This window comes from Barbus barbus (assembly GCF_936440315.1).
Source record: "Barbus barbus genome assembly, chromosome: 40".
NCBI classification, from domain to species: domain Eukaryota; kingdom Metazoa; phylum Chordata; class Actinopteri; order Cypriniformes; family Cyprinidae; genus Barbus; species Barbus barbus.
The window spans coordinates 16,744,812-16,858,967 of record NC_136718.1 but is presented as its reverse complement, the minus strand read 5'-3'; the positions used below and the strand labels follow the sequence as shown (position 1 = coordinate 16,858,967).

Genomic DNA, 114,156 nt, shown 5'->3' with positions numbered 1-114,156 from the left:
CAAATTAAAACACAATACATTTATTTATTTAATTATTATTTGTGTGTTGTCTAAAGTTCTTCAGTTATTTTCAAAAATATTTACTGGTCTCAATATATTTGGACAGTTAATGCACACTGAAAAATGTTTGAATGTCAATAATGATAATGCTGAAAGAGACTTCTTTCAATATTAACATTAAAAAATATTACAGACCCCAAACAGTTGAACGGTATGTTGTATCTTCAACATAAACAATCGCACAAATCGTGGTCATGTCAATTACAAAAAAGTGTCTCAGTTGTCTTTCAGGCTGCAAGAAAAACCAGCAGGAGACCATGTAGACTTCACTGTTCTAAGATCCCATATCTCTTATCTGTTCTTACATCTTCATGTGCTTGCATAATTATTTCCCCTGCACCCCCAAGCAACTAGTGAGAATATGTATTCTAGCGCACTCATTTAAAATCAGAAACAGAAAACTGCAAATATTTATCCACACACAGAGTACTTCAAAAAATACCCTGCGTTGTGCCGTTTTGCAGAACCGCAGCAGCACTACGAGTGTTTATCCAGTGAAAGTCATCTTTACGGTATGTTTATAAGGGCCGGGCTCTGTCATGCCTCCTCTTTAAATATTTACCACCTCCAACTGTGAAGATGCGTGTCAAAGACTGGAGGAGAGAGAGAGAGACGGAGGAAGGAAATAAATGAATACATGCTTGGCCTCCACCCTCAAGACCTCCCTGAGGGTCTGTCTGTCTGGAAAGCCGAGCGATGGACAGCAACAGAAACACAGATCTGAAGGCAAAGAAAGAGGGAAAGGAAAAAAAAAGAGGGGGAGGAGTTAGGTGACTGAAGGTAATGGGAAAAAAGAGGAGTGGCAGAAGACAAGGAGACATAAAGGGGGGCCTGTAATTTGCAGAGACCCCCTGCAGGGTAAATTATTTATAGCCTGGCCTTCCCTGCCAGTACAATTTGCCCTGAATTCACCTAAATTCATAATTCATATCAGTTTGTTCACCATATATTTGGTCTAAGACTAGACTGGCCCTGTATTCTTGAAGACCGGCATCTAATTTGCATGAACCTGTTGCTGGTAACTCAAGGGTTAAGTTCATAAAGCGAGGTAGAGGGAAAATAAAACTAGTCCCTTATCCAAGGTGACAAGCTCCACACAACAGTGTGCATGGAATGCTAGATTACAGATTACCTTTATCTCATTACACTCAAGACGATAGTAGTGAAAGCAGCAATTATTACTCGCTAATAAAAAGTCAATATTCTGTTGAGAGCGTGCAATGACTGTCTTTTAAACATGTGCACTAGTGTTTACTACACCACAGTGAATCTATGCCATTGCCACTGAATCTTTATTGACAGAGCAAAATATTTACCCGAGTTGTTTGCAGTCTGTATTGAATGTGATGGTAAAAAAGCATGAATGGTCAAACACCTTTTGTGAAACAGAAAGGTTCTTCAGATGTTAAAGGTTCTTTATGGAACCATTTAGACAAAAAGGTTCTTCTATGGCATCGTGAAGCATCTTTATTTTTAATAGTGTAGGGTGTGCACAGCAAGTTTCTAAAATCGTTCTAAAAGGCAGTTCACACCAAAATTGATAATTATAACAAGATCCACATCAACAGACAATAAAGTTCTGGGCTGCATTTCCCAAAAGCATGGTAAGCTTAAATTGATCATAGAAGCAACCATTGTCATCAATGGAGCTACGATCAATTTAGGCTTACGACGCTTTTGAGAAACGCAGCCCTGTTTATTATAAACACACACTGCCACTATAAATGCTGAAGCTCTTTAAAGTCAGATGGAGTGGTTGTCAGTGTTTTTATCATTCATCAACTGGAAAAAATGGTTCTGAAAATGATTCCAACAATACGGTTACTCTGTCATTATAGTTGTGATGTGGACTTTTCTCATAGAATTAGAATTATTATTATGAACGATTTCCTTTTGTAGAATGTTTTTATTAAACTGTTATTGCTCTACTTATTGTTATAGTTGTGTTTCTTTTTATTCTCACAAAATCAGAACTATTATTAAAACTTTATAGTTATCATTATAGTGAACATTTTTTGTTGTGAACGACCCTTAATTATATGAAAAGAGCAAAAAAACAACAACAACGTGGACAGCCAATCAGCAGTCAAGCCAGATTCTGTTTAGTGAATCAAAAATATTCAACACAATAAGTGTAATCTGATTCCAGTATGAATGACTCATTTTATGACGTTCTTTTAATGAATAATCCTAAAGTATAGAATTCTCCTGAATCAACATCTGTCTTACTGAGCTGGAAGTGTTTTTTTTTTCTTTTCGATTTATTATGCCCACACTGAAAGTTTTGTGTGAGTATCAATACTGACTGTCTATATGACAAACTTTTTAATTTGTAATAAATAAAGGACTATTGTAGAGAAGCATGAATTGGGACTACTGCAAAAACAAAACGCTGTAGAAAACATGGGTCTGAAAACAGCAACAGAGAATCTACAGTATAAGCTATAAAGGTTAGGACAACATTTCTCTGTCCTTTTTATAAGAATATGAATGGTGTCTCTTTAACTCTTCATCCCCTGATGTTACACTTAAAGTTGAGCTTTTCTTCACACAGCGACATAAGCTCACACTCCTCTTTGCTTTGCTGCGGAAAGTTCTAAAGTGCACCCAGATCACTGCACCGCTGACTTGAGGCGATATTTCTCCGCTTTATTGACTTGACATCCTATGTGGTTTACCCAGGGGTCCTCCTCGCATGGATGTGGCCTCTCATCTTCATAAAGGCCTCTGATGTGCGCTGACAGCACCAGAGCGCACAGGAGAGCAGAGAGCCGCCCTAACCACCTGACAACTGACCTGTATCTTCGATCGTTACTGATGCAATGTTTGCAAAGTCTAAGACGGGAACAGGTTTTTTTCATAATTATTCTGCTTCTGCTTTCTACAAACCCTCAGCTCTTCTCAGAGTTTCTCTGGGTTAAGGGTTAATATCAGAGACATAGAACGCTGTGGAAAATAAAGGTTGTTAGAGGGGCTACCGCCCACTCGCTCCATCCCCGTTACCATGGCAACGGGGTCTCCACAGCATCGCCTCCATACATGGACATCCAAATTCAGTTATTCATACGCACACACACATGGGGAAACTATAATGGAGGGATGGAGCATACACACCACTAACTTGCAACATAAATCTATCTGATGTTTTTCAGTTTGCAAGATATTATGCTCTAACCACACTCAATGTCAGCAAGATGACAAGCATCCAGGAAAAATAATTCACTCCCATTGTCTTTTTCCATGTTCCATGAAGCAGTAGCCGTCAGGTTTATTTATTTATTGATGTTTTTCCCTTCAGACACAATAAAAAACAGAGGGAATAAAAGACGTGGTGAATAATTCAAGTAAAGAAGTGTGTTCATTAAGACAAGAAAGGTGGGAAAGGGGGTATAGACATTTCTAACGCAGCTCGAGGGGGAAGGGAGAAAGAGGAGAGATGAGGGAGGGACGGAGACGCCTCAAGATCAAACAGATTCTGATTGAATAATGATATTAAAAATTAATCTGATAGTTATACAAAGAGAGCAAGAGAAATGTGGGAACATGGTGTCTAGAAAATAATGACAGCATAGAGAAAATTAACTAGGGGAAATTAACCAACTAGAGAGCTTCAGTTTTAATCTAGCCGACAGCAACATATGGCATAGCTGTAGAGTCAATGGCTTCGTTAATGAATGTGTATACAAAGGTCAAGTTAGCAATTTATTATTATTATTAGTTACATTTATATAGCACTTTTTTCATAGACTCAAAGCACTATATAAATGTAACCTCAACCACCATTTTTACTGATAAATCAATCAAGTATATCACTTAAATGAAACTGATTGCAGGTTGGTCAAATGTATATAAACGCATAGATATATTTACTAAATTAAATAAATGTATAAATAATAAAATGCACATAAAATAGTAATTGGGTGCAATAGGTAATTTAAGTTGATATTCTGATCATATTTTTCTCCAAGCACATTTTACCAATTGCAAACCACATCAATCTTAATAACTACTATTAATGTTGTCTTTAATAATTTATAAATTATATATAATTGTGAAAAACGCCTAATATTCAAGAAATATTATTTATCGAGTCAATCCATTTATATTTTGTGTGTAGATCTAGGTTAATTGTACAGACTTGGATGAAGCCATGGATTAAAAATCAAGCATCTTTTTATGTTATTTGCGAAAAAAGTAAATTGATGTCAGGGTCTAAAAAGGAAGGTGCTTCATTGGTTTGGAACCACCGCCTACAGATTCACTGGCACAGATTCTTAGTCTCTCCGTCTCAACTCTAAATGGGCCACATTCACTTTGTTAGTGTCAGCCGCAATGACATACTAAGCTTGTGGAACACCAGCGTTCATTAAAGAAACACCTCTGGTGCTTTGGGATGACGCATGACATGCACACTTGGCCGGTCACCCAATTACAAATTTCACCCTATTCCGACAAGCCAAGTCAACAACGACGGCTAATCTCTGCAGACATGAAGATATTCTACACTAAAGAGGTAATTAATATGACAAATGCTGCTTAAAGAGCTTGTGGAGTGGCATGCTAGCACAGGACAGATGTATGTGGGGGGCCTAAACTCATAAAAGGCTATAGTGAGTCAATATTAGCTCTGGTAAATGTAGCAATCATAGCATTATGAAATTAAGCGGAAAACCCATTACCACTGACCTTCTTTCCCCCTCCCCCTCAGTCCGCTTTTGTCAGGCACGGCTACTTTCTTGCCCCGGAGTATCTAGCAAGTCTCTCAATTGCCTAAATTCAGCCACGACTTTGACCTTCAATTTTGATTTTTCTCTTTTGAAATACAACCCAATGCTTTCCACCTGACTTGGGTCTCGATGTTGGATTGCTGTTCTCAGGGGGTTGTCAAAGGGGTCGAGATTGACCTGATGAGACAGGTGAGGGCATTTAGAGGAGCTGTCTCAAGCTCTCGACTGCAGACACATAGGATAGACACATCCTGTTCTACACTGACAGACCTTCAATGGGGCATTTGACCCATTCAAAGAGCCAATAACAGACAGCTTTATATAAAGGATATTAACAGTTCTCAGACTAGGGCCTTATATAAAAAATAGTAAAATAAGTAAAGGAAATGTTTAACATTTTGATGTATATGCACAAAAATTGTACAACAAAAAATGTAAAAAAATAAATTATTTTAAAAGTATCATTTAAAAAAATCATATATATAATATAATATTGTATATATGTATAAATTGTATATGTGTGTGTCTATATATATATATATATATATATATATACATACATATACACACACACACACACACACACACACACTGTATATATATGTGCATATGTGAAATATTTGATTTATTTATCAGTAAAAATGGTGGTTGATGATTTTTTGAGAACAGAAAAATAAACCCATAGCATAGACATTTTTTAACAATGAGAGCTTTATAAACAAATAGTAAAGTCTACAACCTTGTTAAGCCCAGAAAAGCATAATTATGTATACAACAATAACATTTGACCAAGCCAAAACAGCGTGTCACAGCAACACAACACAGAGGATAATTAAACCCCGAGCATCTCAAAGCACGGCAGCTCAATTAGGCCTTAATAAGGCCTGGACCACACAATTGCATGGAAGCATATCATTAGCATGCCGCATGCTGTAGCTGGCTCCCATCTGAGGGCCCCTGTGTGATGGAGACGGGGTATAGGCTGGCAGTAAGTGTGCATGAGTGTGCGTGGAGGTGTTACAGGTCCCTTGGGTCCAGTGATAAGTGGAGAGCACTGGGGGTAGCGCAGCTGTCGAGGGGTTGTGTGACATGCGGGGCATGTCAGCCGCTCCCAAGGGGAGCACGTACACGCCCCTCACCCTCATCACACCCAAACTGATGGACAGCCAGTCTACACCATCAGCTCTGACATTACACCGCGAAACACGCTTTACACTGACAGATCACACCCATTACAACCCCCCTATCAAAGAAGCTCAACAGGGTGCTAGCAACACCAAGATCAGGGTTTGATTCTCAAACCAATGCATTATTACGTGCATAGAAATAATAATATAAAATTCATATGCATCTACAGTGTATATATACAGTGTATATATATATATGCATATGCATTTTGTATTATTACTACGAGCATATATATGTATGTATTTGTGTGTGTGTCTGTCTGTCTGTGTGTGTGTGTGTGTGGATAGACAGACAGACAGACAGACAGACGGACGGACGGACGGACGGACGGACGTGGATGGATGGATGACGGATAGATGGCTGGAGAGATCTTTTCTGATCACTTGGTGCCAGAACATTTGCATATGGATTTTGCATTATTACTCCGAGCATATATATGCATGTATGCATGTATGTGCATGTGTGTGTGTAGATAAATAGATAGACAAACAAGCAACGTTTTGACAGTACCACAGAGCCAGTGTTTACACTTTTGAGGGAATCAACCTACAGATAGCTTACTTCTAGTCAGCATAGCATAGCACAGTCTAATGAGCTGGGATAGGACAAAGTATTTTAACACTGTAAAAATACACCACCTTTAGAGCGTCTGCCAAACAAATAAATGTAAAAGCAGTTACAAAGTACTTACCCTCAACCTGTTTACAGGAAAACACTCAACGAAGTAGTTAAGTCCATTAGTCTATTCAGCAATCTTTGAAGCTATCATACATTTCTGCTTTGGATTATTCATGATGCCTCATGACTTGTTGTCTCATTACCTAAAAAGCCTGATCTCTTGGCAGTGAATGGGAAAATTGATAGGTGAGTTATAGGCTCCACCTAATCTGTGCTAGTGCACTCATCTCATATGGAAATGAGAAGTATTGACAGGTCAAGGTCAGCCCTGCTTTAGTATTCCACAGGATTTGCATTCAGTCAAGCACAGCGGCCGTGCTTCATCTCTGAAGTGCTATGGACAAGTACGACAAAAAGTGAAAAAATATAACTGAGAGATAAATCATTTTATCGGAAGGATGTGGTCCATATTATCAGATGTTCCCTTGGTTGCGCCTTTCAGATCAGGAAGCCTCGATTAACCAGACCAGAGGAACCTTTCTTCACCACCAGCCCCATTAACTTTTGTTAAAAGTTGCAAAAGCAGCACTTGCCTCTAAGTGCTTCTGATATAATCGAAAAGAGCACCTCATGGGAATCGTGAGAAGAAATAAGCGAGACGTTGCCTGCAGGCTGTGGATGCGGGCTCTGTAGGTCGAGTGGATGTGTGTTATGTAAAAAAAATAAAATAAATCGAGTTGAGATTCTCATGTTCCTTGAGCAAGTGCCGTTCTGAATATTTATTACATCTTCACTTCACCGTTTACATCAAATCTCTGTCTTCCAGCAGTTTTCACATGCACATAAGCCATTAGTGGCTCATGCAGCATGAACAAGTGAAATCGGTTTGAAGCCATTTGAATGTCATTCAAATGTCTTTGTCTGAATAGCGAGAAAATGGGGTCATGTTGGCTGTGAGAGTGTACTGTGAAATGCATACTGTCTGCTGTACTCCATACTGGGCGCGAGTCTGCGTGGTGTCAGAGGAAGCTAAACCTGAGACCGGACGGACTGGTGGAAAAACACAGTGAGTCATGCTCGAATGGACAACGGATTGCATTGCTGCCCAATACTATGACGCTAGCAAGGTGACAATACTAGCCTACCTGCTTCTTTTTCGTACCAATCACCATGACAACCCTCTGACTCTAGCAGCACGCAGCCATACACATCCCTTCCCCCATTCCTCCATCCCCCCATCTCTCTCTCTCAATCTATCTCTCTTCATCTGTCGCTACTTTATTCTTGGCGCAACTTCTGCATGTCCCTTATGTTTTCCCCAGCACAGGGATGGCTGATGTGATGCTACAGTCCAGGCTTTCAAAAACTGTTAAGTAGCTGTCTTAATATGTGCCACTTTCAAATTGCAAAATGAATCCTAAAGTATTTCTATTGCTAAACATTGCTTAACGTACAGAAAATGTTGAGTGTCAACCTCAGGATGTCAAAATCTTAATATTACATGAGCTTTTTTATATAGACCAATGTGGAGTAGATGTCGCAGTTACATCACTAGCAGACTTTTTTTCTTGCAAATGCAAGTTTATATCTCCTAGTTCGTACTTTATAACTCAACAATAGTGAGTGTGTCAATTCTGAGAAAAAAAAGCCAGAAGTGTGGGATATAAACTCCTGATTCTGAGCCGAGGGGAAAAGGGAGAATGACGAATTGATTTTTCTTATAGGAATTGTGAGATATATTTTTGTAATTGTGAGAATAAAGTCAGAATTTTGAAATATAAACTCAAATTTACTTTTATGCCATGGCTTCCATAGACTGCTATTTGAAAACAGCCATTTTGCCACCAGATAGGCTCCTGCCAGAAAAACATCAATGTTTTCAAACATTGAACTGGTCTATTCTACTCAATTTATCCTGTATGAAGCTTGAATCAAGAATTAAAAAAAAAAAAATTAAATGTAAAATGAAAAGTGCTGTACAAAGTGTTACTTCTTGAGTGTCACAATTTTGAAGAATATTTTTTAACTGGAAAAATGTAGGACACGGCTAAATATTGCATGTTTGGTAATTAAAATGAATAAATAATTAAAAATAGTTGTTTACTACAAAGAATTGGATAACTCTTCAAGAGTAGATAGACATTTTCTGTTTAAAACGAGCTATATTAGGCTAATTTGATGTTAGATAATAGCTTATCTGACATATCTAAAAGTTCTCATAAAAAAGAAAATCTGGGATTGTTGCCTCTAATGCTTAGAAGAAAGCAGTGAGACAGCAAAGGGCACCATATTCATTTGTCCTCGTTATTCATATGCATTTGCGGAGTGTTCTGGAATTTGAATCAGTGCTCATTTATATCTATCTAGACCAGAATAAAGATGAACATCAAAATATGTCATAATGCTCCAAGAGGTCTTTTCCTCTTCTCACTCAGGAGGGGGAAAAAAATCAGTACTATAAATTCTGCAGGCCATGAATAATACAGGGCTTAGCAGTTCTGAAAGATTTTGTAAGAGAATGACATATGATATGTGTTATTAACTTTTTCAGAGCTCAAGTCACAAAGTGCAATAGCAAAATGGAAAACTTTGAATTTTTTTTGGTCATTAAAAGCATTAAAAGCTATAGTCATTTGATACGAGGATGCTAACTCTGCCACAGTCAAACACTTTTCCTGGATCCTGTCTCTTCACCAGATCCCATCAGAAGATATCCACTTTGTCTGGTCTCCAAAACCCTTAAACACAGAGTTAGGCCTTCAAGAAATTCACTGAGAAGTTCAAGCTTTATCAGACTGTCTATGTCAACAAACAGAACAACAATAACTCCAGACAGAACTTCACCTTCAACCTCAAGATGTGATTCTTTCTGATCTTATTTCTCTCAGCAAGAGATAGATTAATTATATTATTGCAGAGGGAACAGGAAAGCAAAAGCACTGAATTACTACCATCCTTAGAAAAATAAAAAAATAAATCAATGTATATTTTTATATAAAAAAAGCAAGGTTTTTGTGAAAATGAACAAGTGAGTAAATACAACAACGGTACGTGCAAATATGACGTAAATGTCTTGTTCGCTGGAAATGTTTTTTTCGAACTTTCTTAAAATATCAGCCACCCACACATATCCGTTGTAATCCAATGAAGGGTGGGAAGATTTGTTCTCGTTAACTAGCTGTCTCCATCGATATCTCCAGGTAATCTCTCTTCCTCCAATTTCCCATTCTCCTCTACTCTCAGATGCCTGCTCCTCTTCACATCAATCTGTGAGCAAACTGCACTCTCATGCAAACACACATCCTGCATCAGAAAGAGACTGTACCCGCCATCCCATTAATAAAACTCAAGCGACCATAACTTCATAAAGACAAGAACAAACATATTGATTCATTCATATTTCTCTAAATTGCATCTCAAGTAGTTTTGTCATTAAAGTTAATAGATATTAATTACCCATTCCTCTACATGCAAGTTGAAATCAATCACATGTAAATTTACTCCACAGGTACCCACACGTCATAGCGAGGGGTGCGGGCCATGGTGCGTGGCTTTTTACTGCCTCTTCTGGGCAAATATGTGTCCCTATGACGGGAGTTTTCCCTGGTGGCAAATCTAATTACGCCCAACAGAAATTACTGTGGAACTCGATTTCAGACTCAGCAGTCGTAGCCTTTCAGCTCATACTGATTTGGGCCCATCAAAGGCAACACGTTATCTCCCACAACCAGCCCTGCCTCGGAGTTCTTAAAGTCGGGGTGTGGTATGACACTTCACTATGTTTGGGATCAAACGCAAGCAATTCGGTCATGATATTACTCTCTGGCCCATCTTGTTGTAATGTGACACAGCACAGCGAGTTGCATTTGTCCTTATTCTATATAAAGCAATACATCACAACGCTGCCCCAGTGGGCAACTACACACACACACGGAGCGAGCGTATGCCGCATTCTTCTAATCGCTTTCATTCCCCCCCCCAATCGCATCTGTAATCTGGGGCCGGTGTGTCCTTTTCTCCTCCTTTTTTCCTGTGTCTGGCTATGTACTCTTGTAGGGGACTCAGCTGTAACCAGGGCTCTCTCACTCGTCTCTCTTTCTCTCCCTCTCTCCAGGCTGATAAGAGATGACAGCGGTAGTTGGCCCTGATTCCTGGCTGAGTCTCAGCAGAGCACACAAGGGGAAATGGAGAGAAAGAGAGAGAGAACACGGGGATCCGCACTGCCCTTTCCCAGCAGTTACAAAACCCATGAAAAGCCATAGAAAGTGTTTGACTACACAGAGCTGACGCCAGATGAATACACTAGTGATTCTCTAGTGGTTTTGTTTCAGGTTCTGGAACAAAAGATATTGCATTTTTTCTTTTGAAAGCTGGCAAGCCAATAAATTTGATTTAATTAAATGAATACATTTATTTTGCTATCATAGTTATGGAGTAAATGTGTAGTTAATTACTAGGACTGTCTGTCAATTTAAGCAATATAATATATAATATAAAAATCTATTTAAAACATAATTCAATAAGTTCATTATTATATTATTTAGTCCTAAAATTATGATTTAATAATTGTATTAAAAATAATAAATGTATTCTGCTATCATTATTACATATTACAATATAATAGTACAGTTGAGAAAAAATTATTTGATCCCCTGCTGATTTTGTATGTTTGCCCACTGACAAATAAATGATCAGTCTATAATTTTAATGGTAGGTTTATTTGAACAGTGAGAGGCCAAATAACAACAAAAAAATCCAGAAAAACGCATTTAAAAAAAAGTTATAAATTGATTTGCATTTTAATGAGTGAAATTCGCAAAACATGACTTGGTACTTGGTGGCAAAACCCTTGTTGGCAATCACAGAGGTTAGACGTTTCTAGTAGTTGACCACCAGGTTTGCACACATCTCAGGAGGGATTTTGTCCCACTCCTGAGAGTGCCTTGGCCGTTGTCATGCTGGAATACCCATCCACGACCCATTTCATGGTTCATGGCCCCATCCATCGTCCCTTTGATGTGGTGCAGTTGTCCTGTCCCCTTAGCAGAAAAACACCCCAAAGCATAACGTTTCCACCTCCATGTTTGACGGTGGGGATGGTGTTCTTGGGGTCATAGGCAGCATTCCTCCTCCTCCAAACACGGCGAGTTGAGTTGATGCCAAAGAGCTCCAGTTTGGTCTCATCTGACCACAACACTTTCACCCAGTTCTCCTCTGAATCATTCAGATGTTCATTGGCAAACTTCAGACAGGCCTGTACATGTGCTTTCTTGAGCAGAGGGACCTTGCGGGCGCTGCAGGATTTCAGTCCTTCACGGCGTAGTGTGTTACCAATTGTTTTCTTGGTGACTATGGTCCCAGCTGCCTTGAGATGATTGACAAGATCCTCCTGTGTAGTTCTGGGCTGATTCCTCACCGTTCTCATGATCACTGAAACTCCACGAGGTGAGATCTTGCATGGAGCCCCAGTCAGAGGGAGATTGACAGTTATTTTGTGTTTCTTCCATTTGCGAATAATTACATCAACTGTTGTCACCTTCTCACCAAGCTGCTTGGCGATGGTCTTGTAGCTCATTTCAGCCTTGTGTAGGTCTACAATCTTGTCCCTGATATCCTTGGATAGCTCTTAGGTCTTGGCCATGGTGGAGAGTTTGGAATCTGATTGATTGATTGCTTCTGTGGACAGGTATCTTTTATACAGGTAACAAACTTAGATTAGGAGCACTCCCTTTAAGAGAGTCCTCCTAATCTCAGCTCCTTACCTTTATAAAAGACACCTGGGAGCCAGAAATCTTGTTGATTGATAGGGAATCAAATACCTATTTCAGTCAAATCAATTTATAACTTTTTTTAAATGCATTTTTCTGGATTTTGTTGTTATTCTGTCTCTCATTGTTCAAATAAACCTACCATTAAAATGATAGACTGATCATTTATTTGTCAGTGGGCAAATGTACAAAATCAGCAGGGGATCAAATAATTTTTTCCCCCACTGAATATAGTATAATAGTACACAATATGGGAATTAAAAAATCTATTATTAAATATATATTTATATAAGCAATTAAGCAGTATAAAATAAAATATTAACTTTAACAAAAGCTTTAATTTAATTATTATTATTATTATTTAATTAGAATTTTATTAAATTATATTGCAATTTGTTTTTCTTAAATTTATATGATCTCTTAAAAATAATAAACATATTCTGCTATCAATATAATATAATAGTATATATTATAGTACACAGTATGGGGATTTCTTTTATTTAACATATAATCACATATATATTGATACATACTATAATATAATATGCTATAATATAATATAAATGTCTGAAACCCTATCAGAACAGACCAGTTTTGGGTCATGACCCACCAGTTAAAAATCACTGTCACTGATATGTTACACCAAAATTACAAGCCATGACCACCACTAGGGTATCTCTCTCTCTCACTCTCACACACACACACACACACACACACACACAGGTAACAGAACAGATGGAGCAAAGACAGAGCAAGAGAACACCAGCACCATCTTCTCCCAAATGCAATTAGGATTCCATGTTGGTCTCCCTAATCCACTCTGTCCAAGGTGGAAGACTCAGGACTGGTCAGCATATCGGACCCAGTGTCAACTTCAATTCCTCAAAATGAGACATTATCAGCCACATTAGAGCAGATTAAGTTACTACCCTCATGGTGTATATTACAGACGATCAGAGAAATCTTCTCTGGCTCGAGCGGCGGAGACGATAGTGGGAAGCATTCCACAGCACTTAACAGAGCGTGTGAGCCACAGCCGTAGCAATGGCAGCTTACATGTCACAGAAATTTACACTTCATTGTTGCTTCTTTTACACAAGAGAGCCGACGAAACGCATGTCTAATCCTTATAAAAATAAACCAGACAGGTGGCCTGACAGTGGCTTCACTGCGGGAGAAGAAAAACCGACAGAGTGTAAGACAAAATAAAGGACGACTGAATGAGAAGAGAGAAACAGATGCAGTGTTCTCCATACTCCGATAGCCTTAATAGGAGAGAAATCAACCTGCACGATATAAATATTTAGTTTTTGTACCAGTAAAAGGATGTTTAATTAGTGTCAGAGGCTGCTGAGATAAGCAGGGTGTTATTATCTTCTGGGTGTGCTTGTGGCGTCCTGAGAGTGAGTGTGTGTGTGTGTAGCACAGGCTTTTGATTTCATATGTGTGAGTGTGTCTGTATGCACTTTGTCACAGTTTATCACTGTCAGCTGTTACATTTTAATGGCTTCAGGCATCATCTTGCTCTCTTGCATCTTGCTCTCGCTCTGCTCTCTTTTTTATATATATATATATATATATATATATATATATATATATATATATATATATATATATATACATACATATATTTATATATATATATGCACAGTCTGACAGAGTTCTCCTCTTTTCACACTTTTGGTAAGAGACGCATCACTGTTATTATTGCTCATACATATGGTTAGAGATGATGGCGAGATGGCGTCGCGCATGGCAGCCATGGTGCTTAGCTCTCCAGTTGTTTTAGTGTTTTTGGTAGTTTTTCCTGTTTTTTGTTTGTCAAACACGATCAGTTTCACTCAGATCAGTCATTCAGATTCCTGGGCAGCACCATCTCTCAGGACCTGAAGTGGGACACTCACATCGACACATATTGTAAAAAAAGCCCAACAAAGGTTGTACTTCCTTTGCCAGCTGAAGAAGTTCAACCTGCCACAGGAGCTGCTGAAACAGTTCTACTTTGCCATCATTGAATCCGTCCTCTGCACTTCAATAACTGTCTGGTTCAGCTCAGCTACAAAATCTCATCTCAGAAGACTACAGAGGGTAGTTCGGACTGCTGAGCGAGTCATTGGTACAACCCTCCACACTCTCCAAGAACTGTACTTATCCAGAGTGAGCAAATGGGCTGGTAAAATCACTCTGGACCCCTCACACCCAGCACACTCCCTCTTTGAACTGCTGCCGTCTGGTCGACGCTACAGAGCTCTGAGCACCAGAACGGCCAGACACAGGAACAGTTTCTTCCCTCAGGCAATCCATCTCATGAACATTTGAACTCTTAAAAATAAACATGAAACACACAACACTATCATACTTATTTGTATTTTTTATTTAACACACATACTTATTACATTTCAAATTTGCACCTAATATACCTGTACATACTAAATTGTCTATTTTGTATATTGTGTTTGTGCTATTTTGCACATTGTCCATTTTGTATATTTGTCCATTATTTTTTAATTATCTGTGTCCTGTCGCTGCCATTCTGTCGCACTGTGGAGCTACTGTCACCAAAACAAATTCCTCGTATGTGCAAACATACCTGGCAATAAAGCCAATTCTGATTCTGATTACAAATTATTTTCTAAATCCCATATCAACCTCAACCAGCTGAACAACAGACATGACACTAAAAATAAATAGAATAAAACTGCATAATTCTGGAACTGACAAAAGTATTTGAAGGTATTAGATTATATTTTGATGTTAAATCCACTATTGTTCTATTGTTTATACAGTATTTAAAGGGCAATTATTATGCAAAATTCACTTTTACGTGTTGTTTGAACATAAATGTGTGTTGGCAGTCTGTGTACACAACCACCCTATAATGATAAAAATCCGCCAGCTCCTTTTTTTTAATCCCCATAAATCATAAGCAGCGTCTCAGAACAAGCGTTCCCAGAATCTGTAAAATGTGACGTCACATTTTATCACCCCCGCCCCCATGACTGTCGACAGACACTGCCGTATTAGCAGAGACCCCACCCTGATTGAACCGCACACAGTCTGCCATGTTTATCTTCATGCTAGAGCACTTAAAAGCAGCATTCAAGTAAGAAATATCTTCTTATTAAAGCTATAGAAGTTATTCAGTCCAGAGCAGTGAGTGATTTTGTTTTTCATTTTATTGTTTGGGTCAAATTAACAGTGTAGACAGCAGTATAGGTACTGTATATTACGCTGCTGTCACTTAATACACAGATTTAATACAAACATGTAATTTCTTTCCCAGATGTTTACCTGCACAGACATCACCGACTCTGTTTTTGTAACTTGTGTGTTTTCAACATAAACTTTGTATTGTGTATTTGACAGTTAAGCGCAATAAGACACAAAAGAGAACTTAGTTTAACACTCACATGCTGTGTGACAGCCACTTTCCATGAGCGTGCTTCGGATGTGTTTGCTCAGAAAACTGTATATCAGAATTTGAACTGATATGGCTTTAAAATGCATGATTTCAGCGTGATAGACATGATAATCAAAACCAAACATGTTTTTTAGCAGAGTATCTGACATGAACGAAAACAGCGTGTTTCTGCTTCCATTCAAATTAAGCATTTTCAAAATGATATAATAAATGATCTGTGGGGTATTTTGAGCTGAAACGTCACAGACACATTCTGGGGACACTTTAAAAATGGGCATAATAGGTTCCCTTTAATGCAATTACATCAGCAGTAACTAATTAAATTACAGAAAAATTAAGAGTAATCCCTCACTTTACTTTTTCAAGGGACAGTAATTAAATTACAGTAATTAACTACTTAGTAATGCATTACACCCAACACTGCTTGCAAAATTTAAACATTCATCCCCCCCACCATCTCTCGACCTATTCTCTCATTCCTTATGAACCTCATTCCAGCCCCGTTCCCCTGGCTCTCTTCAAAGATCATTTCCTGTCCCCTCATGACGCACTCTCATTCTTGATGCACATCTTCACCCTGCACTCGTCCCAGAGCCCCACCCAGCCCCTCTCCCCTCAGGTCATCCCATTGTCCAACTGCATAATTACCTCATTAAGCTTGTTAGCATTGTTTATGACCCTGTATCTTTCCCTCCATAAGATCTCTCCATCTTTTTTTTTTTTTGTCCTCTTAGCTCTCTCATTTTTCAGCGTACCCCCAATTTGCCACCGTTAACACTTTGGTTAAACACAACTCTCTCTCTCTCTATCTCTCTTCTCTTCCTTTCCTCTCCACTTTTCCATGCCCTTTCATCTTGCTTTGCTCACTCCAAATGTATGCGGAATAACATCTCAAGTTTGTTGTTGTTTATCAGCTTCTTTTTCCCTAAAGTGTGCGTCAAGATACAGCGCAGTCGATTTTGCAGTGGTGCACTGCAGGAATACATCATCATCATAAGCACAGACGCTGCTGGTTTTACATTCAGCTCCAGTTATCTCCCGTCTGTGAAAACGCAAAGTGCCTCACACAACATGCGAGGAGAAGAAAGTGAAAGCTGAAATACCTGAGAAAACGGCACATGGATGCACACACACACACTGCTTGAAGGCACAGTAAAAGCTAAGCTTAGCTGTGATAATGTTTATAGTAATAAAACCATACTGTATCCATTGCTAAAAGCAGGATATAAGGGAAATAAGATATTCAAGAGCATTTCTGTGTAAGAATGTCACACTTTTCCCTCACTGGAGTGTGCTTAATGTGATTTATCCAAGCAAGACCTGTTCCTGGATGAATATTCTGGCCAATACTGGAGGACATTTCCTATCAACCAATCAGATTTTAGATAGAGGGGCTTATCCAATATTTTTAAGACCTTTTGACATAGCAAAACACCAAACTAAAGTGCCAGAACTGTGCGGTGCTCAGGTTAAACAATGTCTCATCATGGCCAGAGTTCAAACTATTTATGTGGCTGCATCTAAAATCGTATACTGTCTTCTTTTGAATAAGTAATTACATTGTGACTGTTAAGAAATATGTTCTATTTAGTACAAATGTAGGCAGTATAAGTAAAATTCAGATGTACTATATCTGTCATGGTATCATTGTCAGTTAATGAATTTGGACGTAGCTGACAAGTCCTTTTTTCTTTATATAAAGTATCAAATTGCAAATTGTTTCTGTTCAAAGCTCAAATGCTTTTTTGTGCACTGTGCTCCATACATCACTACACTTATTGACAATAGACAATGGACCTGTTTTGCAAATGTGACCGCACCTTTGTGTAACAAGCAACCTTGTAAAATCGCTCTTCTGTGACGGCATCCGAAAAGCTTTTCAAAAATGGCACATGGCTTGAGAATTACGCTTAAGCCCTGATGCGAGTCATGTGAATTTATTGACCTATCATTTCTTTGTAATTATAGGATAGGGTTATTATTGTCTGATAGGAACATTGTTCCACAACCAAGAATGTTGATTTAGGAACACATTCAACTTGGGTAAATCACATTGTGCGTGGCAGCGTCTATTTTACAGTGTTTTGTTAGTCTGTGTGCAGGATTGCTTCTCATTGTCTGGCAGCAGAAGTGGGTGGTTTAATCAAACAACTTCACACTTCAGCAGAACATCACAGCTGCAGCATCAAGACTACATTTAACGTCTAATTCATTCAAATGTGTGCAGTCGCCTTGTCAGAAAAAGGACGGCTAAAAGGTGCAATTCTCATGATTCTTCTCTCTTGATCATCATCCATCTGAGCTCCGGCTCTGTAAGAGGGATGTGTTGTATCTTTACTTGGTCCTGACTTGCCCCACCATCCCCAGGTCTTAATGTGCTTCTGGGTGGTTGGCGGGTGCGGTGTGAAATAAGACGACACAGTAGGTGAGATTAAATTAGCAAAGTGCATGGGGATCATACTCACCAGAGCACTGATCCTGCAGTAATGAATATATCATGCCTGACATGACGCTTTTGACTCTGCTAGAACAAACACTCAAAGCCCAAGGCCTGCCACACAAACCTACAAACACTCTCACAGTAATACCACTGGAGGACTGTAATGCACTGGAAAGCTGAGCTAGAGTTAAGACCAGACCATTACCAGGCCAAAACTAGACTTATCGAGACCCAGACCATGAATAGATCTGTTAAGACCCAAACTAGATTCAAACTAGACCTGGATCCAGATAGAAAAAGGACCCACTGAGACCCAGTTCTAGACTAGACCCAGATGTGTGAATCCAAAAACCAGGCTGTAAATTTTAATGAACTGAAATAGGTAAAATGTTAAAATATAAAAATATATATTGACATATTAAAGATATTCATAAATGTTTAAATATATAAAAAATAAAATATTCAGACCTATTATATAATATATATTATATGCTGTAGATAAAATATTATCATATGATTAAAAAAATAAATAAAAAAGTACTAATACTGAACATAATTACAGGGAAAACATTTTGCATACATGATTAAGAAAAATGTCCTTCAACATAGACAAGACCAGCTATGGAGACATCTTTCCCGATGTAAAAAAAAAAAAAAAAAAAAAAAAAAAAAAAGTGTAAATAGGCTGTGGCCTATAGGATCATAAACCATCTCTGAAGTAAACCCAGACTAAAACTCAGACCAAACCCTCACTTATGTGTTCTCAAGAGAACTCGAAACCAAAAACACATTTCTTCCTCAACCTATTTCCAGTTACTGTGTAAGTGTGTATAGAAATTAAAGATCTCAAATTTCTCATTTTCTAAATTTAATTATGATAAGAAAGGAGCCACAGATCTACAATGGCTGTTTTGAAGATCTCCACAGTCATTAATCTAGCAGACTGTCAGCCCACGGCCACAATATGGTCACCCATTTCAGTCCAGGTCATCTCATAACAAATCTTCCAAACAGCAGATTTTCAATAAATTATGCATAAATGATGTATAAAATGATTCACTGCAGCTGTAGGCATCATGTGAAGGTTGATGCACTGTTTAATCAAAATTCAAATAAGTTAGTAAAAGAGTCAAATTTCTATTACGGGAAACTCATGACTACAAAGAACTCCATGTCAATAGACTACACATCTCCTCACATACTCTACAAGACAACCGAGAGACCCCTCAGAAAGCAGAGATTCACACTGAGTTCATTCATTTGGTCAATAATGCGTCTTTCGTTAAAAAGAGATATTAAGAGGAATGAGGCAAATGTTTGTCAGACAGAGACGGCTTTATTTCAGCCGACTGAGGGAGGAGACTGCACTTGTTTTAGCACAGCTGCATTTTCTTTTCACAATTTTCGACTTTATTGCTTTATGTTGTCAGTCACATCCTATGCATTTCAATTAAAAAGTGTTTTGAACAACTTCTGCTGTCAAAATCAAGCAGGCTTACGAGGAGATGAAAACCTCTGCCTAAGACTGGTTTGAACTTTAGGTTGACGATGTGGGTTTATTTTGATTTATCGTCAAACTTACGCCTGCTTTTTGGTGATTAAATCTAAAGAATTGAGTGATTTAAAGTGACCTCTGTCAGCATAAGTTAATTTCATCAGCATATATAGGACCGACTGTTTGAGACGGCTGCATTACGGCTTCAATTGCATGATTGGCTTCATTTTGTAAAGCTTTCCATGTGGGGTTTTGAAAAACAAACAATCTGCAATTCATTCTCAAGAACCCATTTCTCTGATTGCAGTCTAGAGAAGTATTTTGGCTGGCAGCGCATGAATAAAGATACAGCCTTGAAGGAGGAGGGAAAAAAAAAAAATCACTTGTGAGTGCTGAAAAGAACAATAAAGAGGATTGTTCAAAGCTTGACATCGCTTTCTTGCTTATCTAATGCTTTTACAGGAAAATTGACATTTTTATACAGGGTTACAAATGAAATTCAGTCTCTCTTCAGTTACTTTCTCATCTTCTCTCTTGATTCCAATTCCCCAGTGGAAACTTCATCTTCTCAACATTTGAAGGTTTTCTAGTGCAGTCCATGTATGTAACAGGCTCCAAAGAAATTGTTTGCTTAAGTCACACTTAATTTATTAATTTAGTTTGGTTATGCTTTATTTTAAGGTGTCTTTGTTACAGTGTAATAACATTTAATTACTGAGTAAAATTAATTAACTACATGTATTTACTATATGGTTAGGGTTTGGATTAGGGTTTGGTTTACCTGCATGTAATTATGCATAATTTATTGTAATTATAATAGTAAGTTCACGTAACTTGTGCAACAAGGACACCTTAAAATAAAGTGTTACTTTTAATGTCATTAGATAATACATAAAGTAAAACAAGTTTGAAAACCAGAAAAAAGGTGAACTATATATAATAAAAAATAATTTCTACAAATGTTAAATTTGTGAGTATATAAAATATTAAAAGCATTTTGAACAACTCACTAAAATAATTTGTATTATTGTTCATTTCCCTCTGTCTCTCTCTCTCTCTATATATATATATATATTTTATGTTGGCAGCTTAATTGTACATATATAAATTAGCTAAACCACAAAGCCAGTAATTTTGTGAAATTGAGATTTATACATCATTTGCTGAATAAATAAGCTTTCTATTGATGTATGGTTTGTTAGGATCGGACAATATTTGGCCGCGATACAACAATTTGAAAATCTGGAATCTGAAGGTGCCAAAAAATAAAAAATAAATATTGAGAAAATTTCATTTAAAGTTGTCCAAATGAAGTTCATAGCAATGCATATTACTAATCGAAAATTACGTTTTGGTATATTTACATTAAGAAATTTACAAAATATCTTCATGTAACAATCTTTACTTTTTGGCATAAAAGAAATCGATAATTTTGACTCATACAACGTATTGTTGGCTATTGCTACAAATATACCTGTGCTACTTATGACTGGTTTTGTGGTCCAGGGTCACATATGGGCCTTACGTGTCCAAATAAATTGAGCCACTGTGCATCTTCACCATCCACCCTTACATCTTATAAAACTCATGTAGAAACTCAAATAACTTAGACACTTTTCCACCTATTAGTACTTATTCTATTTCGTCATTGTGCGCCCTTTAAATCATCCTAATGCATCGTGCCCCCCTCCTTGTCGTCCTCCAGGCTCGTCTGACCGTCTCTGGCCTGCCACTGTCATCCTCATCCCCCTCCTGTCTGCAGACAGCCCGCTCAAACCGCAGCCTCGCCAGCCTCTACAAAAGCTTTTAACTAATGTCTGTCTCTCTATGGAGGTCGACCCCGTCAGCAGAGTGGCAGCAGTAGGTTGTAAAGCTTTCACTACTGCATGGGTACTTAAAACAGGTGTTAGTGGGGGATTTTTTGCCTGGTGTGTGTGCGGGAGCAGGATGTGCCAGTGACACCGAGACCCTGAGGCGATAACAGGTGGCTGTGGAGACTCACGGGCTGTACTGTTTCTCCCAAGAGTTCCTCTGTAACCAGCACATCCACAACAGATGCTCTTCATCAGAGAGCTGTGTTTCTAGTGTTATTCTGACATGCTGCTATTGCTACGTCTATAATAATATGGATATGTTTTAAAATGTTTGTTAAAAAAGCCTCTTATGCTTAAGGCTGCATTGAGTTTTAATCAAAGTTACAGTAAAGGCAGTAATGTTGTGAAATATTACAATTCAAAAGAAATGTTTTCTATTTGAATATATTTTAAAATGGAATTTATTCCTGTCATGGCAAAGCTGAATTTTCACCAGCCATCTTCAGTGTCACATGATCCTTCAGAAATCACTCTTATATGATGATTTACTGCTCAAGATACGTTTCTTACAATTATCAATGTTAGAAAACTGTTTGTTGTTGTTGTGGCTTAATATTTACATGGAAACGGTGGTGCACTGTCATTCAAATGCAGCCTTTCAAAAAAAAAAAAATCCTACCTATTCCAAAATGTAAAGCAAAAGATGTGTTATCAAATTTATCTGGAATATTGTGGATGTAGCTAGTGATTCAGATGTCAAAACAGATGCCATCAAAAAAGAGTGATGGCTCTTTTTCTCACTCCTTCTTTTAATAGACCCCTCCCTGTTCCTGTCCCTTCCCTTCTTGACCTTGCACCCATTCTCTCTCTCTCTCTCCCTGTTGATCTCCTCAGACGACATGTGCACATATATTAAAGGCCTGCACAACGGCGTCGCCTGTCAAACGTGACCCCACCCTCTTTCCTTTCTTTCATCCCTCCTAAATCTCTCCAGTCCGTCCATCCATCTGTGCACACAGCTCAATTAAAGCCTCTGCCTCGGAGGAGAAGATTTTGCAGAGGCAGATCATATTTTTCAGTGCACACATGCTGTTTGTATGGTACAGTTAAAAGCAAGAGAACCTACAGTATGATGGATGTGGAGCACAGAATGGATATCACTCCGCACTCTCATGGCCCAAGCACCTGTGAGCCGTCTACAGACACCTTGTCAATAATCAATGCGGAGTCATTTATCCTAGAAAGACACAAGTCATTGTCAGTCAGTAACAGGCAACTAGTCAAAATTCCTGTGCAGGGAAATAAACTGAGGCTAACCCACAATAGGCAGCTCCACAACACAAAATCATGGTATAAGCATGGTACCTTTTGAATTAGCTTGAAACACCACATAAATACCATGGTTTTAAACATGGCAATCATTATTCCATAAACAACTCAACAGGAAATACACAAATAATTGTTTTTGAATATAATATAATCACTCTAAACTAGTACTGGCACAGTACGTTTTTGTAAAAGTAAACGAAAACGTAAAATCACTGAATTTTTATGATATTCTTTGGAATATTTTGGAATACCACAAATACCATTGCTTTGAATATGATAATCATTGTACCATGGTAACAACATGTTTCATAGTATTATGGTATTTGTTAACCATGTAAATACAATTAATGTGATATGATAATCATTATCTCATGGTATTTCCACAGTACTTTTTTTTTTGGCTAAATTAAAATTTGACAACAGTATCATGGTATTTCGGCGTTTCATTTTAAGCACCTTGGGGTGGCATGTAAATTGAATGATTTATGAATATAAATTCTGTACCATGGTACTTCCACCATACTTTTGTAAGGATAAATGAAAATCTGTAATTACACAACAAAATCATAATATTAGGATTGTATTATTTAAAGTAGCAACAAATACCACGGTTTTGTATTGCGCCATGGCAAGCATGTTTTATGATTTTATGGTATTCTTTAAAGTTCCGATGTACATCCACAGTTCTTTTATGTAAGAGAAAATGAACAATTTTACAAAAAATATCATAGTATTTTGATGCCATTTTTAATGTACCTTGGAGTAGAATGTATATACCATGGTTTATCAATATAATAGTAACTGTGGCATTTTACTACTACAATACTTATATTGTAAAATTAAAATTGAATGTTTAATTTAATGGTAAAATAATGCTATTCTTTAAAGTACTTGGAGTAGCATGAACATACCATGGATATAAATATTATAATATTCCTGTAATATAAATATAATCACTGTATCAAAAGTACCACCACAGTACTTGTGTAATAAAATAAAATATGTATAAAAATGTATTTAAAAAATGTATATGGAAACCATGAAAACCCTATAATATATAAATTAATTCACTGCACCATGGTACTACATTTTTAGTTTTTGTTGAATTTAATATATTTTATATAGATTTATATAGTGCGATATGCCCTAAACTTTGCTAGCAGTGCTAATAATTTACCAGCTGAGCACTGTGAGACGCACCCTGAATCAAACATGCTGGAGCGCCGCCAGGTGAGTGTGTCTGCATTTAAAGAGACTGAAAATAAATGCAGGCCCCACCCAATGCTCTCACGCTCATATATTTGCTATTGCCGCCTGCCCCATCAAAGCGTCATTATTTGTTTTCAGTACTGCACACACCAACACACCACTGTGAGGGGCAGCACTGCGGACCACCAGTACTCTCAACACCACAATACTCTCATGGGCGATTAACACAATTACACGGCCCAGCAAAACGAGGGGGAGGGAGGACCAACCATATAGATAAAACATAAATTAACAACATCACAGTGCTAACAAAACGTACACTTTCAAACATTAATGCATTAAAAAAACACGCGAGCAACTGTTCCAAATGAAACAATTGGTTCTATTAAGTAAATCTTATTAAATACAACAAATGTTTGCATTAGGTCTAGGTCAATATGAGGCTGCAAAATGCAACCAAACCAGGCACTAATATTCAAAGCAAGAGCGCAGTCCTGCATTAAAGATGAAAACAGAAGAGCCTGTTGCTGATTTCACACGGGATGTGTGCAAATCCACCAGAGAACTGTTTCTGTTTACGAGACAGGGCAACTCAATGAGCGAGACAATGTGTCATCACAAAAAAATAAAATAAATAAATAAATAAAAATAATCAAACCGCATTCAGCATCTCATTTAACACACATAAGTTTAAATAAAATATTATTAGCTTTTTTTGCATGCTTAAAGGTCTAAATGTAACACTAGAGGAATGAATAAAAACACAAATGATAAATACAATGCGATTATTTTGAATGGAACAGCTCCAGTTTGCAAGACCACACACCAGCATCACTGCTACATCATTGCACCTTAAGTCTCGAAGGTGTGATCATCAAACCACAAGAAAAATCAGCAAAAACAAGCCGATTCTGTTTGACATCCATCAGACACTAAATGCTATTCTCCACTTACCTCTGAAGTTCAGAAACGGCTTCGGGTTTCCGTCCTCCTCTGGCAACTCTGTTGTTTTATCTGTCCCTGAAGGTTCTTGTGTCTCCTGCTCTGTGTCAGATTGATTGTGGCCTCTCTTCACTGCTGATGCTGCAGTGCGAGGAAAACACACCCTCTCCTGGCTCCCTGGCTGCCTCTCCCTGTCTCTGATTGGCTGCCATCAAGAGCCAGTGACATCACCCTTTTTCTTCAAGCTCCCGGCCTCTTTTTCTTCACTCTGCTCTTCTCCTCCCTTCCCTTCATTCTCTGACCATTCCTTTATTGTCTTCATCCTGATTTCCACTCTGCATTCCCCTGGTGCCAGATGAAATGTGTCCATAATTTCGTCGGTGATTGGCAGGATCTGTCAGAACAGGAGGAGAGATTCAGTCAGGCAGAGGAGGGATGACATGGTAAAATGCAGAGAGCTGTTCTACAGCACCGTTAAAGGCTTCTTGCGGTTGGTTTGGTGGGCGCGAGTAATAAGGATGAGAACTATATGTTATGCTAATTAGTGCATTGTTATGCAGCATTTGTATGGTGTGGCACAGGGAAAGCTTTTTGTTTATCCCTCCCTACACTCTCTCCTTGAAAGTGGCAGATGCAGTATAGAAAGAGAAGATCCAGGAGTGTGGAGTTATACTATTTTTTGTGTGTATAATACACATATATAGTGCAAAAAAAACAAAAGAAACAAAATAAAAGAAAAAAAGAAAAATCACATTCTTAATCACTATTATTATTTTCAGGAGAATGTATTTTATCATTATTTATTTTATTATTTTCTTTCAGTAATCCAAATTTTTTGTAAAATATCTGAAAGCATTATTATTATTATTATTAATTATGCATAGGACACAGAATATACAAAAAACTTGTCTGTTGAATAAAAGGGAAAAAAGGGGAAAATACTGTATTTACTGTAAAATGATACTGTATTTTAAAGATAAGGCACCTTTCATATATCATTATACATATATTTTTCACATTTTCTATATCTATACATTATATTATTTTACATTTAAAAATTCTTTATTTTCTAATAATTATTATTTTATTAATTATTTCTAAAATAATAATTATTTATATATCTAATATGCACAGTAGTATGCATGTCATGCATATATTTCTCATTTTATTTGTATATATTTTTTTCATGTTTGAAGCATAAACCTTACTAAAGCCAAGCTTAAAACTGTAATATATATATATATATATATATATAAATATAAATAATAAAAAAATATTTAACCCTTTTTTTTTTACAGTGTATATGGAGATTATACACAAATGGAAAGGTGTGAAATAAACTGTGCAAGAGGAAACCTTTCATTCATGCCCCTCTAAACTATTTTAACCATTTTATTTGTGAATGAAATCACTTCTGGGAAATTAAAAGTACAATCTGTTCAGCCACTCTTGAGCTTTTTACTCAAACTAGCGCACGGTTGAATGACAAATGAATCACACACAATTTGATTCATGAGGACAGGGGACTCCATGCAAAATGGCAGATTTTTTCCGCAGATTCTGATGGCAAGCAAGGTGAAAATAAGCAATCAGACGCTCCCATCTCTCCATCTACACAAATCAAGCACACTGCAGACGTGTCTGTATAGGTATACAGTAAAGGTCAGTGCTTGTGAGGGAGTTAAAATGAATCTCTTTATGATGTGACATTATCTGGCTTTGTGTTCAGTGTCACACTTACAGGAAGAGTCATTCCTGCAGGTGTCTCATGACACACACATGCTGAAAAACACCAGTCGCTGCCCTTTAAGCGGAAACTAATGCCCAGCCTTCTGTTAAAGGACCTCAATTTCTGACAGGTCCATGAGCACATCCTAAATCAGGCAGGACAAATGAAGCTTGAAGGTTCATCTTGAAAACCTTGCACAGGGAGTTGCCAGTTTGCATGAATGGCATCAAATGCAATAACAAAAGCTCATGCAAAACAGCTGCTTTGAATAAGTATGATTTGCAAAGGCTACAAATAGACTGTCAATCACCAAAAACCAAATTACAGCAATATGATCAAAGGACGATTTTATGAGAATTTCTGTATCAAACAGCTGGGCTCTTTTCTAAAATAGTGGCACTCTAGAGATGGAGCTAAAGTGGTGGGAAAAAATGAACTGGAAATGAAAACATGGGATGCTGTATTTGATTATTTCATTGCCCTTGCGCACTATTTAGTGATTTTTCTTATTTAAAACTTTTTTATAGGAGTCAAGAACAACACAAAGTTGAGGGATTGGGCTCACAATGGTATACAGATTAGATTCAAACCTGTACCCCCACAAGCTCAAAATAGCAATTCATGAAACGTTTTTGTTTTTTTGTAGTAAAGACAGTTATGACCTATATATTTCGTAATTCACCACGCTTAAATAGCAGAGAATAGCTTTAGTCAGAATATGCTCATTATATGCACAGAGGAATATTCCAATAGCTGTTGATTCTGTACTACATATTTCACTGTTTAACCTAAAAACAGTAAGTCTTTTATTTTGATTCATTTTAAAATTGTTTTAATTTAACACATTTATGATTTAATTAATTATTAGCTTTTCATTAAACTCAAAGACTTTGAGAAACCTTGACATAAAATGTTAACCCTCTATGGTACCAGGCAACATACTTTATTTTAGGGCTTTTTTAATAAAATGAGACACCCATTTAATTGATAAATGCTATCTCAAGGTAGTAGAACTCAAACACTAACCAATGAAAATGCAAAAAAAAAAAATGACCCACAGGGGTCCATTTTGCTTCCAATGTCAGGACATGTGCACGTCACATGACTCCCTATTTTCTCCAATGAAAAGTGCATTTATCTTCAATTTTCATCCATTCAATCGCCTACAAAAAAAAATCTGAGTCACCTTCATTAAGTAAAGAAGTATTTTCAAAAACTTTACATTATATATCAAATGTATTTTAGGAAATTACAAAAAACTTCATGTTGCCTCAAGGCAACATTGTACCTAATGGAATCACATGAGGCCATGCAGGCCTGCTAGGTAATAATACATGTATATGATATTTGTAAGGAAAAGAGTTAGAATTATCTAAATGTATTTGCATTTTTGCTAAATTTTGTAATGCATTTGTAAAAATAGTAATTCCGATACTATATCGGCACATAATTTTATTTTTCTGTTTTTGGAATTGCTTGGAATTTCAGAAGCAGTGAGGTGCCATTAGTGAGGAAGGAGATTTTGCATGCATGTGTGTGTGTGTGTGTGTGTGTGTGTGTGTACATGCTTGTAAGGATAAGGTGCGTATTAGGATAAGGTTATGCTGATTTGTATTTTTTTTTACCTTGAAACAACTCTGATTGTAATGTTTTGATATGGTAACTGATATGATGGATTGGTTATACTTGTGATCCACGATGGTACAATGTTGCCTGAGAGCAACATCTGGATATGAAATTGGATTTTATTAAATATGAGATATGCAATACATTAAAAAAAAACTAGACAAAACTAACTGTTCAAGTATTTGGTTATTTTATTGTTAAAGAAAATGTTAACAATAACAATATTTATGCATGAAAATGTCAAATGTTTAAATTTGTCCGTTGTGGTACAATGTTGCCTTGAGGCAACAAACTTTAAAAAAAAAAAATAAAAAAACTTTATGAAAATGTTTATTGACATTGTTATACTGTCCAATTTTAAGCAGGAAAAACATCACAAATAATTTTTTCCTCGTTGATATTGCGTACCGTAGAGGGTTAAAAGGAACTTCATGTTGTTGATAAATCGAATATATTTTCTTATTTTTATATATATTTTATCAATGTGGTACAAGATTATCCTATTTAAATCAATGTGAAAAACGAGATAGTCTGATTACATAAAATGTTTAATGGGATGGATTACATTGGTAACTAAAATTTTTTTTTCATGTTAATTGGAATCAGTAACTGATTACAATTTGTAAGGAATCTACCCGGCTCTTTGTGAATATATATATATATATATATATATATATATATATATATATATATACACATATATATAATTCTGTATTATATATAAATAATTCTGTATTTTTGATCAAATAAATGCAGTCTAACTGAGCAAAAGACTTCCTTCAGAAAAACTACAAACTATACCAATTCCAAGTCTGTATATATTCGTGTATATATTCCAAAGTGTGTATATATACAGTATATATTGTGTATATATATATATATATATATATATATACACACAGTATAAATACACATGATCTACATAATTATAGAAATATCAAATTATTTTTAATTACATTATATTTATAATTACATGTAATTACTTATTTACATATTTTCACATATATTTGTATGACATACATGCATACATACCATACAACAAAATTATAAACGCAACACTTGTTTTTGCCCCCATTTTTCATGAGCTAAACTCAAAGATCTAAGACTTTTTCTATGCACACAAAAGGCCTATTTCTCTCAAATATTGCTCACAAATCTGTCTAAATCTGTGTTAGTGAGCACTTCTCCTTTGCCGAGATAATCCATGCACCTCACCGGTATGGCATATCAAGATGCTGATTAGACAGCATGATTATTGCACAGGTGTGCCTTAGGCTGGCCACAATAAAAGGCCACTCTTAAATGTGCAGTTTTACGGAGTTGGTGGGTCCAAAAAACAGTCAGTATCTGGTGTGACCACCATTTTCCTCATGCAGTGCAAAACATCTCCTTCACATAGAGTTGATCAGGTTGTCCACTCCTCTTCAATGGCTGTGCAAAGTTGCTGGGTATTGGCAGGAACTGGAACACGCGGTCGTATATGCCGATCCAGAGCATCCCAAACATGCTCAATGGGTGACATGTCCGGTGAGCATGCTGGCCATGCAAGAACTGGGATTTTTCAGCTTCCAGGAATTGTGTACAGATCCTTGCAACATGGGGCCGTGCATTATCATGCTGCAACATGAGGTGATGGTCGAGGATGAATGGCACAACAATGGGCCTCAGGATCTCGTCACGGTATCTCTGTGCATTCAAAATGCCATTAATAAAATGCACCTGTGTTCGTTGTTCCTAACATATGCCTGCCCATACCATAACCCCACCGCCACCATGGGCCACTTGATCCACAACGTTGACATCAGCAAACCGCTCACCCACACGACACCATACACGCCATCTGCCCTGTACAGTGAAAACCGGGATTCATCCGTGAAGAGAACACCTCTCCAAAGTGCCAGACGCCATCGAATGTGAGCATTTGCCCACTCAAGTCGGTTACGACAACAAACTGCAGTCAGGTCGAGACCGTGATGAGGACGACGAGCATGCAGATGAGCTTCCCTGAGACAGTTTCTGACAGTTTGTGCAGAAATTCTTTGGTTATGCAAACCGATTGTTGCAGCAGCTGTCTGGGTGGCTGGTTTCAGACGATCTTGGAGGTGAAGATGCTGGATGTGGAGGTCCTGGGCTGGTATGGTTACACGTGGTCTGCGGTTGTGAGGCCGGTTTGATGTACTGCCAAATTCTCTAAGACGCCTTTGGAGACGGCTTATGGTAGAGAAATGAACATTCAATTCACGGGCAACAGCTCTGGTGGACATTCCTGCAGTCAGCATGCCAATTGCACACTCCCTCAAAACTTGCGACATGTGTGGCATTGTGCTGTGAGATAAAACTGCACATTTTAGAGTGGCCTTTTATTGTGGCCAGCCTAAGGCACACCTGTGCAATAATCATGCTGTCTAATCAGCATCTTTTTTCTTTTTTATTAGTAGGAGTGCAAAACATACAACATATGAACACAAAACACAAATAATCAGTCTAATCAGCATCTTGATATGCCACACCTGTGAGGTAGATGGATTATCTCGGCAAAGGAGAAGTGCTCACTAACACCGATTTAGACAGATTTGTGAACAAGAAATAGGCCTTTTGTGTACATAGAAAAAGTCTTAGATCTTTGAGTTCAACTCATGAAAAATGGGGGCAAAAACAAATGCTGTGTTTATAATTTTGTCCAGTGTATATATAATATTTATGCAATTACTGCATAATTACATATTTGCTGCACGATTGCTAAACTCTGCATCAAAATTGCATGCATACAAAAAAATGGTATAGGAATTACTTAAACTATTTTCACTCAGAAATTGCAAGTAAATTTCAGATAATTATGAAATGGCAAGTAATGCATCAAATTAAATGTGAAATTTTGTAAAATCTACTCCAATAATCTTGCTTTTTTTTTTTTTTTTTACCGTGCAGTTAACTGTAAATGTGGCACTAATTGTAATATTACGTTTAAGTAATCTGGACTTTTTTGGTCCGTCAATAATTCATGACTTGGAGAGAAGCCACTGAGCTCTGCCTCCATCGTTACCCTTCAATTACCCAGTGATTAACACTAGGTCAGACCATCAGAATGACCTCACATCCGCTTAATGAATTAAATTAATCTATTAGCAGCCTCAAAATAACCAAGCTAAACCAGCAACCTCAAGAGTGGTCCCCATGTTGTAACGTGCATTTAAATGCAACCTCTCTAGCTGGAAATGTCAGGTTAACCGATCCCATCTGCATGCTTTAGATCTGCAAGAGAGGCCAGTGTAACACACTAATCTCTTCATTAATCAGTCTTTTGGTTACAAATACAGACAAAACAGCACAATTGTTTCATCCAGCTTCTCTCCTCAGGATCTAAAGTGGGACAAGCTATGACGTTAATCTTTCTCTCTCTCGAGGTCTCTGGTTATTGTGCTGAAATTGAGTGAGAGAGATGAAGATAAAGGGAAACAGAGACCAGAGATGAAGACAGGAAGGAGGAAGTCAGCGCTAGATGATTTATAATGGCCTCTGCTAGAATGCAGAGTCTGTTCATAAGTTAATTTGACTATGAGGTCATGCCAGCCGCAGTGGTGTCTGTGCTACTGGAAAGAGGTTTTCTCAGCCTATGATTTGAGCAGAGACTCCCAATCCATTTCCAGACTGATGAGAAGCAAGTGAAGCAGAACAACAAAGGTGAGAAAACATTTAAAAGGCGACATTTCGGGTCTTGCAGTGGGATCCATTGAACAACCGGTGAAAATGTGAAAGATGTTATCACTAAAAATGCAACTTAATTCAGTCGCATCGGCTTTTCACATATTGACAAAGAATTGAAAGATTTAAAATGATGCTCTGAAAAATATCAGTACATTTATTTAAATTAATTGTTTCCCATAAACACAGTCACTGATAATGTTAATACACATGCATAATGGCCTAAAACTAATTGTAACATGCTCTACAAACAATATGATTTGCTGGATCATACAGGGAAGCTTTACACAGCTTAATATAATAGCATTAAATGGGACGTCTGTTCAGAAAATTATCACTGGCACTACTCGAGGTTAAAATATACATTCTCATTTAGGAGCATGAAGTTAATTGCCTTTCAGACGGCCTGAAAAATGAAGCAGCCCATTTACTTCCTTATTTCTCCAGGATAGTCAATATGTGAGCTGATTCATGCACACTGCACAATACAAAAAGTGCTCTGGCTTCCCCTCAAAAAACACACTTCATTAATGAACTGGCCTTATGCCTTGCACTAGACATTCTCCCAAATAAGAATCTGTATATTTAAGATGATAAACTCCGACAACTGAAAAACATTGAGAAAACTATAAGAGCAACTTTGTTTAGGATACTTGCACAAATGCTTTCTCCACACTGCTTGAATTATTAATAACTATTGATTTGTTTATTGATCAGGTGAAACAAAAACAAAAGGCAGTTGGGGGAGAAAAAAACCCCAAATCATTTCAATCAAACATGCATACAGGTAACCATAATTGATTGATTTTTACCTGAAAGAAAATGCTTGGAATTATTAGAAATTATTATTTTTTTTTTTTAGAAAAGTGTGTGTAAATTTAATATCTAACAGATCACTTCGCTCCCTCTGCTGGCCAATCTGAAATGCAAAATCAAAACTGATTAGTCAAAAATTAGAAGTTTTTCTGGACAAAATGTTGACTTGCATCAGTTTTAGTGCGACCTTAAATTCTCTTTTTATAGCAAGTCACATTGCATACACCTTTAATGAGAATTAAAACAACTGAAGGAAAACTAATGATGGAAGTGCAAGTTATCTGCAGATGCATAATTTCCTTCACTGTTAGTGCTAGATTTGGGGGAAAAGATTAAGTTTCATAGTCTGCATAACAGTGAGCTATAGGCACATTCTGATGGTTTAACCTTCATATTGTATTCTGGCCACTTTGACTTGGAGAGGATTTTCTTCTGCCTGAAAATGCTAGTGAAATGTTATCACACTGGACTAAAACTTACCTCAATTTGCTTACAGCGTATAACTCCCCCACTCCCCCCCCCCCCCCCCCCCCAAAAAAAAAAGATATATAAAACGGGTTTTATATGCTATAATACTACTAAATGGTAGCGGGAAGCTAATGGTTAACAAATTGGTTAGCTAATGGTTAGAGAGTCGAACTCGTAATCCAAAGGTTGCGGGTTCGAGTCTCGGGCCGGCAGGGATTGTAGGCGGGGGGAGTGAATGTCTAGCGCTCTCTCCACCCTCAATACCACGACTGAGGTGCCCTTGAGCAAGGCACCGAACCCCCAACTGCTCCCCGGGCGCCGCAGCATAAATGGCTGCCCACTGCTCCGGGTGTATGTTCACGGTGTGTATGTGTTCACTGCTGTGTGTGTGTGCACGTTGGATGGGTTAAATGCAGAGCACGAATTCCGAGTATGGGTCACAACGTCACTTAACTTCACTAAATATTGGATTTGATTTTTGGTCAACTTGCTTTCAACTAGGCTGTTTTGCATTTCTTTTTGAAGCTGACTAATCTGAGCCCACGCAAATCAGTTTAAGGAAACAAAGTGATCCAAAATTTTATTTTCACTCAATAACTGAGGCACTGAGCTCAGATCAATGAGGCCTACAATCAGTTGGTTGCAAATAGAAATACAAAACTTGTGCTGATTGAAAGAATACAAGTTGATAAAACATTTAATCCAAGATATGTTGACAGTAGGCTATAGAACAATGAGAGATTTACAAGCAATTTTTAAATGACTGATCATTTTTGGAACACCAAATTTGAAAAAAAGAGAAGATGTTCAGGGTTCAATGAAATAAGGAGAAACATTGAAATTCAGGAAATGATCGTGGCTCCAACATCCTCTCTCACCTTTGATCTTGCACTTTATGTTGAGAACTGTCAGTCTAGCCAAGTGGACTCCTGCAGTCTGGGGTGAGGAGAAAGCAGGCGTGATGAACTGTATCCTAACAGCACAGATGCCCAGCAGAGACATTACTGGAAGCTCCAGATGGTCTGAGCCACTCATTGCACTTCACACCAGCTCCCATGCAAAAAGAGTGGAAGAGGGCAAGAACAAAGGCTAAAAAGCGTGTCCTAAAATGCTAATAAAACAAAAACCCAATGCAATAAATGTGACACTCATGCAGGTGATCAATAACTGGACAGAATTCCTCATACATAACTCAGGATGAAGAATAGAGCTTTTAATACTTGGACCCCACAGCATGTGTCAAGTTAGTTTCCATGGACCTCCATCAGTATATTTCTTAACATAAAAATGATATTTGCTCCTGTTAGTGCAAATGTGTAAGGCATACATTGAAACAACTCTAGAGGACACATTGGGCTCATTTTATGCATTTATTTATGTAGCAATTTACGTTCTGATTAGCTGCTGAGAGGCTGCATCAGCAGTTGGGTAATAACCGCATGTGTCTGAGCACCTGCGGTTCAATGTCTCAGCCCTTCACTTCTCAAATCTTGTTCCTCTCCAAAAATACCACAAAAGTTGCCTAAAAATGTCCCCGTTCTGAAAATCCCTGCACGTCTGCATTTTCACTAAAACCTCACTCCATGTTCTCGCCCTCCTGCCCTTGTCCATGACTTCCCCTCCCCCAAATTAAAGTTCCCATTTGCAAAGCTAGTGAGGTCACACATTAGCAATAGAGGACAATCAACTTTTTCTTTAGCCCCCGCCAGAGGGTTACAACCATCCTCTTTACACACAAAACAGCCCTCTCCTTTTTAACAGCCAGAGAAGAACAAAAAAAAGATTAAACATAATAAACTACCAAACCTTTTGTACAGAGAAACCAAACTAAATGGAGAAAATGTCTTTTATATTAGTCCGCAGATGTCCTTTGTGATCCTCTCTCGGGCTCTGTAATTTTAATAGGGAAGTGAGACACACACATATACCAAATACAGTTCGGTGCGTCAATGAGAGAGGCTCTGTGTGTAGCAGGCAATGTCAATACATCTGTCACTCGATTAGCCATCCATCTGTTTGTTTTATGTGGATTAGAAGTAGGTCTTGGTCGTATGTATGATAGTGTGAATATGCATGTGTGTCATAAGTTAACAACATGTAAGTCTACATATCTCTGTGTGTGTGTGTCTGTGTGCGGGTTTAGGGGAGTCTTTAGGCCAGTCCAAAGCCTTCAGAACATTCCTGAATGGCCAGCAGCAGCATGTGTCTTAACTTCTCGTAGCTCTCATACGCTGGGAGGTCCAACTGGTTAAAGCTGGTAGGAGAGAGAGAATAAGAAGTGTGAAAGTGAAATTTTTGGTTGTGCATAAGACCACAATTGCCATGCAATGTAGCATGTAGATTTTAGAGCTGCTTTAATTACATGCATTATGGAATTTCTGAATGCATCGTGTGGAAACTTTTGTATTGTGTGTTTTGGGGCATTGGGGCTCACTTACCAAGTGTGCGCAGAGGGCAGGCGGTCAGTGGATCGGTCGTCTCTGTGGATCTGGAACTTCTGGATGCCATTCATTCCCTCCAGTGCAGCAAAGCCCTGAAGTGGCACTTTAGATGTGCCTGTAACAAACTGCAGGAATTTAGCCCGGTCAGCCTGGTCAAAGGATCGTAATGCACGCCAGAACCACTGGATCTGTGGAGAGCAAGGAGGACAGAAAATTGAAACCAGGTAGAGAATACATCTGGAGAAGTAAATGCCTTCAATGGGCTATTAAGACAAAAAAACATGTACAAAAAACCCCAGAAATGAGTCAGGATTTCAACACTTCTGATTCCACTGCCTCAAAGTCAATGGGTTGAAAAAAGTCAATCTGGTGAAATGCCTGAAATAAGGTCTGTGGTTAACAAGTTCAAGACATCATGTTTTATTCTACAACATAAAATACATTATACCACTTTGACTTGTCTTGAAAAAGGTGGTTGCTAACAAGTTACAAAATGGGACTACTGAGTTTATAGGGTCATCTAATCTGCTATTACATAAAGATTTAAATAGTTGTCGGAATCCCAAGCACTTATTGGTCACAGAGCTTCTTTTTTTCAATAAACCAAAAGCCAATTGGAAAAATTCTATTGAGAGACCAGGGTGACACTAAATTCCAGACTGGCCTGCAAAAATACATCATCCCTGCAGCACTCTATTGGTTATGATCCTTTCCTTGGCTGTGTGACAGCAGTAAATGACATTTTGATCAAAGATCAAGGAAAACTTCAGAATGATGTGCAGAGATGAAGACATCAGTCATAAAACAATAAATAGATACATTTCACGTTGTCCTTTTGTACAAACCTGAATAGAACTGGACTGATATTTGTGGTATTCTGTATTAGCCTTGAGGTCGTCAATGTCGATGGTGGGCAGGCCGGAGATGAGCAGCTCTAGCTCTTGCTCAGTGAAGATGGAGATCAGTCTCTTGGGGATGATCTCATAGAAGCCCTCTAAGAAGGCAGCCAGCTGCTTACGGATTGCACCTGAGAAACACAGATGTTTCAGCTCCTTGATAGACTCCTGAACCTCCTCATTCCTCACTAGCAGTGATGTTTATTGCAGTGTATGCTCACCTGTCATCTTCATCTGGCAGACCAGATGCACATATTCTTTCTTATTCTCCTCTGTGACAAGGATGTTGGCACCATTGGCCTTCAGATCTCTCACTTCACACACGCCAAACTCTTGGACCTGTGAACATATGAGGTGGTGATTATCATGCCTGTTTCTCCATACTTAAAATGACAGAAATAAGGTAGGGTGCTTAGAATCAAAATGAAGCTCACACCTCTGTGCTGAATGTCAGCTCGTAGCCCAGAGTGGACACGTCGTTCTCCAACAAGTAGACCAGGCCCTGAAAGAAGGGATAGTCTTCGCTTTCCATGTCTGTATACCTATGAACCACAAAAAAATTCAGCTTGTTTCATAAAGATCGTTAAGATAAATAAGACCTAAACCTGGCAGATTCTTGCTGGTACCTGACGCTCTTGCCCAGGATGTGCTTGTAGAAGCTGCGTGTGAAGTAACACTCTAATAGCCTGTTGTCATAGACTGCTTTAGCCACCACACGTCCCACAAACTTGAAGTAGCTGAGATGGTTGGGGTTGCAGTGGGAGGACGGGTTGATGGTGTAGGTGACCCGGTCGCCAGGAGAAGTGCGGAACAGGGCATACATAGGGTTGAACATTTCTCTGGAGATGATCATGTACCATTCCCTTAACAGCCCACCTGCATCCTGACCCTCCTCTCCTTCAAAGACTATATACCTGTAGAGAAAGAAACCATAAGAATGAAACTAAACTGCCCTGCTCTCGCTGTTTGCAGCTACCTGTAAAATACTAGGCACGTTTGCGTGAGAAAGAGTGGCAGAGTGAGAAAGCGTGAGAGATTTACAGTCTGTTCTTCATATCCTCTGGGCTCTTGCGGTGCAGCTCTCTGTAAGAATCTTCAAAGACATGGTCTCTCCTCACATGGACGGCCATATCCTCTTTCCTCAGGCCCTCATCCAGACGCTCCAACTCCTGACGGAAATACCTAAGAGACACACTTATTAGATAAAAGACTCAACCCAGAGAGAAAAAAAAAAAAGAAGTAGAAACCCAAATAAGGAGGTGGTGGTGAGAAGTTGGCGCTTTATAATTCCAACAGAGGGCGAAATGTATAGGTGTGTTCGACTTGGAGCAGCACCGCGCAGACAATCAGTGTATGACATCAAAGTACCGCGAGCACGATTCGAAAGCAAGCGGAACTGTCTGTTCTCTGCAGCTCTCGCGGTGCTTTAATGTCATACAATGATCGTTCTGCGTGCAGGGTGCCGCTGCATTAGATGACGTCATATATGTTTCAAGCCAGCGCGAGAAAGCAAAACCATGGAGGCAGAGGATCAAACCTCTTCCAGAATTCTTTCTGCACCTTCACGTTTTGAATCCCAAGTGTGGAAACACTTTGGATTTTACACACTGCCGGGAAAACATGACTAAAACGGTATGCAAAATAACATAGCACTTTATTTTATTTCAGAAAGTATTTTTTCTACTTATTTTGTTGAACATATGACTATTATATTCATGTGCAAGTTCATGGTTCAAGGTACTTTAAAAATACATTGTGTATGTGTATGCTCCTGAAATAAAAGTTCAGAAAGATGTGATGCATTGTTTTTGTTAATGTGACTCATCATATAGAGTCTCTTTTAAGGGTACAATCAAATATTTTCCAATGTCTAGTTTTTAATAAGGAAACAAAAAAAAAACAGTAAATTGTAATATCGAATCACAATAGTTATACAAATGGCAATAATCAATTATCGCAATATATATTGAATCAGCACACAAGTATCGGGATAGTATTGAATCAGCAGATTAGAAAATCGTCACAGCCCTAATTAATAAGGTTACAGTATTTGGGAGAAAAAAAATCCTTTAATTTTTTTTTTCTTCATATAATGTTTTTGTCATACAATAGCGTTGTCAAAAGTATTGACTTCAGTACCAGTCTGTACTGAAATTTTAAAAACGTCCATTTCCCGCTAACATTTGAGCGGATTCTTAAAACACTGCTGACTGGCCAATGTGTTCACGCGATTGGCTACAATGGTCATCGCTTCACACTCTTCACTGAGCGCTTGCACAGAAGCACACAGGAGAGTTTGAAAGCAGGCATTTGTCAGCAGATCAGTCTGTGCGCAGATATATTAGGCATCCGCTGAGAAACGCGGCTTTCAAACTCTCCCGTGTGCTTTGTGTAAGCACTCACTGAAGACTGTATGACATTATGTTTTAAATACTAATTTTACCTTTTGAATTTGGTGGATAAAAAGCAGTATCTTACTTGCGCTTGACATCAAAGTCCAAGATGCGGATGTAGTCAACCAAAACAGCGAATGGCCCATCTGCCAGATGAGTGGTGGACTGTCGCAGGATCTGATTCAGCACTGTGCGGTGGGTCTCTGTTTAAGACAAAGAGGGAGTTCATATCGAGGACAGCCTTCATCAGTATTCATCATGTGTTCCTCTACACTGTGTGAACCTCCATAAGGTACCACAGGACAGCTTGTGTTTGATTGACTCACCTGCGAAACGCAGGAACTTCTGTGTGTCTGGAGGGAGGTTGGAGGATATGTGCATAGAGGAGGGCTCCCTGGAAAAGAAGGGGTCCAGAGAGGAGGGGGTGGCAGGAGTAAGTGGCGCGGGTGACAGGGGGGGTGGCTCGTCCTTGATGTGTGACAGCTGGCTCTCTCGAGTGTCTCGAACCGGAGGTTTGCTTTCCCGCTCAGTAGCGTGCACCAGGAAAAAGGCCTCCACTGCAGGTTGCAGCACTACAGCAGAACAAAGAATTGTTAGCACAAAATGATTCCCTTATTTCTAAAATCATTCTAAAATATATAAATATACCTAAAACTGCATGTTGGTCATGAGACTCCTCGAGCTCTTTCAGACACTCCCCTAGCATATCCCATAGCTCATCCAGCAAAAGCTGCTCACTCAACAGTGGCAAGTCAGGCAAACGCTCCTCTTGTTCCTGCTGACTGCTGCTCTCTTCACCTACACACACACCACACACAAACCATATTTTAACATGCATTCTATATAAACCAGTCATTTCAGACCATGATTTTTCTCGAGTTACATCAACTCAGCACCAGGTAAGCACATTTTCATCAATTTTCACAAATTACTTTAAAATCAAATAACTGGTAGATACCTAGCAGTGCTACTATAAATCACATATGATAAAAAAGAAGTGATTTCTATGCTATAATTCCAGCCACTGATGTTCCCTAAGCCATCATGTCACATCTATTGTTCCTCAGGACCTCACCTAATGTTGCCTGGTCCTGCTCTAGGGGTGAGGGCTGGTCCACATCCATGGGCGAATCATCTCTTTGAGCTGCTGGGGGCTCGGCAACAGAGTGCACCTCCGACTGAACCAGGGGAACCAAGGAACAAGGTGAGATTCAATATAATTCACCCCGACAGAGAAGAGACAGTGTGTAATGTAGGAAAAAAGATGAAATGAGGGTAAATCAGACTGAAACCAGAAGCAGTGCTTGAGACTCAATATCATGCATCAAAACATTCAGACATTGTCAAGAAAGAGGGGGTTGGGATGGAGCTTAAGCAAAAAAGCATTGACAACCAGCCAAAAATCAAACCACAAACAAAGAGACAAAGCCAGAGAAGAGGGAGAATCACAAAGCTGGATGCATGCAACATTCAAATATCTCAAACACTGCACCATACAGACTTTGTGCATTAACTGCAGCACAATGCAGTGGAAGGCAGAGAAGTAGAGAAGTGGAACAGAGATTTGGGGTTTAGAAAAGAGTCACTGGTAGGTCTTATGATAGAATTACTTGGTTTGTCACTGGCAAACAATTGTGAGTTCAGTATAAGTTTAGTAACTTTTAAAATAGTGTCCGGGTGTTCGATAAATAGAGCTGTGGTGATCTTTCAGAGGACGCATAGTTTTAATTTGAACTGCAAGCGAATATTTACTTATCAAGATACTTGATGTTTAATCAGGGCTTGGCAATATAAAATATAATTGTGATATTTTGCAATGATTTTGTTGGTGATATAAAACTAAGCATCATGAGTTCAAAGTCAGTTTAACAGGAATTTTTAAGGTTTTCTAAAAGACCTTTTTGACAGGATATTTCACCCGAGTATGAAATCATTAAAGATTATAATACACTCAGGTTTAAACAAAAATGAGAGCTGGAAAGTCTTAATTTTTGCACAAATTGAAAAAAGGTAAATATTGCAGTTTGCCTAATTTATTGTTAAACTAAATGGTTAAATTATTACTATCAATACTTTACATAAATTATTGGTCATAATTATTTAGGGAAAAAAACTCTGCATTTCTTTTTTGCTTTTTTCGCTTGCTTTTTTCTCATTTAGTTCTATACTACGGATATTGTCTGCTAAATACATAAAGTAAAAATGTATGATTCTTTTTTTTTTACTGCATTTGCATTTATTTTACTTCTTATGTTAAACATTATGAATCTGAGATACTGAAATATGCATCTACAATAAAGACAGGCCTAAACAATAAATATTGTTGAAGAACTGAGAAACATTTTTAGCTCATTCGTCCTACCCTATGTGGAATACGGTGCAATATGTCCTTGAAAATAATGGATTGTAACTTTACTAAGGTAAATAAGTGATAAGTCAGATAGCATCATTAAGAAATACTCCGGATTTTATGAACAACATGGGTGTGTGTGAGGGTGAGTACAGTCAGTAGCAGTCTGCCTGCTGTCAGTGCGGCCCATGCTAACCGTGGCTGCGCTGGCTGTGCCAGCGGGGGGGTTGTTGGTTGCAGAGGTACTGGGGGCAGACGATCCAGCCACAGCCACAGCCACAGCCACAGCAGCGGATGCAGCAGCAGCAGCGGAAGAGGATGCAGATGAAGAGGGTGGGGGGGCCTGCTGTAGACGGCGTGCCCTCTGCCCCTCTCTCACCATCTGAATGATGGCGTCTGCTTCAGCCTCTAGCTGACGGACCGCAGCCTGGATACTGCTGGCCGAGCCCAGACTGGTCGAACCTGGAGACAAATGGAGAATAAATCCAGCGAGACCTGTGAAGTGGTCTATATCGCTCAGTGGGAGAACAGACTCAACTAAAAGCTTCAATATGAAGCGTGGAAATGTTCTTAAAGGATTAGAGGACGCCTGTGTTAAAAGAGAGTGGCTTACTCAGTCTTCCTCCTGTCTGCTTAGCTTTCTTGTTAGCGCGCCGTGTGTCTTCTCTAAGCTGGATGATGACCTGGAGCACACGCAGGAAAAACTTCTGTGTGGAGGTCTTGGATGTGAGCGAGCTCATGCAGGGCAGCTGCAGCTCACGACCACCTAACGTGCGCTTCTGAGCAGCCACAATCACCACACTCTCTGACCCGTCAAATCTGCAATGCATTTAAAAACAAGTACTGTTATTGTGAAGAACCCTTTTATGGAGATGGGAGATAAAGTTCTGAAAAAGTCTGCAGCGAATGTCAATTTTCACTAATTTAACAAAAGATTTTAAATCAACATTAACGACATCAAACAGGATTTGAAATGATTTATATCTAGAAGCTATCGTTCAACAGTTTAAGGTTACTTTACGTTTTTTTTTATTTTTTTGAAAGAAATTAAGACTTATTTAGCAAAGACAAAACAAAATTATCAAAAGTGACAGACATTTATAATGTTACTAAACATTTCTATTTCAAACGTTCTATTCAGGAATCCTAAAAAAAATTAAAGTTTTCACAAAAATATTAAGCAGCACAACTGTTTTTCAGCACTGATCATGTCTCTTGAACACCAAATCAGCAAATTAAATTGCTGCTGATTTTTATAATAATTATAATTTAGATTTGCCAGAAATAAATGACATTTAAAAAAAATTACAAAAAACATTTAAAATTGTAATATTAACTCAGTACTACTCATTTTTTTAATCAAATAAAGTGTTATTTTATAAGTTTATAATAATAGATAACAATAGCCTTAATATACTTTCCAAAAAAAAAAAAAAAAAAAAAAAAAAAAAAAAAAAAAAAAAATCGAACCGACCCCAAACGGAAACATAGGTTGAAAGTTTATCCTCACCTGCTGGTCATCTTGCCCTTTAGGCGTGTGGTGATGGATGGGTCATCATGAGAAGCATCAGGAGACTGAGCATCAGCACGTGCTCTTCTCTGCTGCTCTAGGTTATACTCCCTCAACTCTGCCAGTAAAGTGCCTAAATACAGACCAGTAGCAAAAGCGTGAGATTCAAAACAGGTTATTCACAAACCTTCATGATGGTGATAGCACAAATCACAAGTACATTACCATATGCCTTGCCATATACATATCAGGGCTCGCAAAATCTCTAGCCCGACATCCCGGGGCAATTGTGTTTTCCAGTCGGGCTACCAAAATGCATCACTGCCCTGCCCGATGGGCTACCTTAAATAAAGGGTTCCCACGCAGTGTTCCCTCTAAGCTGAGCGCGCGCACGTGACCGCGCTCTTCTTCCACCGCGGCCGCGCAGAAGAAATAATGTGCCTCGTGTGCACAAAAATGAGTTGGGAAGCCATTTGATTGAATGCCGCCAAGTAAAAGGGAAAGAATAGCAATGCTCGGGCAAACCGCTATAGAGCTTATGTCACGACAGAGTTAGAACCAGTGAATGCGGTTTACAGGTTTAACAGAAAGAGAACGATGTGCACCAAATGAGTCTCTGTAGAAACTGAATACTTCAATGGTTGAGGTGCGCTCAACACGAGAGACAACGCATACGCAATGACATGTGAAATAAAACGTCCTCATGTATTAAAAGAAGAGTGGCTTGATTAAGTGCTGGAAATAGCAGAGGATGGGCAAAGAACGGTAACAAAACTCTGAAACATGTACAGTCTCACACAAGTGTATTGTACAAACTGTACTTCATCATGATGTTTAGACAGCTATAGAAGAATTCATATGTTCACGTTTTTTATATTTAAATTACAAATCTCAGCTTAAGTTTTGCTTCAGTTTGTATTCTATTCTATTCAATCAGTTTAAATAGTTTGTTTTGATAATATGTTATGTTTGGGCTATATTATAAACCTGATAAATAATTGACCTTGTTTTTGAGTCTTTGACTTTGAGTCTCTTGCTCATCAAGGCTGTATTCATTTAAAAAATACAGAAAAAAAACTGTTTTATAGTGAAATATTATTGCAATTTCTAATATTGGTTTCCTATTTTAATACCTATATTATAAATTGCATTTATTCCTGTGATCAAAGCTGAATTTTCAGCATCATTACGCCAGCAGTGTCCCATGATCCTTCAGAAATCATTCTAATATGCTGATTTATTTTAAGTGTTGAAACTGTTGTGCTGCTTAATATTTTTTTGGAACCTGTTACTTTTTTCTTTGATTAATAAAAAGTTTAAAAGAACAGCATTTATTCAAAATAGAAATATTTTCTAACAATAGAAGTCTTTACTAATCAATTTTATCCATTTAACACATCCTTGCTGAATAAAGCTTATTTAACTTTCTTTAAAGTATCTTTAAAAAAGAAAACTATTTCTGACCCCAAACTTGAATAGTTTATTGTAACAAAATCTCTATTTTGACTAAACGCTGTTCTTTTTAACTTTTTTTTTTTTAAATATCACAGGTCCCAAAAAATACAGTATAAAAAATAAAATAAAGCAGTACAGCTGTTTCCAACATTGATTAAAAATCAGCATATTAAAATGACTTCTAAAGAATCATGTGCTTTGCTTCACAGGAATTAATTAAATTTTAAAGTCTATTAAAATAGAAAACATTTATTTTAAATTGCAATAATATTTCACAATATTATTTTGTGAAATAATATTCAGTATTTTATCAAATACATACAGCCTTGATGAGCATAAGAAACTTCTTTAAAAAACTTTATTGATCCAAACTTTTGAACTGCAGTGTATTGTACAGTAAAAATGTTTTCTCAGGTAACCTAAAATGTACATCATTTAGTTACATCAAGGGTCAAATTAAATATAAATAGCACATTAAAGTTAAAAAAGTTACACACTTTTTTGTGTGCATGCTGTACAGGCCTGGTATAAAGAATGCTTTTGCTCGGGTGACCGAAATGTCCGCCAAATAGAGAAAAGTTTTGCTCAGCAAGAAAAACAATTACAGGGAACATTGCTCCCACGGTTCCTTAAATTTGATACAACTAAATTGAAAAGTTTAAGGCCTTATACCATTTAACGTATTTAAAAAGAAATAATCTAAGAAATAATTTTTCAAATTGCCTTAAATAGGTTTTTAAGAATTCTGCAGATACCTTGTAAATAGTAAAATAAAACTCTTTCCTTAATATTCGTTGATATTTGTGTATTGAAAATGTTTTTGATTGACATTTATGGTCTTCGTTTTATTTGGGCTAGTTAAATTAATTTTCGGGCTACCAAAATCTGAAAAGTACCTGCCCGAAGGGCTACCAGGGATTTAGGAATTTTGCGAGCCCTGCATATAATTCACTATTCAGCACCTAATTCTGCCATAATGAGTGCCCATACTAGGGGTGTTCGATATGACGATTTTTGATCGTGCACGATAAAAATGTCTCCACGATCTGCTTTTTAAGAAATATCGTAGTATCGCGCTACAGCACACATTATGTCAAATACAGTTCTGGCGCCGCGGTCTCTATATACTGTACAACACGACATACAGCAGTAGAGTTACTCAGACAGGACACTGCACTTATTCGCGATCGCAAAAGTACATTATTTGCATACAAGCCTTGCTGGTAAATGTTTAATTCGCGCGCTGGTCTGACGTGCGCTTGTTCTGAGCGGATACACCTGAAGCACGCGTGCTAAAAAGCCTGTCTAACAGCGCCTGATTACTCAACTAAGTTATATTTTGCGCTAATACTGTCAAAACACACAAGGTTTACATACAGACTGAGTTGGTTATCTCTAAAATGAAAGTAAATGGTTAAGAGAGAAACGGATGCGTGCCTGTATATTAGATGCGTGCAGCTCTTAAAGGGACAGGACACTAAACGTGCTGCCGACTGTCATTAAAGGGATAGTTCACCCTAAAATTTAATTTCTGTCATTATTTACTCAGTGGAAAACCAAACAGTTGCTGGTCCACATTGACTTTGATAGCAGGAAAGAAAAATCCTATGGAAGTCACTGAGGACCAGCAACTGTTTGGTTTTCCACCTTCTTCAAAATAGCATTTATAAATGTTCAGCACAAGAAAGAAACTCATTCCGGTTTAAAACAACTTTTGAGTAAATGATGATATAAAAATACAACATTATGACAGAATTGACAGACAGATGACAGAATATTAATTTGTGGGGGAACTATTCATTTAACGTTAACAAAACAACAAAACGCAAAAGAGAAAAATCACTCACTATTCTTGACTGAAAAACTTTAATACAGTTGCTTTAGGAATCAGTCTATCTAGTGTTTTATTTTTATATTTGTTCATTCAATTTCATTGAATGCTCTGCTAAATACACCTATTGTACCTGGAAATAAAGCACTGTTTGTTTTATTTGTATATTATGTGTATTTGTAATGTGTATCTTTGTTCTTATTTTTTAATAAGAAAAATAAAATAATGACAAAGATTTATCTTCGCCCACTTTGGCCTAAATATCTGCCATGCATCTTTGTCTTTCTAGTTTGGCTGTAATGCTCAGACAACTTGTAAAACCAAAATAGTAAAACTAACAAAGAATCGTGATAAAAATCGTGAATCGTGATATTTCTATAAAAAATCGTGATATGATATTTTTCCCATATCGCCCACCCCTAGCCCATACTACCAAAAACAGGGTAGTAATGTAGTACTGACCAATTTGTTTGCAGAGTGTGTATCCGAGCTGACGTGCCCCGCTGAGTAGAAGTCTCAATACAGAGTCTCGGGTCGGTGCGGCCCCTCTGGACAGCTGCAGTAGGATGTTGGCCGCGTCCTCCAGCCCTTCCTCTGAACACGAGTGGGATGTCAGCACCTGGACACAAACCACAGGAGGTAACTAATCCGCCTGCTGAGCTGGGTCAAAAGAGCCCAGGGTTAGGAGAACCAGACATGAGGGGACATATGTGCATGCACCATCATTAAATACCTCCACAGAGAGCTGCAGCTGTTTCTCTGTTAGTCCAGTAGAGGCCAATTTGGTTTCAATGTCTGTGCTGCTCACTGCTGGCTTCTGTTTTCCAACTAAAGTAATGACATATAACATTTGAATATTTTACTCAAATCACAAACATAATTGTCCACTCCTAGTAGTGTTAAATAATCATGACTGCAATACTGACAAATAATTGTGATTATATTTTTAAATCAAGCAGACCTAATTTACAGATTATATTCAAATGTGGCTCAGCCAATCTTATTCAAGAACCAGAACTATCCATTTTATAATTAGAATTTTATCTCAGTGGAGACTGTTATAGCAACACAAATCAGCTGGTATTAATCCATGTTTTAAACGGTTTTCAAATGCTCTAAGAGAGACTCACCAGCAATACTGCTGGAGGTGGTGGTGCTGCTTGTAGCAACAGATACCGTGGTGGCTGGTTGAGAGGGCGTCGGGGCCACTGAGCCCTGCGTGGTGCCCGTACCTGCCACCACTGAGATGGTCCCTGACCCCGCTGTGGTTTGAGTGGTAGGTGCAGAGGGTGTGGCAGTTGGGGCCTGAGGCACTGGGTGGCTAGCTGGAACCTCCGTGGCCTTGTTGTCAGGCAGAGCGATGGAGATCAAAGAGAGCAGACGGAGCAGTTTCTCAGTAAGAAGGGAACTACGACGGATCACTGGGTGGGAGAGCATGTTCATCAGCTGGCCCAGAGGAGATGCCTCGAGGCTCAACAGAGCCCCCTCTGTCTCACCAGCACCCCCTAGAGGCACAGTCTTCATGGAGGCCTTGCCTTTACGGCTCACATTCATGTTGTCCAGCTTGACCAGGAGATCCCAGAAATCAGTGGAGATGCCCAGGGACTGTGGTGTAACTGTGCAGGCGCTCAGGGAATTGTGGGTAGAGGTGGGATTACTCAGGGTAACAGAGGAGTTGCTCTGGCTGGTGCCACCTGACCGACAGCTTCCACTGGGAGTCGGTGTTAAGCTGGCACAAAGACGAGTGTCCAACTCTGATGAGGACGACGACAGGGGATCTTTACAGCGCTGCTGAGTGAAGTGACTGGGAAATACCTAGAAGAAATAAGAGTGAGAGAAACAAAAAATTAAAAACAATAAATGTTCTTTACTGCTTTGCACTTTCATCTGTATAATTAGTACATTTTTGTATTATATTACTTTACTGCATATTTCCCCGGTTTCACAGACAAGGCTTGAGCCTAGTCCTAGACTAAAATGTAATCTGAGCTGTTTCAACTGGAAGAACCTTGCATTGACTGATCTTAAAATATATCAGTGCCTTTGTTTTGTCTCAAGATGCACACCAGTAATGTTTTTTTCGAAGCTCGTTCATAAAAATTGCTTAAATGTCCGAATTGAACTCTGATCTAATCCTGGCTTACTCTAAGCCCCGTCTGAGAAACCGGGCCTTAATGTTTGAAGTTCTTTTTGTCATGAAAAAAAAAAATTATGAAACTTGTTTTTGAGAGGACAACTCATTTGTTACTTAAAGGGATAGTTCACCCAAAAATGGAAATTCTGTCATTAATTACCCACCCTCATGTCGTTCTAAACCCTGAAATCCAGGGTTCAACTGTAATTTTACAAAGCTACAAGAATACTCTGTGCACAAAGAAAACTATTTTACCGATGTCCTTGCTACGTTTCTGGACCTTGATCGTGGTAGGATCCTTGCTGTTTATGGGAGGGTCAGAGAGCTCTCAAGATTTAAAAATATCTTAATTTGTGTTCCGAAGATGAACGAAGGTCTTATGGGTTTGGAAGAACATGAGGGTGAGTAATCAATGTCAGAATTTTCATTTTTGGATGAACTATCCCTTTAAATCAATACCATATAATTTGAATTTGTATAAATTTGATGTCACACATGCCTAATGCACGAACAAGTCATGAGAGCCCTTTGGCTATAGGTGCTCTAGTACCTTGGCCAGTTGGATGAGGGTATCCAGTACATGTCGACATACAACTGGAGCAGCCTGTGGGTGGATGTGAACAGTTGATCCACCCCCTGCACATGCTACTCCCGTTCCTGAAACTCCACCTCCGAGCCCTCCCGAGCTCATGCCCCCTCCTGCTGAATGCTTCTCCGCGTGTTTTCTGCCCGACGCCCGTTGGATCTGAAAGATGTTGGTCCTGCATCCCAAGGCTGCATCCATTGAAACAGACAGCCAGGAGAGCTGACTGGAACTACGCGACTCCACTCTGTTCAACAGCTCCAGAGAGGAAGATGACGAGGAGGACGATGACGAAGAGGATACAGCGGCCTGTGGGGAAGAAGAGGACCCCTTTCCCCCACTGGATGAGCCCTGGCCTAGTGAGCGCTTGCCACGGGACTCCTCCAGGCGTGCAGTCTCCAGACAGAGCTCACTCTCGCTGCTACGCTGAAGGATAGACAAGAGGCTGCGGATGACCCAGCCACGTGTCTGAGAGTGGTAGCACAAGTTCCGCAGCACTCGGTGGAGGCGGCTGGTATTGAGCTTGGGCTCGTCCACAAAAAGCAGCACTAGAAGGCAGGACAAGGCCTCGTGGTCCAACAGGAGACGCCCCCGCAGACGCAGAAGAGAATCAACGTTAGAGCTAGAGGGCCTACATTCAAAAACAAACAAAAGATGAATTAGAGATAATAAATGTACTTGTTCATAAATACAGTGCGCTTGACATACATTTGCAACTAAAATAGGTGTGCAAACTGTAAATTGCATTTAGAAGCATGTCTGTGAATAAAAAAAAAAAGTCCCTATTTAAAGAGTAAAAAAAAAAAAAAAGCAGTTTTATTTAATTTAAGGTCAAAAAGCAACTGTTAAAGCACAGACATTATTATTATTGGTATTTTACAAGGATCAAGCGCTGTTTATCATCACACTCACCGGCTGTGATTGGCACTCCCTCCCATTTGAAATGTCCCTCCTCTTTGCACAGCCAATCGAGTGTATTGTACACCACGGTTGCCACCGAGGCGGCTTGTGAAGGCAGGAGAGCGTAGGATGGCAGACAGGGCTGAGGAAGAACTGTGACCGAACAACCTCTCATGCATCAGCTGTCTCTGCCTGGCCTCCTGCTCCCTCCGCAGTGCTGCAGCTTCTGCTGCAATATCTGGGGGCATGACCGCCAGCACGCTATCCTCCATGTCCTCCAGAACGGATCGCCGCAACTCAGAGGGCAGGGTCTGGATGAACGTGACAGGGTCCAGAGGTTGATCGCCCTGTGTGGGTTGCTGGGATAACTCTCGACGCTGCTGCTCCGCCCGTTGCTGGGCCAAGACCTGATAGCATAAGAAAATATTAATCACGTTTAGAAGACTTTTTCCTGTTAAGACAAGTCATTTAAAATATCTCTGCAATAGTTACTCATACCTCTTCCTGAATTGCTGGTGGGAGAGCAGCTAGGAATTCTGGGCTGACCTCAGTTAACCCTGGCCCTCCTCCCAGCACAGCGCTAGCTGACGTTGCCAACGTGGTAGCGACAGGAGGCCGAGAAGGAGGTCTGATTCCCAGCTGGTTCTGCAGCACCTCCCGACGGATGTCTTCAGGCAGCGCTGCCAAGAAAGATGGGTCCACACCTTCTGGCAGATTGATGCCTGCAAGGAAGTGACAAAAAAAAGTTATACAAAGTTGAGGAATGGCTCATGGCTATATCCATCATCAATCGAAGCTGAAATGCCAACCAGCCAGAGGGTCATCCTCTTCATTGCTGGTGGATGGGAGGGGCTCCTCCTGGATTGCCTGCGATTGGCTATCTGCACTGTCACTCCGAGGCATGGTTTCACCAGGAGATGAAACAGAAGTTGAGCTGAAATAAAAGAAAGAAAGTAAGGTAAGAATTCAATAGTCATACAAAACCAAGTATATTGTTCTTATTGATAGATTGTGGTCCCTTGTTTACTAAAATTAAAGAGCAAATTTACTTTTAAATGCAAATGGAAGAAAGATTCTAACAGTGACTGGTAGATAATTTAAAGGTGCCATAAAATGAAAAACTGTCTTTACCCTGGCATATTTAAATAATAACAGTTCTGTACATGGAAATGACATACAGTGAGCCTCAAACACCATAGTTTCCTCCTTCATATGTAAATCTCGTGATTAAAAAAGACCACTGAAAAACAGGCGAATGAGAACATAACACCGACTGTGACGCAACAGTCGGGATCACTACGCCCCCAACATTTGCATAAACCCGTCCTTGTTCTAAGCCGGCCGAACCATCAGAAGCTCTGCAGGTATTGTAAATAAACAAGCGCGGACAACAGCGAAAATAACAAAATAAATTTTATGTTCCAGGCCGTGCAGGGGGTGTGAAGTGCAGGGATGGGTTGGTGTCTGTATTCAGAAAGGCACAGAAAGCAAATAACGCGAGCCACTAAAGGGACATGGTTAGCTCCTTGCTAGCGGTAGCCTGTTACAGTACATAAGATTTCACTCTCAGTAAGGAGAGATGAGGATGATGGCGAATGACTTACAGATCCTGAGCACCACTGACAAGCATCTGATCTTGTGAAATGTGTGGTAAGTACTGTTGCTCCATAATGTAAACATAGTTTGTGTGATCGCGTCTCTTGAAAGTGAAACTATAACGGGATCGATGGATCGTTCAAAAGCAGTTTCAATGCCTCGCATATTAATAACGGCTCCCTGATGCCCGCGTTTTATATACAGTATAATTACCCGATGATATAACTGCAAGGGAAACAGCCAATCAGAGCAGAGCTCATTATTATTCATGACCCTGCCAAATAAGCCAATAACAGACCGTTTCATTCTAGGGAGAAATCCTAGGGTTGTAAATGGACATGTAAAATCGTTTCTGGAGATTTTTTGCCCTTACCTAAGCCACATTCCTTCTGTGTAGATATCAGAGAACAATTTAAAATACTGTATCAATGCATTCTATGGCACCTTTAAGCAATATTTACCCATTTGAGACCATCATCGGCCAATAAATGGCTAAACAGACCTTCAGGCATTTTGTTAGCTCTAAATCCTACTACCTTGCCAACAGATGTGTATTGTTCTCAAATATTTTCTGTGAATTTTAACCAATTTTGTGCAAACATCTTATTTCTAAATATTATATCAGCATTATACCAGCCACTATTTTCTAGATTTACCGTAATATTTTTGTACAATTATTACTAATAGTAAAATTTTTGTAATATTTTATCAATACTATTATTATTATTTTATTAACTTATAATACATAATTAGTAGTAGAAGCAATGAAGATAATAAATACACTTATTATAAAACAAAAACGCAATAATAGCCGATCCCTACCGATCTATTTATCTATGAAGTACTGTAGTCCAAATACTCACCCTGTTTCTGCATCTGTTTGCCTGTCTGTGAGGCCACTGTCACCACTTCCTGACAGTTCCTGAGACATGTGATTGGGTGGAGCAGAGCTAGTAGCTGCCTCTTCTTGCGTTCCTGAGGCCGGACTGCTCGTATCCATAGGTGAACCCTCAAGCTGAGACACACCCACTGGCACAGGCTCCGAACTTTCAGCTATATCTGGACTGAGAGAAGCTGAGACAGAGACAGCAGGGAAAAAAATAAATACAACATTCAACATACGCAATGCAAAAAGCAGGGGAAAGTACATGCAGTAGTTGCATGTAGAATGCAGTGGGATTTTACAACAATTTTGATAAAGGCTCAGCCTCTTCACAGATCATTTAGCCGTGGCATTTTTAAGTAGAATAAGGAGAAGTGCGGAAAATCAAATTTTACAGGATTCAAAGTTAATCTACCTTCCCTGACTGCATCCAATGCTCCTCCTCTCTCACCAATAGTGGGTGCAGGTGACATCTCCATCTGAGATGCTTCTGCCTCACAGTTCGGCCTGTCGGGTGCTGAGAGCTGGGGGAGCCCCGCCCCTGCCAGGGCTCCGTGAGAGTCAGGATTTGAGTCAGCCAGCAGCAGCTCAGTGATTGGCTGGTGCACCTGCTGACTGATGGCTGTTTCCAAAGACACAAGGGCTTGCTCGTGTGGGGCAGGGGTGGTTGGGGTGACTTCTCCTGATGGGGGCGCTGTGAGGAAACCCTCAGAGGCACGAGGAGGGTCCAGGCAGGATGACACTCCACTCTGGGCCTGTTCTCCTTCTGACCAGATAACAGAATGAGAAGAAATGAGTATTGCGGACATGAAAAGTTAAGATAAACATGATAAAGTAGCTCAGTTGTAGAAGGTAATGAAAAGGCAGGGAATATGACTGAGGGTCTGCAGTGAGGAAGGCAGTAAATTGTATAGTTATCTCCTTCGAGGGCCACACTATACTGATCCCCAACAACAACACAACTTACTACCTCACCACAACACAGCCACTGTAGCCTCATTCAACTAAAGACGATAACAACATTCAAAACTTTGACAGCCAAAGGCAAAGAAATACAAAAATAATGTAGATGTGCTCATACTGATAGTAATGTGGTGAATACAATTCATGTAGATGTAAACCTATAAATAATTGAGCAGTTGCCTAGAAACGATTGATTGAGCAATTGATTGTTGCCTAGCAGCGTTACCGCTGTGTTGGAGATGGGCAGGAAGATCATCCAGCTGTTGAAGCGGTTACCGTGGGAAAGACAGTAGACTGTATAGTTATCTCCCAGATCTGGTGTGATCCTAAAACTATACAAACTACTACCTCATCCCACAGCCTGCAGAAGAGCTCATCCAGAACCCTGGTTCTTCGCAATGAAATATGTGATTAAATGTTTACATTTTAGAAACAAAACATTGTTTGATTTGCCTTTTTTTCTGCTCAATTAAAGAGCAAATAACAAAAACATGCACTAAAACACTATTAACATTAAATTCTGTAAAAATACAAACATGCAATGCTTACCTGCAGCATTCTCTACAGCTCCATTTACTGTTCCAAGCCCAGAGCCCTGTGGGAAATAAAAGCAACAATTCATCCACCCTTACTGTGAAATTCACATTCAATTAGGGATGTGACTTGTGTCCTGGCTAATACCCATGGTACTGCCATAAATCAGTACTGATTGAATTCAATCTTATGAATCACAGTAAAGTAAATATTTTTATCGCATTACACAGCAAATCAAAAATTCATAAATGAAAATTGCATTAGCATAGTAACAGCTGCTTTACATAAAAACAAAAACAAAAACAAATTCACAAATATTAATTAACTTTATTCAACACTGATAATAATCAAATCTTTGAGCATTCTAAAATGATTTCTGGAGGATCATGTAACATTAAAGACTAGAGTAACGGCTGCAGAAAATTCTGAGAAGTCCTGTGGGAATCAAAGGAATCAATGTTAAAATATTCAAATAGAAAACAAAATATTTTACAATATTACTGTTTTCCTGTATTTTTGATCAAATAAAGGCAGCCTTGGTGAGCGTAAGGGACTTCTCTTCAAAAACCAAAAAAATCTTACTAAACATTTTGTACAGTAGCGTATGTATGGATGAGCCATGTTCAAAAGTGTAACTGCACATCAGCTAAATTATATATGTGGCAAGCAACACTTCTTGGCAATTGTAAACACAGCCAAAACACCAAAACTCAATTGCTACCATTATAAATCAACTAAGTGCCTACAATAGAAGCACCTGTCTGCAATACAGCCTGTAAACTAAACTACAATTTAAATTCCATTCTCTTTTACCTGTAGGCTCTGTTCCCGGGTCTCCTCTCCAGCTGCAGAACTCTCATTCTGTTTGGCTGTCTCCTCTTCCTCCGCCAACTGTCTCCTCCTCTTCTCTCTGCGCTCCTCCAGCTCCTCATCACGCAAGCTCTCCAAGTGCTGCAGTATGGGGACCTTCACCACTGAGAGACCAAGCACAAGACTTGACATTAGAGACAAACTTGTTTAGCAGTTCTTCCTGCAGTGCATAACAACAGATGGTAATATATTCATTTTAAGATGGTCTTACCTGCAACACAGTCATGCATGCTCTCAGCATCGAGAACTTTACACTCATCCGTCCATCTGGTTAAGGCGGTCGGAATGCTTGAAAGGGTGCCTGTAGAAAAAGGGTTTAGCAGGTGCATCTGTAACCGTTAATTTTAAAGCAGCTTGTCTGTGGGAGACTCACCAGCTTGTCCTCCAGTGCTACTCTGCTCATGGAAGAAGTCATCCAGTAGCTCATCGTCCGAACGGGCAATAATATGCACGTCCTCGTTACCCACCAGCAAACGTGCACGACCACGAGACTGCAGAGGCAGAGAGCTTGACAGCTGCAAGATATCAGCTGCAGCACTGGGGCCCAATAATCTGAGACACATACAAAAAAAGGAATTTGAAGCTGCAGTGGCAACAAACAGAATTGCAGTCTCATTTATGATGTTTGTCATGTTGGAACTACAGGAAACCAAGAAAAGCAATGAAAGCTATGATTTTTAAAGGAGTAAAAAGGAACAATCAACTTTATAGATAAAATGTGCAAATTTCTGCACCGCTGTAAAATATGTCATTTCATATCTTAATAAAACAAAGGCAAAAGTTCAAAGGACTCACCTCTGCAAGATGAGAGGAGGGTTGGGCTGCCGGTTACCAGGGTAATGTACATGGACCGTGTGGCCTGTATTGGCCGTGAGCTGGCGGAGAGAGCGTTGGCTGCGTCCCATGCCCTGAGCTAATCTGTTGCTGGTGCCTGATCCCCCCAGAGTCAGTGAGCCATGGTCCGCGTGACGCACCATCAGAGGGTGGGAGCTGGGGATATTTCCTGGTGAGGGAGGGATGTCAGCTGAAGTGCACAAGAGACAGATAGAATAGACGTGACACATTTGGTAAAAAAAAAACAAAAAAAACAAAAAAAAAAAGAAATTCTTATGGCTGTTTAACTCAAACTACTTTGACTAAAAAGGGAATAAACGTATAGTAGCTGAAAGATGTTTATTAAACTACTAATTTCTTACCAGATGTGGAGAACATGTTATCAAACTCAATGATGAGGTCATCGTCTCGGTCAAATCTCTCAAAACGAATATGAGGAGCAGCATTGATATCAGGAAAATCTTCATCCAGTTCCATTTCTGAACCTTCATCATCATCATCCTCATCTCCCTCCTCATCATCCTGAGAACACATAACAAAATGAGAAAAATGAAGAAAAAATAAGTAGAGATCACTCTTCTCTAGGGTGGTTATGGTTATGGCTTTGCTTTTTAAATAACTATTACCTGATCCTCCTCCTCTTCTTCCTCCTCCTCTTCCTCCTCATCTTGACTATCCTCATCCTCGTTACTGCCACTGGAGTCTTCCTCCTGTGTGTGCTCCTCATCTTCTGGCTCAAGGATGTTCATAGAGTCTAAATCAGTAAAGAGAACAAAATGACTACAAGATCTTCCCCAAGACAGATCTGAGGAGCATAAAGAAAAATTCCCAGTGTGAAACATAACATAATATAAATGTGAAACATAAGTTTCAGACGGAGTCAATGAAATTCAGAGGATGGGCCACCTTTCTATAAGGCGCAATGAGCAGGCTATAGCATTTATGGGTCAGTGTCATCATAAGTTCCAAGAGTGAATATGTAAGAGATCCACATCCTACCCTCTCTGTTGGCTTGGAGAGTTGAGGCCTGACTCATACTGGAAGGAGCTTCATCCATCAGCACGTCCTCTTGAGACTCGTCCTCTCCAGAGCGACCCACTAATTAACATAAAACTGAATCAAAAACACAAATCCAACACTGTATCGCTTCCATATTTGGCCAGAAACCAAATAAATCACTTACCGATGATGGTGCTATTAACAGTTCCTGCATCTCTTTCTAAAAGTTCATCGATCAAATCCACCAACTCATTCTCCACCTACAAGAATACATGAATAACAAACATTGTTCAGCTGGAGGAGGATTTTCATATTCATCAACAGAGAACAGTTCCACAAACTGCTGTGCTTCTAACCTGCATGGCCTGAGTGCTTAGCACCTCAGGCTGTCCAGCAATGACCACGGTGTCACCCTCGGTTTCTCCATCCATCAGTTCGGCATCTGTGGCTTGACCACGGTCACGATTCTCTGCTGGTTCTGCCTCGCCTGCCTCCCCTGCACACAATATCAGATGTAAATCACAACACTCAGTAAGAACACTGTATCCATAATCTGCTGAGAGTTAACGTGATCAATGATATGAGCATTACCTTGATCTTGGGTGTTGCTGTTGCTGTCCCTGACTGTGCCAACAGTGTCATGCTCGGTCTTGTTCTTGCTGGATCCCCCTTTACCCCCAAACAGACTGCTAGGCTGATTCACAATTCGTGACAAAGTCTCCAAAGGCTTCAGAGCAGCATTTACTGTGTTGGCCATATTAGGACTGCAAGAAACCAAGAACAGCAATGAGATAAAATAAATTAACATTTGCCTAACAATCAATTAGGCAAAATATCTCAAAAAAAAAAAACATTAAACAAAATAAAGAAAATGTACATACTACTAATATATCAAATGTTTGTTGTTATTATTATTATTATTGTGATACCTGGATAGATCAAGGCTATGAGGCACACGGGCAAGGTCATTAACAAGGCCTTTCTTTAAGAAGAGTCGGATGATATTGTTCATGCCGTTGTGCTGCGTCTTGGCTGTGGCTGTGCTGTAGAAGCTCGAGGTGGAGGGACACGACTCCATAATGGTGCTGATGATACACATCACTGCTTGCAAGCTGCAAAGAGAGAAAAGTCAAAGTTTAGTCAAGTTGTTCATATCCAATTAAGCACATTCGCGATGTCTTAATTGTTTAAAAGTCAATTTTAGTATAGAGACTAGACAGTTCAACCCACCGGGCATGTTTCTCTGTGCCTTCTGCCATGCCCAACGCTCGACTCAAAGCAGCCTTGACCTCGTTGACCAGGGCCGCCTGGGCATCAGTACCTGTGCCAGCTGCAGCGAGGCTGGCCAGGAAAAGGCGCGCAAGGGCAGGGGTGTCCTTGTCCTCGGAGTTCTGGGTATGTGGGAGCAAGTGGTCCAAAACAAATGCCAGCACACTGCAATCCTGTACATATATAGGATCACAATTATTTCACATGACAAATGAGATTTGCTAAGATGAAAGAAACTTGAAATACACTGACATAATGGCCACGCAATGTCTTATAACTCAATATTGCATAAACAGGCTCAGTTCTCTAAAAACAATATGACATGAAAAGCGAAACTTTTGATTAGAAACACTTTGGTTGTATATCATCTGATGTGACTCGCCTCCTTAATGAGCTCTGACTGGCCAGCTGTGTAGTTGTAAGAGGTGATCAGAGTGGCGATGCCAACATAGGAGCGCACCAGCTCTGCAAGCAGCCTCAGGATGGTAGAAGTAGGCATCAGGGGTTTGCTGGCCTTAGCTTTGGCAGCTCGGCTCTCCTCTGAGGAAGCTCCCTTCTCTCCCTCCTGCTCCTTTTTCTCTTCACGCATTTCCTCAGGCGTAGAGGCTAGAGACAGAGAAAGAGCAATGACAGGAAAAAATTACAAGGGCAAGTCAAGAAACCAGCGAAAGTAAGAAAAATATGATTCTTGTATAAAGAAAAGGTTAAGCTCTGCGTGTGTTTGTATAGCGGTTCACACCTTCTCCCTGTGGAGTTCCAGATTGAGAGGATTCTGCAACAGCACCATCTGCAGCAAACACCTGAGTCTGATAGAGTATAATTAACACCCACTATTAATGCAAATCCAACATTTCTGAGCCCATTATAGTACACGTACACTTGGGGCTACTTGTGTTTTTCACACAGCAGCTAGTTGACCTAGATTTACACATGAGTAGTGCTTTTCCATACCAAAAAATAAAAAGCTTTTTTTTGCTACCCTAAGCCAAGCAAGTCCATCTTCTTGTTTCAATGTACAATTTTGTCCACTAGTTCACTAGAAAGAACATGTCTGATTAGTCAGAAAAGTAAAAATATATTTCTATATATATTTGATGTCATTAATATAGCAGATTTCCAACATTAAATTTTCATCTGACAAATGGCTTTAAAAAAATCCAACTGGATACATATTTATCAACAGTAATGCTAAGCATGACATTCTTTGATAATTGATGCAATGCACAAAAATCTGACACATACTAAACAACACATAAAACTCTTACATTGATGTGGAAGGCAGACTGTGAATCAAAATCACTGCCTTGTCTGGTAAGTCTGTACTGCTGGTAGACATCATCACCGACATCCTGCAGGATCTGACACAGGTCTTGACTTCCCGGTACTGCGGCTGCCCGCTCCTCTCCTCTCTCTGCTACACAAACAAACCCAAATGGACCCCAAGCATTGAAAGAACTGGATGTTGATGAGAGACGACAGCTTGACGACAGGGAAGTCGTGGCCTAATGGTTAGAGAGTCGGACTCGTAATCCAAAGGTTGCGGGTTCGAGTCTCAGGCCGGCAGGGATTGTAGGTGGGGGGAGTGAATGTACAGCGAGTGAATGTACAGCGCCCTCAATACCACGACTGAGGTGCCCTTGAGCAAGGCACCGAACCCCCAACTGCTCCCTGGGCGCCGCAGCATAAATGGCTGCCCACTGCTCCGGGTGTGCGTTCACGGCAGTGGTGTCAAAAGTATTCACACTCATTACTCAAGTAGAAGTATAGATACTAGGGTTTAAAAAGACTTCTGTAGAAGTTGAAGTATCAACTCAAGTTTTTTACTCAAGTAAAACTGTAAAAGTACTGGTTTCAAAACTACTTAAAGTATAAAAGTAAAAGTAATGGAAGGGAAAAGAAATGCCATTAAGGACAAAAGGGGCCTATTGTGCACTACCCCACCTCCTCAAAAAAAAAATTTTCTAAAGGCCATAATGACTATAATGTTATATTAAAATGTTAATGTTGAAAAATGTGGGATGCACTAGGCTACCTGTTTCAGCCGGATATGTGCCCACTGAAAATGAACGCATTTTTAGTACAATGCAAATACATTAAAAAACCATATACGTGTACTACTGAGCATTAACGTGTTTCATGGAGCGGAAGATATGATGACATAGTTGCCTGTAAGTATTGTAATGGTGCAAAATGTCAAACTTCAGAGGCATGTCATCAATAACCTTTATTGGAATGTAAATGTACATCCAAGCTTAGCTGCAGGAATCTGTGAGGGCAATAAATGAGCCAGTAGTGGAGAAATAATAACTTTTAAGAAATAATCTTTTTTGAGTGTGACGTGATTTGTGTCATGTGCAGGTGCGATGGATCGCGTACAAACCAATAGGGTGTCGGAATGGTATAGGTTTATATTCTCATCCAACCACAATTCACTCTATCCGGATGGCGCGATTTATCTGGATAGGTTTTTATTTATTCTTTTTTTTTTTTTTGAGCGATGACAAAGGGTCACTTCACTTTCATAGATCTGGACCATGAACTAAAAAACGCATGCTCTCATTTTTCTGTCTTACCCTCTTCTGGAGCGTGATATGCTGCTAGGGCATTCAGCATGTCATAGATGACCTCTTTAATAGTCTCTGGTATGGAGGGCAGTGGGGACAGCTTCAGGGGTGTCGTCTTCACTAGCTGAACAGCATTTGGACCCTTAATTCTGAAGTTCTCAAACTCATCATCTGAGGCTGATTAACAGAGAGAGATTGTGATTGGTTATTAGGCTTTAGAACAACACTATATGCTGATTTATTAATTTTGGGTGGATTTCTGGGAGGTTTTCCACCATACCAGTGCCAGCACCTCTTGGGGCCGGGAGAGCAATTCGGATACAGCTTTTGGCAGTTTCCGTAAAGCACTCTGGGTTGCGACAGGCCGCTGGGCCGAGGACACGTAGGATGTAGTTGATCTCCCTGGAGCCCAGACTACCTGACACCACACCTGAAGTAGTGCTTCCTGCACCACTGGTGACGGCAGACCGTACCACCTGAGAAAAGATAGTGATCAAGTAAAGACAAACTATTTTAGATAATACATCTAAGGTAATAAAAACGCAGCTTTATTAAATGTGTACCTTCTCCATAGTGTGTCGCAGGGTGGCTGGGTCTTCTATGATGTGACGGAAGAGCAGAGTGACCAGTGGGGTGAAGCCGTTGAACCCCGAGCTCTGCGTGAGGTTCAGGATCATCCGTGTGCTCTTGAGCTCTGCAAACATCATGGCATAATTGTGTGTACGCGTGAGACGCAGACAGAGACGCAAAGTGGCATGTAAAGTGTCCGGATCCACGGGAACGCTGATCATGCTGACACAGGCACGGATCAAAACGGTAATCATGTCCTCAGTCAGCCCCTGTACAACAATACTGCTGGAACCAGAGGGGTCCTGAAGGGTAGAGGGAGCTGCTGTGCTTGATTCCTTCTTCTCTGACTCTTCTTTCGGTGGTGCCATCTCTACAGCCACAGAACCAGAATCTGAAAAAGTCAAAAAGAAAAAAAATGTAATAAACTCAAAAAATATACAACTGAATAAATAAAAATAAAAAAATTCAAAATGCTAATGAATATAAAATAATTATTTGTTTAAATCATAAATAGTATTAAATTTCATTCTTAGCCAAAGCCAAAACTCTGTGAAAAGAAGAAACAAGGTGCACTCAGTAACTTTTTTCCTCCCTCACACAATGAAAAAATGTTTAAACTTCATAGGCTTGCTGTTTCTCCACCTGTGTCAGTCTGTGTCTCTTCAGTCTTTGCTCGCTGTTCACTCTCTTCTCTCTCTGTATCAGTAACACTTCCGGATTTTGAGGTCTTGGGCATCCGTGGCACCCGCTGTACCGTCAACATAACCGGCCGTCTGTTCCCGGTCTCCTCATTCACCTGAAAAAAGACAAATACAAAAGAATCTAAGAACAAAGATCTACTACTCGTACCGTATGGCCACTGGCATAAATAAATCAAATTTCTATTTCTATCTGATCCACAAAACAAGTGTTTTGCCCAGGTCGTAGCGGTTACCTGCACCATGGTGTTGAACTGGACAGTGTATCTTCTACGGCCTGCAGTGAAGCGGACGCTCGTCTCTCCTGCTCTCCAGGCTGAGTCAATGGTGCTGTTGTTACTCGCGCTGTAGCTGCACCAGCGGCCTGAACGGTCATCAAACCAGCGCCAGTTATTCCCATTGGGCTGTAGGTACTAAGATAAGAATCAAGTTAACATAACATTTTCGTTAGACACAGAACTTGTTCACTGTTGACATATTGACAGTTTAGGATTATAACAGACTGCATTTATACTTCATCTGGTACCAACCTTATTCATCTGAGCTCTTCGTTTGGATGAAACAGCCATTTTCTCATAGAAGTCAATAAGCAGGAGAACAGGGGTGATCCATCTACAAACAAATACAATTTTTAAAACATATGGGAAACATTGTTTATATTTCTTATTACATAAGAAATGCTGTAAAGTGTTGCAAAAGGTCCCAAACATAACATTATTCATCTATAAACAAATTCTGCTTCTCCGTTTTTAACATGCTTGGGTCAGCAGAGCTCTCTAGGAATGCTGATGTCTGAGTGCAAACTGATCACTCATGCAGACAGGGGAAGGACAGGGACTCACTTGGGTGTTTGGATGTCCTTCTGCTCTTTAGCAGCTTGCAGACAGGGCTGCACCACCTCCAACAGCTTGATCAGCACAGTCAAGACACCACTGCTCTCCACCACCCGAGCACATGAGAGTTTCAGCTCCTGCGGCACATAGCACGACATGCTTCCATCAGAGCGGCACAGTGGGTGTATGCAGATCCATAAGTTCTTTTAGAAGACAGTGTATGAATAATCAGTGATAATGTGTGCAGCCGACTGTGCAAGACCTTGTACCTCAAAGAGCAGCGTGAGCAGCAGGATGCGGGTGGCCAGGTTGGAGGCCTGGGGGAGGGTTGCCATCTGTCTCGTCCACTCAGACACTGTCTTGGTGTCGCTGGTTGTTAGCGGCACTGCAGCCTTTATCAACACATTGGCAGCCTCCCACACCTTTGGAAACAAACACAAACATACAAATGACAATAGGGTCATGGTTTTACCTCAAACCTACCCAGAAATCATAGTTATTGATCAGGGTTGGGCGATATGGGAACCAATTAATATCTTTTAATTATAAATATCGTATTATTGTGCTACAGTGCACATTCTATCAGCTGCAGTTCTGGCGCCTCAGTCTCAATATATTGTATAATGCCACATACATTCACATCAGTGTTAACTCAGCGGTAGAGTTACTCTCACAGGACACTGCACTTATTCACAACCACAAAAGTACATTATTTGCATGTGCTTTTAAATCTTTCATTCGCGCACTGGTCTGACGTGCACTTTTTCTGACCGCTGCATACACCCCAAACGCGTGCGCTGAAGCCTGTCAAACAGCGCCTGATTACTGAGCCAAGTTATCTTTTGCGCTAATACTGTAAAAACATATAGACTCAGTTGGTTACATATAGACTCAATTGGTTATGTCTAAAATGAAAGTAAGCAGTTGAGAGAAACACGGATACGTGCCTGTATATTTGATGCGTGTAGGTCTTAAAGGGACAGTAGACCTATTAAACATGCAGCCGACTGTCATTAAAGAGATCACCCTAAAATTTAATTTCTGTCATTATTTACTCACTGTCACGTTGTCCCACAGTTGCTGGTCCACATTGAATTTGACAGTAGGAAAAAAAATACTATGGAATTCACTGTGGACCAGCAATTGTTTGGTTACCCACATTCTTCAAAACATATTTTGTGTTCAGAACAAGAAAGAAAATCATTCAGGTTTAAAACAACTTTTGAGTGAGTAAATGGTGTTTTATTTTTATACCACCATGACAGAATTAACAGAGAGAAGACAATTTTTATTTTTGGGTGAACTATTCCTTTAAATGTTAATAAAATAAAACAAGAGTAAACGCCCACTTCGGCCTAAATATCTGCCACTTTTTTTTTTAATTTTGTAAAATTATAAATTTTTGCAAATTTGAGAAAAACCAACATGACAAAGAATCGTGATAAAATCATGAATCGTGATTTCAAAAAAAATAAATAAAGCATGATATTTTTTCCATATCGCCCACCCCTACATCAGCCTCACACGCAGCCTTTCTATCAGACAGGCCGAGCTGCTTTAAACTATACAAATCTATAAACTATACTATATCTTACAAGTTTTTTTTTTTTTTAAAGCCCTTATAAAGCTTGTCACATCAGTGTTTCCCCTAGGTTTATGGCTTTGGGGGGGCGGTAGCGGGGCTGTTGTTCCGTTTTTTCCCCGGCATTAATTTATCTTTTAATTAATGAAAATTAAACAAATCTTTTTTTTTGGGTGGGGAAATAAAGGGGATTTAATATTACAATTAAAACATTGAAGACATATTTTGATTATTCCTTAAAATGAAGGTTTTAATCATTTTAGTAGGCTATTACGTACATTCTACTGAACAATAGGAATATATTTCTGCAATGTCTACAATTGAAACCCAAACCTTTATTTTGACGGGTTGCCGTGAATACCTTTACATTTCTGTGTGTATATGATATGAAGATCGTTTTACTCAAATGAAACTGTCAAATGCTCATGAAGTGACTTCTCAGAGCAGTTCTGGAGATGTTGTTCATGTCCTCATTTAGTGACGTGGCAGACGTTAATATCACCGCAAGTTTCACGCGTGCTTCTGTACGAGTAGCAAACAAAACCACGCGTCTGCGCCATACATTAACACAGAGACAGGCAGAAATCATTTAAATAGTTGTTTTGCGGCTTAATATTTACAAATACTAGTGGGAGTGGGCTCACTTGTGTGTGCGCGTGTATGTTTGTGTGCGTGCATCGGGGCAGAACTCCGCTGTGCGAATACAGAGCGCGCGAATGTAATGTAACGTTAGAGACAGAAATAACATGACGTTGTGTAAATAAGACAAATAACGTAAGGCTATTTAAGTTTAATAAAAGAACAAGGTATAGACCTGTTCTATTGGAAAGGTAACTTTAAATGACTTCTGTTGTGATCTGGCACTATAGGGAAAATACTTTCTACGCAACATCTGAGTCCGTGTCCTCCGCTATATTTTTCAGATGCGCTCGTATCAAACTAACACTATATATCGATATAAACGTTATTGCCTCATACCATATCGCTTATAAAGAATATATCGATATATCGTACAAACTCGATATACCACCCAGCCCTATATAGGTGCAGGGCTCAACAATAAGGATGGCCTACTGACCTGGGCCCAGTGTGAGAGAGTTGGGCCAGCTGACAGTAATGTAACCAGCAACACAGCTTATACTTGTTATTCATGCATTGTGTGTTGCAAACCTATATACTATTATAATTTCCTGCAATTATTACAAATGTCCTTTGTACAGAAAATTCAACATTTAATAATATTAATACAACATGTGTGAAAAATATACATTACCATTCAAACATTTGAGGTTAGTACTTTTTTCCCCAAAGAAAGTACTTATATTCAGCAAAGATGCAGTAAAATGTGATAAAAGACATTTAATGTTTTCTTTATTGATAAGTATCCCGAACACCAAATTAGCATATTAAAATGATTTCTGAAAGATTATGCGACACCAAAGACTGATGCAAGGGCTGCTGAAAACTATTCTTTACCATCAAAGGAATAAATTACAATAATATATTAATTTAAATTCTAATAATATTAAAATTCTAATAATAAATGCAGCCTTTGTGAACAAACTTTTCAAAAACATTAAAACCCCAAACTTTCAAATGGCAATGTACAAAAGCACTATGTACAATAACACTAATGCACTTCACAAGCATATTTTTAATAGTATAGTAGTTTACTCTGACAAACAGCAACAAAAAATAGTTTTGTAAAAAAATTCCCACGTAGGAACAATTTATATTTGTCTACAAAATTAAGCATTTAAATGAAAAGCCTTTAGGAACAAAATATTTTTTCCAAGACTATAAGAAATACATTCAGCCGTGCGACCAGCTATTGGACTAGATGTGTATGAGTAACTTTCAGTAACCGGCAAAAATACCCATTCCAATTAGTATGTTGTGCGCACATATGGGTATACTGACCTGATTGACCACCTGTCTGAGGATGAGGTCCCTGTACTCAGGACCGTTCCTTTTAATAGCAGTCATGAGCAGATCACAGAGGCGGTAGACTGTGTCCGGCAGCTCGTCGAGCAGGTGGAAGCAGCCAGGCAGCATCGCGTCAGTGAAGGCATGCAGCTCTGTGGTGTCTAGAGGCTCAGCTTCCAGGAAACGCTCCAGACAGCGTGCCTCTTCCTCTTCTACCCGCTCCCTTGCTCTCCTCTCCTCCTCCTCACGCCGGCGAGCTGCTTCCTACAAACAAAAAGTAACACAGGTGTGTCTTGTGTATCTGTTCAAAGGCAGGGAAAGCTTGGTGAAGATGTGAAGTAGACAGGTGAGGTGTCCTATGCTGTGCTACTTAGTAATTCCTATTTAACTGATGTAATAGTGAACATGTGGGTGCCCACCTCAGGTGTGTCTGAGCGCTGCTCCATGCTAACTTCTTGACCTAGAGACATGGCAATGGCCCGCATCATCTGGTCTTCTTCAGACATGGTGAACTCCTACAGAAACAAAGCTCACAGTAACTACACTAACTTATAGCCTGTGTGTGCATCCTGTCTGTGTATGCTTATGTGTGTGCGTGCGTGCGTATGAGAGAAAGTGAGAGTTGTCTGTGTGTTAGTGTCTTACTCTGACAGCTGCGCTGAGCAGTGGAGGAGGGTGTGTGAGCAGGTACTCAGTGGCCTGTTCCATAGTGCTGGTGTTTAGAAGAGCCTCCATCGCATGTTCTCTGGAAAAGCCCATGTCCATTAGCTGTGAAGGAGGTCAAGGTTCGTTTGGTTAGAAATGGCTAATAGCTTTCTTCAGGAATTATATGGATCTTGATTATAACACAACCTAATTTATGTGCGAATGATTGGTGATTACATTTAAAGATTAATTAAATTGTTAAAGTTAAGCATTCATTTGATTACCATTTTTGATAATAAATTTGAATTAAATCATAACACAGAATCCACAAATTAAGAGACAACAGGTTCTGAAACCACCCCCCCCCCCCAAAAAAAAAACATTTCATAGGGCATTATTATTGTTACATTCAATTTACTGTTAAACTGTTAATAACAATATTTTATTAATTCAATTCATAGACATCCTTTCTGATTATTAAAATTTTGGAATTCATAGGATTTCCTACAACAGGAAGTGGCAATACCTGAGTCAACTGAGCCTGGTTGACCTGTGGGTCTCTGCGTGCTGCAGAGTTGCTTCCCTCCTCTGTAGAGCCTCCAGCAGTGCTGCCATTGTCACCTCCAGACACTCCTTCTCCAACTACTCCCCCTGTTCCTGAAGGCCCGCTAGCTCCCCCACCACTTGTGGAACTGCTCTCCTCATCAGGCCGAGCAGTGCCCTCCTTCTCTTTGGAGAGCCGCTCCTGGATGATAGGTTCCCCTCGTAGGATGTGACACATAATGGCCAGCATGGACTCAGCCATGCGTCCACCGTAGACCTTCAAGGGCTTACGGTTCCACAGGTTACGGATACAGCTGAATGCAGCCTACGAAAACAGATGGAAAAATTAGAACTGCGCTGCTTTGCTTTAATAACGCAAGGGTATTTATATTATTTATACTAACATACCTTCTGGGTGACAATGAGAAAGCGCAATGCGCTGAACTGTGGCGTGTTGAGTGTTGCTCCAGGCACTTTAGCGGGCAGAGAGTGTGGGGAATCCAGAACTGTGCTGGGGTTCACCATCTTCTCTACTAGCATCAACCAGGCATCTAGGAATTCTCCTGTCCCGTCAGGCAGCTCAGGGTGTTCCAAGCCCTCCGACACAGACACTTTGCCTCCCATGGACAGGGCCCATTTAAACGTCCTGGTGAACACAAAGCAATTTTTTACTTCTTGTAAAAAGTATACTACTACAGAAAATCAAAACAGCATAATTACTGAAAAATAATTCTTTTTTAAATTCAGTTAAGTTATAGATAAGTTATTTATTTTTTCAACTCTTCTCTACTCACTCAAACAAAGCATCATGGCCACCAGAACAGAAGAACTTCTGCAGCATCAGATGGTACGGATACTTCCTCTCATCAAACAGCATGGGTGAAGTGAAGCCCACAGAGCAGATAAAGAAAGTCAGCCTGATTATGAAAGAGACGCACATAAATATTAGCCTCGTACACCTCCAGGAAATACAAGGCTCAGGCTTCAGGGAAGTCTGTTTACACTGGACTAACAGCAGCTCCATTTACTAAATTATCATTAAAGATACCAATGCTATGTTCAGAATTATAGGGCAAACGTTGCTACAAAGCAGCAGGTGCATTTACCTGAAACGTGGTGTGGGTGTATAGGGAGGCGGCTGCCAGCTCAAGCCCTTGGTGAGGAGTTTAGTAAGAGAAGAAGCGGTGGCCCGAGCCGCCGGTGTTGGGGCGGTGCCTGTGCTGGTGGTATGGTGAGAGCGTCGCTGACGGACAGGTGAGCCCACACAGAGCTTCACCAGCAATCCAAAGAGCTCCGCCAGAGCCCTGCCCAAACGAGAGGAGGCTGGGGGATAGATAGATGCAATGTTATTCAGGGTTTCTCATTTTACTTATTAAATAACAGATTAAAATGGTTGAGATAGCTCTATTGGTGCTGACCTGAGAGGAGAGGCTTAATTTGTTTGATGCGTGTTGCCATGGCAGGGGTGAGTTTGGACTTGGTCTTTGGGTCAGTGGCTGTGGGCTCATCTGTCTCCATGGGAGCGAGAGTGTCTCCATCCAGGCCCATTCCTTCCAGCAAACCCTGAGCAGAGGGATCCACCCCCACAGACAGGATCTCAGTCTCAGCTGGTGGAGAGAGAAGGACTTTAGAAAAGAAAAAGCAAATGCAAACCAGCAAAAAAAGGACATGAAATGCAAATAAAAGGAACCGAGGTGCAAAAAGACAGGAAAGAGGAAATAAAAGAGAAACTGGTGGCTAAAATAACCGCCCAAAAACTGTACTTCTAAAATCACATCAAATAAGGAGGCAGAGAAAGGTAGTGAGCTTCATAAAGAATTTTACTGTAAAATTGCCACTATGCAGTTGTTGTAGTATTTTTACCAGTTCTCCTTCCTGCAGCTGCTGTGTTGCTGGTGGGTTTATCCTCTTTAGGCACAAGTTTCTGCATGTCGGCCTGGCCAAACTCACAGCCAGGAGGCAAACTGCAAAAAAAAAATATTTTTTTACAAATAAGTAAAAACAATCTGTTTTAGTTAGCAGACAACCACCTAGCCAAAGTCTATGCTGTATAGTAGTAAGCAGCAACAGAATAAGATCAATAACATGCATTTACAAAATAGATGGGGATTTAAAAGTGCCTATGGAGTGGATTAGTGAAAAGTCCACCATGTGAGGTGAGAGCAGTACTAACCTGTTTGGTGTACAGAGGGATAGCAGCACAGTGCTCTCCCACACCAGAGAGCAGTAGAGCTGACTCAGTTTGTTCAGAACACTCAGACCCAGTTGAGAACCCCACTGATTCACTGAGATAGCACGGATCTCACTCTGAAAGAACAGGAACAAGAGGTACTGTTAACACCACATCAGTTCTCACACTCTAAACAGCTTCTCACACTTCCAGTCTTTTTGCTTGGTCACTAATTGTTAAATATTAGAGCTGCAACAACTAAATGCGAAAACTGATAATAATCAATAAGGAAAATCATCAACATCTGATTATTATTATGAGCACCAGCACACACATGCATGTCAATCAGATGCAGCACAATAACTGAGAAATAACTTTAAAAAATATTTCTTTAGACACTTCCTTTAGAATTCATGCAAAACAAGTAACTTTTTTTCAGTTATAGTAACATAGCATAAGTGTAATATGTTTATCTAAATAATTGAAAAGTGAATGCGTGTTCCTCTTAACTTCAACCAGTTAACATTGTGTTTTTTTTTTTTTTTTACTTGATTTTAACTTTTCAAATGGTAAGCAATCAGTTTAAACTGTAACCCCCTTTTTCTGCACATAATGTATAATTGCACATATAAAGCATAGATGCTTTCATTTCCTTCAAATTGCACATTGTTTGGAGGTCAACATTTGGCAGGATGAGGGATAACTTCATAATTAAGATTTAAATATTTTTTTCCCAGTTAAAAATATTTTTTTATTAAATCTTTGGATTTTTTTCTCATCTGATTAAATCAAAGAAATAATCAGTAGATTAATCAATCAAAATCTCATTAGCTGCAGTCCTAATACTGGAAATTATATAGCTGCCTATATGCATACCTGTCCAACTCTGCAGGTATGAACAAACATGAGAATGTATGCATGTGCGGCCGTCAGGGCGTGCAGCAGCGGGGTGGCGCGTGCCGACAGTGTGGCATCCGTAACATGGCCTGCGTTGGCCAGCTCTCTGAGCAGCACAGAGCCACCAGGAACCTCGATGGGTCGATGAAGAGGCTCCAGAGCAGACAGTATGCTGTCCAACTGACACAGACCCTCCCGGAGAACTTTCGGCTCATGGGACAAAGTCTAAGGCACAGTAAGTAAGTGAGATTAAACACTAAATATCACAGCATCTAAAGCATTATTAGGGGAAAACTAAATTTCCTACAGGTAGGTGTCAATCTTACCAGTATAGATTTACAGACTCCTGCCACAGCTTGGCAGGCAGCGGAGGTGGGGAAGTCAATGGGCAGGTTGGGCAGCCCAAGGATTGACACCAGTGGCAGGAGTCCTTTCTGATTGACAAATTCCTGACAGTGGTCATCTGTTGTGTTGTTACTAAGAATGGATTCCACAAATTTCATCTAAAAGGAGAGGCGCATATTTTAGTTCCAGTCCGTGGAGAGCAAACGCTCATCTAAATTTAGACGATGCATTTTGACAAACAGCCAATGAACTGTGCGAATGTAATAATATTGAGTCAGAATAGACAGTCTGAACAATAATAATGAGAGGGGAAAAAAGTATAAGACAAGATGCAAAGAGTCTAGCTCTGCACGTACCACATTCAGAATATAATCCATAAGAGGAATGGGGATTCGCTCCTCTGTTCCCACCACTCTGTAAAAACCGTTAATTTGTTAAAAAATGGTCTATTAATTATATCTAAAACAATATAGATTTCTCACACATGGCATTGAAAGCAAGGAACACAAGAGGGTATTTTGATGCACTAACTGCCTGTTGCTTTCTGGCTCCCCCTGCTGTTGGCTAAAGGTATGTAGAGCCTCTTCCTCCTCCTCGTCCTCACTGGATGCCTCCTCTGCAGCATGGTTTGAGCGAGCTGGAGGCACCGTGACTGTCCCATCTGCTTTCTGTATGGAAGGTTTCTGGCAGATGTATTCTGGCGATCGGCCTAAGTTGCAGATCTCCTCTAACAACTGTTAAAGGTCAAGTTAATAATCAAATTCAAGGACTCAGAAGAAAAAGGAGTTTAAATATGCATAACACTGCCATAAAGGGCATTTCTTAAAGACGATGTGTCAAAATGTTTCAGCACTATTTGCTTTACCTTGATGATGGCTGTTGTAGCATCTGTTTTAAGTGTGGGCTGGTGCCGCATTAGCTCGTCAACTGCACTGCCCAAGTTAGAAGCGGTGTCGCCTGTTTCATTAAATTAAACTGTCTGTTAGAAACACATTCCTATTATCTCCAAAAACACAGGTACACCTATAGGGGCCACTCACCGAGTGGATCAGAGCTACGTCGACGGCGCATGGCTGGCAGGTAGTCTGGTGAGAGCAGCACCTTGAACAGCCGCTCAAAGGGTTGGCATTGCACAAATGAGTGCAGACCACGGGCATTCAGGCACAGGGCGCTGAAGACATTAGGCAGGGAACCCAGCACTTCTCTGGTAGCAGGGACCTGTAGAAACAAAGGCATAAAATGGGCCTAAAATACGTAATGAGTTGCTGGACTATCCAAGAGGGAGGAATCCAGCGATGGAAAAACATTACAGAAGGATTTAAAAGGTATATAAAGGGTCTAGCACGACTGAACATGTGGTTGTGAAAGACCTTGAAACAGAGAAAGGAGTTCTAAAATGGATAGAATGTGTGGGCACAAAAATAAAAGGGAAAGGGAAAGAGAGATGGTACAGAGACAAAGTTATATTGTTAAGGCAGACTCACATCTTTGATGAGCAGTGCATGTAGCATGACATCGGTGAGACCATTGTCCTGCAGAGATGACAGTAGAGAGGGTTCCTGGAACACAAAAACTGTCACCACCTCCGTCGCTGAAACGGAGAACAAGAGAAATAGAATTAGAAAGAAATATAGAGGGTAGACAAATAAACTAGTCAAGATTCAAACCAATTAAATGCACAAAGGGCCTTTTACCCATACTATGTTGCAATTTTCTACTTTGTGACCTTAAAGACAGATCTACAAAATGTTGCACATAAAGAGTTCGGCTAATATATCAGCAGCAATGGCTAATATATCAGAACAAAAGTATTGTTCTCCATGTGCTTACCCAGGAGAAACAGTGAGGGTCCGTAATACTCTGCATTACTGATGATGTGTTTCAGAGAGGTAGGGAGGGACCCATCCATTACTATAAAGAGAGTGCAAAGGCAATGAATATCACTTTCAGCAAATAAAAACGCTCTATTAACCACAACGTAAAAAAGCATCATTAAATGCAGAGTTTATACCATGACGAATGCCATCAGAGAATGCAGGGTCCTGAATGGCTTTTTTCAAAAAGTTCAACATAGATTTCAACAGAGCGGCCCTCTGAGGAATGCACTGCACTCCTGTTAGGAAAGACAAAAATATGCATTACCTAACTGTCCACAGTTTCTCATGTAATAACAAAGGAGACCCGCTGACTTGCAAGCATACTTATTGTACCTGCTCTGGGAGTGCTGACTGCACTGCTCTGTGCTCGCGAATCTGTCTCTGCTCTGGTACCAGAAGTGGATGGGCCAGGACTGCTCTCCATGGCAACCTCTGACACTACATTGACAAAAGCATTTTTTTTTTTTACTTAAAAATGTAGTTAGTACTCATGTGATTACAAACCATTACTTTCTATCATATGGCTTCAAAAAAATTGGAATATATGTTCTTAGTATTTACTTGCTTGATGGGGTAGCCCAAAGAGAAGCCATTGGAGTTTGTTGAATGAAATGCCAGATACAGTTTGTTGTGTAACCAGAATAACAATAATAACCAGATTTTATGAATAATGCAGGATTTTTATTTACTTATGAAAGAGCCTAAAATGGGGGATATAAAATATGCCTTCTTACAACCAGCACCATAAGGGTAGGATGATTCTGGGGACCCTGAGTAAACAGGGACGTGAACCACAAAAACAAATCCACAAATTATCATTACAAAACCCTGGCCTAGTGTGTAGATACTACACACAGTTTTGAATAAGGATAAACTAAATATAGTGCCACATGCAGTAAACAGAGATGGTACTAACTGTCCATATCTGTGTCCATGTCCTCTGTCTCAGTAGCTGTGCTGGGCCTCTGGATCTTTGGTTTGATTACAAAAGGGCACTCTTTTCTAGAGAGGTCAACCTCATGCTGCACAGAGAAACAATGGGGTCACATTCCGTCAACAAAAGGGCAGAGGGCAAAAAGCTGAATAGTCTATGCAGAAAAACAAGGGGCTGAGTTGTGCTGGGGAGGGCTTTCAGTACCTCCAGTCTGCAGATAAAGATTGAGAGGCCGCCGTGGGACTGAAAAGCAGCCATGTCCAGATTGGTGATGAGATCCACAACTCTTACTGCCCGCGTCACAAAGGTAATCTGGTCCTGCTCGTCCCCAAGGAACTTGATCACCTGATGTGGAAGTGGCACGGTTCACAATACATCTTCACATATCACCTTCTCATTAAATGCCCCAAAAATGAGAAAGCACCGAAGTACCTTTAGCAATGCCTCCATCATACCACAAGATACTAGGGCCTCTCCGCCTGCATCATAACTAGCCAGGTGGTAGAGGAAGGAGAAGAGGGCTGTAGCAAATTGGTGGGGGTACGGCTCCATAAGTGGGTCTGAAGCAAAAATAAGAACAGAATGTCCCCAAACCTGAAACCTAAGAAAACTGTTCAAGTAAAGAAATTAGAGCTAGAAGTCTATCTCCTCACCAATCATGGCCTGGATGCAGTTGCGGACAAGCACAGGCAGAAATCCATGATAGGAGGCCGTTCCTGTGCAGTCGATAATGTTGGAGAGTTTGGGAGTGCGCTCCAGGTGAACTATGGATGTCAACGTGCGCAAAGAGGCGGCCTTAATGTCCTGTAACAATACAATTGAAGGTTCATAAATTAAATAAATCTAAAAGCATCTTTTCTGTTTTTTTAGAACATATCTTTGAGTAGTGCAATACTGTCAAATCTTGGCAATCACTCTAAATAACGCAACAAGTACATATATGCCATATAGTGTTAGAAATAAAGATTAATAATTGCTACCCACCACCAACTGTTTGTCTGTGATCTGAAGTACATCCACTAGCTCCTCTATAAGCCCATTGTAGAGTATGCTATTGGCTGACTCCTGGAGGGCATTTGAGTACACTGCAAAAAAATAAAATAAATAACCACACATAACATCAACCTCACCAGACAGAAAGCGAGAACCTAATTCTGTTTCATGAAAATAAATACCTGTACTTATTTTGGTCAGTACCAGAGGGGTCAACTCACCGAGTATGGAGATGGCATGCAGTCTGGCTTGCACAGCCTGCAGTCTCCTCTTGTGGTTAGAGAAGCCATGAGCCAGGCGAATGTGTGTGAAAAGCAATATTTGCTTGTCTTTAGGGATGTTGTACATAGCTGTCAGTGACTCCATGATCTCTGAGGGGCTCTCGGAAATCTGAGAGCACACCGGGGAAAAGCAAAAATCAGATTCAAGTGTAATCAATAGCTAGTAAAGGTCTATGTGCTTCCATTAACTGTTCCACAAGGACAGCAAATGAAAACAACTAGGGGAACTCACCTTATCAAGTTGTTCGATATGAATGTAGTGTAGCGTATTACTGCTCGACTGTTGAGAGAGCAAAAAGATACAACAAAAGTTAAACAAAGAAATTAATTGTTTGCTTAAAAAAAAAGAACAATTTTGAATAAGAATAGCGAAATAAAGGGAAGCATGACTCCATACATACCTTTTTCTCCACTTTGACCTCAGAGCTGGGTTCTGCATAGAACTCAAAGTGCAATGTGGTGGCACTCGGTGGATATTTCTGCATAACACAAACAGACACATCAGAAAAAAGAAAAAAAAAAAATTAACTAAACAAGGGCAGCCTGGTTAGTACATTTCCTGTCAACTTTTTCACTTGCTCCACCAAAAATATGATAAATAGCCATTTTAATAATATTTTAAAGTGGCATTAAATTATTTTTATATAATTAAAAGTTCTCTTTACAAAAAAGCAGCAATAAATGATGAAAGGCACTTTAAAATACTATAGAACATGATATTACTTACAATTTAGTACTTCAGAACTACATTTTGAATAATATCCAACTTTCTATAATATTAGGGTGACCATACGGGCCATTTTTACAGGACGCACCCTTGCCAGGATTTCTATATTGCCTAAAATATCCAGATTTTGGTTGTTTGCACTGTGCAGACTGATCGTTGTATCACATTATTTCACGAGAGCTATAGAGAGCAGAGCAGACGGTTCCTTATGCTTTCAAATCATTCTCGCGGTACTTTGGTATGATCAGTGCGCAGCTTCAAGTCGAACAAACGAATAAACGCGTGCATCGCTTTGATCATTCTCACCTTCTCACGCGCCACGATTGGTCGATTATGTACAATACCTGCATGTTATTGGTCAAACCACTTTGGATGTTTTAGGCAATATAAAAATCCTGGCCAGGAGGGGTCCCGTATAAATGGCACATATGGCCACCCTATACAATACCCAACTAAAACTCATTTTAATTACTTTACCGTAGAGACTATTAAATAAAAGAAAATCAGTTCATAAATTTAACTTATGAATTAGAAAGTCACATAAGTTTGCATTAAAATCCTATTAAAATGATTGTGGACGTGGGATTTAGTAACAACGCAACACTGGTACAATAGGGCCTAGCCCTTGGTCATCCCTACTACTTAACCATGAACATCTTAACAATGGCGCTCTCACACAACTCAAACTGCTGCAAATATAGCATGTTTTTTTTCTCCCCATGTTCACAATGACATAGTATATGTAAAAGGACAAAATAGCATACCGACATCGGCAGATCTCTGCAACACTCCGCAAGACCAAAGCCATTCTCTTTCCCACCCCAGCTCTAGGACAGCAGGAATAAAAGAGTCAGGAAAAGGTGTAGGATGAAAGATAACAAGCATCAGCCTTGAAATGTCACCATGAAAGCACCTGTCTGTACAAAACCAGGTCATCATGCTGCTTTGGTTATAACCGATACTAAACAACTGAACTAATTTCAACAAGGATTCAAAAGTTCACACTAGAATCAAAGATGTAAGTCATGGATTGACAAAGCTAAAAAAGGTAAAACACTGCATACTGCCGCTGCAGTATTAGCCACATGCATTTCAAAGACCTTTGATTTGAAGCTGCTTTCAGACTTGGCATTTCAATCTTTTAGATTTCAGCAATCAAAACTGAGAAAAGAAATATGCTGATGTGACAAAGTAAAGCTTTCATACCTCAGCCAGATGTTGAAGACGGGCGAGCAGTGGGCTCCTCTTATCTGAGCCCAGTCTGGTGATGTAATTGGAACGTTTGCTGAACACATACAGGAGATTCAGCACAGATAGAACCACCTGCATGTCACATGATGCTAAAAGGGTGGTCAAGTGCTACAGACACAAAAAAGAAAAAAGCGAACGCTCAAGATCAACTCGCAATAAACCATTTAAGGCTAACAGAAGCAGGTATTGTTGTATCAGTCTGGAGTTGTGGTACCTCTATAGAGCTGTACAGGTGTCTTGAAAAACTGTATTCGATTAACAGTGCAGTGAAGTTGAGCACCGCCAGCAATAAGGCTTTTAGCTGCCCATTCTCTGGTCGGTCGCACACCAACAACCATGACATGTTTTCCACTGTCTGCCCTGCATCACAGAGGATGCCATCAAAACGGTCCAGCAGGTCTACCCAATGATACAACTCACACTGTGAAGAGAAACAGGTCGTCATTAGAGATCTGAACATGCATATTAAACACCATGATGCTAGAGGTGCTGGCATATACCTTGCCAATGTTCCAGGTCTTGATTTGCTGCAGTTCCAGCAGCAGCTGTTCATCGCTGCATCCTTTCAGCTTCTCTATGAGAGTCCTGCAGTCGGCAGGCTGGAGGAGGAGTGCAAGAACATGTCAACTATGAGGAAACGCAAGTGCACACAACCTCAAGTACTCCAAATGCACAGAAATCCTGCTTACTGACCGCTTCAGTGGGGGTTTTCTTCAATTTGCTTCTGTCAACCTTCATGGTCACTAATTTCTACACTCGATTCCTACAGAGAACACATCAAATGATGAGAGAGAAGCTCAGTCAAATGAACAGTGAATAATTACTCATCTACATGTCACCACGTGACATTTAAGCTTAGCGTTGCTGGAGTATCTCAGAAGAAAAAAGACCAAAGGACTTTTCACGCAAAGTTAATCCTGGCTCATTCTAAACCTGGGTAAACAAAATCCAAGGTTATCTTGTTACCTGTTTCATACTTTACCTGAATTTCATCCTGGGTTATTATTTTAACATGACGTTTCACACAGTATATTCCAAACCCTGTATGTACTTATTAGCATTGTCAGTGTCACTGACTAAATGAAAACAGCACACAACCTGTTTACATAAAACCTCTAGCATTACGAATCCTCAAATTATGCATTACCAACTGTACTATCAATATTTTCCTGAATGAACTTTTCAGGCTTTAAAGGTAAGATTGAAACGGTCTCTTTGACATACTAACACATTTTCAGTCACCATTTGACATTTCCCCCGCCAACATACTACTGTTCAGACAACACACAGTGTTTCTGTGACTGTCTAAAGCATGTGAGACAAGATGTTTGTTACCAAGCATGTAACCGTAACATTCTAATACCACAATGGTTCACAAGGCACAAGTTTGGTACCATAAAGTGTGGTTAACACCACAAAAGCGGCCCTAACTATGCTTCTAAATAAAAAGTGTGAAACACTGGTGTTAAGTGAGGTTTAAAAAGCAGATAACAAAGGGTCAAGTGCCGTGTGAAAACCACTTATGAGGTGTACAATTACATACGAATAATCAAAGATCCTAATGCAGACCGAAATGCCAACATGTTCATGTCAATGTAAACAAACATTCATCAGCTCCATGTTTAAGCAGATACTTACGGTATATGATTTGGCAATTCCAACTTAACGGCATTTTTCATGTGCAAAACCTAAAGTAAAAAAAAAGATAGATGAAAGTGAAACAATCCCCAACAATAAACATAAGAATGTTTATGATCTTATTTATATTTATATATTATTTATATGATCATATATATATATATATATATATATATATATATATATATATATATATATATAAAAACAATTTCTTCTAAATGGTCAAAAACAATGCCAAACTAATTAGCTGTAGAATAAAAATCAAGGTGGGTGGAAAGAAAACAGAAGTCTGAGAGCAAGCCAAGGTAAAAGCAACCCACATTGGTTCAGATATGGGGCATAGATTCTGGGCACAGACAATCCCTAGCATCTCACTAACACGTCCTTACTGAATTTAACCAATTAAATTGCGCTTTTTGAAACAAGAGGCTGTTAATGTAGCGTTCTTAGAAACCTACTCGCTCCTTCTGAGAAAAAAACAAAAACAAACTAATTTAGGACCTTGAACCCGGCCGGTCAACGAGAAGCACTGGCCTGTGATCAAGGAACCTGACATGGAAAAAATGAGCCCACACATTTGATAAAAACTTTATCTAAGTTACCTATGCCACTTCAACATAAACTTAATTACTGAAGAAAGACACTAATTTAGTTCTTGACAGAGAACCAAAGTGTGCTGTAGTCGAGAGAACAGCACAGCAGCTAGTTACCGAATACCGAAAATTACAATGACATTAGCTAACCGGAGCGTTCACCATAAACGAAACTAAAACACCGTAAACAAACAAATTTAAGTACAAGTGAAAGTAACACAACAACCTTGGAAATAAATCGACAACTAGAAATGTTATTTCATTAACTATTTGTAACGAAAAGACGACAGAAGACGAAGTACAATTGGAGGAAAAAGACAGCTAACATGCTAGCTAGTTTTTTCCTTGCTAACAAGCTACCTCAGTCAGCAAGCTAAGTTTTGCGGATAAACATAGTCACGTCATTCCTAATAAATGGCGCAAATAAAACACAATGATCGCCAGTTTTTGAATAAACTGTAACCGAATTACCATAAGCGGACTGTGGGCAAAATTGACCGTTAGCCGCTCGCGCAACATCGTTGCTTGTGAGCTCGCAAGCTACGAGGCACTAAGCATATAATTCCCTTCAACATGTCAACACAAACCCGCAATCCCTCACCTCACTGTTAAAATCTCATCCAAAGCCCTTCTTTTCGAACAAACACTCGTCAAATCCTTAATATGCTGCTCGACTGTGGCGGAATACGTCAGGAGCGAAGCTACACAGGTCCATATTTTTCCTCCAAGCTGCTCACATGCTCTGGACTAATCTAGAGCCCGGCTCAGCCCGGCCTGCTCCGGCAAACCCGCTCACTCCCCTCAGAACTCTAGCTCACAAAAACGGCGTCTGTCACAGCGCTTACACGCCGACACAACCGTACCGTAGCGTATATTATCAAACATCTTCAGCAAGCGCTTCGTCTCGAAGAACTGTGGCCGGCGAGGCGCTCGCGGTGGCGACTGATGAGATGCTCGTGCGTGCGTTGGTTTGCTTGGTTAGCGGAGAAACGCAGAATATCTCGCTGAATCATTCCCCACTCGGGCCTACCATAACACTGACTTCCAGTGGACGGCTCAATTTCTCACTTTTTACTGCTGCACTTGTGCGTAGCTGCATTTGGGGCGAACGTAGCGTGTCACACATGATGCTTAAGTCTACTTTTATCAAATTAAAAACACATTTATCTGAAACAATACTTAAAAAGTATTAATTATTGAAGGTTTAAGTTGAGATATGATGGAATTTGTCAACCTAACTTTAATTTCAAGAAAAGTTCATGCATTTTGCAATAAATCAGTCTGGATATGTTTTCTTAATGTACTGCATTAAGAGTAATAATGAACAATAAGATTCAATTCAATAATTCATTCTAATATTATTTCACTTAACTAGCTTGAAAATTAATTGATTACACTTATGGAATGAATGAAATGAGATTTGAATCATTTTTCTCATTCATTGAAAACGACTTATACTCTATATGGTAGTTTGGAATTTATAGTTTGGGGAGGGGGTCACTTTACAACCTCAGTTAGGGTCAATTTGGTTACACTGACCCATATTATCAGTTTATCATTATCAGCAGTAATCTCTATAATAGATCATGAGACAGATTTCTGCGAGTGCACTGGGGAATATAAACAGTGGATACCTCTCTGATAGAAAATTGTATATTAACTGAACAACATAACAGATTTCTGAGGATGGAAATATGTAAACCCCTAAAGGCCAGATAAGAGAAATTTAGGTGTCAAGACTGTTACTGGACTTGACGACTCAGCATATTTATGGGTACGTGCATCCATATCCAGAGTACACAATGTCTGAAGCCTAATTTTAGGACTGAAAATGCATAAATCCAACACAAAAACTCATTGTGCAACCGATTTATCACATAGGCTCATGCTATCACATTCACATGCTCTTTTCGTCGCGATCCCTTTAGAGAACTATGAGTGCATCCGCCAATTCCCCGTCATCTTCACTCATGCACGTTTATTACATTTAATTTTAGAGACTCTGCCAAAGGAAAAATAGATTTTGTAAATAGATTTCAGTCTATGCGCGCGCACACAACACACCACAATGCTCGACAGTCTGACTGCAAATTAAAAATGGCGGTTTATATCGGCAAAGTGTCTAGTCTTTCCATCCAAAACACTTATTTTAACCGCAGTATACGCGTACAATTTGCGAGCAAAACAGTCCGATAGTGTTAACGGCCATGTAGAGTCAGCCACAGACGTCTCCACTAAACAGACAAAGACTAATTTAAGCTCTTACCTCGGTTGCGCCTCAACATAACTTCTCCATTTTACAGCAGCGAGTGGGGATGTAAATCTCGCGATATTTCAGATGGCTTCCTCTGCTCCAATAGTAACCTGCCCCTTCAGTGATCTGCTCCTAGATAGACGAACTGTATCATATAAAATATGATCAGTATTCATTTTCTAGGCCTACAACACACTAGGACTGTATGTATATTAAAATAATTAATCATGATTATTTTCAAGAATTTGCCAATACCACCATTTTACTCACAGTTGTTCATGGGACGAATTTAAATTGTTTAATTTGCCAGAATTTCATGCTGCGGTGAAAAAGTGCATGTAACATTTCATATTTTTCTCTAAAGTAAAAATGAACGAATTATCTAAATAGAATTGTTTTTAAATAATTAAGATATTGTGCATGTTGAGAACCAGTCACATAGCGCCTCCTGCCAGTAGGTGGCAGCATAAAGCTGTTTATTGGTCAGTTTTAAGTACATAACCGATTCCCCAAACAGAAGAAGAGTGTTGTCGTAGCAACCTGAAGTTTAACGTTATAGCCGAAGACTATCCACAGGTTTTGTAGATAAGTATAACTTTTGCCTAAAAGCGTTATGTTTATGTTCTGCTTTGTCATCTGTTAGAAACAAACTCACGTTCTGCACGCCAACTTAACTATATTAGCAGGATTTAACACCTTTTAGACAGCTGGTACGTGCATCCGCGGTTAGTGTCACACCTTTTGTGTAAAGCGCTAATTTATAAAACGCATAAGGCTTTTAGTGTCGTTTGCACAGTTCAGTCTCACATTATGTTGTTTTCTGTTTAGTTCAATGTCGGTGGTAAGTAGTCTGGTGCCAGCCCGTTTCCTGACTCTCATCGCGCACCTTGTAATAGTCATCATCATATTCTGGTCTCGGGTAAGAACTTCTCCTGTGTTTAATCACTGTTGTATTGCAGGAAATCAACCTATCAGTTCTGTGATTAATTCCACAGGAGAACAGTGTCAGAGCCTGCCTACCCCTGGATTACACTAATGAAGAATACAGGTTCGAGGACACACGGTAGGTTAACAGAACTTGTGTATTCTCAATTGCTTCATAAGTATGTAGGCCAATGACAACGATTTTTTTTTCCTCAGGATTCGTTTAAAAGAAAAAAAAAATATTTGAATTAGTTTTTTTTTTTTTTGTAACGGTGTAAATGTATTTACTGTCACTTTTGATCAATTTAATGCATCCTTGCTAAATAAAAATGGAATTCCCCAAACTTTAAAAAAACCCTAATTTAAAAAACTTTAAGGATCAGAATGCAGCCCCAAAACGAATTACCTGTCATTAGGTCAAAATATGTTGTTGTTTTTTTTTACATTTAATAGATCTGTTACACTGAATGATGATGGAACATTTTCACCCATATTTTTTTTTTTCACAAAAGTTATCTGAACATTAAAATAGACACTTTACTTGCATTTAATATGCTTTCTATGTACATAAAATCACTTTTGTAAGTGTTGTGGCAGACACCAAAATGGGACATCTCATCTTTAACCCCATATATTCATATATATATAAGGCAAGGGATAGAAGTATCGCTTTTTATTTTAGTTTTTCCATTTATTTGTTTATTATTGAAATGTTATATGCATGTCAATTTTATTTAATTTCTTTATTTTTTTAAATATGTAGGTATATAGTATTTATAGAGTTGTAACTTTTAGTTTTAGTTACTTTTTCTTATTTGTAAGTCGCTTTGGACAAAAGCGTCTGCTAAATGACAAAAGTAAAAGTAAGTAAAGTATTTATATATATGAAGAGTTTATTTACAAAAACAAAGAACTCCATTTTTTTTATTTTCAAAAATCATGTTTTTTATTATGTTATCATGTTTTTATTGTGTCCTAGTCAAAATAGCCCAACTGCAATTGGATTGAGATTAATTGGAATGCACAATGAAAAAATATGATTTCTGAGAATTGTTAAAAACTGAGTTATCTGATTTTGCTAATTAATTCATATATACATACTCATTAATCGTTTCTAACCATTTTTTTGGAGGGCAGCCTTGTAGTGGCATTATCCGTGACCCTGGGCCTGTTTGCTGTCGAGCTGGTTGGGTTCCTCTGTGGAGTCTCTATGTTCAACATCAATCAAGCTCTTCTATGTATCCTTACCACCACAGGCTGAACTTATTTGGTTGTCCACTTCAGAAGATGGATATCTTTACCTTTATTGCCTCAGAGCAGTCCAAAAAACGAATGCAGTACTTAATGCAGTGTTTGACCATTACAGTGGTATTCCCAATGATAGCAGTTAGTCATTTCTCGTTGTTACTGATATGCAATAATCAAATTACTGGAACAGATTTTTTTTAACCATCACTTTGTAGCTATTGGATGTCATGCCAGTGGCTCTGTGGCTTTGATCTTCTTCTTGTTTGAGCAATGGACCTGCAGCATCTACTGGTGGATCTTTGGCTTCTGTAGGTCAGTCAGTAAATAAGTAACTGTCAATGCATAACTGTGAATATAAATGGTCTTATTAATAAATTCTCTTTAATTTTGTCTTTTAAAAAACTTTTTGCAATCATGTTTTCTCTCTATATTTCAGTGTGATTCCAGCACTATATGAGATGATAATTTTTGTTGTAGTGTTTGGATTTAAGAGGAAGCCTCTATGAGGATCTCTGCACTGTTGGCTCAGGACGATATTGTTCTTCCATGACTGACGTACCAGATTATCCTGAAACCTGAATAATATTCACTGGCACAATAAATTATTGTTTTCCATGAGGCTTCTCCGGAGAGTTCATAGATTGCTCATTTATGTTTAGGTTATGTGAAGGCTTTTTGATGGTTTTATGTGGTTACAAAGAACGGCTTTACATTTATTTCTTGACAATATCACATTTTGTATACATAGTGATGAATTAAACCATGTTGTATTTTGAAAAACTGGGCCTGTTCATTCTTCACATTTTTCAGTAGATTACACAACATTTTTACTCCTAAAACTATTAATTATAAATACAGACAGTATAGATTTGACTTGGACTTTTTTACTTAATTTATGCTAACTGCATTCCCTAACTAACTGCATTTTGTCATAATTTACTCCTCCTCATGTCATTCAAAACCTGGATGATCTACTTTCTTCTGCGAGATAAAAAATCTATATATTTTAAAGAATGTTTCAACTGTTTTTGTCCATGTAGTGGACAAAAGAACATTGGACCCCATTGACTTTTCTTTTAAGGACCATAACAACACATAGATATGTTTTTGTTTTGCACTCCACAAAAGAAACTCACATAGGTTTAGAACCACATTATGTAGATTATGACACAATTTTGGAGTGAATTATGACTATAGGATATTTCATTTTCCCACGGTGAGAGAAACATTTGGAGTGAACACTGAATGTGATGCTGTAATCATGATCTGTTGACATTTCAGCTGGAAGTGGAAGGTGGGTAACTCCAGGAGAATGAGAGTGAGAATTAGCCAACCATCTGCTGAAGTCACAAGATGCGCTGTAACTTTAACAAGTTATCATTTTTATTTCAAGCATAATTGCCAGTCTAGCCTATATTTGCTGTACTCCTTATTTTAGCTTAAAATAACCCTTTTTAAAAGTTAAACCTTCGATAGAAAAAAGAAGAAGAGAGAAGTTCACCACAGAGTATTTCATGTGAATTCAAATACCTCCATGATGTATTCCATCGGCTTACAAGGGTACATTTATATTTATGTTCTTAGCAAACATCAAGGTTTTTGCTGATATGCTGTAGAACTGCCAAGAGAAGTTAGTCCTTCACAGGAGTGATGAGTCTGTGAGCCTGCGAGGCACATGCTGAGCTGAGCATAGCTGACTTCAGCTGGACTACAGCACACACACTTTCATTAAGATGGACGAAAACACACAAATTAACTTTTATTTATTTTTTTTTATCTGAAGAGCCATTATAAAGGTTTTGTGCAATGGACAGTTCCCATGGATATTAACGGTTCCTCATGGAACCATAGATGTCAACAAAGAATCTTTATTTTTTTAGAGTTTAGAATAACACATTCAAGAGTTCAAGAGTTTAGAATATACGACATTCACACACTACCAAAAAAGAAACTGCAAAACCTTAAATCTATCTATCTTTTTAAATAAACAAGGTATAAGTTTTATCTATATGTTATTTCGTTATCATGTTAAGTCATTTCTTATATAGTTTTATATATATAATATTATATATAACAAAATAATACACATTCGTTTAATGAAACAATAACATTAAAGGGCCCTAAAATTTTAAATCAGTCAATCAATCTATCCAGCTAGCTATCTAAAACATTTAGAAAGAGTTTTCTTATAAATATATATAAAAATAAATACATAAATAATAAAAATAAATAATTATAATTCTTTTTTTATTTAGTAGTATTAAAGGTCACTTCATTAAAAAATTAAATGAAGGCATCCAATTAAATTAAGAATGAATAAAGTAGTCAAGGTTATTGTAAAGACAGTTGAAATTGGTTTTGTTGGCATTTCTTTGAAATAAAAGGACTTGCAATTAAATGCTGAAAGCCATTTCTCTATGCCTTTAAGAGAAAGCCCTGGTGCTCTGGTGGCACCTATTCATGTACCCTGATTTTCTTGGACAAAATCAATACCTCCATTTTCAAGAAACTTCCCTCATATCCTGTAAATAATCCAACCACTCGTCCTAACTTAAATAAACCATAGCAATCAATAAGGCAACTTCAGCCAAGACGCTGCATCGGCCTGTCTTTAATGAGCTCCACTCTCTGTATGTACACAGCCCTATTTCCTCGGCAGCGCATGCAACTGTCTGCACACATATTATCGGCCTGCTTTGCTCCCCATCGTTATTTTCGTCCTTGTCTCTGTTTGTCACGACCCACCTCATAGCCTGACCCCTCTGCTGTCTGTCGCATAGTGAAAGCTCTCTTCACCTTAGGCCAATTAGTGTCAACTAGACACCAACAACATCAGTGACCTCTGGCTAGATAATTAAAACTAAATGGAAGGTGCATCTTGACAAAAAACGCCACTTCCGGTGACTGTGCCGACCTTTTGCCATCTCCTTCAGTGGCTATTAATACTGTGCACACCACGATACTTTATAGTGTATTGATGTCACTGTCCAGTTTTGCACAAGTACTAGTGATCTAAAGAAATATGACAGCTTCAAAGAAACACTGTGCTGGTTAATAATCATGCAGTTCTGTGGTGGATTTTACAGTAAATGCTATTATGCAGCACCGTGTAATGCTAAATTATACTAAATGCTATTAACTGGGCATAACATTTATGTAATTGCAGTTATGTTATTCTGTAGCTATTAAAAATTTCAGGATCACTCTTCTACCATTCACAAATGCCATGTGAACTGTAAATTGAAAAGTCTTATTCACGTTGCCAAAGTGCTGTTTTTATGTCACTACTAAAGCATGAACAGTAGAGGGCGCCAGTATGTATGTTAATGTACGGCTTCTTAGCGATTCCAATTAGCATGGATTAGATAATGAGAGATCTGTTTATTTGAACCCCTTTCTAAATGTTAACTAGCTTTAGATGAGACATCTGTTGACTGCATAATCTGGAACAAAGCAGTTATTTTAAAAGAAGCTGTTGTTCAGATTGTGATATTTGCATAGGTTATACACGCATACATAATGTTCTCATCCATCATTAGTGACATTAAGTATAGTTTCTCAGTTTGAGTTGATCTGTGGGTAGTCATAAGCACTGACCTGTGGATTGTCCAGTCAGTGACATGCTATGGCTAATGTTACACTATGCTAAAAAATTCTGAATGTGCTTTCTCTAAATGTCCATAATGATAATTAACATTTGTTCATTTTACTTACCACTCACTTTCTCATATGGATTTTTTCTTAAAACACACAAACAACAACAAAAACTCTGATCAAGCTTACAGCTCATTCTATAATTGAAGGTAGGCTACATTTCACAAAGAATATCCGAAGCTGCATTGTAGGTATTAAAAATCAACAACAAAAATCACAAGTAACATTGACTAGACACATTGTTAATTATTGCCTTAGGCATTAGATAGATAGATAGATAGATAGATAGATAGATAGATAGATAGATAGATAGATAGATAGATAGATAGATAGATAGATAGATAGATAGATAGATAGATAGATAGATAGATAGATAGATAGATAGATAGATATTATCATTGGAGATGAAATGTACCCTAAATTGTTGAATGACTCGTATGCATTTAATTGACGTTTGTGCATTTACCATATCTGTAAATATTTATCTGTTCCCTGAATTGAACCAATGACCTTACTAGTGCCCTCTACCAGTTAAGTTACATAACATTCACGCTAACTTTAATATCTGTTACTTCATGTAGCTATTTAAGTTATGCTTCCAAAATTCAAAATAGCTGCCCTGCTTGCAAATAAAGAGCACACAGAGCAGTGTTATCTCCTGTCCCGCTCCCCTCAGCGCCGATGATGTATTATAGGTAGTGTGACTATTCTAATAAACACAGTTGGGGTAATTAAGTCATGGAGAAGCAGCAGACAGTGGTGGTCTAGGGACAACACGAAACGATAAATCACAACCCCTGGTTCCGCCTTCTCAAGCGTGGCCGATCACACTCAGCGAGAAAGCAATTCTGCCAACCTGGGTTTGCACATTTGTCTTCATCAGCCTCTGGTTGTTTAGGGGCCGGTCTGAATTTGCTGGTTCCCATGGTAATCAAACAAGCCAGAGATATCAAATGTGTCCATTTTAATGTCAGCAATAGCATAACATTTAGGGCAAGCCTGGAAGCTAACTGCGTGTTTTATTACAGAGCCCACAGTATACTGGATTAAACTGTGAATTTAAGGCTGTAAGGCTGAATGTGAAATGTTTCATGAGAGTGGATAGACTATGCTGCAAGTGCACAACTAAATACTAAGATCAATAAGCAAGCATACCTTGTGTCTGAAAAAGGATTTGTGTAATGTTATAAAACAATCCACTAAACATTTTTACCTGTCTACACGATTTTTGACAATAGGGTACTATATGTGTTCACAGTAGGCTATATGTGACTATCTGTTACACTGTAAAGAAAATAAAGTTGTAAACCAAATTTCACATTTAACTACATGTGTTACTTGACATTTCTTTGTAATTATTTGTGAAATTTGATAGCAATTTCTGAGTAAAAATTGTTTCACCACAAATGTTTTTTTAAACTAAAATAACTATGCCATTCAAGCACACCTGAGCCCTGCGTGAGAGTGACGAGAGACAACAACACAGAGGTGTGTTAGGTGTCAGGAGAAAAGTAGGGCTGAACTCAACCGGACTGAGAGAGAAGGCTATGGACCATTCTGCCTCTGAGGGACAGAGGCAACAGCAACCGCTGGAGCAGGAGATTCAGCCAGACAGAACACAAAACCCAGGAGCAGCCATGACACATGATGGACACTAAGAGGCAGAGAGAGCTTGTTTTTTTTTTCACTCCACCCAAACGCATTAACTATTCTGATCTTGTGCTGGAAGATCTTAAAGCAAAGGACAGAAGCCATTCCATAAGCTCCAGTGATGTTGTAGCTGCAGAACTGTGTCTGAATAAAGCCAGGCTTCTCCAGTCTGAGAACATGGCAGAACAACAGTTCAAGTAATAAATCCATTTTTGTCAACAGACAGATAATTTTTTTTAACAATAACATATAATCCTTAAAAGTTACTACCATGAGCTCTATAAGGCTAAATATGTTCATAAGTCATGTTATTAAAACTTAAAAAAATTATATATATTCATTCAAGAATAAACACACTACTGAGTGTTGCTTGAAGATGTAGATCTTTTTTCTTTAGTGGAAACTAAAGTAACCAACAATATTGTAATTTAAATGATAATTTTTTAATGTATAGTAACCTTTTTTATGTATATAATTGTCATACCATTCGAATTTCATATTAAGAAATTCTTTTAACCCAAAAAGCAAATTATTCTTCCTTTGAACTGGTTCTCTTTAAAATACAAATCTTGTGTAATCCCAGGCTATCTGTAATATCATTTAATTTCAGTCACATGTGTTTGATAAACACATAATCCTTTCTGGATTACAATCTGCCATCAAAATGATAAAAATGTCTCAGTTGCTGTGAGAAAACGCTATAAACGATCTGATACCTGCAGGGTCCTCACATGCCATACAGCCTACTAGCCGGGACAATTTGTTTATGTTTACAGACGTGAAGCAGCAGCATGTTCGAATTTCCCACGAATTCCTACCAGTACCACTCAAATTAGAAAACATTATTATAAGCTTACCGTAGTGAATCGGGCGAAAGTAAGGGGATAGTTTTGAACACTGTACTTGCTCAAAAATTGATTTTGGATAATTTTTAACTAAAAAAAGTTAAGGACTGCAGTTTTAAGTGAATTATTCAATGACTCACTCATAAGAGAGTCTTCTTCCACTTCTGCATGAATCAATGTTTTCGGATGAATCAGTAGCCTAAATAATTCAGTGACTCGCTCATAAAGACATTAAGTAATCGCAATGCCTCATTGGAAAGGTAGCTCATTCCTCATATAGCAAATTCACTCCACAGTCTTTTTTTACATTAGTGCTCTATAACTATCAGAAGCAAGTTAACAACGATGGTATCATTGCATCTTTGATAAATATAATCAAAGCACCTGACAATCAAATGCACTTCACATGTGAGCCCCAGGGAGGAGCCGCAAGAACAGCGGAGAGCTGTGTGTGGAGAGCTGAATGCAGAACATTTTAGTGTAGAAATAAAAAGCTGATCTTCATGTCCTTTGGTCCAGCTAATTTTCATTAATTTCCAGCTAATGAATAATGGAAAAGAGGGCCTATAAAATAAAGCATCCAAATTTAAAGAGATAGTGTGCCCAAAAATGAACAATTTGTGATTATTTACTTAACCTGCATGACTTTCTTTCTTATGTGTAAAACAGAAATAATTTAAAAGTGTGTTTTTTTCATACAATGAATCCCAATGGGGTCCAATGTTGTTATAACCCCAACATTCTTCAGAATCTCTTCTTTTGTGTTCCACAAAAAATGTCCTCAATTAGTATAGGCAAAAGACATTCTTTTTTACAACAAAGTCCCTTTGCCACGACAAAGGGTGCAAACAACTCACTCCAGCCAACACCGTTCAGTTCGAATTAGATCTGATCTGGTGACTGGCTGATTGATCAAGGCAGAGAGGGAAGCAACATTGTCAGTTCTAATCTTCACCAAACGGCCCGGGTGACGTCTCAGTGCCGTGGCACTTCAAACAATGGGGTGTGTGTTTGTGTTGGGGGGTTAAGGGGATTTGTATGAAAGCAGGTCGAAAGCGTGGCGGGCTCGAGGGTGAATCGTGTCGGACCCCCACCACCCCACAGTCACCGATCCACCTGCTACAGTTGGTGGACGCCTTCCTCCAGATGCACTGCGTTCGCTAAAATAGCCCTCAGAAAGCACTCAGACACCCAATCTGTCGGCACGCTTGAGCACATGAATCCCCCCCCACCACCACATTATGAATGGGCAAATAACCATGATTCAAACTCAAGGGTATTCTCACGGGTACCACACAGAAGGCATTTACCGGCCACAATTAGAGGTACAATAACCAATCCGATGCATATTGTAATATTCCTAAACCTTAGAGAACGGATTTTAAATGAGAAAACACACTCGGATGCCTCGGAGCAAAAGCAAACACGCTAGCATGTACGTGCGCTCACAACAAACAATTTGTCTGATATAGCTCAAAGTGGGAAGGCTTGCTGCGAATGCGCTGTAAACAGGCAGAGCTGAGACCTGACTTGTCATATAACATCTCCAGAAATCGATCCGCGGCCCACTCTCCCCACTGATCCCCCCCACACACGCGCGTGGAGCGAGCAGTGGGCGGCTGGACACAGCCCGCAGTTTCTGAGAGCGTGGAGAGAGAGATCGACACGAGGGGTGCTGGGTTGGGGAACACAAGTGGAAGCAAGGTGGAGGTTGGCAGCGTGTGCCTGGGATTTCGGCAGAACCTGTCAGAGAAACACTGAGGCTGATGGGGAGAGAAGGACCACAGGAGCGGATTTGAATATATAAATCTTTCAAACGCAAAGTGTGTGAGAGGAAAATCAAAGTGTATGTGGAGGAGCACAGGCTCTGGATCTTCCGTGTCTGTTTGTTGCCGTCTCTTGCGTCAAAACCCTCACAGCTCCAGACCGTCGATACTGCGTGTAAAAGAGATTCAGCTAGATGAGTTGTATCCAAATTATTATTGATTGATCTCGGTGGTGCGCAGATTTGCCGGAGGAAAAATCTTAAGGCACTCCTGCCCTCGAGGACCAGGGTCAAGTAAGCCAGTTCTGTGGATTATCAAACCATGACAGAATTCCAATGGCCCATTTTGAAATTCATGTCTAATATCGGCCCTCGAACGTGCTGCTGAGGTTTTTCCTTAAGAATGGCTGATCCCTTGTTGCCTCCGCAATGATGTAGCAAACATCTTCACAAACTGTCAAATTTCCTAACTCTATAAAGTCTGTTTGTGAAGAGATTTACATGTGGAGCCTATTGGAACAGCAATATAATAGCTCAAGCCAGGGGTTTTCAAACTTTTCAAAGACCCCTAAACATGACAATTTCCTTACAGCGAGCCCTCTCAAGTCAGTGTCATTTTTATTATCATATGTAAAAGTACCTAGTAGGAAGTAGGCCTACAATAAATAAATAAAAAATCTTCCCTGAATGTTTTTCACAGACGATAGACAAGACAGAATATAATAGAAAGTATGCTATGTAAAAAAAAAAAAATCTGAAAATCTGTTAAAAATGTTGCCGAAATATTTTATTTCCATTAAAACGTTTTACTAAAAAAATAAAAAATTTTATCCAAAATTTTTTAAAAACATATTCACATATTAATTTAGAACATGTTAACTTTGACAGCCCTAACACTACATTTTAAACACAATTCATTTATCTGCCTGATTTCAGCTTTGTTTTCAACTTTGGACGACCACACAGGATTTCAAAAGAATCAGACTAAACATTTTGGAATACAAAGTTGAATAAACATTTACCTTTAAGACAGCAGGTGGTAAATCTTTAAACTTCCGAATGCTCAAAACAAAACAGAGGGTTTGATTTCAGTTGATTCTGAGCATGTATTACATTGATTAGAGATAAACGAGGAGTGGCATTGAAGCATTACCTCAGAGTCTTAGAGCCGTGCGGATCCATAATTCACTACGCATGTGTATGTACTCATGCATTGGTTTTCACATTTACACTCACTTCAGAGCATGAGAGGGAGGGGATGCTACAGGTGCAGGAAACCACAGGAAGAACCTGAAATAAAGAAGAGTCAGGAATAATGACAACAGAATGAACATCTGACAGCGGACAATTCCAACATGTAGCATAATAAGATATAAAGATTTATGTTTTAAAAGGAAATTAATATCTTAAAGTCAAAATCAAATCAAAATGGACTCATGATACGTTTATTTTATTCATAATACTAATGGTCTTAATAATAGTCACTAATTTTCACCAAAATATAAAACTCACTCAGAAATATGTCACATTATTGAAGAAAATGGGCTGTGAATGTCGTTTCATGTTGACTTTATATTTTCAGAGAAAGTTCTCTCTCGTTTCAAATATTGCACCTCTTATAACAAGTTTTTTTTTTCTTTCCCTCAAAATTCTAATACTGTGCATTTATTTTTCTTCAAATCACAGGTTATCTCCTCCTCCCTTTACTCATAGGCTCTCTGTCGGCCTTCTCATTGGCATTCTATGCACCCTTTGTCTGTCTTATTAGGAACATCTCTTTGGTGCAATTAGTTGTGCCCGTTTCTCTTTTTATTTTGCACCGCTCACTCCATTAAGGAGCCTTTAGCTTCCATCACATATCACAAAGCAGCATCTCTCACTCCTTTTCCGTTACTGCTTTTATCAACAGGCTGTTTCCTCCGTTAACCGTAACAAGAGTGAAGGCAGATTAAAGCAGAGAGAGCAATAGAAAGAGAGAGAGAAAAAGGGGAGTTTAGGATGAGACGCTCGACTGGTTGGCTGACAAACAGAGGGTCCCTCTAGAGTGCAGGCAGAGGAAGAAGGAGAGTAAAAAGAAGAGGAGAGTTTGATGTGGGTAGCCGAGCTCAATCTCCCCCACATCCCCACCCCCCTCATTTCAGCAGAAAATCTATGCTCGCTCTCTTAGTATTCCAGCCGCCCTCCTCTGAAGCCTCTATAGGCTCGGTCAGACAACTGGGCTGCTGTTGAGGCCTGGGCCAAGCGGGAGAGCAGCGGGGTGGTGGGCTTTTTGGAGGGGAGAGGGGAAGGGAGGGGAGTGTTTGCTCGAGGCTGTCAGAAGTGACAGCAGGCCAAGCGACTTAAAACCTCACTGGGGACTTCAGCTGGACAAGCCCTGTCTCCTCTCCTCCTTCTCCACTCCTTTTTTTCTTCCGTATCATCGTTTCTCTCACTCTTACCTGTGAATCCAAGTCTTGTCCTGGACTGACTATTATGCTCTGTGATCGTTCTCTTGCAACCACTTATCCTGTGCATTGCTGTTTTGTTTATTTTCTTCAAAACCAATATTCATTTTGAGGAAGGTTGGAATACAATACACAACATTTTCAGATATTTTCCCCTGATCTGACCCAGCCAGTCTGCAGACTCTAGGCAGTTGGAGTTGACTGATTTCAAAGAAAATTGTGTAATGCATGATGAGCACGTATACCTCTCGGACTATACATGAATTCAACCAGTCGAAAGATATCAAATAGCTTATATTTGAGCTGATTTTAGGACAAATATTGTTATGTCACATGTCTTCTATGAGGCATATGTTTCTGCATTTGAAACACATTTGAGTTTGTTGTGTTTGGAATGACCTGAAAGTCTGTTAGTGTGTGATCCTCAGTCAGATTCTCAAGTATACTTCTAAATCACTATTATGTATTTCTAAAGTATTAATATGTATCATTTTGGGGTAATTAGATGTACCTATGAGCTTTTGTACCTAAGGGAACAGCCCCAGTGAAAGTACCTTTCTTTTGAAAGCATAACCATTTTCAGCCGGCAAGTGTGTGATGCCTATAGTGTTTTAAAGTGTGTTCAGATATTAAAGGTTGCTCAGTGTATTCTAGTCTTTAGCCAAGTCTTGCAAACTTCAATAAGCTGCATTACTGTTCATCCCCTCTAAGGGCAGTCAACTTTTAAGGCAGCTCCCTAACGTAAAGTGGAAGCGATTCAAATAGTTGTTTACACAGGCAGCCATCCCACACAGCACACAAATAATATTCCTCATGTGAAGAGCATGGGAGTGTTATCTGACTCTGATAGGTAAAGGTTTATGTTAGCATACATAAGAAAAATCATGATTGATTATGTGTAATGAGGCCAGCTAGCTCTTACTAACTTGCCTTCGTTACATATGCATAAAAATACTATTTTAAAAATGAAAAAACATAGGAAAAGTTGGCACATCATAAAGGCTCCAAAAATGCAAAACAATTTAATATTGGACTACACACAATACTATTTAAAATGCTTTTTAAAAATGACCTATTAGACATATATTTATTTTTCATTCAATACCAACAAGTTTTTCTTCTAACCTGAATGTTTTTTCCCCCCACTTAGTGTGTTGCATTGCATTATGGGATTGTTTTCTTCATGAAGGACACATGTGGTGAGATCCAATCAACTGTAAGTGCCCTGCAACTTAAGTGAGAATCCAATCCAAAGGGAGGGTGCATGATCAGTTTGAAGGGCACTGCAAATGGTATAGGGAATAAGAGTACATCGATACATCACTTCACAGGAAGTGGAGACAGAAATTTACCCACCAGTCATTGCACATCACTCCAGTATTTTCAATTTTGTTGAAATCAGTTAGTCCCAGCTGTGGTTTGTATGCTGTTGTTATGAAATGTGTGGCATGTGACAGTTACAATGCAACTATGCATTGTGATTACACAATACGTAAGAATAATCATGTTTCATACCCAGTCAACACGTGAGATCATGCGATGATCACATTGACATCACACAATCCTCATACTGTGATCCTCACCATGTGAGTAAAGCGTGAGCTCATTGTGAGTTCATCTGATCCTCATACTGTGATCCTCACCATGTGAGTAAAGCGTGAGTTCATCTGATCCTCATACTGTGATCCTCACCATGTGAGTAAAGCGTGAGCTCATTGTGAATGCTTCACACTCCTGTCCAGTTGGCGGTGGTAAATACACCATCTAAGCTGGTTTTCCAACCACCATAAAACATGTAAAGAAGAAGAAGAATAAGTTGTGCAAGGAATTGTTACACTGCAGAAATGGTGAGTGGGCTATTTACATATTTTCAGATGATATTATAATTCAGATATGCAATGTGTCTTTTTTTTTTGCAGAGTATCTGCTCACACATGCTACTTGTGCACCAGCCATTTTACCTGCCTTCAGTAATCACACCAGATGGCTAGCTGCAGCTAGTTTGCATATCAGTATTTGTGAATAGTTAGGCCTGTTATGTCAGATCATTACAACATTACTAACTTATATTTCAATATATTTATATTTATTTTATTCATACTTGTATTTCAATAATTAACAAGCATTGTAAAACAACATAGGCAAGAATGCTGCACTGGTCTAACAACATAATCATCATTGCTCTTTGGATAACTGGAGGTAAATATCCAAATAAAAAAGATGAAATAGGCCTGCTCTTAGACACTCATAGTAAAGATAAAAAGCCTTTAATTCACCGAGCTATATGACTCGTTTTTTTAACAACAACAACAACAATAACTTCTATCTGCAGAACTAGCTGTTTTATGTTAAAAGCATCAATGTCACTTCCCATTTACCAAAACTTAAAGTGACTGACATTCATTCTCTTATTAACATAACAAGCGACTTTACCCAGACATCAGATTATTAGTCATACAACACTACATCATTAAAAATGTAAAGTGTAGATCTACAAAAGTGTAATTTACAGTACTTTAGGCTACACAGCCTTCTTTAGGATACACAAAAATTGTTCAAAGAACACTTCTTAAACAATTAGTTAGCAATTATCAAAGACAGTAATCAAACAAAAAACTTAGTTTGTGAAAGAATTATGTGTCTCATATAATGTTTTACTAATACAGAAGTTATTTTTGACCTGTTAGGATTTGGAAACAAAAATTAAGGCATTGAAAAGACAGCAACAAAAAGCTCGTGGAAAATCCAAAAAGATCATTTTTGCTCTTCAGAAAAAAAATGAAAACACTTCTGATAGTGAACACTCCTTCAGAGAACTTGAATCAGACTACTCATCAGAGTCAGACGACTCAGGAAATATGCTGAATGTTGTGGAGCAGCATCTAATTGAAGACTCGCAAGAACAGTATGATTCAGAATCACAACGGAATACCATAACCAATATGCAAGATCAAGTGCTATGGGATGAAATTGATAGACTAAATGATTCCATGGATGTTACCAGTGAGAGTGACACAGAGCTAGCTTTGTCTCTGGAGAAAAAGCTGTCTGAGTGGGCAATGAAGTTCAACATCTCCTTGACCTCTCTCACTCATTTGCTTAAGATTTTGAGGGAATGTGATATTGATGTTCCAGCAGACGGAAGAACACTGTTGAAAACACCTCGTTCTGGCAGTTTGACAATAACTGAAAATTAAGGTACATTTTAACTTTGAAAATGTCCATGCACTCATTTGGCAATGTTAATCAGAAATTTCACTGAAATGTAAAATCTTGTCTTTGATAGGTGGCAAATACACATATTTTGGAATAAAGGAAGGTATTACGCATACTTTGTCTGAGCAAGACACTTCAAAATACGACCACTTTGAGATTTCTTTGAATATTGATGGGTTACCCATTTTCAAGTCCAAAAACCTCACAATGTGGCCACTTCAGTGTGCTGTCATCAACATTGATGAACTGAAGAGCAGTCCTTTTGTTGTTGCTCTGTGTTCTGGAGCAAAGAAACCAGATGATTTGGAGTTGTTGAGGGATTTTATGGAGGAGCTGCAAGAACAGATGGACACAGGCTTTAAAGGGATGAGAATTGTCCTAAAAACATCATATGTGATGCATCAGCACGAGCCCTCATCAAAGGAATAGTTCAGTTTAATTGCCGCTATGGCTGTGACTTCTGTGATATAAAAGGAGTTCACGAGAGCAAAATGCTTTTTTTGTATAAAGGAAATCTCAGAACCAATGAGTCATTTAGACAGAAGACAAATCCTGAACATCACAAAACAGATAGCATTCTTTTGAATCTGAACCATGCATTGTGTGGATCTAGGAGTGAATGTTGATGATGTGGAAAGAAGGACCTTTGGCCCATAGATTATCAACTGTACAGTTTAGCATCATTACTTATTTTCATGTGATAAACAGATGATGTGCATTTAAAGAAGTCAAGAAATGCAATGAATCGAGTTGGTCTGAAGACAAAGAATGTTCAGCTGGCCAAAACTCCCATATACCATGTTAAGCTTGTGTCTTAACTTCTCTAAGGAACTTAGATCAGCTTAGAATCAGCTTTATAATTTTCTTTGCAGTTTTTGAATGTCTTATGTCTTTTCTTGAAAATAGTCAAGAGTCCACTTATTCAGAAAGTTCCGTGTGTCAAAACATCTGGGGAGTATGAAAAACTTATTTTTTTTACTTAAATTGAATCTGGTTAAGCTAATTTGATCATTCAAATTCACTTTGTTCAGGTGACTGTCTGGATGATAACACTGAAAGCCCTGATAAGAGTTATTTCAACTCAAGCCAGCCAAACCCAGTATTCTTAGGTGAGACAATAGATATTCCCTTCAACACATGCCTATCACAAAGTAACTTATAAGAGAATTTTGTGTCATCTGCATGATCTGTCTCACAGATATTCTTCAGGGAAATGTGGCAATGCATGAGGATGATCATCCCAAAAGCTCTGCTTCTTCAGGTGAGTTATAACTGTTTTCCATAAGGGATTTAGTGTGTGTGTGTGTGTGTGTGTGTGTTTTTGACATTGTACCAAATGTCCCCACAATGAAAGCATAACTCTGAACCACCTACATGTGCATTGTGGATAAAATGATTAGGGAAAAAATCAGTTTAATTGATTTATAAAAAGCAATTATACAAACAATATAACTGATTTATATAAATACAATTTAACTGACCTTATGTATGTAATTTTTATAACAGGGAAGGAACCAAAGGAACCAAAATGCAAAGTCACCATGGAGAAATTGTTTGGTATGTGATATATCAATTAGACATTATTTAATTCTACAGAAATAAAACATCCTTGGCTAAATAAGAATCTAATTATTACAATTTTTCAGATCTGAATACTAAGATTCTCCAACAAATTCAAATGTTGGAACAGAGGCAAGCTGTCATCATGAACGACTTGGCAAAAGTTAAGTCTGTTCTCATGAAGCGGGCAGATGAAGATGCCCATGAGGAACTTTTTAAACAACAGTGCTCCAGCCTTGAAACGTTATCTCATCCATACTCACGGCCGCTCCAATATAGGTGAGATGGTGAGACAGAGTTTAAAAAGCATTGCGACAGACGATGTTCTCTGTCTGTATAACCGAACGGGGAAAGATGGGAAGAAGGTGTTGCCACCTGTGTTCCTGACATGTTTGAAAAGTAAGTCTATAAGTTGTGGTTTGTACATCTGAACACTGCTATGGAAAATGTAATGTTAACACCTTGCTCTTTGTGTTTTTAGGACGTGTCAGGTCTTTTCAAACACACAATGAAATAGAGATGAAGAAGCAAAAAGTCGTCACTAACTACACCAGAAGCTGAATTTATTCACCAAGTTGAAATTTTTGTGTCCGATGCCAACACCAGGCTGAAAAAAAATGACTTTTTGTTTGATTGTCTTTGTTGATGGAAATATCAAATATCATTTACAAGAATGTGCTCGTAAATGTTTGAGATGACTGATCCATTTTAGATAACGGTGAACTAACACAATTATCACAGTGGTCTCATATGGTGATCTCATGGTATGAGCGCACAGTGAGTGCGCAGTAACCTCACAATGACCACAGTATGAGCGCACAGTGAGTGCACAGTAACCTCACAATGACCACAGTATGAGCGCACAGTGAGTGCGCAGTAACCTCACAATGACCACAGTATGAGCACACAGTGATCACAGTATGAGCACACAGTGAGTGCACAGTAACCTCACAATGACCACAGTATGAGCGCACAGTGACCACAGTATGAGCGCACAGTGAGTGCGCAGTAACCTCACAATGACCACAGTATGAGCACACAGTGACCACAGTATGAGCGCACAGTGAGTGCACAGTAACCTCACAATGACCACAGTATGAGCGCACAGTGATCACAGTATGAGCGCACAGTGAGTGCGCAGTGACCACACAATGACCACAGTGTGAGCGCACAGGGATCACAGTATGAGCACACAGTGAGTGCGCAGTGACCACACAATGACCACAGTATGAGCACACAGTGATCACAGTATGAGCGCACAGTGAGTGCACAGTAACCTCACAATGACCACAGTATGAGCGCACAGTGATCACAGTATGAGCGCACAGTGAGTGCGCAGTGACCACACAATGACCACAGTATGAGCGCACAGTGAGTGCACAGTAACCTCACAATGACCACAGTATGAGCGCACAGTGATCACAGTATGAGAACACAGTGAGTGCGCAGTGACCACACAATGACCACAGTATGAGCACACAGTGATCACAGTATGAGCGCACAGTGAGTGCACAGTAACCTCACAATGACCACAGTATGAGCGCACAGTGATCACAGTATGAGCGCACAGTGAGTGCACAGTAACCTCACAATGACCACAGTATGAGCACACAGTGATCACAGTATGAGCGCACAGTGAGTGCACAGTAACCTCACAATGACCACAGTATGAGCGCACAGTGAGTGCGCAGTAACCTCACAATGACCACAGTATGAGCGCACAGTGATCACAGTATGAGCACACAGTGAATGCGCAGTGACCACACATTGACTACAGTATGAGCACACAGTGATCACAGTATGAGCGCACAGCGAGTGCGCAGTGACCACACATTAACTGCAGTATGAGCACACAGTGATCACAGTATGAGCGCACAGCGAGTGCGCAGTGACCTCACATTGACCACAGTATGAGCGCACAGTGATCACAGTATGAGCGCACAGCGAGTGCGCAGTGACCTCACATTGACCACAGTATGAGCGCACTGTGAGTGTGCAGTGACCTCATGTTGTGAACATAGTATGAGCACACAGTGAGAGCGCTGTGTGGTTACACTTTTAGCTCACTGCGACACACACATTGTGACCACACCATGAGAATATTGTGAGCTCATAGTAACATCATTGTGAGATCAAATGGTTGACTGGGTAAGCAAAGTACAGTCATTTTCATATTAAACAATACAACAGACATTTATCACTCAGTTTAGGGCTTTCAAATATGAAAAACATAGATGTATTACACATGCATATGGTCATTTGTATTTTATTCATATACAGAAGTAGTAAATTATATAATCATACCTCTAGCTGTGCACCAGATATATATATTAACAAATTTTTTAGGGATCCAGCTATGCAATTCAACATCAGATTTTGTCCAAATTAAAATATTCTGTGATTCCAACCAGTGGTAAGAAGGTACAGGGGTACCTGGAAAGTTTTTATACATTTTTCATTAAAATAATTATCCACGATTTTTGTATTTTATAAATGAATCCATGAAAGTAATAAATTTTTAAACAAACATTATTTTAAGTTCTGTAAAGTTAAGTGGATAATGCCCATTGCTTAATACATGTATAATTCCATATACATCCCTTACAAAAAAACATTCAGCGATTTCCTGTAGTCCGATTCAGCAATAAATGACTCTAATAAATCGGTTCTTTTTGGTGAATCAGGAGCACCGGCTCTATTAAGTCAGTTCTATTTCAGTTTAAATCAGTTTGAAGAATCTTTCCATTGCAGTTCATGATTTAGACATAGATATAGGATATATATCTATTATATACATCTACAAATTTTCTTTCAGTGAAGAATTTGTCAGACAGATTCAAGCGTGGCATTTGTGAATCACACTGAATCAGTTAATAACTTTGCGTTTACCGAACTGACACTGATTCACTTACTGAACTGAAGATTATCATTACATGTGTACTTAAGCTTTGTGGAACTTAAGTGTGATCACTGAATGTATATGGACAGTAATTTTAGTCACAGTAATTTTGGTGTTGATGAAAGGGTACTTATGCCTCACTGATTGTGCTGTGGTGTTATATAGCCTAGTTCAAAAGAGTCGGGGAAAGGCTGTCTTAGTAGTCAGCATACATTTGGAACAGTCTAAAAATGCTGTCTCACAGGATGTTGCAACCGAGCAAATGTTTTTCTGTTCAACACTGGTGCAAAACATACTTTAACGGCCTACAATGCACTGATTGCAGGCATACGGTCCCACACCTCTTTCCCAAACACCCGGCCACCCCCAAATTCCCTCTTCTCTCTGTCACCTTGAGCCTCGCCGTCATGCTTCTGTGATCGCTCTAAAGGTCAGCGCGTGTAGCCACTGTCATTACCTGTCACTCTCACTCCCTCCCTCGTTCTCTCGCTCCTCGACCGCCTCTCTGTCATGCATTTCATTCCTAAGCTCTGGAAGACAGATCAAAGTGCCATCCTTAGTTGGGCTTTGAAGGTTACAAGTGGATAGGGGTGATCTCACAGCAGAGTCGGATGAGAGACAGGGAAACACTGGATGGAACAGGAGGTGGCTAAATGTTCTGGTGTAAGTGACAGTCATTCTGTGGCTCTGAATTAACGTGGATATCCATCAGTGTGTCACTTAGCATTAGGCTCCTATTTGCATTCAGGACACTATTTTAGAGTGAGCTGACAGGTTGGTGACAGTAGGAGAACCAGCTGGAGTTAACCGGTGGGGAAGATGTACCTGTCCTTTTAAATCTCTATAACAAGCTTTAGTAATGATAGAAATCATGTGGTCCTTCGTTGGGAACCTATAATTGTGATCTACTTTAATTAAGTTTTCTTTAACGCTTTCACTGATCGGGTCACATGAAGTAAAGACGAGGCCTGTAAGATGCTATACAGAGCCCTTAAAGGGATAGCCCCCCCCCCCCCCCCCCCCCTCTCATACTGGTTCTTTTTAATGATCCAGTTCACAGAACTGATTTACACCAACTGTCATCAACCAGAATAAGAAACTGGGCATGTGTGCATGGTCTTTTTGAATGCAATTGAGCAAATAGGTTTAGATTAACAATTTATTTTGGATCAAGTTCAGTTGGATCGATTGAGGTGTTTACATGAAGGCTTTTCACTCCAATTAAACCATCAATTCACTTACTAACAGATGATTTGCTTGCCTGTAAACAGCTAGTGATTTGCATCAGCGGCTGAATCATTCTTTTGTGATGGTTCTTTTTAATGAACCACTTGATCTAGTTCAGAAATGGGACTGAAAGTCTCGTTCATGAATCGGAATGGAATATAGCACACGAGTTTTGTCATTTTTGTTGTATGGAAAAGACCTGTGTGGAGATGGAAAGACAAAAACTGAGTAAATAATTTTCATTTATGAGTGAATTCTTCCTTTAACATTATCTGCACTTTGATGAAAAATATTTAGCTTAAAATAAAAAGATGCATAATTTTATATCCAGAGGCGATGGGAAGGCAGAACAGAGGGTGCTAAAGCAAAGCAAGCACAGGTGTGTCTTTTTATCAACTCGGAGGTAAGGACTAATCAATGGCAAACTTTAATCAGATATGATCAATTATTCATGGCCTGAGGCCTAGCCATCCCATCTCTCAACCATTCTCATACTGACGGCACAGGATGAATAATTCAGACACATTTACACAAAACCAAGCACCATCCTGATGCCAGATTACTGAATTAGAAATATTATGCAACAAAGAATGTTAATTAGACTGGAGCAATCCAGCCTGCCTACAGTGAGTTAAAAAGAAAGAAGATGAACTAATCCATTAAATCATTCAACAGATTCGTCTGTGTTTTCTGTGCTTATCGTTTTGCAATGAAACTTATTATACTGTATTATTTAACATTTTTGAGTTGAATTTCCTCATAAATATTTAAAAAAATAAGAGGTCACTACAGACAAGCAAACTCAAACAAATCAACAGACAAATACACACAGATATTTATGGCAAAGTGGTCATGAATTAAAAGTGAATCACAAGCTAGTGAATCATGTAACTTTGCAAGAGCAGAGAGAGAGAGAGAGAGAGAAGCGAGGTAGATGGGTAAGGGAGAAAGTGTAATTCTTGTTTACCTCAATTTATCCTGAAATCCCTGACAGCAAGCAACCATAAGTCACCAAATAATCGCTCTCTGTAATTTAAAAAGATCACTCATGCCTCCTTCACCTTCCTATGCCTTGTTCTCTTTATCTAGCTCAGATATCAGTGTAGAGAAGTCAAAATATGGTTCATTCATAAACTCAGGGCTTTTTTGTTCCTTCTCTATTTACGACTTTTTTCTTTTGGCAGACCATGCTTATTTAAACATAAATGTAATGTTAATAAATCTATACAGTAAAGCATTAAAGTCAGCTCCTAAATGTCCTTCTAACGTTTGTTTTAGAGAAACACTGTATGAGCAAACAACTCTTCAATCATATCTTCATTAAAATAGACAAGCAAATGCATGGGCAACAAATCATGAATGGAAGTGATTGTGACAGTAAAAATATCTGCACTCTGCACTTATGTGATGTTATATTCAGTGTTTTGCATTGCAATATTTTCAAGAGAAATTCACACTGTACAAGCAGGTGTAAAGAAGAGTGCAGGGCGAGAGAGAAGCTGCAGAATTGAGGCTATCCGTGTGAAAATGAGGAAAGGATTTTACAGCGTGAAACATGATGCTCATGCATATGCAGGCAAGAGTTCTAATGAGGGTGCACGATATTGATATCTCCATGGGAACATCCCAGGGCACCGCTAACAAACCACACTCCTGTGTTTTGTAACATTTGTTTGAATATACAAATTAACTAAGGAGGAAAATATGAATGTAATGTGAATAATGCTTGAAAATGTAGAGGTAAATAGATAACTCCATTTGTGTCTCTGGGTGAAAGTAAATAATTAGTAGTAATCTAAATATTTAGATGGGTGGAAATAAAATTTCTGGATTACATTTGTAATTTGATTGTATAATTTCTCATTTTCATTTTTAATTTTTTTTTGCATTGAAAATTGTGTTGAAAAGGTGCAACACACAATGCAAAAAATGCTGTGTAAACAGCTCTAAAAGTGACCACATATTGATAAAGTCAATTGATATTTAAATAAAGAAACAACATATTGGCTTCTAAAGCCACTTTTGTAATGTCTATTCAGTGCTTTCCTCTGCCACAATGATGCAGTGTTGTTATTGTTAACAAAATTATTATAACTTGTTTTTGTTCATTCAAATGAAGCCAAAATAAAATAAAATGTAATTATTAGATGAGAAACTTAAACTTCAAAACAATTTCAATTAATTGAAATAAAACAAAAGGCCAAAAATGACTAAAACAACAAATGAAATCAAAATAAATGAATGCTAAATAGAAATATTGAAAACTAATATAAAAAATGAACATAACAAAACTACTAAAACTTTTTTCAAAATTAAAATTAAAATAAAAACTGAAAATATAAAAAAGCTAATTTAAAAATATTAATAAATATTACAATAACATAAATGATAAATGATACTAAAATAGCACTACTGTGATTTAAATCTGGGATTTGAATCATCATCATTTGGTAGCTTTTTTCAGCAAATATTGATGTATGCCATTAATTGCTATTATTAATCTGCATCTGAGGTAATTGATTTACAAATTTACCCAACATACTGTATTTTCTCTTACTAGTAAGAAATACAATATTATTGTAGAAGGTTTCTCAGGTCTCAGCATTTCCCTAGAAGAACGTCTGTGTGTGTGTGTGTGTGTGTGTGGTTGTCTCACCAACAGACTTCGCACTCTTGTCATGTTCCTGTCACATCTGGAGCTGAGAAGAAAGATGAGTCCTCACGCAGAATGACACAATGTCTCAATGTGACTGATAGAAAGGTAGAATGTGTCTGCAGCACTGGAGAAATCAATCCTTCCCTTCGTTTGCCCTCTCCCGAGCTCAAACCTCCCCACCATGATTATATCAAATCTTTTTTATCTGCTCTTTTTATCATTTTTAACTGCAATTAAGGCAAAGTTCATCTCATTGTCAAAAACGCTCCTTTTGTTCTGTGAAGAGGTGAGCCTGGGTCTATTGCGAATCAGTGTGTGTGTGTGGAACATGGACAGACGTGTGCAGGCCTCTGGAGGGATTCTTTGTGAAAATGTTGTTGTGTATTTTTTTTTTTATGTGTTATGACACTGTTTGGACTGTGCGACTGATTTCCATCCCCCATGAGGCTTTGGGCTTTGTCTGGCTGGATTCGAGGGCGGTAAATAAGTGGTAATGGAAGTGAATGGGAGGGATTTGGGGAGTGCTCTCTGTCATCACTTTAGAAGGTTGTGACCCCTGAGCGCAGTGACACCGAGCTGCTAAATTATTCAGCCGTCGTCTCGCGCGGGGCCTCGGGAGGAGTCGAGGCTGTGATTGCTCGGAGCTGACTGACTGACATTTGCACATGAAAATCGGCTTGGTTTTCCCCTCCGAACACTGGTGCTGCTTAAGAAAAACAGCGCAAGGCCTCTGCGGGGGGATGCAGGGCAGGGTACTGTAATGACAGCAACCCCATTCAACTAACGCACCGCGCGAGGCCTGCCAATGAGAACGGCCTCATGAGATTAGCGCCAAAATCATTTAAAGGCATCTTTCCTATGGATCTGACACTGCTTAGGTCGAACAGCTATTAAACATGCAAACAGCAGCTTTTAATAATCATCATTCTGGTAAAACATCTTCGTCTGCATACATACATGCGCTGGTCCTGCAAGAAGTGCTACAAATAGCTTGTGAAAGATAGCTGTTCTCAATGGCAATTGCTCAGCTGGTGGTTGAAATCTGGCTTTTTTTAATTAATGTTTAAGGAACTTCTTTCATTCTTGGGCTTAGTCTTATCATCTTATGTCTTCTACCTACATGTTATATGAGAACTGTAACTGAGATGCAACGATATTCAAAGTTTGGCCCGACAAGCTGAACTATATTGAAATATTATCTCACAATATATCTCTAATATTATTTCACAATATTACTTTTTTTTTTTTTACTGTATTTATGGTCTTAGAAAAACATATTGGTTATAGGGATTTATTTATATAATTATTAGTGTATGCGCTATTCTTTTATTATTTAGAAAGTGACCAATAATTTTACCAATATTTCATATGTAGATTGATTTCTTCTGAAAACACTTCTTCTGTAACAGCTTGAATTGCATATAGCATCATATTATTCCCCCCATTGCATTGTATTGTATTGAGTCGCATATTGTGCTGAATGGAATCGAAATCGGATCGCACAGCATCAGTAGCTGCTTCATATATATCTTTAATGTAACGTATCATTGGCTATGCATCAAGATGCGTATTACATCGGCCTCGGTTATGGAAATGCACATCCCTAATTGCTTGAATTTGGTTATAGGCTGTACTGTCTTTAATAAGGTAATGAATTATAAATATTTTACGAATGTAATAGGCTACTGACAACAGAAAGTGTTCGAGTGCTACACTGTTGCTATGGTTACCTCCTTAATCACAATTGCTATTTGCAAAGGTCAATTTGGCAGGAGGTGAAAATGTAATTTTTTATTATTTCATTTGAAATCATATTGAAATGTTCCTTATGTAAAATAGTATCAAACTGGTCTAATACTTCATAAGATCCCCTCAACAGTTTGTTTTGGCATCCTTTGCGGGGGTTAAAACTTTGATTTGGGAGGTCGGACCCCCCTAAATCCTCCAATAATTTGTAGCTGTTTTTTGTCAGGTTTTTGTGTTGTAGGTAGAGCTGATATTTTACTCCTTCTTCAGGCTTGGGTTTATGCAGCCTGACAGATATTTGCCCATGTATGGATTGATTACCTTTGAGACAAGTCTTCGAATCCAGAGTGTCAGGGTAATGAGACCAAGTCCAATTAGTTAATCCTCTGAGCCAATAAAACCGATAGGCAGTTTGTACAGGGTGAAATGTAAGTAAGATGCTGTTATTTGTGTTTCAGCTGCTGTATACTGTAGTTGAGGTATGGCACTTATGCTATACAACCGATAAAGAAATAGCCTTTTTAAGCTACAAGAAAGGTTTTTTTTGTTTAAAATTCATGGCCTTTAGATCAATCTCATCACTTTAGACTGGAGATTCAAATGATGACTTTTGCAAATAAATAACGAGCAGCGCTAACATTTGAGTGAAACGCTTTGGATTAGTCTCTGAGTCCTCTAAGAAGATGAATGTGGACTTAAGGAGAGAGCAAGTCGTGCTGCTGCAGACTTTCAGCATGCTTGACCATGTCTCTCTGTTTGAGAGGGAAAGCAAGGGATAAGTGGACAGAGAGAGGAAGGTACAAAAGGGAAGGAGAAAGAGAGAGAGGGAAGGGTGTAAGAAAGACACAGAAGGGGTGGAGCGCAAGGCAGAAGACAAATTGTGATTAATAAATGTGGTCCGGGACGGCAGTGTGGAACGATGCTTATTAATGGAGAGAATTAGAGTGGCTGTGCAACTCAATCTACACACTGTCACTCTGCATCAGGCACCATGATCAGAGTCTAATGAAACAGCACAACAGAAACACACACACATACACTCACCTAGCTATAACGTTTCCCCTTTTCTATCGAATACACATACAGACATTTTTTTTTTAAATCTTTAACTTATTTCACAGTCAAATATCTAAACACAAAGACTTGATTTTAGAAGTTCTGAAATTTGCATTAGAACCAAAACGGCATTTTATCTAATTATCACGTCATCTTTAGTCATGATTGTTATTTATTTAGATCATTTGAATTTAAATTAAATTCTATTGCATAAAATATTCAGATTTTTCTTCATGTAATATCTTAAATCTTTCATCTTTTATTTACATATTAAATAGTATTTTGATAATTATGATTTTACTGCGAAACTAAACATGAATACTTTTTTTCAGAGTGCACATATACTTGTCACACACTGGATGGAGAGGCGTACAAGGATGAGTAAGGTATGAGCTTCTTTATTAAACAAACTGAAGGCAACCTCAACAGGTAAGTGCAATAACTCAGATTTCAATGAAGCTCAATAAACTGAGGAATCAATCGGATATCTTTCCATTTAGCAGAATCAACTGGAGGAAGCCTGCCACAGGGATCCAGCAGGTAAGTGATAAAGCAGACGACGCGTTGTAACCTCAAGACCAGACAATGAGGGTATAGATTGAGTGGAGTCTTATAGGGAGCTTGATTAGTGGCAACAGGTGAGGAGGATTCCCTGATGAAGGTAAGGTGTGAGTGTTTGCAGATGGAGTGCAGGTGAGTGGCAAGAGGGATGCTGGGATTTGTAGTGCAGTTCGACTGGTGACTGTGACAATATTGACAATGTAACTGCATATTATCCTGCTATCATATGTCATCTTTAGACATCATTGTATTTACTTAAAGAATTTGAATTTACATTAGAAGCAAAATTGCATTAGATATTCAGAATTATTTAGAGAATATATCTTGAATCTTATTTGATCTTTTTTTATTAGAAGCACAGCTGCATGGATATGATCTAAAAAAATGATCTTATATTTTTTTAGATATTTTAGGTTGATCATTTAGATCACCTGTATTTTTGTGCTTTTACTGCAAAATAAGATAATAATTCTTCTCTTTCTTTCTTTTCTGCATTACGCATATATGGACATATACTGACACCGTCACTGACCTTTAACCTCTTACACCTTTTTCTTCTCTCTCACTCAGAAAACATACAGATATTTACCTGATAATTATTTCTCATCTTTTTTTTCACATTTGCATACAAAAAGCAAACTCTCCATGACATGAACCAGCATCTGGTAATTACATCCTTTCATGCACATTCAGTGTACTGTATGAATACCAAAGTGAATCAATTTCCTTGTTCCTGAAACAATGTGAAAGTCCAAAAGGCCTTTATTTCAGCACCTGGTGATGTTTTATTAATCTTTTTCCAACACCATAACCCTCGAAGGCACTGATCTATAGGCTGTTATATTTTATTTTAAAATCCATTCTTTTCCTCCAGGGCAAAGGTCAGGCCACCTCTCCTTTGACCATTTGGGAGACTCCGTCAATATAATAGTGTTAATTCATGTCCTAATTTCTTTTTACTGCCCAGTGGTAATCTCGTTATTCAAAATTTAACATAAATAACAGCGTATAAATCATTCTCCACACCTACTCAGTGACACTGGATCTATGCACAGAATCCGTGTTTCAATAAGTGTCACAGCGACTCTCATGGGGTCTTGTGTCTGCTAATAATTAGTGAGTCTGTATGTGTTCATGTGTAGAACACTTGTGGTTTTCTTGTTATTTTCCATCAATTCAGTGTTGAAAATACAGATAATGAAGCAATTTCTTTTAAATACCATACAAACAGAATGCACTATAATATGCACCGTGCACACTATGCAAATTTTATATATGCATGGAATACCTATAGCTAAATTTTCCAAATTGCACATTGTACATCAGAGCACACTGTCTGGAATATGTATCCCACAATGCAATGTGCTCCACCTTCCATTTTCACCAGAGACATTTTTTAACCTCTTAAGACCATGCGGCCTCATATGAGGACATTATATTTTTGTGAATTTCTCTGAGACTATACATGCCACAGTTTTAAGTCTGGATGTCCTGTACAGAGCACATTCAGGGCTTTTCAGAGATACCAAATGATTGGATGTTTCACCATGACCACTCCCTCTCCTTGGTCTTCAAAAATGTCTGAAATTAATTTAGTGACACTCTTATGGAAATATGATCATATTTTGTAATTATCATTTAAATCTGTCTAATTTTTTAATTGTGTGTCATAAATCAACATCTCAGAAAAATGTTATGGGGTTTCAAATCAAAATATGACTTTCTGTTATGAAACAGGACGTTGATTTTCATACATGTCCTCATATGAGGACACCGGGAATAAAAGCATGTTTATTACGGGTTTTGGGAGACATCACAAATGAATAGGGAAAGAAATTATATTTCAATATTCTATAAAATATTATATATTATTATGAAAATCTGGTCAATTATTACTCCCATTATTACACTTCTTTTTTCATTTCATGTTGCCCCAAAAACACATTAATATGCAAATTAGATTTAGTTTATAGATGCATTGTATATAATGAGAAAACTGGTTTATGGCTATTTTACACACATTTTACAGAAAGAAAAAAAGGTATATAGAATCATTATGTTATAACATAGTTGAGAATCATCTTTATACAAAGTGTGGTAAAAAAAATAAATAAATCTTAAACTAAAAATGTATTGGTAATTTAAAAAAATCAATTGTTTTTGCCCATGCATGTTCATTCATGTCTTTTTAGTTTTTCAAAGTAACGGAGTCCTGATGTCCTCAATCGAGGACATAGCATAACTTATGAACGAAATATCTTTTTATTTTATTTTTTTACATTATTCTAAATGCTCTAAACAATTTAAAGACATGAAAAAAAAAATTCTTTCCTAAAACTTTTTTCTCGGGTCTTAAGGGGATAAAGCAATTCTGACTTTACACCTCACAACTGTATATGTCACAATGACTTATATCTTGAAATGTGACTTTCTATCACACAATGTGATTTTATTTCCTATTTTAATCTCACATTTAGTTTTCTATTTGTTTCTTTGAGGCTTTGATATTTTTAACATTTCTGTTTAGACATATCAGTGGCAGAAAAAAGTGCATCACCTAAAGGCTAAAAATTAGTCAGATGCACCAATTCTCAAGCCTAGCTTAGTGCATGACAAAAAAAACAAAAAACAAACAATGACTAAAGACGGCAGTAGTCAAGTCAAGTCAAGTCTGCTTTATTGTCAATTCTTCCACATGTATGGCACATACATACAGAGAATTGAAATTGCGTTACTCTCAGACCCTTGGTGCATACAGTTAACATTTAAAACACTGACAGTAGACATTCAAATACAGATAAATACAGTTTAAACATATGTACATACAACTATACAGATATACAAATGAGGACATTGTAGAAAAATAAAGAAAGAGATAGATAAAGTGACATAAGGCACATGACAGATAGAGTGCAAACCAGTTAAATAAAACAAAACTGTGCAGATATATGTGCATATATATATAGAGTGTGTGTATATATATATAGAGCTATATATATATACACTCTATACATATACACATATATTTGCACAGTTTTGCATATCTGTATAGTTGTATGTACATATGTTTAAATTTTAGTAGATTTTAATCAATAATTTTGACCAAAATGGTAGCTGTGGGGTAAACTGTGCCAGATGCTTTGGGGTTAGGCTATGTCACGGGCTCAACTCAGCAGCTTAAAAAACTTCTCCTCCAAAAACAGGTATTGACACAACTTACCCCGCTCTCCCCTACATGACAGGAGAAAGAGAAAAGAGAGACAGAATGGTGAAACGAGACCTGAAACGAAGAGCGAATGAGAGACAGACAGCTCAGAGACATGTGCAATTTTTAATATTAATCATCTCAGTAATATTTTAACAGCCACTAAAAATCCAATTCTCACTATATTGCCTATGTCTCCTGGCAATGATTATACACCAATGTGGTTAAACCCACACTTTGTGTGTGTATTCCTAATCGAAGAGACTGGCTGACACACAAGGTGGGAGTGATATAGTGTTTAACTCAACACTGTAACACACATATACTTCTTACTTGAGGAGCATCATCCGCAGCTTTCTCTCCAGGTTCTTCTGGCACTAGTCATATAGGAGAAAGAGGTGCAGAGAAGGGTGGCTGAAGGAGAAAAAAAGCTGTCAATATGTATTCCCCCCAACACCACCTCCACCATTAAACTTTAAAAATGCAGATGTGTGATTAAGCCTGACAGGGATGCAGACTGGATGAGTAACGCTGAATTCTCAATGGATCTGCTACCAGACCCAATATTTAAACACTGTTAGCATATTAGCCTTCAAACAGACTGCGGGGTGATGCTATGCTAACTCTGTATGAAAGTGTTAATTTAGGCTATTTTAAATGGGTGATGAGTCAGTTTTAATGTTGTATTGACATTTTTTTTAAATCCATCATAACAGGCCTATTTGTCAGCTATTCTAGGTCTATGTAATATATCTGTTAGTTTGTTAATAGATAGATAGATAGATAGATAGATAGATAGATAGATAGATAGATAGATAGATAGATAGATAGATAGATAGATAGATAGATAGATAGATAGATAGATAGATAGATAGAGAGAGAGGGAGGGAGGGAGAGCACAATGGTCTCAGTGTCCTTCACTAATGAGCTCTGAAAGCTAGAGAAACTGAGCCACACACACAATGGCCTCGAAAAGTCACAGTGCTCCATCTTTAATCCAAACAGATAGAGATGCTTCACCCAGTCATTTTTTCTGTCATTTTTCTGAGTTTTTTTTTGTGAATAAAATGGCTTATTTTTAAAAGCATTAGTCAGGCTGTTGACATGATAAACGATTAACATTTACACCACTTTCCCCCATTAAATGATGATTAAGTTGGAAAAACACAGCGACTGTGTCTAAAAACCAAGTGTGCTGCCGAGTCAGACAGCGTCTTTAGGCATCGCACGCGCGTTCTAGGCAGCTCAGTGGTGTTTGATTCAGAGCCAGTGAGAAGAGCGAGGATGAGATGGGATGGAGGGAGGAGTCGACCGGGTGGAGGAATGAGGGGACCGTGTGTGTGTGTGTGTGTGTGTGGGGAGTGTGAAAATCTCACAGGTGTCGGAGTCAGAAGTCCGGCGCTGTTGCTGTTTTATTATTTCTCTCGACAAAACGAACGACAAAAGCGGAAGTTTCACTCACGCGTGCAGTCAGTTACGGTCCGAGGAATAAATAAGGTCAGAAGTGATAGTCGCAACTCAATTAAGTTAACTCACCGTATTTGACTGGTTAAAGCATTTCAAATCGCTATTCTGCGATTCAGTCTGTTGCTGGAGTAAAGAGAGGAGGAGTCTTCGTCTGCTGAAGATGCATATGAATTACATTCACCTTTAATTTGTTCCGGAACTCAGCGAATGTATAAGGACAGACAATAGAGGAAGATTTTTAATCCTAAAGATCTTCCATAAACACCGAAGTGAAGGTAAGTGTCTGTTTAATGCCTTTTTAGTGTAGCCTACTTGAAGTTGCGCACTTGTGTCATACTTTCACTGGTGTTATTTCGCGTGCTTCACTGAATGTATAAAAAATTTATTTTATGGTAGGCTATTAATTTAATTATTGGTTTATCTCTGCATATTTCAAAAATTGGTAGCAAAACCTTAACGCCATGTTGGCCTCTGTGGAATTCAGTGGTCATTATGATAAAATAAATACATTAATAATAATAATATATAGGCTAATAATAAAATGAAATCACAGATGTTTTGGATGCATTTTGGATTTAGCAAGAAATAACGCAAGAAAACTTTCAACATGTTCAATTAAAATTGAATTTACATAAATAATTGAAATACAATTGAGTGTGTGTTTTGTAGCCTATATATATATATATATATATATATATACACACACACACACACACACACACATATATTAAATGTAGCCGTCACTAATTTTCCTTATTGTCTTTTCGTGTTTTTCCTCCTCCAGTTCTATTTCTGTGGAATTTTCCCAGTCCTGCCAGAGTGAATACAGGGGTCTTCCATATGTCGCTGAAAAATTTATAATAATATTCTGTAGGATCAGTACATTGTGGCTCATCAGGTTTCGATGCAGGGCGTTGGA

The 114,156-nt window shown here is 38.8% G+C and overlaps 2 protein-coding genes and 1 long non-coding RNA gene across 15 annotated transcripts; 2 read left to right on the top strand and 1 right to left on the bottom strand.

The window, feature by feature from the left end:
- Positions 1–34,544: 34,544 nt before the first annotated feature.
- Positions 34,545–81,177, bottom strand: huwe1 (HECT, UBA and WWE domain containing E3 ubiquitin protein ligase 1). 8 transcript variants are annotated; one of them, XM_079401090.1, is made up of 82 exons: positions 81,127–81,177; positions 78,268–78,317; positions 77,323–77,392; positions 77,130–77,228; positions 76,844–77,050; positions 76,585–76,737; positions 76,143–76,205; positions 75,053–75,130; positions 74,884–74,931; positions 74,592–74,760; positions 74,362–74,462; positions 74,031–74,181; positions 73,810–73,937; positions 73,582–73,722; positions 73,360–73,465; positions 72,777–72,881; positions 72,578–72,679; positions 72,397–72,477; positions 72,051–72,157; positions 71,607–71,784; positions 71,432–71,523; positions 71,098–71,300; positions 70,923–70,980; positions 70,548–70,724; positions 70,201–70,446; positions 69,328–69,461; positions 69,018–69,118; positions 68,573–68,761; positions 68,261–68,477; positions 67,949–68,071; positions 67,563–67,800; positions 67,138–67,479; positions 66,612–66,734; positions 66,386–66,481; positions 65,961–66,230; positions 62,728–62,880; positions 62,468–62,595; positions 62,156–62,237; positions 61,862–62,038; positions 61,570–61,723; positions 60,921–61,318; positions 60,638–60,833; positions 60,367–60,534; positions 59,059–59,207; positions 58,533–58,599; positions 58,176–58,399; positions 57,755–57,966; positions 57,454–57,636; positions 57,116–57,288; positions 56,881–57,020; positions 56,709–56,784; positions 56,525–56,623; positions 56,152–56,279; positions 55,888–56,047; positions 55,487–55,715; positions 55,065–55,243; positions 54,903–54,992; positions 54,635–54,795; positions 53,837–53,882; positions 52,740–53,090; positions 52,305–52,515; positions 50,655–50,779; positions 50,344–50,567; positions 49,858–50,252; positions 48,913–49,576; positions 47,359–48,043; positions 46,962–47,056; positions 46,691–46,847; positions 42,943–43,075; positions 42,046–42,251; positions 41,629–41,894; positions 40,158–40,260; positions 39,731–39,880; positions 39,409–39,654; positions 39,168–39,285; positions 37,731–37,871; positions 37,316–37,603; positions 37,126–37,231; positions 36,911–37,028; positions 36,639–36,820; positions 35,791–35,981; positions 34,545–35,606 (listed from the first exon to the last, which is right to left on the bottom strand). In XM_079401090.1, exons 3-82 carry the CDS (start codon positions 77,365–77,367, stop codon positions 35,504–35,506), a joined length of 13,701 nt encoding a protein of 4,566 aa, XP_079257216.1. In that variant the 5' UTR covers positions 77,368–77,392; positions 78,268–78,317; positions 81,127–81,177; the 3' UTR covers positions 34,545–35,503. The 8 variants fall into 8 exon arrangements, with proteins under 8 accessions (XP_079257216.1, XP_079257223.1, XP_079257221.1 ...); XM_079401097.1 differs by having other exon boundaries at positions 41,812–41,894; XM_079401095.1 differs by having other exon boundaries at positions 52,776–53,090.
- Positions 81,178–81,620: 443 nt separating this feature from the next.
- Positions 81,621–84,061, top strand: LOC306859592 (transmembrane protein 107-like). Of its 6 annotated transcripts, none has more exons than XM_079400700.1 (6): positions 81,621–81,824; positions 81,943–82,033; positions 82,110–82,177; positions 83,176–83,276; positions 83,502–83,598; positions 83,764–84,061. In XM_079400700.1, the coding sequence occupies exons 2-6, from the start codon at positions 81,947–81,949 to the stop codon at positions 83,774–83,776; spliced, it is 366 nt and encodes a 121-aa protein (XP_079256826.1). In that variant the 5' UTR covers positions 81,621–81,824; positions 81,943–81,946; the 3' UTR covers positions 83,777–84,061. The 6 variants fall into 6 exon arrangements, with proteins under 6 accessions (XP_079256826.1, XP_079256825.1, XP_079256824.1 ...); XM_079400699.1 differs by having other exon boundaries at positions 81,626–81,690; positions 83,723–84,061; XM_079400698.1 differs by having other exon boundaries at positions 81,626–81,824; positions 83,723–84,061.
- Positions 84,062–95,427: 11,366 nt separating this feature from the next.
- LOC306859196 lies at positions 95,428–101,076 on the top strand. Its single transcript, XR_013783278.1, has 7 exons — positions 95,428–95,491; positions 96,332–96,842; positions 96,931–97,969; positions 98,059–98,121; positions 98,367–98,417; positions 98,507–98,819; positions 98,902–101,076. It is a non-coding gene; the product is annotated as an uncharacterized lncRNA (long non-coding RNA).
- Positions 101,077–114,156: the final 13,080 nt, after the last annotated feature.

Coding starts and splice junctions, on each gene's coding strand:
- huwe1 (XM_079401090.1), bottom strand. CDS start 77,367: ATGAAGGTTGACAGAAGCAAATTGAAGAAAACCCCCACTGAAGCG. Junction 66,482..66,611: donor TGCTCAGCGCAGCTGTCAGA/GTAAGACACTAA, acceptor TTGTTTCTGTAG/GAGTTCACCATGTCTGAAGA. Junction 48,044..48,912: donor CCCTCATCCAACTGGCCAAG/GTACTAGAGCAC, acceptor TATTTCTTCTAG/GTATTTCCCAGTCACTTCAC.
- LOC306859592 (XM_079400699.1), top strand. CDS start 81,947: ATGTCGGTGGTAAGTAGTCTGGTGCCAGCCCGTTTCCTGACTCTCATC. Junction 82,034..82,109: donor TCATCATATTCTGGTCTCGG/GTAAGAACTTCT, acceptor TTAATTCCACAG/GAGAACAGTGTCAGAGCCTG. Junction 83,277..83,501: donor CATCAATCAAGCTCTTCTAT/GTATCCTTACCA, acceptor ATCACTTTGTAG/CTATTGGATGTCATGCCAGT.